The sequence below is a fragment of the Camelus bactrianus genome, chromosome 4 (genome assembly GCF_048773025.1).
Source record: "Camelus bactrianus isolate YW-2024 breed Bactrian camel chromosome 4, ASM4877302v1, whole genome shotgun sequence".
Classification (NCBI taxonomy): domain Eukaryota; kingdom Metazoa; phylum Chordata; class Mammalia; order Artiodactyla; family Camelidae; genus Camelus; species Camelus bactrianus.
This window is the reverse complement of record NC_133542.1, coordinates 76,432,737-76,550,124: the sequence shown is the minus strand read 5'-3', so window position 1 is coordinate 76,550,124 and position 117,388 is coordinate 76,432,737. Positions and strand designations below refer to the sequence as shown.

Genomic DNA, 117,388 nt, shown 5'->3' with positions numbered 1-117,388 from the left:
ACAGAGAGTGGAGGGGCGGCACCTGTCCGTCACAGAGCACCAGGCTGCGGGATGGGCCCTGGGAGAGGGAGGACGGCTGCCAGGGAGATGGCAGGGCTTAGCCAATCAGCACTGGCCGCCGGGCTTGGTGGTGTGCTCACTCAGCGGGGCAATGCTGCCCTCTGGTGGTGGAGGTGGGCGCTGACAGCCCGGCCCCTTCCCTGCCCTCAGACCAGGTGCAGGCACCTGGCGATGTTGCCCCCCCACCCCTCCTTCTAGGTATATTAAAGGTACCCAGGAAGGCAGGGGCTCCTCTGGGGGAGGAGACTAAATACTTCCAGCTGTGGTGGGTTTCACACCCATCCTGTACTCCAAGGAGGCCCCTTTTTATTGGAGTCACCTCACAAGCCAAGGAAAGCTGTTTGCAGGTAATAAAGAGATCCTGGAGTGTCTCTTTCCTTGAATCGGACTCAATTCAAAGTTATAATCCACACAGCTCTGTGCACAGAGATGCGCTTTATTGAACTTGCTCATTCAGTAAGTTATTCTGGTTTTACAAACCCCTAGTTACAGAACTTAGGAACCTTCAGCTTGGCATCATTAGAGAGCGCCACCCACTGTCGACCCAGAGAACTGCAGCCCAGCTCTACAAGCTGTTGTGGCGGGAGGGGCTGGGGATGGTGTCCAGGAGCTGGTGGGATTTCCAGCAGCCTGAGAGGTCCTGATGTGACCGACGGAAGGAAACCACCAGAGTCGGAGGGATGAGCCAGGGAAGTCACCTGGCTCCAGACCTCTGAGCCAGCTGCCCTCTCAATATTCCGACTGACCCGTTGGAGCAGCTACACGGCGACAGTGCCATCGGGGGGTGGGTGGGTGCGCAGCCTCCATCCTCCTAAGGCTTCGGCAGAACCAGCCCGTCAGGCACCTGAACGCTTCTCAACACAGTGCTCCAGGCAGCCCCTGCTGCGGGCTGGACGGCCAAACAGCTGCCCTGGACAAAGAGTTCCGAACAGCCCCTCCATCCTCATTCCATGTGCTCCCAGCTGCTTGGGGTTTTTTGTAAATTTCTTTTATTAATTAAAGTATCACTTGTTTGTTGTATCCAAGTTCACTAGATTTGTACTTCCTGGAAAGTTCCTGGACTCTTTCCTTCCACTTGTCCCACCCAGGGCCCTCCGAGACCTCAAGGCCCTCTGGCCACCGTGATATCTTGGTCCTCCACTCCCTGGGCCGTCTCTGCAGCCACCTCCGGCCCTGCGACAGTCTGCCCCTCCACCACCCTCACCCACACCGGGAATTCCTCACCACGGTTCAGTTCCAGACAGACTCACGCTTGTCACGGATTCCGTGCATACCACGTGGCGTCCTCCAAACTCCCCAGGTGCCCAGGAAAGGCTCTTCTTGGAAAAGGACCTTCTTGTAAGCCAGCCCCTGCGGGTCTCTTGCCCTTAGTGGAAGAGGGCAATCACTTGCTGAGTGTTTCTTTGATGCCAGGGTGGAGGCAATGCCATCTGAGTGCTCAGTTCACCTCAGCCCCGTGCGGCCAGGCCTGTGATTGACCCATTTCACAGATGGAGAAACTGAAGCTCACTCATTGAGCAAGCGAGGGGCTGACGTGTGCGACTCCGGAACCCACATTTGTATTCCTGGGGGTAGGTGGGAGAGGCCTAAGGTGGGGTTCTGGGCTGCCCCCACCAGCAGGGCCCTGGTCTCCCAGCCCCCCGTCACTCCATGGAACACGGCCTCGGAGGCTTTGCAGGCCCACTCTCCCTGCTCCACATGGACCTCGAGTCTGCCCGCCTTCGCCCTCCCCGTCCAGCCCCAGACAAGCAAGAAAGGCCCACGTCCCAGTGGGGACAGCCTTCAGACCCTGGTCCTGGGGCCGCCCCAGCCCAGATCCTGCGGACCTGGAACCTAGGGGTGTTCTGTGGGAGAGCTGGAGTCTGACCAGCCCAAAGTGACATGCAGTGTGGCCTGGCTGCCATGCTGAGCCCCAGCCCCGCAGTCCCCGGAAGCCAGGCAGCAGGGCCGCCAGGTGGCCGCTGACTGGGAGAGGGCCCCACCCTGCCCGAGGCTCCCAGGCTGCTCCTGCATCAGCTGAGCTCAGGGACAAAAACCTGCCACGTGAGCTCGTGTAATCAGGGTCGCGCCCACCCCCAAAGAGCTTTCACTCCGGGGGAGACTAACTTTAGTTAGTCTTAGCCAGGGACCCTGGCTGGTGACCCGAGAGGGGTCGGAGGGAGGGAGGGCGGGGAGCGCCAGGCAGCCTAGCAGGCGCCTCCCCGGCACCCTCCAGCCCCAGCCCCCAGGGCCCCGCAGTCACGTGCCTTCTCTCCCACGCTCCTCTGAGTGCGGGATGTCAGTCAGAGGCTGGATGCGGACTCTCTGTAGAAAAGCTGCGCCCTGACTCCCGGCCGCCGGAGCAGCCCGCACGAGGCCCTCGGCAAGCGCACAGGCTTCCCTGAGTCAGGGCCAGGCCGCGGCTGCGCCGGCTGCCACGTACACACGCACCTTTACTTCTCTAAATAAACTTTTTTCTAAATTTTGGAGCGTTAGATGTACCAGAGAGCAGCAGAGACAGGACAGCGAGCCCGCTCACCCCGCGCCCAGATTTCCCCCGTGCTGACACCCGTGTTCCTATAGCACGTGCGCTGTAGCGCGTGGACCAGGATGGGCGCGCTCTGAGACCCTGCGGGTCCGGCCCCCGCCCGCCGCAGTGCAGCGACGAGCCAAGAGAGCAAGTCCCAGGACTGTCTGGTCTCCTGTGCGTCTGAAAGTGGTGTTTACGCTGCCCACCCCCCAACCCCCAACCCCCGTCCGTGCCGCATGCAGCGGCGTCGAGTCTCACACGACCAGTGTACACGCTGGCACTTCTGACGCTCGATGGCTGAGAACCGCTACCCATCACCCGAGCCTTCAGCGGGCTCTGATCTTCCTGCTGCCTGAGCGGGTGGCGGTGGCCGAAGGCTGGGGGTCAGGAGGGGCTGTGACAACTTCGTAAAACAAGACACCAATGAAGTTTGCCACATCAACTGACTCTTCTTTTCAAGGAGGATTTCTCTGTAGCAGGCAACGCTGCCGGACAGCATGCACCCACACTAGGACTGCTTCCAAAATCGGTGTCAGTCCTCTGAAAACTTGTCACGGCCTTATCAGCGAAGTCTATGGAATATTCTAGATCCTTTGTTGTCACTTCCACATTCCTCACAGCATCTTCGCCAGGAGTGGAGTCCTTCTCAAGAAGCCACTGTCTGCTCACCCACGAGAGGCAGCTCCCCCTCCATGCGAGCGTTGCCCCGACGCTGCAGCAGTGCGGCGCCATCCCCAGGCTGCACGTCCAGTTCTGGCTCCCTTGCTGCTTCCACCGCATCTGCAGCCACTTCCTCCAGCGAAGCCTTCACCCCTCAGTCACCCAGGAGGGCTGGGGCCAGCGTCTTCCAAACGCCTGTGAATGTTGCTGTGTTGGCCTCTTCCCGTGATCATGTGGACTTCGTGGCATCCCAAAGGCGGAGTCCTTTCCAGAAGGCTTTCACTTTACTTTGCCCAGGCCCATCAGAGGAACCACTATCTAAGGCAGCTGGACTCGTACAGAATACGTTTCTGGAGTAACAAGACTTGAAATGACGTCTGAGCCCGGGCTGCGGGACGGGCGCCGTCAGCGGGGAAACCGCGTCCGTGGCGCCGTCCGTCCCGTCAGAGCGCCCGGGGGCCCAGGTGCGTCAAGGGCCGGGGCGCTTTGAAGGGAAGCTGTTTCCCGGCAGCGGGCGCGCAGCGTCAGGAGCCCGCGGCGTCCGCAGACGCGCGGCCCCCGGCGTCGGCCCGCCCGCGGGCACGGGCAGAGCGGCCCCGGCGCCCCCTGAAGGGCCTGGGGGGGGGGGTTCAGGGAACGGCCGGCGGGCCCTGGCTCCAGCCCGGTCGCCAGCTGCGTGAGCCCCTGCCGGGACGGCCACCCGCCCGTGGAGCCGGGAGCCGGGCACTGGCTCCTCTCCGGACAGCGAGGCCCCGGGCGGCGGCCCCTTCCAGCAGACGGCGGCCCCGTCCGCCCCGAAAGCCTGCGTTCAGCGTAGCCCCTTCGTGAACGGCCGCGCCCCACCTCGTGCATGACTCGCCGGTCACCCCGGCCTTGGCGGCTGCGAGCCGGCGTCTGTCCTTCGGCCTCGGGCGCCGGCCTCCGCCGGCCTCACGCGTCCCCGGGGCTTCCTCGCCGCCGCAGGATGGAGGGAGCCGGGGTCCCGCTCCGGGCGCGGCCTTGGCCGACGGGGGGGGGGGGGGGGGGCGTGAGGCCGGCCTGGTCTTCGCTGCAGACCACGCAGGCTTCCCCCGGGTCAGCAACAGGGCCGTTTCCCTTCGCATCACTCGTGTGTGCACGGGGGCGGCGCGTTTGATTTCCCTCAAGGACCTTCCCTTTGCCTTCACAGCTGGGCTGACTATTTGGTGCGAACGGCCGAGTTTTGGGCCGACCTTGACTTTCGACGCGCCTTCCTCACGAAGCGTCATCATTTCTAGCTGCGGATGGAAAGTGAGAGACTCCTCCCTCACGTGCGGACCTGGAGGCCACGCAGGGCTATCAGCGGGCCTGATTCCCCGCTGCCGAGTCTCGGGGCCGAGGGGCCCGGGGAGAGCGAGGGAGGCGGGGAGCGGCCCTCGGCGGAGCACGCAGACCGCACTCGAGGTTTACGGGTTAAGGTCGCCGTCTTACGCGGGCGAGGTTCGCGGCACCCAGGACAATGACAGTAGCAACCGACTCAGTGGTAATGAAAAATTTGAAATATTGCGAGAATAACCAACATGTGACGCAGGGACACAGAGTGAACCGACGCTGTTGGGAAAATGGCGCCGACAGACCCGCTCGAGGCCAGGTGGGAACAGACCTCCGATCTGTGAAAAGCACAGTGTCCGCTCAGAGAGGGACAGGGGAGCCGACAAACGCGGTCAGCCTGAGTTTTTGTCTGTCCTTTGTTTCTCACCTAGTGTCCTCCTTTGTCCCAGGACCTCGCATGACATTCAGGCCTCAGGCCCCCGTGGCCCCCTCGGGGCGGGCGCGGCCCCTCAGACTCCCCTCTTTGCGATGGCCGTGGCAGTAAGGGGGCAGCTCGGGGACCTGTAGATTGTCCTTCGCCCAGGACTTGTCTGGCGCCGCTCTCGGGGCTGGACTTGGCGGTGGGTTTGGCAGGAAGACCCCGCGGGGGCACTAGGAGCCCTTCTGCAGGCGACTTGTCCCTTCTCCTCCGCTTAGCGATGCATGTATTTGTAGGAGTCCGGACTCACGGACATTCACATCATGCTTTGAATTGTAATCCAATTCTACTTGAATTGCTCTGTCCCCGCTCGGATTTTCCAGCTCCTGCCGCTGGGAACCGCGCTGGCCGCCTGCTTGTCCCTCTGATGACCCCACCGTTCCGCTTTTGACTTCTTGACTGTCACCTCCTGGCTCAGCAAGATGCTCCAGGCTCATCCCGGCCACTTCCTGCCCTCGAACCAGCGGCTTGCCCCAGGCATCCTGGTTCTTGCACTGGAGGATGGTGTTGGAAACCGAGGCCTGGGTGCTGGGGTGCTCAGTGGCCATGGGCGCTCTCCGTCACTCTGCTGTCTCTCAGCTGACGGAGCAAGAAAATTGCGTGCATCCTAACCTGGGCTGCGCTACACATAATTCTAGACGTTTCTCTATGCAGCCGTCTGCACGCAGCTGGCTGCACGAAGGCATAGCGCACACGGTCTCTAGCCCTGATCCTTCACCACCCTGCCTACCTGCCCCTCCCACGCCAGCGGAGACACGCGGGCTCCCACCTGCTGCGTGGTCACTAGAGGGCAGCCTCTCGCTTCCAGTTTTACAAACCACACTCGTTTCCAAAGCTGCCACCCCTTCCGTGAGGCTGGCTCGGGAGGATGGTTCTCTCACAGCCTGCAGTCCACCCTGGGATTCTCCCCACCCCCTGAGCAATTTTTTTATTTGCATAAACACGGTTCACTGTTTGTGCCGTGAAAGTCCTGTGGGTTTTGACGAGCATGCAGCGTATCCACCAGCAGCCTCATACAGAATCATTTCGCTGCCCAGGATTTTTAAACCCTGTGTCTCGCCTCCTCCCTTCCCCCACAGCAGCCCCTGGTGACCACTGATCTGTTCGCCTTTCCTCTGGTTCTGCCATGTCCGGAGCCTCGTGCAAATGGGGCCGTGCTGAGCGTGGCCTTCCCTTCCTAGGCTGTCTCCCCAGCGACGTGCACTATGATCCACCCCGCCTTTTCCTGGCTTGACGGCTCACTTCTCGTTATTGCTAAGAGTTCCCCTGTCTGGATGGACCTCAGCCTGCTCGTCCATCGCCTGCTGCTGAAGGGCCCCGCGGCTGCCTCCAGGCTCTGGTGGTTGTGAGTAAAGCTGCTAGAGAGGGGCGTGCGGGGGTGGACACGTGTTTTCAGGTCGGTTGTGCCGCCCAGGAGCGCAGTCGGTGCACGGTGTCTAGCGTTGTCTGAAATTGCCAAACGGCCTCCCAGAGCAGCTGTCCCAGCCCCCTGGAGGGGCTGGGAGCTGCCGGAGGAGCCTCCTCATGGCCTCTCCCAGCAGCCTCTCCCCTGCTCAGCTCTCAAATGCATTCGGGCATCTACAGAGTTTGGACCCACGGCCCAGCCCCTACCTGCCACCCTAAGGGCGCAGCAGCAGGTGGAAAAGGGCGGTTTGCAGGCGGCTCTGCGGGGCTGCTCCGCCCAGCACCCGGGCAGCCGGGCTCCGAGCAGACATCTGGGCGGGAGCACACCTACCCCCTCCTCCAGCCCCAGGCCGGCCCCTGCCTGGAGCACCGCCAAGAAGCCGGTCCCGGGTCCACTGCTCTCACTGAGCCCGCGCCATCACCACTCCACCCGGCCTCAATTTCTTACCTGAGCAATGGGGCTACTCACCTTTGCCTAGAGTGTTACTCTGCTCTGAGCCTTTGCACACATGCTCATTGCAATTCTCCCTGTCCACAGAGGGGAGACCGAGGCGCAGGAGGTAAGCATGTTGTCCACTGATCAGCAGCTGAGGGTGGACCTGGCCTCCTGAGCCTTGGGCCTCCCCGGATGGCCCTGGCCAGGCTCTAGCAGCTGCTGGTGCGAGAAGGGCAGGTCCGGCTTTGGTGGCTGCCCCAGACACCTGTCACTCCCCAGCCAGAGCAGGCTTCTCAAAGCTGCATCAGGACCACCCCCGAGGGGCAGGGCAGCCAGGAAGGTCGCTGTCAGGTGCGTTGGTCCCAGGCCCCCGCCCACTGCGCCCCCCCCGGGCTGTGGGTCTGGGCTCACTAGAAGCTCCTGGCCGACCTCTGGCTTGTAAACTCCAGAACCAACAATGGTCCCAAGAGCAGAAGCAGGTTTTTCCAGCCCTACTGTGTTCCCAGCGCCATGCCCCCACAGGTTTTGGGTCCTAGTGTCCACAGCCAGCCCTGCCAGGTTAGGCCAGTGTCCCAGGGGTCAGTCACGGTCAAGTTCGGGGACAGTGTGCCAGGTCATCCTTCAGGGGGTGGGGGGTGGTCCAGGTGCTCAGAGACTCAGGCCCTGGTGCCCCAGTGGGGCAGACAACACCTCAGGGTGGGGCCTGGCCTGATAAGTGCCATCCAGTGAATGAATGAGGGGATGAACAAATGAACAGAGACCCTTCCAGGGCTCCCTGGGACCAGGCCCACAGCCTGGCTTTCCCAGCATGGCCCCGGGCCTGATCTCCAAGGGGTCCAGCCCCTACCCTGCCCAGGTCCGTGTCCCAGCATGACACCCTCCTCACACAGAAACAAAACAGGGAGCGAGTGCCGACATCAGAGCACTTTCTGCGTGACCGAGGTCTTGTACACCCTCGTCACCACAGCCCTGGGAGGTGGAGGCGCCTGTCCCCACCGCGGGGACGGGGACCCGCCCCGCCCCCGGCCCAGGCTGAGCGCACAGCAGCACTCCACTGCCCGGCCCACCTGGGAGTCTCTACACAGCGCTGGTGCCACCCGCGCCCGCCCAGACCTTCTGATTTAATTGGCTCGGGGGCGATCTGGGCGTCAGGATTTTGTGAATCTCCAGCGAGTCTACATGCAGGGAATTGGGACCCACTGCAGCGTGGGCCACAGGAAACGCCTATGGACGGAAGGGACGGGAGGGGACAAGGGACCAAAGGACCAGGGTGGGCTCTGCCCTGGCGCCTCCAGCAGGGGGCAGTGCCACCTCACAGGTGGGGCACCGTGGCCCTGGGGCTCCCGTGCTGAGCCGCCCAGTGAGCCTTCAGTGGGCTCTGTCCTAACAGACAGTGGGCTGCTACGGCCTCTGGGCCCCGTCTCTCGTCTCAGGACTCCTCCCGGGGGCGCTGCTCTGCCCTGCCCTCCCCACCTCCAGTGTGTTCTCCAGACATCTGTGTCGACGGGCTCGCTGGCTGCTGGCGGGTGGAAATGCTAGACTGAGTGGCCCGTCCACTCTGACACTCTCAGTCCACGAGGTCACCGGCAGCTGGACGGCCCGCCAGGGACAGGGCGGATGGGAGGTCCAGGCAGCTGGCTGGCACTCCCGTCGGGATCCACGCTGGCAGGCACGGGCCCAGTGGCCTGTCTGTGTCCAGGCTGGGGCAGCCCTTACCACTGCTGGGGAGCCCCCGAGTTGGGGGGCAGGTGGGGCTGTCTGTGCATGAGGGGCCTGAGGACTGAAACCTTTCTGTGGCCCCTTTCCCTGACTCCCTCCACACTCCAGCCCCTTCCTGCCTGAAGTCTCACCTCCCTGGCCACCTCCGCAGGGCTCTGGCCACTCAGGTTCCGCTGCCCCCGGGCCCGGTGATGACACCCTCTGCCCCGCCCTCCATGTCCTGGGGCGGGTGCCGGGTCTCTGTGGGGCTCGCCCCGGCCCCCCGGGATGCCCCTCCTCCGCCTCCCACGCAGGCCCTCCCCCGTCACACGGCCCCGCTTGCTGATGGCAGGGCCAGCCCTTTCTGGTCGCTGGGCGCCGGCACCTGGCACAGGGCCTGGCACACAGCGGTGCCCAGCAACATCCCGTCCAGAAGCCCCCTGCCCAGCCCTTGCCTCTCAGGTTACAAGCCCCAAGCCCTGCTAAGGCTCTGTCACCACCTGCTCCCGCTGCGATAAACTGATAAACTGATCAAGCCCAGCATCTCTGACCCAGGGGACCGTCCTGGGCAGGAATCAGCAGGGCAGCCAGAGGCTGCAAGGAGGCCTCAAGCCAGGTTAGCACGCCATGCCCGTGGCAGCCCGGGGTCTCCACTTGACCGGTGGGAGCGCAGTGACGGGGTGGGGCTCCTGCCCCCGGGGGCTCCCCGGGCCCGCTCTCCGCAGGAAGTCGGGTGGTGGAACCCTGTTCACCCGCCTCTCAGCCCCCGACGCCCACTGGCTCCTTGCTCCTCCTCCTCTGGGGACAGCACGCCACCCCGGTGGGCCCGGGAGCTTGCGTCCTGGACAGTGCCCGGGGGACTCAGCCAGGTCAGGTCATCTTGGTCGCCGCCCTGCTGTGGCCCGGGAGCCTGTGCAGAGCTTTCCTCTTCCTGGCCTCCCCCGAGAGCCCGCAGCCTCTCCCTGCCCTGCGGCCTTCGGAGCCGCCTCTCACTGGCACGTCACACCTGTGCCCTCGCAGCCCGAGCCTGAGGCGCCCCCGCGGCATCCTCACGGGGGGCAGGATGAGGGGCCCTCAGTGGGGAGACAACCCTCCAGGTCTCCAGGCCCCCCAGGGCTGACCCCTTTCCAGACCAAGAAGGGGCCCCCCGCGGCCGGTATACTTGAGCTTTGATGACAGGAACCCAGAGTGGGCCTGTCCCAGTGCGGCCCGGGGGCCCGCAGGGGCTGTCTCCCCGGACCTCCCTGTCCAGGCCGAGGGCCGGTGGGTGCGGCCACGCCCTGACTGCAGGGACCAGCAGCGGGCTCGGCAGCAGGCCTCCCGGCTAGTCCCCCACGTCCCGCGGGCACTGCCCCCCTACCGCAGCCGGGTGCAGCCTCCCCACGCGGCCTGGGAAGGGGGAGAGTGTGGGCGTGGGGCCTCGACAGCCACAGGGGCCCACTCAGTCCTGCCTCGACCTTCCCTGAGGCCCGAGAGGCCCTTCTGCCCCGACTGTGCCCTGAATCCACCATCATGACGGTCCTGGGGCTCCCCTCGCCCAGGAGAGTCAGTGAGGTGGTGTATGTGCGCCTGTACCAGCGTGTAGGATTGTGTGTGTTAACACACGTGTCCTGTGCATGTCGCATGTGTGTGAACGCACTTCGGGGGTCATCAGGGCGACTCCGCCATTTTGGCCGCCAGCCTGTAGTGAGGTTCACCCCGTTCCACTGAGAACCAGTCTCTTGCTCGGTACCGTGTGTCTAGCACCACCAAGCAGGGCTCTGGCCCGCAAGGCTCCCACCTCCAGAGCACCCAGGGACTCCCCGGAGCGTGCCTGCTGGACAGAGGGACACGAGAGGGTCTGGGCACCATCACCGAACTGCAGCCAGCCCGGCCCCGCCACAGAGGAGCTGGAGCAGACAGAGGGTCATTACCTGGTCATTAACCAGGAGGGTAAATGGCATCACATTCTGTGGCTGTGTGAGCTCCAGCATGGCCGCAGGGCTGGGCTCAGGCAGCCTGGGGCCGTGCAGGTGGCTGCACGCCCGGGGCTGGTGGATGCTGACGGAGGGCGGCGCCTCTGGACGGGACCCGGAGGAGAAAGGACTTGGGGGCAGGCACCCAGGAGCCCCAGGCCCGGGTCTCTTGGCCCAGGACCAGCTACCACCGCTGTCAGGGCAGCCAGGTGCCTTCCCTGGACCCAGCCCCGGCCAGGGTGAGGCCAGCAGGCCCGCCACCACCCACCCCGTCCAGGGCGGCCGGCTTCCAGACCGAGCCCGGAAGACCCCAAGGGAACAGAGGCGAGCTGAACGGGTGTATTTTTAAACGCTCGTGTTTTGCTTGTTTCTCCTCTCACGTTTTTCTCTGCGTTTCTCTTTTCCACAATTCTAACACCATTGTTCGTCAATCCCCGGCACCTGCGGCCGCGATGTTTTGAGAACAATCACGTAGGGAAGTAATTTCACAGTCAGAGTTGTGGGAAGGCCAGCTGGCAACAGGGACAGAACAGAGAGAGGCTTAAAAATTACTCGAAAGGGGAGGAAAACCCTTGAAAGCTTCAGGCCCACCCTCCTGCCCCAGCGGGAGAAGACCCATGCGCAGAGGTTTCATACGAAGCCTGCGTCCCAGGAGCCCCTTTCTCTGCTGCGTCTCCTGTCGAGACATCCGCGGAGAAAGCTTCCACCTCCATCTCTAACAGCAGAAACAAAACAAGCCCCCCCGCCACACCCTCCAAGTACACATGAGGGATAAAATTACATTTGTACAAAAATAGATTTTTTTTCTACCTTTCCCGATGCTTTACACACCTCTCTTCTCTGTCTGGCCTCCTCTCTAGAGTGTGAGCTACGCGTCCCGGCTAAGGCGCTGCTAAGGGCTGGGAACTGCTAAAGCTGCTTTGCTCCAAAGCATCTTAAAATAGATGCACGTCCTTGCTTTGAGATATTCATTCAAACCCGGATTTCACCAAAGGAAGGGTCCTTATGTACTTGCTTACATTAAGCAAATTTATAGGAAAACGGGGGAAAATCTTAATTAAAAATGAACACAGAAACGCTGGAAACTGCTCGGCGTGTACTGTGTGGATGCTGTGCGGGTCTGTGCACACAGGCTCCCTGTGTAGCACACACGCTTCACGCCACACACCTGCGTGGGCAGGGACAGGCCACGTGCCCTCATTCCGTGATGGGGACAACATCAGCTGATGACACCGGCCGCGTGCCCCAGCCAGGCCCTCCCGGGAGCCCCGCGGAGAAGGCGGCTCCGGCGTGGTCTCCAGCTCTTGCTACCGGCCTGACAGCCTGAATCCTCTGGGGACTCCGAGACTTGGAAAGCCGAGGGCGTGGAGCTGTCTTCCCCCAGGCGACGAGGGCCATCTCGGACACGGGAGCCTCTCGGTGGCCGCCCCCAGGCAGGCCAGCTTCCCAGGAGATCCCTGACGCGGGATGAGCCCGAGCCTGGCTCAGCCGACACCTTCCCCCCCCAGGACGCGGTCATCTTCGCTCTGCAGCTGCGGGAGCCCCGTCTGATGTCAACGCGGGAGGTGACGCCGGCAGGCAAGGCGGGACGGGCACAGGACGGCTAGCACGCTGATGTTAGTGCTATCTTTAGAAAATTAAAGATTGTCCCACCAAAACAATAATAAAAATAATAATAATTACAAAAAAATCACCGTAACTGAACCAGATTGGTGACACTACTGCAGGTCTGGTTAAGTAGAAACACTGCCTCTACCGAGTAGCGTGTGGCCTCCTCACAGCACCTCTCCAACAGCACTGCTGGGACAGCAAGGGTGACAGCGGGCTGATGAGGGAGGAAAGGGCGGCCCCAGGAGCCCAAGACGCCGAGTGGCCGGCGGGGCTGGGAGCTCTGGCTGTGGGAGGGGCTGTCCCGGGGGCCTCAGTGCTTTGCTGGCAGCCAGCCGGAGGCCGACCTCCACCTAGAGGGCCCCACCCTGGGTTTCTCCATTGGAGCCACCACGGTCCTGTTCCTGAGGGGCCCAGGGAAGCGGGGTGGGGGGCTGGGCGTGCGTATGGCTGCAGAAGGTACCAGGGGTGTCGGAGGTGGGGCAGCCCAACGTTCCCACAAGCAGGGGGACCCCTGAGGGTGCCTGCATCACTCTGCCTGATACAACCACGCCCCCAAGGGCTGCCGAGACGTCCGGGGGCAGTTTGGGAGGAGGGACAATGGGCAGGCCCCGGCACACCCATCTCTGCCTCAAATGGTGGACGGGGACTCCCCGTGTGGCAGCCACCGCCTCTCCTGCCCATTAGGGCGGGGTGCCAGAGGAAGGAGGTGTTTGCGGTATCCCCCGTACCTTCTGCCACGGTGCCCCAGGCTCAGCTGGGGCCAGACTCTGGAAGGAAAAGAATGGACACTTCCTTTCCCATGGAGGCCTGGGGCCAGTAAGGCCCCGCCAGGGGCACCCCCGCACCACCTGGGGAGACAGACCTGGGGGCAGGCAGCTCCAACCCCACCCTCCAGCCCTGTTCCCAGGCTCCTGGTTGGGGGCAGCAGGAGGGAAGACAGGTGTGACAGAGCATCCCCTGGGGGGCTAAGACGGGACCCCACCCTGCCAACCCAGCTCAGGCCCCCACTTCTGACAAAGGCCCTGCTCACAGGGAGTGAGGCGTGAAAATGCGAAGTACTCAGACCAGAGGGAGGGCTTACAGTGCAAAGGAGGCTGGTTCCACCTGAGAGCGGCCCGCCCCGCCCCGCCCCGGGGCAGAGAGCCTGCCTGCGGGGGAGAAACGTGCGGCGGGGGGGGGGGGGGGGGGCGCAGGGCTGCGTGGGGCGGTCGATGGGGCCCCCAGACAGGGCTCCGTCACCCCGACAAGACGACCGCAGGGCTGGCCGTCCCCAAGGGGTGTCCAGCCCCGGCCTGAGGATGCTGGCACCTGATTCCAAGACTCCTCAGGGCAGAGCAGCCAGCAAAGGGGACTCTCGACCCAGAAAGCTCCAGAATGCGGCCCACCCCTCCGCCACCTGGCCCCGTGCCCTCGCCGCCCGCCTCCTCCCTGTGCAGGGCTGACCAAAGACCCTCTGGGGAGTGACCCTCCTCCCGCCACATGCCCGCAGGCCTCCTGGGTGGTGACCTCTGCCCTTGAGAGGTGAGCAGAGCCCGCACTGGGATGGGCCCCTGCTGCTTCCAGGAAGCCAGAGACCGGGCCTGCCCTCCGCACAGACTGACAGGTCCAGGGTTGGGGAGGGGCCAGGGCACTGCGGTCTGGTTACCCTGGCTGGACAGGAGCACACTGGGGAAGAAGCTGAAACCAGGATGATGCAAAGAGAAAACTGAGTTGGGGCAGGTGGATGACCCCTGCCTGCAGCCTTGAGGCAGCCCCAAAACCCCGCACAGAGGTCAGCTCCCGTTCTGGCTGGCTCAGGGGCAAAGTCAAAAGTCATCTTTGGAAAAAGGGGCTGCTCACCCTTCACGCTGACAGAAGGCAAGGCTGCCTGCCCCGAGCCCTCTTGTCTTCCCAGGGGGCAGGTGGGGTCTTCTGCAATGAAACACCAGCCCCCCGCCCCGTCCCCTTGCCACCTGTTCCCTTCTCCCAGTCGTGGTGGGGCCGACACCAGCACACACAGTAGGGCTCACTCCAGAGGACCTCGCATGGGAGATTTCCAAAACCAGCAACAACTGACTGTGACCGAACAGAGCTGCCCTCCGACCGCCGCAGCTCCAGTGGCAAGGGCCTGAGACCCCGCGAGCCGCCCAGGCTCCCGGGGGACAGCCTGGCGGGCCTGGCTGGGCTCACGCCAGCTCCTGCCACTCCGGCTGCTGCCCCGGTGCGGATGAGGAGTACTGAGAACAAGGAGGGTGCAGCACGTCTCTGAGGCTTTGCGGTGGCAGGCCGCGCCCCGGAGGCCAACAGCCAGGCGGAGAAGGGGTGGGACGGGGCTCGGCCGGGAAGGGCAGCTGGCAGCCAGGCGGGGCGGCCGGACCAGTGGGCGCGAAGGACGGCCAGCAGGCCTAAGTCATTTGGTGCGGGGCTTCCAGCATCTCCATGAGGAAGGTGTCGATGGGCGTGTCCCCAATGAGTTTGAAGAAGAAGAGATGTTCCAGGCACTTGAGGCCAATGGAGCGCAGGGCTGGCAGGCGCAGCAGGAGCTTGGCAAACCTGCGGGAGAGGAGCCGGCGTGAGGGGCCGGCGAGAGGGGCCGGTGAGGCCCCCCACCCCACGCCTGGTCCCGGGAAGGGACCGCCTCACTGCCCAGTCCCCCTGCCTGAGCAGAGCCTTGGCAGGGAAGGGGGAGTCTCTCAGGTAGAGGAAACAGCAGGCCAGTGCCCGGAGGCGGAGAGTGCAGGGTGGGTGCGAAGACCCTGCAAGGAGACCCCGAGGGTGGAGACTGGGGGTGAAGGGCCAGAGGCAAGACAGCAGCCAGGCAGGAGCAGGCTGAACAGGGCTTCGTGGGGCTTCCTCCAGGGGCGAGAGGGAGCCCCAGCAGGGCTTTAAGCGGGGAGGGGGGCTACAAAAAGGGGCCTGAGGATCAGTGCTGCCTCTGGCTGCAGCGGGGAACGAAGGTGGAGCCACTCCTGAGCTGGGAGCAGGTCTGGGCTCCAGCAGGCCCTTCTTAGACAGCTCCGGCCTCCAGGGCGCCCCCCATCAGCACCCACCGCCCAGAAAGAGCTGTGCTAGAGCTGAGCCAGAGGCACCTGGTGCCCGGGGGGGCGGGGCGGGAGGGGGGACGGGGGGCTCCTCAGGCCCTGCCAGCCGGCCGTCCGCCCCCCACATGCCCCGGAGTTGCTGGTGAGAACTCTGGTGGAGCAGGGAAGGGGGAAGACAGCTGGGGGTACTCCGCTGTTCTGCCACCAAGGACAGTGCAGTGTGGCGATGGCGCCAGACGCCCCCCCCCCCGGGGATGTTCGCATCTGCCCGCCATTGCCACCCCCACCGGTGCTGCAGGGTCTCTCCGCACGACCCTCCGGGGCTGCGGGGCCCTGTTAATTATTAACAATGTCTGTATTTGAGGGGGGAAGCCCCGTGCTTGGCTGCAACACAGCCTGCGTTTTAAAGGCAAAAATGCAGCTTAGAAGCTGGACCGAGGCCAGAGAACAAGCTGTTTTCTGCTGAGCTGGCGAGACGGGCCAGGCCAGGAAGCCAGGAAAAGCAGGAGGGACTGCTGCCCCTCTGTCCTCCTCCTTCGGGAAGTTTCTCGTTTAAACCAAACCAGATGAGGCTGAGCAGAAGCAGGACACGGTTAACCCTGTGTGCGCCAGTCGGCAGGGTGGGCAGGGGAAGGAGGAGGCCTGGTCTCGGAGGCCCCCACCCCGTCCCAGGAGGTGCCCCTTGGAGGGGGGAGAATCAGGACTACAGATGCGGAATGCCAGGAAGCCACTCATGTTCCCCCTTCCCTTGGACCCCCACTGTGCGTCCGGCACCGTGGACCCGGAAATGAGACAATCCCAGCCCTTCTGGGGCCACAGTCCACCAGGCAAGAGAGCCAAGCTCTGCACTCAGACTGTGCATGAGTTTGTAAAGCACCTACTATGTGCTGGCGTCCATCCCTGCTGGGCGAGCACGCCAAGGCCCTGCCTCCAGCAGTTCCCTTTGACGAGTGGTGGAAAGCACTGCCTTTGTTCATGGGCTCCACAGAGACAAGCACCTACTGTGTCCTGGCACCGGACCCACCTCTGGTAGAGCCACAGGACAACGTGAGAGCATAGTGCTCGGGCCAGGAGAGCGCCTTGACTCCTGCTGCCCTTGATGGAGGAGGGGTACCAACTTCTAATTCACAGAAGTGCCCAGCGGGCAGGTGGTGGTCCTGCCCTGGGCAGGGGGTCTGGAAAGAGCCCTGGAGGTCCGTCCGGGCAGAGGCTGCGCCCAGGTCTCACCTTCCTGGCTGCTCCGGGTACTTGTGTTTGCAGTACGCCTCCAGGGACGCGTAGACCTTCTCACGGAGCGCCTCCACCTCGGCTGGGTTCGAGAGCCCCTTGGAGTCTGGGAGGGAGCAGGGCCTCAGGTCAGAGCTTGTCCCCGGTAAGGGGGCTGCCCCTGGGACCCACAGATCCTGCTCAGACATCGCGCCCTGTGCTTGAGCCCCAGCCCTGCCACTTGACCTAAGGCCAGTCTCCTGACCTCCTGTCACTCAGCTGCCCAATCTGTAAAGTGGGACTGCTGCCCTGACTGATCCTTGCTGCCATGGAGACCAGGCTGACTCCCGAGGCCTCTGCTGCACTGGCTCCCAGCCCCTCTGAGCTGGATGAAGGCTCCAAACCCTCTCCTTGAAACAGCCAGACCCACGCTGCAGGGGGGCCTCAAGCCATCTTCAGCTCTGGGACCCTGGGGGCGGGTCCCAGTGTGGAAGGGGCTCTGCTGGTGGAGAGAGATGCCTGGGACCAGGGCCAAAAAACCTCGAAGGCCCAGGACTGAGGACTGAGGACCGAGGGCTGTCCCCAGGTCACCTCGGCGGGCTGTCACAGGCCGCCCTGGAGCAGGGAGAGCCCCCAGCCAGGTAAAGCTTTGCTGAGCCTTCTCTTCGTCTCTCGTGGTTCCCCTACAAGCCAACGCCGGACCAACTTTTCTCTCTGACCCCTGCCCCCACAACAGCCACCACGGGAATCAGGATTCAGGCTCCCGCAGAGGAGCCTGGCCCCGGCCGGGCGTGGTCCATCCTGATGGCGGGGGAGCCACCTGCTGCTGGCCGGCAAGTGCCGCAGCCCCCCGGGGGCTGGGCCGTGGGGCGGGCCAGCTGCGAGGGCGCCTCTGAGCCCCAGCCCAGGGGCCCTGCCCCGGCCCTGCCTGGCCGTCTGACATCCCGGCAAGGGCACCGCGCAGCTGCTCTCCACAGCCGGGCTCCCTGGGCCCTGGGGCTGTGCCTGCTCTGGCCGTCTCCCTTCTGTCCCCAGCGGCCCCACACCCAGGCCCCAACAGGAGAACCAGCGCCAGAAGCCAAGCCACATAGGATTTCAACAGGGATCCCGCCGGGCCAGGCCAGGGCTCACAGCTCAGCCTCCCATCCTGTCAGGGTCACGAGCTGGAGCACAAACCCCGGGAACAAACGCCCCTGGAAACAGCTGTCCCCACGAGGGGGCCGCGTCTCCACCCCAGCCGGCCCCTCAGTGCTGGAGCCAATGGAGAGCAAGGAGGTCGGGGCCTGCGAACCCTGGGGCTGTCCCATCCTCACCACCGCCTGCTTGGTTCCCCACACCTCCCCCCAGAAGCCCACAGCAGCCCTGAACCTGCCCCCGGTGTCCCCGTCCAGCCCCAGACCATCCGGGGTCCAGAACGTCAGCCGTGGAGGTGCATGAAGAGGCTGCCTCTCCTGGAGCCCGGATTCTGGGCCAGGTGGTGCCACGCTTTGGACAGTGCCCAGAAGGCCTGGCCAGAGGCCTCCCGAACCACGGAGGATGAGCTTGGCCAACTGAGCCGTGCTGGACCCTCACGAGGGCCTCGAGAAGGAGGCGGCACGGCTGTACCCCCATCCTAAGAGCGACATGGAGGCCCAGAGGAGGGGGCGGCTCGCCAACACAGCAGCACCAGCGAGCGGCGGGAAGGCAGTACCGGGGTTGAAGAGGACGATGGCGCGCAGGCAGCCCAGCTCCGTCTTGTCCATCTGCATGTCCCGCATCTTGGACACAAGCTCCGTCAGCACCCTGAGGGGGGAGCGGCCAGATCCAAGTCAGGCTGTGTCCCCCTGGGCCCCCCAGAAACCCCCGAAGGACTCAGGGAGCCCGGCGTGGGCCTGGAGGGCAGCTGAGACGGGCCAACAGTCTCCACGCACAACTTGTCCAGTCCCAGCCCCAGGGTGGGTGCCTCTCCCCTCACCAGAAAGGGTCTGCACGTGGGACTTTATTCTGGGAACCTGGGGACGAAGGAGGACCTGGGGACAGCTGAGGTGAGCCAGGACTCAGCTGAAGACCAGGCACGGTCTGGCCCTGCTGCCCCCATTCCGACCGCCGCCTCGAGCCCATGGGAGGCTGTCTCCCTGGCTCCTGGCTCCTCCTGGTTGCTCCACTTCCCACCACCGGCCACTCATCACATGCCCTTCACCATCGCCTCCCAGTAGCTGGGACCCCCGGACGGCCAGCTGCTGCATGGCTGGGGCTGAGCTTGAAGACACCCCCCCAAGAGGGACACGCTCCCCACAGGAAGCTCTGTGGGCAATGAACGCTGCCCCCCGCAGCCCCCTTGGGTGGCGCCCCCGCATGTGCGTTTACTAAAGGCCCTGAAACATCCTGCAGCAAAGACGTCTACATACTGTCTGCACCAGCGCCCGCCCGCAGTACGCGGCGCGTGGAAGTCAGAGAGGTGGCACAGCTCCCACACTTACCCCCCGGGGGGGGGGATGCCGGCAGGGGACCCCTCCCACCGCCTCCTCCCCGGCCTGCTCCTTCCCCCTCGCCACTCCTGTGCGGCAGCCCCCCCCCCCTCCGAGGGACCCGCGCCGGCTGGCTGAGCTGACGCCCAGGTCCCCCAGGGGCCCCAGGCCCTCGGGGCTCCCAGACAAGACCAGCCGGAGACAGGAACGGGCAGCTCCTGGCCGCCTCGCCTGGTGCAGCCGACGGGCTGTGCTTCCAAGAGCACCTGAAGGCAACGCCTGCCCGCCGACCAGCCCCGGGCCTCCGGGTGCGAGCTGAGAAGCGGCAGCGGCGCACAGAGGTGTGCGCTAGCCCCGGCTCAGAAGAGGCCCTGTCGTGGCCGACGCGACAGCCACCGCGAAACTGTATCCACGGCGTAATCTACCTTCGCTTTAGAAACAGTGCAGCCTTCCTCCCCACATGCAGGGTTTAAAGGGGGAATGGGCGGGGAATAAACCAAAATGCTAACTGTGGCTGTCGGGTCCCCCCATGGTCCACGTGCAAAACCTTCAGGAACAGGACGGACACCGGGCACCTGTCAAAGATGGCGCCCACGCCCGCGCTGTGGGCGCTGTTGCGGTGGACGTGCAGCCCGGTGGCCAGGAGGATGCCGTCCTTCACGGCTATGGAGCGGTGGGAGAAGGACGCGATGAGCAGCTCGTTCCAGCCTGCGGGGAGGAGGGCACGCGGTCACCGCTGTCTCCAGGCCCCCAGACACCCAGCCCCCAGCCCCCAACCCCCGTTCAGACCTCCAAAGGCGGCTCTCACACACCCATCTCTCTGGGAACACAAGCCAGGAATCCATGGAACCCCAACCCCATGAACATTCCACAGAAAGGAGGTTCCCAGTCACCGGCGCCTGGGAGATGCCTCTACAGTGCGCATGGGCACAACAAAGGCCCTGAGAAGTCCTGCACAGAGCATCTCCTGCAGCGCAGTTGAAACCCAGCCCTCCCAAACTCGGGTGCCGGGGAAGTCTCTGTCTGCAAATGCAAGATGCTTGTGCCACAGAGCGAGAGGGAGGTCCCACGACCCTTTCCGGGCAGCCGCAGAGCAGCTGCCACCAGTCTGGTCCCAATGGCAAACTCCCAAAGATCGGCACATGCTGCGTGAATGCCACAAAACAGGAAGTTATTAAACTGAAAAAAGGCATCTTGGAGCTGCAGGCCAACTCATGCTCGCTGTAAGTGAGGCCCTGGCGTGCACAGACCAGAGTGGGTATGAGGGCTAGGAGCAGGGATGGGAACAACTCCGTGCTCAGACGCTTCAATGCTGCTATGAACTGGAGCACGTGAACCATCTCCCCTAAGGACACCCCTAGTGACTGTCACGGCCACCACTCCCGAGGGCTCCAAAGGGTCCAGGCTCCGTGGTTGACAGACAGTATCATGTGGATCATCCCACCTAATCCTGACTCAACCCTACAAAGCAAGTACTCGCCCCATTTTACAGAGGGGAAAACTGAGGCCCAGGGAGAGGAAGGGTTTGCCCCATCAGAGAGTCGGGAAGGGACCCCAGCGCCTCTTCGACAGCCTCCCCTGGCAGCTCTGGGTGCTGAGTTTTAGAGTGAAAGCTCTTCAGGGCTGGGCTGCCCCCAGCACAGCCCTGGGGCACGCTTGTCAGGAGGCGGCTGCTGAGGAGGCTGCAGCCCCCTCCCTGCGCCTCCCAGCTCATCCGTCCCTGCTGTCCCTCCGGCAGGAACTTGCACCCCGGATCCCAGCCTCACAGTGGACACCGGCTTCCCCTCGGCACGTCCATCATGCCCACTTCTGGGACTCGGGCCTGACCCCACACCCAAAGCGGACGCTACCCACAGCGGCCCGGCACCCCCGTGGGGCCCCGCTCAGTCTCGGGAGATGTGCATCACAAGCCCAGGCCAGGAAAGGGGAGGAGGCAGAACACACGGACCCCTAAGGGCAGCCCCCGCTGCACACGCCTCCTTCTCCACGGCCCCTCCAGACAGCCCTTTACCTCTCTGAAGGCCACCAGCAGAGACCCCAAACTTACTATGCCCCTATGAGGCAGGGGAGGGAAACTGAGCTGGAGGGGGCAGTGCTGGAGCAGGGACCCGGCCCTGCATCCCCAGGCACCCTCCCCCCACAGCCCCACACAGCAGGAGAGAGGGGCTGCCCCAACCCCGTCCCTGCATCTCCGCCCCCCAGGCCCCGCCACTCACCTGCCCTCAGCAGGATGACCTGGTCGTCCAGGGGCAGCTCGGAGAAGTGCGGGATCCGCTTGGCCCACTCCACCAAGGTGAACAGCTGCTTGTCCGCCGCTTGGCAAATGTTGGTGACGGGGTCGTTGGGCTGGGGGAGGGGCATGCGGTGAGCGCCACGAGGAGAGCGTGGCCCCAGACCAGGCCCCCCATGCTTTACCCATGGGGGCTGAACAACATCCCCCAGGACATCCTCGTCCTCACTCCCAGAGCCAGCAAATACACCGCTAGTGACAGCCAAAGGAGCTCTGCAGACGCGATCGAGTTACAGGTTTTGAGGCGGGAGGTTATCCCAGAAGAGGTGGGTGGGCCCAGTGTCATCACGAGGGTCCTTACAAGAGGGAGGCTGAGGTCAAGGAGAAGATGCTGCTGGCCGTGAAGTGAGAGGAAGGGCCCGGAGCCAAGGAGCAGGGGGGCCTCCAGAGCTGGGACGGGCCAGCACCGGAGCCCAGGTGTGGCCCAGAGACACTGATTTCTCCAGGAGGGTAAGATATGAAAATCCGCTGTTACAGGCACATAGAGTGTGGTCACGTGTCCCAGCAGACACAGGACAATCGCCCCGTGTTGTGACCCACTGGGTCCACACTGCAGCCCTGGGGGGCAGTGCCGGGCGACTTCGCGTTCCAGACCAGGGAACCGAGACACGGGAGAGCGCGTGGCGCCGGCATGGGCGCCGCCAGCCCTGCCGGGTTGCTTCTTCCTACCAGACACAGAGGTGGAGCACAGAACAATGCGGTGCACCAGAGGCCCTTCCAGAAAGGTCTAGCCAGAAGGTGCCGCCCTGGACATTCTTATAGACCAGGAAAGCCAGGCGGGCCTCAGTGTCCCAGCCCGTGGGGCTTGGAAGGTGAACCCTCTGGGTCCTGGGGGGACCAAGGCTGGTGCACCAGATGCAGGAATCCCTCATTCCAGAAACTACGACAGCCAGCGTCCACATGAAGGAAGGCCTCCTCTGACAGAAACCATCTGCCCTCCAGTGACGCTCAGTCTAAACAACCCGGCCCCATGCAGGGCCTGCTGAGGGCTCTCATGGGAGGCCCAGTGACAGACTGGCACGAGGCCACCAGGGCAGACGGGGCGGGCATGCAGAAAGGGGGCCTGGGGCCAAGGGAGGGCAGCAGCCGGGGTCCCCGCAGACCCCAGGGGGAAGGGTGGGCCAGCACTGGCACCCCGACTCCCCTGAAGTCACCTTCACACAGAAGTCCCTGAGCTGTGGGGGGCTGGCACACGGCCTACAGGGCATCCCCTCCTCTGTCCCCCTGCCGTCTGCTCCTCAGAGAACCTTCTGGGAGCGTTGACCAGAAGCCTGAACACTTGCCAGCCCTGGACACCACGTGTCTGGCTCAGGTCACCTGTGGGCACCCCCCGCCCCATGCCACCTGACACAGGACGGCAGCCACAGTAGAGGCTGGTCAGCACAAGGTGGCACCCCAGCAGCGAGCGTGCCAGGGCCATGGCCAGGCTCCACCCCGCAGGGCCCCGGTGGTTTTCTGCCACGTGCAGACCTGGACCTGCTCCCTGCCTTTCCATACCACAGGCGGCCCTCCGACATGAGAGCCCAGGCCAGGGGGCTGGGGGCCCGGAGAGCTGCACAGCAGGGAGGCAGAGGACGTGGGGAAGGCCGGACAAGAGCCCCAAACTGAAGCCCTTGGATAAGGCCTTCTCCCTGGCCACTGGCCAGCACCCTCTCCGAGTCCTCCAGGGGCCCAGAGCAGGCCGGGGGTGCAGGATGGCACCCTGAGCCCCTCCCAGGCAGGATGGGGCCTCAGAGGTGGGCGCCAGGTCATGTCTAGAACTGAGAACAAAGGGTGTCGGTGCAGGGGGTGCAGGGCTAGGCCCGGGGGGCTCCCCAGGCGGAGGGGGCCCTCCCGGGGAAGGGGGCTCCAGGTCCATCCTACTCCATCCTGCGGAGTAAGTGCTTAACTTCTCTGAGCCTGGATTCCCACCCAGAGACAAAACAGGCCTCACCAGAGAGCAGGCATCACCTGAGCTCCCGCCCCGTGCCCAGTGCAGGGGCCTTCCCTGTCCTGGGGGGTGACAGCGGGACCCCTAGGGCTCCAGGGGTGCCAGCTGCGGCTCGTGCTGTGGGTCTGAGGGGAGAGGCCTAATGAGACATCCCTAGAGGGGACCAGGTACCCTGCGGGAGGGCAGACCATGCACAGAACCTCAGGTGCCCCTAAAGAAGGCCCCCCTTCCCAGCCAGCCCGCCCACCTGCCATAGGGGGAACCACCCTCCTGGTCTGGAATCGTGGAGAGAGCAGATGGCAGACTTGTTTTTTCCAAATAATGTCCTTACTTGACAAAATTAAAAGCTGGCAGACCTCTGGGGTCTCCTAACTTTCCTGTTGGAGTCTCTGCTCCATCATGAAACTCTCACAGGGGGCCTCCCCCACCCTCCCTGGGACTGGAGGTGGGGTGTAGGGTGGGGCTGGGCCATGGGCCACACAGCACTGTTGAGCATCCAAGCCAGAGAGGGAGGTCGGCCATTCCACAACCAGAGGCGGCACCCCCAGAAGGAAGGGGTCTGATGGGCCGTGAGTCTGGGGCACCAGGCCTCCCATCACAGGGGTGCAGAGAAGCAGCGGTGGCCTGAGACCGCTGGCAAGATGGGACCCGCACACTCAGACTGTGGCTGGGGGTCACAGTGAACACCTACGGTTGGGGCAGGGTCTCCGTCCCTGACTGCAGCTGGGCAGTGAGGACAGCCTCACGGTGGGGAGGGGGAATCAGCCGCCACACCCCCCACGCTCGGGGCCCTGGTGAGCAGCCACAGGGGCTCTGAGCCCAAATAACAGGGCTGCTGGGGGGGTCGAGAGGAAAAGGGCTCCCTGAGGAAGTGACCCTTTTCTGAGACTGAAGCCTGAGTGGGAATAGTGAGAGCAAGCATGTGCAAAGGTCCTGTGGCTGGGCAGGGTGCGTCCAGTGCAGCAGGACGTCAGTGGGTGTGGGCCTTTGTGAGCCAAGGACAGAACAGAGGGAGGGAGGCCAGGGTGACCTCAGGGCCAGCCTGGGCAAGGTCTCCAGAGCCAGCCATAGGGCTCCGGCCCCAGCCCTGAACCCACACAGGAGACACAGATGAAGTCTGCACCCAACACTGCCTGCAAACCTGGGGCAGACACAGAACCCCTGAAACCCGGCTGGACAATGGGCCAGAGACGCAAGTAGCTTGAATGTTAAGTGTAGAGTCCTGGGCTTTGAACCGAGCAATCAAAACATCGTCCACCCGACTGGGAACCAGCCAGCGGGGCCGTGACCAACGGGGTTCCCCAGAGCAGGGTGGGTGGGGGCGGGAGTGCACTCACCGAGCTGGGGTTCAGCCCCACATTCGCCTCCACGTACGTCTCGGTCTTGGGCTCCACGGCCAGCTCGGCCTCCAGGATCTTCTCCACCGGCATGTCCTCGTTGGCGCTGCTCGTGGACTCCACCTCGTTCTCCCCCCGGTCCTTGCCCCGCTGCCGCTCCTCCTGCACGGCTGGAGCACGGGGAGGCCGCTGGTCAGCCCGCAGCTCCCGCCGCAGCCCCTCCGCTGCCAGGGGCCAAGCAGCGCCCACCCTGAGCCAGCCCGTCCACAGTGCCAGCCAGAGCCAGGGAGACTGATGCTGCTCGGAGCTGGCCAGACCACGGCCCGGTCTCTGCCCCACGCCTGGCCTCCCAGTGGCTGTGGGCCCTGAGCACAGAGCGTGCCGCTTCTCATTGACTCACTCAACTCCTGTTCACACCAAGGCCCACCCAGGACCAGCACAGCTGGGGCCTGGCGCTCGGGGAGCTGACGGTTCAGCAGGAATCCAAACATGCAAGGAGAAGGGCTCTGATAGGCTACAGACTCGGGCAAAGCCAGGAAAGCTTCCCGGAAGAAGTGGCAATGAAACTGAAGAAGCAGGGAAAACAGGGGTAACAATTCAGGCAGAGGAGGGAGCACACGCAAAGGGCTGGCACCAGAGCAGAGATGCTGCTGCCCCAAGGCCTCCCATACCAGCTGCAGAGTCACAACAAGGGGTACAAGCGTGGGGAGCAGGGCCAGCCACCTGGATGGGGTCCAGTGTGCCCCAGGAAAGGGACAGGAGGGGACGCAGATCCCTGACAGTCCCCTTCTACTGCAGGGAGGAGAGGCGCCAAACCCAGGCATGAGTCGGGCTGGCCTGGGCTGGCCTGGCGGGGGCCGGGGCAGGGGACAGGCGCAGCACGGGGGTGGAGGACCGAGCAGATGGTGTGGTCAGCGGGGCGGCGTAGCTTCTGGGAACCCAAGGAGAGAAGCTGATGGGGAGGGCTGACTTCAACGCTGTCCCCAAGGGGACCGGGCACCCCACAGCTGGGCGTTCACAGACCCTCGACTTTGTGGCCTGCGCAGCTCAAGCTGCCCTCTCCCAAGAGGGGCCGGGCTCACTCCATGCCAGCACCCCAGGGCTTCGGGAACTGGGCAGCACCACGCTCATCCTCGGGAGGTGGCACAGGAGGTGGCCACGAGCCACCGTGTGCCCCAACTCCCAGACCACTCCTGCGGGGATGGACCTCAAGGCCTAGAGCCACACATGTGAGAGCAGGAGGGCCTGCGGCATCCACAGGCCCCGCCCCCACGTCCGGGACCAGCCAGAGCCAGGGATGAGCCCCACCCCACCCCAGCTTGGGACCAGGCCTCATGGCGGCCACTCCTCCTGCCCCCTGGGGACCGTCCTGCTCCCCAGCCACACTCAGAGCGACGGCACCAAGAGGTCCTGGTCAACGGCCCACCCTGGGGGACCTGAGGGTAGGACGTTCTGACAGAGGCTGGTGACCGTGCGGGAAGCTCCAGGTCAGCTAGCGCACAGGGGCTGACTCAGGCTGGCTGACTGCGACAGCTGCAGGCACCCTGGCCTGGAGCCCAGCCTCTGGCCAGCCCTGGAGGTGGGGGCTCAGCAAAGAGGTCACAGGGCTTTCCAAGGACGCCCACCTCCCTCTTCCAGCCCTAGTCCCACCCTGGTCTCCCTCTCCTTATTTCTCACCCATCCCAGAGTTTTGCCCCCCAGACCAGCCCGAGCACCCTCCCCACTGAGCCTCAGCCCGGCACCCCAGCCCTCATGCTCCTGGGGGAGCTTACTCTCAACCCCCTCCTCTTTCCTGGTCCAACATGTTAGGCCAAGCTCCCAGAGGCCGGGAGGGTGCGGCCCCCGTGGGGCCCCCCACGTGCCAGCGCCTCTCCAGGCCTCAGATGGGGCTCACCCTCCCCTGCAGGACGTCTCTGCCGGGCAGGAATGGTTCCGCGTCCTCGCTGACGTCGGCTGCCACGGGACTGCCCCCGTGCACCTCCAGACCCACCCTACCTGCTCCAGAGCCCAGCCTGGGGCTCTCACTCAGGCCGCTCACCCTGGGTAAATGCAGAGGACCAGCCGGAGGAAGGCGTAGCGTCCACAGCTCCGGCCCCACCCCGCCCAGCCTTGTTCTCAGGACTCCGCAAGCCCCCCATCCCCCTCTTCCAGGCCGGGGGGGGGGGGGGAGGGAGGGCCCCCCGCTGCTGCTGCCTGGGGATCCTGCAGGCCTGAGTGGTTCTGTAACAATGCACGTAGGGCCCTCTCCACCACGCCACGCCAAGGGCTTCCTGCCGGCCCGCCGACGCCCGTTCAGAGATGCCATGTCCGTCTGTGCCCCCCTTCAGACTGCGGGGCTCCCTGAGCCCTTCCTGCGTCGACAAGTGGCCATTTGCAGCCACCCCCTGCCAGGGCTGCACCCACCCAGGACCCAAACACCGACTCAGGTGAGGGGCTTCCCATCCGTGGGGGGGACTCAGACACGGCCCGGCCAGCACCTCAGGTTGCACCTCAGAGCCAAAGAGCCAGGTGGCAGGCCTGGCGCTTCTGGAAAACCCGACAGCCGGTGGGGCTGGGTGGGGGGCTCAGGCTGGCTGGCCTGACTCTGGTCACTCCCCACATAGGGGTGCTGGGCTAGAGCGGGCACCTCCTCACATCGCCCTCTGTCACAGGGGACGGGGTCACAGGCCAGCAAAGCCCACCCTGTGGGAGGCTGATCTGGGCTGGCATCCAGGGTGACCCTGAGACCTTAAAGGATGGGGTCCCTGGTGTCTGTCCCCTGGACAGAATCCTAAACCCTCAGGAGCTAGGACACAGCTAAGGGGCGCATCTCACCACGTGGGGAGACAGTGCCGCAGGGGTGCGGCTGGGCCCCCAGGAGAGCGGACAGCCGAAAGCTCCAGGCTCCAGAGTCAGACCCTGCTCTGCCCAACAGCTGTGTGGCTCTGGGTGAGACCCTGGCCTCTCTGTGCCCCAGTTTCCTCAGCTGTAGAATGAGAACCACACGCTGGCCTTCAGGCTGGAGCCACAGGGAGGTGCCCTCGGGATGTCCCCAGCTGTCACATGCCTCCTGCTCCCACGCTCCCCACGACACGGCCCGGCTACGGGGACTTCCTCCCACTCCACAGACAGCCCGGGGCACGGGGAGTCCCGGACGAGGTGGCCCCATGCATGGAGGCAGCGCCAGGAACGGGGAGAGGGCGGGGGTCCCCGGCACCTGCCTCCTGCGCGGGGGCGGCGAGAATTAATTAGAGTGCTTTGTGAAGCACTTGGAAGCCGTGAAGGCCCACAGCTCTGAGCAGCGTCTTATAAATATTACGGTTTTATTTATAGACGGCGGAGGGGGCGGGGGAGCCCGGGGATTCAGGTTTTGCCAGCTCAAACACCTTGCAGTACTCCTGTTTGACTTACGTCCCGCTGGCGCCAGGAAGCCTCGGGCGGGAGGCGTCTGCAAAGACAGGGCCTCGTTATCCTCCCAGCCCTGAGTGTGGGGCGGAGGGGCCGGCACAGGGAGGGGAGGCTGCCAGGAGCGCAGAGGCAGCTGGGCCGGGCCAGGCGCTGGGGATCCCCAGGAAAACCCTCGGGGCTGACCCCACACCGCAGCCAAGCACATGCCTGGGAGGGGGGCTCAATGCCCAGCATAACCGGGGTCCCCGGCGTGCGGAAGAGGGACACCCTGGACCTGCCTGGGGCTGGGCAGGAAGCCTCGGGGTTGGGGGCACCTGGGGGCGGGAACCCCAGGTCTGCTGCCTCCCCGGTTCAAAGCTCTGCCAGCCGGCCGGGCCCTTCCTCCATCCCTTCCCCCTGCAATCTGCCTGCCCACCCCCCACAGCAGGCAAGAGTGGATTTCACTAGAAGGCTCTGGCCCAGCCGCCTCTCCTTAGGGCCAGAGGGCGGTGCCTCTGCCCGAGGTCACATGGCCAGTTACGTCTCTCAAGCTCAGAGGACGCGTCCCTCTGTCCCCCAGGGGACTCAGTCCAGGACAAGATATCTGCACATGAGAATGATCACCCTGTGCACACACTCTCCAACCCCACGACCGGCCCCACAAGGTGCTGCCACCCGCCAGGTTCCTCCCAGCAAGCCCTTGAAGGGAGCCTCGCTGACATGCTGTGCATGGGAGAGGAGCTGGAGGCTCGGAGAGGCAAAGCCCCACGCCGTGTTGACAGGGAGGCTGGGACCCAGCTGGAGCCCCTTCTCCACCAGACGTGGGGCTCCACGTGCCTGTGCACACACCCCAGTCCTGCAGAGTCAGAGACGGGGTACAGGAAGCACAGGGAGGCAGGAAGGGAAGGGGAGAGGCTTCCTGAGGGAGGAAGAAGGGACCAGAGAGGGCCCGAGACACCCCGGCTGGGGGCCATGTCACCAGCGTCAGACTGGGGAGCCCTGAGCGCAGGGCCGGCCTCCCTCATCAGACCTGGAGCACCAGGCTCTGCCACCGCACACTCCAGCAGAGGCCCAGGCTCGGCCAGGGGAAGGCTGGCCTGTGTGGCATTTCCCACCTGGGCCCCCCAGTGACCGGGAATGCTGCGGAACAAGTCCCTGGTGGCTGCTTGTGTGCGAAGGCCCTGGCCATCGCCCGACACGAGATGCTATCAGCCTATCAGCGGCGGTATCCCTCATTAGGCCAGCAGGAGGTGGGGTCCTCGCCGGCCCTCCCTGCGGTCCGCAGCGGGGGTGCCAGCCACGGGGCGCTCCCTCCCAGCGCTGCAATGCGCTGGAGCGTGCAGTGGCAGGGCCTGGCGCTCTGGGTCTGATGAGGGCTCAGGCCAGCCCAAGGAGCAGACAACTCACATCCTATGTGCTCCTGGACAAGGCTGGGGTGGTACCCAGGTTCCCAGTCCCCTCAGGACAGCCACCCTGCCCCAACCCATGCAGCCAACAGCCCCACCACCTCCCGGGGGGCCTCTCTGCAGGTCAGCCACTGCACCTGGCCCCTTGAGAGGGGGCCTGCCCCCGACCCCTCAGAGCCACTCATCCTGGAGACCACTGAGTTCCCTGCACAGCCGGCACCGAGGCCACACCAAGGCCACTGGTCACTCCTCCCAAGGGCAAGGCCATGGCCTGGGCCTCACAGGCACAGGAGACACAACAGGCTGTCACCTTGCTGCGAGCCACGCCCCAACGAGCGCGGGTAACGGGCACTGCCACCCACGCGAGGCCAGAGCCCACCGGCAGGAGGCCCGGCCCTCCTCCTGCACCCTGGGTTCTCGGGCCTGCACAGAGCCACCCTCCACAGCCGGGGGGAGGGTTCTGCGTGGTGCTCCAGCAGGAGGGAGCTCTGCTGGAGAGTCCTCACGGCCTGCTTGTGACTATAAACCCAGCAGGAGGCCGGGGAAGGCGGGTCCCGATGCAATCAGGCACTTATCTGATGGCCCATAAATCAGGTCTCGAGGGCCGCGCCGCCTCGGGAATGCGCCCAAGGCTGCAGATTTATGCACCAGACGGGAGAACGTGGGCGACGCAGCTCTGGACCAAACGGGAGCAGCCCGGGCCCCACGGTGCTGGCTCTGAGGCCTCCCCGAGCGCCCCTCGTCCCTGGGTCTCCATCTGGGACGTGTGGGGACAGCATCGCAGCACCACGGGTGAGTGAGAGTGTGCATGACGAGGACAGGGTGCCCAAAGAGACCCCGGACACAGCAGGAGCTCCTAACAGCCGCTGTAACAAGACCCAGTCACCTAGTCACTGGTGAGCACCAGGGGAGGGCCCGGGCCCGGTGACTCCCCAGCCCTGAGACTGTGGCTCCTTGGGGCCACAGGCAGCTGGAGTCTGCTGACGCCCAGGCTCACAGGTGGACAGGCTGAGGGGGCTTTAAGAAGGAGGCAGCACTTACTGGACAGTCTTGAGGACCGGCAGAGGGCACTGCCTGCGGCCCCGCAGGGTGCCACAGCTGCTGACAGTCTCAGCTCCTGCACACACTGTCCCCTCCAGCCGGGCACATGGTCTGCTGAACACTCTTCAGGTGTCAGCTGGACACCCGCCCACTCGAGCCTTGCCTGGCGCCCATGGCTGGGCCAGGCACCTCCTCTGGGCTCCCACAGTTCCCTGGGCTTCTCCAAGCCAGCAATGACCACAGCTGGGGGCCGGCCTGTCTGACAGTCACTTTGAATGGACGGAGGCCCACAGCTGGCCGCTGTGTGCCCAGCGCTCGGCATGGGGCCAGGCACCAGGGGCGGTGAGCTCAGCGAGTGAGTGATCCCAGGCACGAATCCAGGCTCACTGCGCAGTGGTGACCTCGAGGGGGCCTGGAGCCTCGAGCTGCATGGCAGGGCCCCGCCTCTGGCCAGGCTCCACGCCTGGTGCACACTGATCCCCTGCCCACCACGTGCTTGCCCCGCCCAAGTTTCCACCCTTCAGGAGCAACGTTGCACTCACCACCGCCAGCCAGCCCACCCTGCCTGCATGGGGTGGACAGAGGGACCAGGTCTGGGTACATGCCTCCCCCAGCCAGGCCCACGCTTCTTCTGCCCCTCTCTGGCCTAAAGGAACAAAGTCTACACCGGAAACCAGAAGTTCAGGTTCCAGGCTGGCACATGACTGTGGACAAGCCCTGGACCCTCTAGACCTGTTTCTCCACCTGCGCAAAGAAGCATGGGCCGAGCTCTCTAAATAAACATGCGCCCAGATCAGAAGGCCTGGTGGGCGGATGCCCATTCGGCCCAGGACCGCCCCTCAGCTCACAGGAGGCTCCCCTCTGTGGGGTCCACAGACCCACTGCCCCTCGCCGGGGGCTGCCGCCCAGCCCCAGCCCCACCCCCACCAACATTGCACTCCACACGCGCTCACAGCCTCAAGGAGGAAATCCTGCAGGACCGTGTGGCCTTGCTAAAGTTTCAATTTCTCGACAACAACAATTGATTGGTGCTGAAGAGCAAAAAAAAAAAAAAAAAAAAGAATGAAATGGGATGAAAGCTGCAGCCCGGGGACCCCACCAGGAGACAGTGGGAAAGAGGCAGGCAGACACGAGCCACGTGTGGACCACGGGAGCAGCCACAGTGCAGAACAGACCACACGGATCCTAACCCCAGACAGCACCTCCCAACCCCACGAGGCCCCGGGAACGAGACTCAGAGATGCGGCCCATCCCAGACCCCAGGGTGGACACAGACCAAAACCTAGAGAAGACACCCAGAACACAGGAGCCATCAAACCTGCAGAGGGGGAGAAAGAGACCCCCCCAGACAGCAAGGGGAAGCAAGGAGCCCCCTCTGGGCTTCCACGCTGCCTGCCCCCACCCACCCCTAATAAACGTCCTCAATGAAATGGGCTCACAAACCTGAGCCCGAGAGGCCCACGGCCCGTCCCTCTACTGTGAGGACCTGGGGTCACCAGGCACTCTCAACCAGGCTCACAAGAGCATGCAGAGCATGGGATGGCCCGGCACCCAACAGGCTTGGGGACATCCTGATGGACGTCCTGATGGTCTTATTAGAGTTCCCTGCCCTCCCACCCCTGAATCAGCACTGTCCCCTCCAGGACGTGACCGTCTCCTCACCCAGCAGAGCACCAGGCCCCAGGTGCACCCACTCTCCTGGGCTGGCTGCCTCCGGTGACCCCCTACCCCCCATCTCCAACCTCGGCCCTTGATGTGTTTCTGCCTCTCCACCTTCCAGAGCCCACGCACTTGGCCGGGGCCCACTACGACCTTGAAGAGGCCTTGACCAATGCCTGTCCCCAGCAGGGCCGGGAGCAGCCCGCAGGCAGGACCAAAGTTGTGTCTCCTCTAACCCAGAGCCTGATATACAGCAGACACTAAGTAAAGACATGGTGGGTGAGCCCACAGCCCAGGGGACAGGCTGCCAGCACTGCGGCAGCTCCTCTGGAGGGAGAGCACGCCCCGTCATCAAAGGTTCGCAAACGCGACGGCCACCACTGGAGGTCTGCACAGCTGCCGAGTCTAGGGCTGGACCCTGTGCTCCAGGAACCTGGGCCACGAGGGGGCCTGTGGGAGGCGGCCCCGCCCACTCATCCACGGCCCGCCTCCCCGCCTCCCGCCTCGCGCCCCACGGCCGCCCGCCCCCCCCTCCCCGCCTCCCCACCTCGCGCCCCGCGGCCGCCCGGCCCACCTTCCCGCTTCATGCCCATGGCCAGGCACTTCTGGTAGCGGCAGTACTGGCAGCGGTTGCGCTGCCGCTTGTCGATCAGGCAGTCCTTGTTGTCCCGGCAGGTGTAGCTCAGGTCCTTGCGCACCGTCCGCTTGAAGAAGCCCTTGCAGCCCTCGCAGCTGTACACCCCGTAGTGCTTGCCTGTGGGCGGCGGGCAGGCGGCGTGAGGGCCCGCGCCCACACGCAGCAGGGGCTCCGCGCCGCGCCCCCCGGGGCCCTCGTTCCCTCCCCGGGGGCTGGCGGGCGCAGCGGCGGGATGCGAGGGGCCGCGCCCACGCGCACCGCCTCCTCCGGAAGCCCCCGGCCCTCCTTGCCACTCACCGTCTCCCCGACGGCAAAGCACCAGGCGGCCCGGGGTGGGCGGCCCGGGGGGCCCCGCCCCACCCGCGCCCGCGGGCCGGCAGCCCCACTGCGCCGTGGTGCCTCACCTGAGGAGCGGTCCCCGCAGATGGCACAGATGTGCTTGGTGAAGGACGCCATGTTCCCTGAGGGGTGGGCCGGGACTTTGAGGACACCGTTGAGGCCCAGCGGGGGCTTTATGTCCTCGCTGCTGCTGACGGGGTTCATGGGGGAGCTGAGCTGAGGAGGGGAAACCGCGGTCAGCCCTGGGGGCCAGAAGGTGCTGCCACACCCCCACTGTATAGAGAGAGAAACTGAAGCTCAGAGAGGGGCCCTGTCCACCCCAGGCCCCACGGAGGGGCAGCTGGGTGCTCAGCCTGCAAGCACGCCAGGCTGGCGGCGGCTGTCCCGCCCTCGGAGCCCCACCCTCCCACCGCAACCGGGAGTGAAAAAGACCTTGAGAGGCCCCTGCTCATACCTGCATCCCTCACCCACCTAAGTAAGAACTGCCTGCCGTTACTGGGTGCTCCCTCCACAGGCCAGCAAGAGCTCCGGGACCCCCTGGGGAGGCAGGCGCTTTGGGGACCCCCAGCCCACAGGTGGGCACCGAGTCTGGTCGCAGTGAGGAGGGAGGAGAGGGTGTCCACCCCAGCAGGACACACAGCCTCAGCAGGCAGGGTAGGGGTCAAAGATCACACGACCCAAGGAGAGAGGGAGGAGACACCAACCCCTACACGCACACGCATGCACACATACACACGCACATACACGCGCACACACATACACGCACACATACACATACACGCGCACACACATACACGCACACATACACTCACATACGGGCGCACACATGCACACGCACATGCAAGCACACACATACACACGCACGCGCACACATACTCGCAGGCACACACACGCACACACACATACACACACGCGCACACATACACACACACACACACACACATGCCCTCCACCCCTCCCGCCATCCTGATGCTGCGCCAGGAGGAAGCATGGGAAACTCACCCGTCACCCTGGCAACAGCGGCCGCGGCTGCAGTGACACAGCGGTTTTGGTTCCGCTGCGCCCACCCCAGCTCTCCCATCAGTGCCAAGGGCCCGGAGGTGCTTCCCGCTGCACCCTGCGAGCCAGCCGGTCTACGCTGGGGCCAGGACCCCAGCCAGGCAGCCCCCAGCACCCCCGCTCTGCAAAGCCCTGGCAAAGGCGGAAGTCGGGCTGTGTGATGTCTGTGGATGGACAGCGGCTGTCGTGCTGGGCCCCCGTGCACAAGGGAGCCTCACCCCCTTCCTTCCCCGCAGCCCCCAGCTCCCATTCTCCTTTCTCATGGGACAGGAGGAGTTGGGTGCTCAAAGCACACAAAACACAAACCATCCCAAAGGCTGTTTCCCACTAGCCTCAGCACCTGGCAAGTGCTGGGTTCCTCCTCCGCCCAGGTGGGCCCCGGGGGGTCTCTGAGGATGCTTAACCCCACGGGACTCGGGGGGCTGCCAGGAGGCCAGCCCCTGCAGCTGGGGGCTGTCAGGACTCAGGAGGTGGGGTGAAAGTGTCCAGGGGACCCCACTGCAGAACAGGGCACCCTATGTGTCAGCTGAGAGTACCCCCGTGCAGCGTCTGCAGGCTTCAGAGACATTTCACTAATAAGAGAGCAGACTACGCAGGGCGCTGGCTGTTTGCTAAGTGCTACTGGGAACGGCTGTGCCCGGGCCTCTTGCCGCGTTGGAAGCCCCCAGTGAGCGGGCAGAGCTGCACTCCCCTTTCCGGAGTGGACGCGGAGGCTCAGGGAGGTCGGGCTGAGGGCACACAGCCGCGAAGTGGCCAAGCAGGTGTGAGCTCAGGCCCCTGAGAGCTGTAAGCACTGAGGGGTCCCTGTACGCTTCAGAAGGGGCGCCCGGGGCCCCAGAGGACTGGCCGGCCCAGAGCCACTGGGTGATCCCGTCCACCTGGCTATTCACTGAGTGCCCACCAGGCGCCCAGAGGCCCCGGAGAACACGCCCTGCGTGGCCTGCAGAGCTCGCTGGCAGGTGGGAAGGGGACAGCCACAGCTTGTCCCAGGGACTCTGACTCCTCCACTCCCTGGGTGGCTTTGGATAAATGATCTAATCACTGAGTTTCCTTGTGTGAAAACTAGAATAACACGAGGCCTCCGTCTGAGGGCTGCCGTCAGGATAACGGAGCGATTCGTGGGCAGCGCTGACAGTAGAGCTAACGAACCCAAACCAGCCTCTGCGTTAGCGCTCGGGCCTCCGGGGGACGCCGCCAGGCCAGCTGGGCCTGGACAATGGAAGCCGGTGTCCCAGGTAGAGAGGCCACCGGAACGATCGTTTGGAGGTGGGGGAACCAAACGACTGCTGGGAAAAGGGCAGGAAATCGATGCAGCCCGGGGTGGAGGGTCTGCAGCAGGGGCCAAGGCAGCCACCGAGGACATGTGAGCAGGCGGCCAGGGCTGGACACTGGGCACGAGGCCCCTCTCAGGCTGTTGGAGCCCAACCACAACTCCACGCAGCTGGGTCTGCTGGGCGGCACCGAGGAGAGGAACTGGGGCATTTCCCCTTTCTATGGGTGCCCAAATCATCCGGGTGGGTGAGGGCCACCTGTCCTGTCTCCCAGCCCCCACGGGCAGGCCCTTGGGACTGGCACCTGCCTGGGTAAATTGAGGCAGGGCCGCAGCACTGAGGACGGCCAGCCAGACTGCATCAGGAAGGAGACACAGGAAGGATGGACGGAGCGTTAGTCAGTCAGGCTCATGGCCAAGCTGGCTCCCAGGCCGTGTGCCAAGGGCATCCCTGCTCCCCCCCACCCTGGGCTCAGGCGTTCTTCCCATGGGCACAGCAATCAGCCCTAGGAGGCCTTGCACATGTGGGAAGATGGAGACTGGGCGGCAGCCGCACCCTCAGCCCAGGCCTCAGGCCACCATGTCACTTCTCTGCCTCAACTGGTAGGCGTCCTGGCACGGCCACAACCGCGAGGATACAGGGGTGTGGGGCCTTCTCCCTCCCCAGCCCCAAGCTGACAGGCCTCAGGCCGGGTTCACAGCTCCCAGGACAGAGCATGGGGGCCTCATCCTGCCAGGAGAGCACCCCTCCCAGTGTGCTCCCAGCACCCCACAGATGGGGGATGGCTCCCCTCCTGTGCTCCACCTTGGGCTCCAACATCTCCTTCTGGAGCCTGCAGACCACGGCGCGGCAAGGGTGGGGGCTCATTCCGTTTCCCCTTTCATATCCTTGGCATTTATTTCAGTTCCCGTGGAGCCTGCGGGACCAACTGAAATAACCACCCGCCTCCATCAGTGCCCCCCAGGTCTCCTGCCTGTCTCTTCCACACCCAGCCTAAGTTGGGGGCCATCACCCATGGTTGGAACTGGGGTGGGAGGCCCTTGGCTTCGCTGGCCTCCATCTGCCCATCAAGGCAGCGGGAAACCCTGTGAAGTGCACGTGGCCTCGCAGACGCCCCATCACGGAGGCCCCATGCTGCGATGTCCACCACGGGGAGCAGGCAGGACCCACACAGGTCCTGCCCGGGGGAGGCTGGCCAGGTCGGTGCCAGGCACTGCGGGCGGGCTCGGGGACGCAGTGGGGAATGCTGCCTGGGCTGATGCGGGGAGAGACACGGGGCCACTTGGGCAACAGCGCCCATGGTCTGGCCTGGTTCTGCCTGGTCCCTCTCCGCCGCCCACCGTGTCCACTTCCCTGTTGGGCAGGGTCAGGTGGAGAGGACTCAGGGATGTCGACAGCCCTCCTGCGTGCATGCGAAGGCCGAGCAGCAGGCCCTCTCCGACGACAGCAGAAGTCAGGGACCCTCGCTGGTTCCGGCACCGCGACTTCGCGGTTGTGGTTTGGAGGCGGGGGTGGGGCGTGTTCCCCTTGAACCCCACCCACATTTTCATGAACACGGGGAACCCCAAGCTTTGAAGACACGCTGTGAAGCCTAGGAGCTGAAGTCAGCTCCCAGGCAAGGAGCTCTGGGGGCCAGGGGTGGAGGCAGGGGTTGACGAGACCGAGACCTCCCCAGGAATGGTGGCCAGAGGCCAAGCACAGGGCTCAGACCACCGCCACACCAACTGGGCCTAACTGATAAACGAAAAGACCAGATGGCCGGTGACCAGCAGGGCAGGGGTGAACATCCGGCACCCCTCACGCTGGCTTCAACAAGCTCCTACTGTGTGCCAGGAGCCTCTCTGTGTGCAGGAAGGAGGTGGTCCCGCAAACCCCTGAATCCCCAGCACCGCCCCACCCCTGCCCCCAGACAGGCTAACAGTGCCAAGGGGCACCAGGCACCCCCAAAGTTTGGGGGCATCACGGCCACCCTCGGCCCTGTGTCCCTGCACACTCAGGCTCATACACGTGCCCTTGGGGCATGCAGGGTGGGCATCAGGCCTCGGTGCCAGCAAGGAGCCTCCTGGGGCTCTGAGAGCCAGCAGGTGCCGCCACTGTCCCGGTTCCCAGGGGACAGGTGCACGCCCAGTCTGCACCTGTCCTCTCACCAAGTGTCGTCATACAGCCAGCAAGAACGGGGGTGTGGAGGCTGTGCTAAAAACAACACGGCCAGGCCCTGAAGGCAGCCGAGACCCCCTCAGGCCAACACCTCAGGCCTTCGGCCTGCTTCTGGAAGGCTAGGTGACAGGAGGGGGCACCCAAAGCCCCAGCTCTTCTGTACCCATCCTCCAGGGACAAAGGGGCTGACAAGGTCACCCTGGAAGAGCCGGTGAGATCTTCCACCAAAACCAGCTCAGGACAGGCCCAGCCGATGGGCAGCAAGCTGACCCCAGACCTCAGTGGCGCCCCCATCCTCCTGGGCCGGGGGTGGGGTGGGCTGCCCTGGGGGCGGCCTGGCCCAAAAGCAGCAGGGAGTGCCCAGGACACAATGCCCCGACTAGCTGTGTGGCTTTGGATGGTGGGGCCTGCCCCAGAGTGCCCTCTCTGGAGGGCTGTCCTGCAACCTCACGGAGGTGGTGCACCTGAGCTCTCCACCACGGGGCCCTGTCCTACTCGGGGGACCCTCCTCTATGGAACCCAAACTTGAATGACACTCCAGGCAAAGGGGTCCCTCATATTTCAGGACGGACAGTCTGAGCCCCAGACAGAAGCAGCACCCCCAGGATTCAAGCAGCTCTCCCAGAAGTCTCACGAGGAATCCAGCAGGAACCCACCGGAGCTAGGACGGGAGATGCCCAGCCAGGGTCCTGGGAACTCAGGGCACCGCTGCAGGGGCTCGGGCGAGAGGCGCCCAGGGTGGGGAGGGTGGACCGGGCATGCGGGTCCCCACAGCAAGACCTGGCTGAGTCAGGCCACCGGCGCCAGCTGCCCCCTTGCCCGGACACAACTCCAGGAGCAAACTGTTCAGAGAAGCCCCTGAGCACACATGACCACGGACCACAGAGAAGACCGCAGAGTCCAGGAGACGGTCTGAAGCCACAGCAGGACTTGGGCCTGGCACCCCGAGGAGGGACGTGTGTTCCCCAAGCCTGGGAGTCTGGGCAGAGAGCTCCAGACACCCAGCACGGGTGTGAGCGGAGACCAGGAGGGTGAGGGCCCGGGGCCAGGGAAGGGAGGGGCAGCTGAGAGGCCCGGGGCTCCAGGGAGGCGGGCTGAAGCCTGAGGACTGTGCAGACCCCACCCTACAGAGCTTGGTGGCACGGGGCAGGAGCCCCCCACCAAGGGGGCCTTGCTGGAACAGAGGGCCAGCAAGGGAGCTCAGCTGATGACCTCGGGGGCCGGAGTCAGCCAGACCTGGGCTCAGACCCAGGCTAAGGCCGCCTCTCTGAGACTGTGTCAGAGAGAGGTTGGAAGTGAGAGCACCTGCCTCCCCGGCCCCGCCCTCCAGTCCAGGCCCCGCCCTCCAGTCCAGGCCCCGCCCACACTTACCTGCGGGCTCCCGGTGCCGAAACCCAGGGTGGGTGTGGTGGGCACCGACATGGAGTGGGGGCCCATGGGGGAGCTGATGACGGAGAAGGGCGGGCCCATGCCATTGATGGGGGAGCTCAGGGTGCTGATGGGCGAGTGCAGCTGCCCCGGTGCGCCGAGCGAGGAGCCGATGCCGGGCCCCAGGGAGGGGTGCAGCGAGGGGGCAGCCATGGAGCCGCGCCCTGTGGGGGAGCTGAGGGAGGAGGAGGTCACCTGGGTGGAGAAGTCTGCAAGACAAGAATCCACAGGAGGCCGGTCAGGAATCCACACCGACTAGCCTGCCACCCCTCAGGCCACAGCGGCCACACCAGGCCTTGGAAAGGCAAGAGACAGCCCTGGGCAGGGCCCCAGGCGCCCCCCCACCTGCTCCTCAGCCCCACTGACGCAAACTCACACCCAGAGCCCCCCGGCCTGGCTTTCAGGTTCAGGCTGGGCCCGAGGCAGGCGCAGGGAAAGCAGGCTGACGGCTGCTCTGAGACACCTATCTGGGCAGGGAGGCCAGGGCGCTGTCCCTGAACCTGCAACCCCACGGGGCCTGTCCACCTGGAATGCCTGGTGGCCGGGAGTTGCCAGCCCCCTGCCCATCCACTCGGAGGTCAAGGTGAGAGTCTGGGAACAGTAACAATAGCGAACGCTGACACCTTAGAGCGCCCACCACGCAGCGCAAGCAAGTCCACATCCTCACTGCAGCTCAACGCGCCGCACCAACAGGTACACGCCAGGCACTGCCGCTAACCCGCTTTACAGGTGGGGGCCGAGGCCCTCTGTTCTGCGGCTGCTTCGGGCAGGGCGGGCCGAGACACCAGACCCCCGGCCCCTCTGACTCAGGGGCCCCAGAGAGGTGCCACTTCCTGTGTGCCCAGGCCAGGCGGCGTGTGGCCCAGGGCGGGGAGCTTCGAGGTGGGTCTGGTGGAGGGGGCCCAGGAGTGTGCCAGGCCTGGAGGTAGGGAACCCACAGAGGCTGTGAAGGGAAGCTGGGCCCTCCCACAGACCAGCCTTTCATCTCCGGGACTTCAAAGCCCCAACATGTGCTAATTAGGCCTCCCTCCCCACCCTGAGAGCTCAGCAGGAAGCTTCCCCAGGAGGGAGGCTCTCAGGTGGCGAATCCACCGCCCGAGGGACCTAGCAGAACTGAAGGGAACTCAGAGAGGCCCAAACAAGGCAGTGGGAGCTGGAGCTGCAGGCCACAGCTGAGTCCAGCCTCTGCCCAGCAAGGGGCCGAGCAAGCCACACCCCCTCCCAGGCCTCAGCCTTCCCTTCTTCAAAATGGCCTGTTGGGGCCCTTTCCCACCAGTCCTGCAGTGATCACACATGCTTCTGAGATGTCGAGTGGGCCACGGGTGCAATGGAGTGGCCTCTGTCCACGCACCAACAGGTCAGGGACATGCCCTACTGACACCACTCAACAGCCCCAGGATGACTTCGCTTGTCTGAACCTGGGAGTGGCCGTGCCCTGAGCATCCCCCAAGTGCCAGGCTCGGAGCAGGAAGAACCCTGTGTGTGCATCGCCCCCAGGTCCTCTCGTCGACACTGGTCAGTGGTGCAAGCTGGGTCTCAGACACACACCGTCACGCTGCAGGACACCGCTACCCACAGGGAGGGTTGCGACTCAAGCAGGCCTGACTCTGTCCAGCCACAGCCGAGCTCTCCCCTCAAGAATCTGTCCGTGGAGGTGCTGGGCTGCGGCCAGCCCGTGGGGCGGGGCAGTCCCCACAGGAACACAGGAGGCCCTGCCACTCCTGCAGGCCCCCTCCCCTGGGAGCACTTACCCATTTCCAACCCGCAGCCCCCGCCTCTGGGCACCTCCTCTCTTGCTCCCCTTCTGAGGGAAGAGGAGCACAGGAAGGGGGTCTGGAATTGCTCATTCAAGCCAGGGAGTGGAGGCTAGCAAAAGAGCCTCATCAGATCCATGTGAAATCCTCGCCATTCACAAAATTGGGAATAAACCATTTCACTGAACTTGAAAATAAGAGCTTTAAGAAATTCCAGAACTCGATGGCAGCGACACCTATTGGCAGAGATGGGTACTACAAACCAGCCCTACTAAACATTCAGATCCCTGCACCCGCGGGTGGACGCCAAACACACATGCCCAGGTGTCTCCCCGGGGCTGGCGGGAGAGGACGGGCAGGAAGAGCAGCAGACCCAAGGTCTGGCTGCACTTCCTTGATCTCACTGAATTCTTGTGCCCATGTCCACCCACCTGGGACAGACAAGGAAACTGAGGCACACGTGCCAGTCGCCCAGACTCCCCAAAATGTGCGGTTGCTGCCAGGCAGAGCAACAACTGTTATTTCCACCAGGCCGCGGGGACACCCAAGTGCCCACCTCCCCGGCCCTCCACCGACCCTGGCTGAGGATCCCTGAGCCCGCTTCACCCCGTGCAGGCGCCTCCCCTTCACACAGTCCCGAGAAGCGCCCTGCTGACCTCGAGCAGGGAGGGAGAGCAGAGCCAGGTGGGGGCTGCGCAGTCTGCACCAGAGCACGGGGGCAGCCGCTGGGGGACCGGGCTGGGCTGGGAGCGGGGTCCCAGCCCCACTGGTGCATGCAGAAGCCTAAGGGCCTGGCCACCCTGCGGAGCTGCCCACCTTGCTTCTGGGGATCTGAGGCCAGAATTCTCACAGCTTCTCCACCTCCACCCCCTGCCCAGGTGACCTTGGCGGACCTGAGGGCTCTGAATTAGAGGAGAGGACTGGGGGCTTCTCGGGGGCTGCCCTCCTCAAGGGGCAGGGTGTAGCTGGCAGCGACCGTCCAGGGCGGGGCCTGCTGCTGGCCCACCACCCCTGCACGGGTGGGGGCTTGCGGCTTCCAGCTCACACGGCTGCAGAGGCCGCCCCAGGCCAAGGGGGGCCGCGGGGCCTGAGCTCCTTGCTTATTTGCTTGTTTGCTTGCTGCTCCCCAGCAGAAAGGAGGGGGAGAGGCAGGAGAAAGCTCTGGCCGGAAGGAAGGAGGGAGGGAGGTGGCCTGTTCCACTGCCAGCTGCCAGGCTGCACCCCAAAGCTTCCGCAGCCCCTCAAGGGACCGCCCGCACCCAGCCCAAGTCTGAGAACCGTCAGGAGATCACTGAGATGAGGGAAACAGGCAGGAGAGGAGAGCCAGGTGCAGGGGGTGCTGGGGGAGGGGCCCAGCCGCCAGCCTCTGGGTGCAGCCAACCCCCCAGATGCGAAGGGTGGGGGCCTGGCTCCTTAGGTAAGTTCCCATCCTCTGCCCCCCAGGCTCAAGTGTACAGTGACTGTCCCAAACTAGTGAAGCATGAGTCCCCCGGGAGGGGCTGCCCCAGCCAAAGCTCACCCAGGTGACCCCCACTGCCCCAGGGGCCCCACTCCAGGCCCTTCCTGTTGACACAGAACGCCCATGGCAGACACCTTCCCGGAGCCTGGGTGACAATGGGCTGGGTGTGTTTTCTGGAGCCTTCTGGAGAGACACTTTCTGGCCAGGAAGGGAATGTTAGGAAGAAAAGGACAGAACGCTTAAATGCCCATGCTGGCAGAGGGGCCCCCTGCCGCCCTCCACGTGCACGCAGGCTCAGCCTTTTCCGGGCCCCTATCTGTCCCCACCCACTGATAAGCAGTGGCTGCGATAAGGCGTTATTCTGAAACTCATACTTTGGACTTGCAGGGGACTTGTCACCAGTGGTCACCGCATGGTTATCTGATCCTCAGCTCAGCCAGGCTGGCGGGGCCAGGGCTGCAGGACGCCAGGCTCACGCCAGACCCAACCCTAGGAGAGGCTGACACCCGGCTGGCCCCACCCAAGGCGGCAAAACCCAACTGCTGGACCTCTTCCGCTCAGAACCTGGGCCTCACCGGGCCAGGACTCAGCGCCCCACACCACTTACAGCTTCCATGCCCCTTGGGACCAGCAGCAACCCGTGAGACTCAGGGCTCTGGGGAAGGAGACCATGGCTCACAGGGACCTCCAAAAAGAGAAAACCCCAGTCCAGGCAGAGGGACATCCTAGCAGCCCCAACTAGGGCAAAAAGACCTTGAAGCACTGCCGGATTCAGTCCAGGAAGGCTGCACGAAAGAGGGGATAGACAGATCTCTCCCTTGACACAAAAAGTGTTTCAGGCCATAAAACTCACTTTAAAACACAAACCTCTGGAGGCCAGAAGCGGAAGCCATGAAGCAGAGGTGGGAGGTGGAAGGCCTGGGATGCCCCGGGAGGCTGGGCGCCCAAAGCAGGAGAGCAGCAAACCCCGGGCCCCGAGCGTGAGGGTCAACAGTAAAAGGACAGAGCGCTGCAGAGGCGAGTGCCCCGTCACAGGCCTGTGCAAGAACTAGCACCGCCACTCGGGAACGGCCGAGCAGGTGGCTCCGAGGTCCCTGTGAGAAGGAAAAGGGACCTCCCCACTGATCAAAATCCCTGAGCTGCACAGGCCCCCTCCGGAAGGCCACCAGGACCCTCCTGCCCACCCCCACCCCACGCCTGACTCCCCAGCAGGAAGTCAGGGAACCCCCCCCAAACTCCCTTCCGGCCTCTGCCTGGCAGACGGGGAAGGCGGGGGAGGTGGCAGGAAATACCAGCCCCACTGCTGCCGGGGTGGGGGCAAGCCCCCGGGACTCCAACCCCTGCCAGGCAGCTAGGGAACCCCGACTCTTGAAAAGCGAGGCTCAGGGCTCCTCCACAGCCCTTCTGAATTTGCAGGCCAGATCGAGGCAGGGTCTAAGCAGGCCACAGGCTGGGGCCAAGGGCCCTGGGACAGGAGGACACCAGGCCCAGCCAAGCGGGAAGTCCAGGGGAGGCGGGGACGGGCAACCCAACTGAATGAGCATGGGGACAGGTCCCGCGGGGCTGGAGTGAGCCGGGGACTTCAGAGAGGGCCCTGCAGGACAGCACAGAACAGGGAAAGTGGCCAGGAGGGAAGGGGACACAAAGGGGTGAGGGAGAGCCCCCCCACCCGGGAGCCAGCACTGGACGGACAAGAACAGGACAGGTTTTAAGCACAACGTGTCCAGTCCCCCAACCCCTGCAGCTCTGTGCTCCGGCCTGGGGACACCCCCGGAATCGAAGCCCCACCTCGGGGAGCTCGCAGGCCCTCCGGAGCTTCCTGGGATGCCCACCTCCAGCCCCCACCTTCCGGAAGGACTGCTTCCCCTGCCACCTGGGGGAGGGAGAAGCGGCAGCCCAGCGGGGACTGCGGTGGGACCACGGCGCGCCGGGGTTTTGGGGAAGCTGGGGGTGGCTGGAGCAGAGAAGGCGGAGGCAGGCTCCAGGGGGGAGGGGCCTCCAGTACTGGGGGTCGGGGGAGGCAGGCGTGCCTGTGACACAGGGTGGGGCCGGCCGGCCGGGGTGGGGAGAACGCCCACCACTCAGCTTCACCTTCTGTAAAACGGACTGCGGGCTGCGAAACGAGGCGGCTCTGATGACCTAGAGAAGTGGGCCCCACGCACCCTTGCCGGGTGGGGTCCCAGCACCTGCCGTGGGCCTGCTCTGGCCTCCCTGCAGAGGGTGGACAAGACTCCGGGCCTGTCACCTCCAACCCAGGGGGCATGGCCAGCTCACTGCCTCCAGCCGAGAGTCAGTTTACAGCTCAGGTGACCTGGACTGAAATTTCAGTGCCTCTGGGGTCACCCTACCCTTTCCCCAACCAATGTCCCCAGCCTCAAATCTCAGCTCCACTGAGGAGGACAGGGATCAGCTCAGCCCTCACAGGTCATCAGGAGAAACTCCAGCCCGCCTCCGGCCCTTCCCTAAGACCCTGGGGCCCCAAAGCCCAAGGTGGGCCTCACACCAGGCAGGCAGCCTCAGGGGCCCCTATGGAGAGGACCCCAACTGGCCAGAAGGAACCCAGCCCCACTTTATGCCAGGCCCAACACTCCATGGGCCTGCGGGGGTCAGAATTCACGTCCCACCTCCACAAGGGGGACAAGAGTGGCCCAGACGCCACAGGAGAGATGAGGCGGCGGCACGTGAACACGCATCTCCTTCACCCACACCCCTCACTGCTCACAGACGCCGAAAGGAAGTGGCTCTAAGGGCTTTTGCCCCTGGACACTCAACAGGGGCTCCACCCCCGCAGGCCACACGGAGAGCATGGCCAGCCTCTCCCAAACACTACTGTTTACCACCATCCTATCCAGTCCTCTGCGACACTGGTGGGGATGGCCAGGGGAAGGGCTGAGGGGTGGCAGGCAGAGGGACGCTGAAGGCCGAGGGATAGGCAGGGCACTCTGAGGGACGGACACCAGGACCCCAACAACCCCTAGGCCGCAAGGGGACCCAGAGTGACCCAGGGGCTGCAGAAGCAGCAGTCTCCCAAAATCACCACCATCACCATCCTCACCACCATCACCATCCTCACCACCATCACCATCCTCACCATCATCCTGATCATCACCATCACCATCCTCACCATTACCACCATCATCCTGACAACCAACCATCACCATCCTCACCACCATCCTCAACATCTGAGCAACCCCTTGCCCTCTTTCTGCACAGACAAAAGGCTGAAACCCAAAGAGGCTAATGCTGACACAACGGGTTTTGCCACCAGTGGCCCAGGGACGATGTTTCAGGGTTCCGATGGCTGTACTAAGCAGGCCAGGGCTGGTGAGGGGCAGGGGAAGGAACGGGAAGTGGTGGCAGCCGCCCTCACCCAGGACACTCATACAGCCTGGGGGCACTGTGGTTGGGCCCTGTGGTGGCAGGTGTGGCTGAAGCCCAGCCACTGTGGGGGAAGTGGGGAGCAGAGCCAGGAGGAAAGGGGTGGCCAGAAAGGACTCCCCATGACCAGCTAGCCAGCACCTGGGCCTGGAAGGAGTCCAGGACAGGGCTGAGGGGGGATGGCGCCAATGCACTGGCGAGATCCAGCCAAGGTCTCAGCGGGCGCTGCCTCCCGTGCCCACCACCCTGAAGCTGACAGTCCACAGGGGTGGCAGCCACAGCCCTCACCCCAGGCTCAGCCAGCGTCAACTCAGCATGTCTGCGACACTCCCCTCACTTCCTGCAGTGGGCGCTGCCCGCTCCCCTGGGCCCGCGGCACTCGGGACAGGTGCCCCTGGAAAGTAGGATCTGGGGGCACCCTCGGTGCTGAGCTGCATGCCAACCTGGGGGAAGCGCTGCTCAAGCCACCATGGCACAGATGAGGGATCTGAGCCCCCAGCTCTTCACCATTTAGGAAAATGTGCACAGAGAGAGGGACTCAGTAGGGGAACCGGGGACGCACCCTAGAAGGTTGGGGCCCATCTCCCGCCGGAGGCCTGCTTCTTGGGCCCAGGCCCCTTGGCTGTGTCCGGCCCCTCTCTGCCAGGCCTCCCTGGGTGCACCTGGGTGCTGCGGGAAGAAGACCCTGCAGGCTGCCCACAGCTTCAGGATAACGAGGACCAGGCCTGCTGCAGAGACACCACCCTCCTGGCCCCATCCTGCACACCATGCAGGTGCCCCAAAGGCTGACTTGGGGAATGTCAACTCCCCAGCCTCCCCTCCTCTTCCCCCTGGCTCCAGGGCCTCCTGGACCTCGGGGCAAGGCCGGTGTCTCAGGAGAAGCCAGGTGAACACAGGCAAAGCCGGCCCCTGGCGAGGACCAGCAGGCAGGCTGGTTCCCAGGGGCCTTGGGGAGGCTGGGGAGGGGGTGTTGTGGCCACAGGACTAGGGGACCCACCTCAGAGTGCTCGGCCCAGGGCCAGGTCCCCACTTGGGTGCTGTGTTTCTATCCATCCAGCAGAATGCCCACCCCAGGGTGCAGGCCACACAGCCACCACCTGCGGCCCCCAAACATGAGGCCAGTCCTTTCAGGAGTGCTCCAAGGTATCTGATTTTACCCAAAGGTGCCCCCCACCCCGAGACAGCTGGGGGACAATGAGGATTTCGTGTGGCCTCACTGACAGGGCCATCCACCCATCCCAGGGACTAGGAGGTGAGAAAGGTCCCGCCCAGCCGGCATCGAGGGGGGCGAGGAGAGTGCTGGGAGGGGCAGCGTCTGACTCAGCCGCATCCAGCAGCGCTGCCTCTGGCTGTTTCAGAAAGTTGCCCCTGACAGGGGGGCTGCCACGTGGAGGTAGCACAGGGCCACCCACCCAGAAAGATGCTCAGGGACCCGAGAGTCCCCAGAGCTGGTTTCCGATCCCACGGCCAGAGACCCTCAGCAGGCCAGCCTGCAGCCCCGCAGCCGTCCCTCACCCCCTGCCCTGGGCACTGGAGCAGACACCCACCCGGATCTACTGGGGAAAGCTGAGCCACGCCCCCCACTCAGCGGCCTAACACGTGCTGCGGGCGGGGCAGCAGTCCAACCCCCAGGCCTGCTGGGACCCCCAGGGGAGGAGGCACAGGCACAGAAAGGGGGTGACAAGAGGGAGAAGGCCACCGAGCAGCCAGAAGCCAGCTGCAATGAGCCTGGGTGCGGCGCCATTCCCACCGCGGCCTCTGCAAAACGGAGATTCCCCACATCCGTGACCGGCTGGTGGCCTGATGGCTCGCGAAGTCCCCGGAATGAAATCGGAGACTGCAACGCACAGCTAGTCTGGTAGCAGTGCCTGTGCGGCCCGGGCGTGCGCCAGCATTTACCACAGGAGCTGGGGAAGCCCAGGGACAGAGAGCTGCTCCGCCCCCTCTGCCAATAAGGAAGGGGCTGGGGAGGGAGAGGCGCTCCCCGAGCCAGAGTGAGAGCCGCCGGCCCAGCCAGGACCAGAGCCTGGCTTTCGGCGATGCTCCCGACACACGTCACTCTCACAAAGACCCCACTCCACGCGGCCAGCCGGGGTGGCCGGCACGGGTTCCAGGCGCAGCCCGGTGCCCGGCAGTGACGCCCACCGTGGGGACATGGGAGCACAGGGAGCTGGAAGCACGCTCACCTCTCCGAGGCCAGGCTGGGGCTCCGGGGCGCAGCAGCCTCCCATCCAGGCAGTGCCCCTGAACGTCCCCAGCACCTCAGGGTGCCGGCCCAGACGGCGGGGGCGGGTGGGCGGGGAGGGGGGAATTCCTGGTGAAACCCCGCCTGTCCCACAGCGGCCTGGGGGGCGAGGGGGCCCCGAGCCTGCGGGCTGGCTGGGGCGGTTTCTCTTCAACAGGAAAAGACACGATTCTCGTTTCATTCTGAGCCACACTGCTCTCACTGGCGCAGAGGCCCGCAGCGGAGCTCTGTCGTGGAATGCCTCCCACCCCTGCCCCGGCAGCTTCTCTCTTTGCCTTTCCTTGCAGCCCCTGTGGGCTGATACTTAGGCCGAGGTTCGCCAGCACCCCAGCCACCGGTGCTGGAGTGTGGGGACCCGGCAGCCATCAGAGCACAGCGGCCAGGTCAGGGAGAGGGGCCACTCTGACGCAGCTGCCCGGTGGGCGTGGGCCGGCCTCTGCTGGGGACGTCCCCGGGGCCTCCCAGTGCCCTCTGAGCATCTCCATTTCTCGGATGTGGCCCTGACGCCTGGCACCCCAGGGCGTGGTTGCCCAGGGCCGCGCAATGGGTGTGGCAGGGCCGAGCCAGAGACCCTGGAGGGCAGCGCGCCCACCCAGCTGCCAACGGGGGCTTTCAGAGACCCCCGCTGCCTTGGGCCATGAGCTTGACCCCTCAGCACCCTCCCCTAGGCAGGGGCTCACCCACCCCGCACAGACTCAGCCGGTGTCACCAGGCTGGTGCCTGCAGTGTGGAGGCCCAGCTGGCGGGCCTCTGCAGACAGCAGACAGGGCCTCACCCGTGAGACAGACTGAGAATGGGACATCCGCCCGCTGGAGCGGGGCTTCCCCACCTCAGCCACAGCATGGGCGCCTCCCACCTGGACCAGCATAGCAGCCTGACCCTCCCTCTCCACCCACCGAAGCAGCCACCTCGGACCTCAGCTCATCACCCCCACACCCCTGCTAAAGGCCCTGCTGGCTCTTCCCTGCTCTGGGGAGACCCCATCTCTGCAGGGCAGCCTCTGGGGCTGGCACATGCCAGGGCTGAGCCTCTGAACCCCCAGGCGCTCTCCCCAGGATGCCAGCTCAGTCTGGGGCCCATGGGGCTGGCAGGATTGGTTCCCAAACTGAGATCTGCCCCCTGCGGACCAGCTGTGTGCCAGGCTTGGCCCTCCACTTCCCTCCCCAGCCCCGGCAAGGGCAGCAGGGACAGGAGGGTGGGCTCCACTCTGCACCCAGAGGAGGAGGCCCGGGAGGCCAGGAGCCAGGAGACGGCTGTGGGAGTGCAGCCCTAAAATGTCCATCCCCATCCCCAGGGCCTCACTCCTGACACCCCTGGGGCAGCAGCGGAAGACGAGAACTCTCTTGCCCCTCAGCAGGCCCTTCTCAGGGACTGGCGTGGCAGCAAGGGGACAAGCCAGCTGACCCTGCAGGCGTGAGATGCCAAGGACCCGGCTGGGGCCGCAGCAAGCACCCATGGCACCACTCAGCCCACAGGGCCTCCAGGCAGGGGGGTCCGGAAAGACTAACAGAGAGCCGGAAAGCCATGACCTCCGTCCACCCAGCACAGCCCCGGGAATGCCCCACCCGCCCCTTTGCAGAGACAAGAGCTGAAAGCGGGCTCCAATCCGGCCCCCGCCAGGGCCGTCCTAGTCATCGGCCACTTGGCAGTATGGCCACCATCCACTCAGTCACCACCAGAACCTCTCATGGCTCCCATTGTACCCCAAACTCCAAAGCCACCCCAAGCTCCACAGCACTCCCACCCCGTGTGGCCACCTGGGGCCGGAGCCTCTGCCCTTACAGGCCCTGCCCCAGGGCCCCTTCCTGGCCCCCTCAGCCTTGCCAACGACCACTTCTCTGGGTCGCACAGGCAACCCCAGGGGATGGCCAAGGCCAGGGTCAACAGGAGGAGGGAACCCGGGGCAAGCATGTTCCCACCGCGCACTCCTGTCCTTGGCAGTACCTGCGAGCAGCTTCCGAGACCCGTGGACAATGCGCACTTTTAATACGGGGTGGGGGGTGTGGGCCGGGCTAGGGGCCGCCGTGCACTCGCAGTGCCAGGGCCGGGTTGAGGGGCCCCAGGGACCAGACCCCAACCCTGGGCGGGGCGTGGGGGGCCGGAGCTCAGTGAGGGCAACACGAAGACCCGGCCCGGAGGAGCGGGAACCCAGAATCACGCCTTCCACGGCTCCAAACCCACCCCGATTCCCAACACCGACACTCAGGCCGCAGAGCTGCAGGGAGAGGGCTCCGTCCCTCCCGAGGGCGCACAGCCGGCCGGGGGTCCAGGGAAGAACAGCAGGGAGCAGTCGGACCCCGTCAGCGGCTTCGAGCCTCACCTACCCAGGCTGCGGACGGCCGCGGGCCCGGGCGCAGGAAGGCCCCGCAAGCGGGTGGGAAGGCCCCGTGCGCTCGGAGCAGCGTCACGCGTGCGACTCACAGGGGCCGTCCTCGCTCAGAGCTCAGTGGCTCAACTTCACTCACGACGCTGACAGTCTGCTTCGGATGACCTTCCAGAGAGCGGACAAGTGGAGACGGCTGAATGTGGCAGCAGGAGGTGACAGGCAGGAGGCTACGGTGCAAAAGCTACAAACCACAGAAAGACCCAGCAGCCAGGTGCGCGTTCTACGCAGAGAAATCCAGATACCCCGACGGGGCCAGGCGAGGCCCCCAGTCGCCCACCAGGGAGGCGGTCACGCAGAGCGCCCAGACCAGCTGCCGGACGGCCACGACGACCGCTCACCCCACACACACGGGCCGCAACGACTAAGCACAGAGCAGGTGGAACAGCCCAGGGTGTTCTCTGTACGAAGGTAATTTTATCTGATTTTAAATGTCCTGTCATATCAACAAACTGACCTGGAAAGTTCTCTTTCCGGCACCCATTTTGCAGACAAGGAAACCAAAGCCAACAGCTGACGAGGCCTGTCCAGGGTTGTGTGCAGCAGGCGGACAAGGGACACAGGCACAGGGCAAGCCCCCAAGGAAGAGCTGTGGTCCGCACGTGAACTCGGACCCCCCCACCAACACCCCCAGAACAGGAAGACAGAGCCTCCAATCCAAACCACGTGCCCGAGAGCTCTTTGCTGCGGGAGGACAGGGACTTCGAAGAACCCTGGGTTCACAGACTCAGCCCTCAGCGAGCCTCCGCGGTCACTCAGCGAGGATGGAAGAAACCGAGCCCAGAATGGCCCAGGGTGGGCTCCAGGTCACCAGCACCCGGGCCGGCCCCAGGACAGGCATGCAATACACACACAGGACAAGCACCCCCTGTGGACCTGTCCCTCAAGTCCTGACCAAGCAGAACACGCACGAGGCTTGGAAGACCCCAGGCAAGACAGCACAGCGCCCAGAGGCAGTGTCCTTAGCTTCAGGTCCCAGCTCCAAAACCAAGTGGTTCCGAGGGACAGCCCAGGGCAACCCCACCTGGTGTCCACCACCGTCCACATGGCGTGAGGGAGGCCGGGCCACGGCCCCCTCCATGGACATGCAGGTGAGGCACCCTGGACATGGAGGGCCGAACGCTCACGAGCTGCAAGAGGGCTTTAAAGGGCCTGGAAGAGCGAAGTGGTGCCAGCTCCCACCCTGGCCACGGGGTCTCATTTGAGCCCCTCCCCTGAACTGCTGTGTGGCCCTGGGAAAGCCAGTTCACATCTCTGGGCCACAGCAACCCCCAGAACCCAGGCAGGGGGGAGCACATCCTCCGAGGGGCACCTCTGAAGGTCAGTGAGCGGCCGCGTGGGCCCTAGCCTGGGGTGAGATGACGAAACGGACCTGCCTACAGCCAAGACAAGGCAAGCAGCCCGCGAGCCGTGCCAGGTAGGAAGCTGGTGCCGGCCCCACCAGAACAGCAGGGAAGACCGGGACCCTCCGGGACTCTGGCCTCTCTCCTCCCCACGGGCCTCCCACCCTGAACGGCCCGGCTCTGCCACATGGGCCAGAGCCAAAACCCAGGGGCGAGCCGGGTATGGGGCCTTCTGTCTGTCCCGGGCCGGCTCCGGGCAGCCCAGGCCTCCCTCAGCTTCCGCACAGGCCGCGTACGGCTGAGTAGGTGTTCTCCACACTGGACCCAGGAGGAGGGGCTGGGCCCACTGAAGCCCTCCAAACGGACAAGTCCCCACTGTCCGCAGCCTCAGTTTCCTCATCTGAAAAGGGAGTGAGCCAGTACCTCTCCCCTTCCCACCCCAAAACCCGCTGACCCAGACACCCAGGGCAGCCCAGAGCTCAGTGGTCCTGGCTCAGGCCGGGGACAAGAAACAGGACCTGAACTGGACGCCCTCATGCAGCCGGGAACCACAGGCGCGCTCAGCAGGGCCCTGGCCCTACAAAGGCCAGTTTCCTGGAGACGCCCAGCACCTGGCCCCAGCTCTCCCTCCTGGCTCCCCGCACGCTTGCCCTGAGTGCCACCACCTGCAGCCAAGACGCTGGCCCCCTCCCAGCCCACCAAGCCCAGCCCTCACCTGCCAGCCACCTGTGGTCCCCCGCCCGCCAGGCCAGGCCACCTCTCGAAAGAGAGGCCAGGAGGTGCAGCCTCATGGCCAGGGTAGGTGAGAGGTCCCACCACAGGGGTGGCCCCATCACCCTCTGGCCCGCTGGCTCAGGGCCCCACGGCCTCGGGCGATGCAGGGTGGCAGATCAGCAAGCAGCAGGGGCCGCGGGGAAGAAGGCCCAGAAGGGCAGCGTCTCCGCCAGGCAGCTGGGCACCGTCCAGAGCGACTGAGTTCCCCTTTCCCAGGGCCCGCCTGGCCCACCACCCTCACCCAGACACCTGTGACCACAGGCGGCTCCCATTGGCCGAAGCTAACTGCTTCCTAAAAGAGGACAGGGACCCCAGCCTCGTTTCCTCAATCTGAGAGCGACAGTCCCAGCCTGCAAGTGGTGACCACGTGGGACCCCGGCCCAGCCCGGGGCTGGGCAGAGAGAGGAAGGGCAAGGCCTGGACCTGAACTCCAATCAGCCCCACCTCAGGCCAGCTGCCTGGCCGCGGGCAAGCCAGGTGACCTGGCTGAGCCCACTCCCCCAGCTCCGGGCTGTGGGAGGATGCGGGGATGGGGCCCACCCTCCGACACAGTGCCAGGCAGCACGCCTAGGAATGCTCTCCTCCCGATGCAAGTGCTGGTCTCAGCCCGGCCTGGGGGTCGGGAAGGGGGGCGTCCTGGGAGTGCTCGGGGCCCCACCATGCTGTCCCCCACCCCCACCCCCCGGCAAGAGGCGTCCTGTGCACAGAGCCCTGGAGCACTGGCAGCGAGGGTCCTGCAGGAGGAGGGACGGCACAGGCCGGGGCCCGGAGGCTGGGAGTCCGGCACAGGACAGGGCTCAGCAGGCCTGGCACAGAAGAGGCAGCAGTGGAGCAGAGCCCCGACTGCCAGGACACATGGGGCAGCAATGGGGCGCGCCAGAGCCAGGGGAGGGGGCCTGGGCAGGCTGGGGGCTCTGCCTCGGAGCGGGTGTGCAGGAAGTGCAGGAGGAAGGAAGCCTTCGTGGCTCCCGGCCACCCTCCAGCCACACAACGGGGTCATTCTTCCGGGGCACAGAATGCCTTTTGTAGCCCGGCAGCCAGGGGCCCAGCCCAGGGCCAGCAGCAGGAGTGGGGGCGCAGGGGCTCCGTCACATGGCCTTTAGCCCTGCTGGTCCCTGGCAGGCCAGTGTGGGGTCCTCAGTCCCCGCCCCCAGGAGGCCTGAGGTCCAAGCAGCTCTGTCCCCGAGGGGCAGCCCTGTCCGGCTGCAGGGGCCGAAGCCGCCTGGACCGCTCTGAGCGTCACACACTGCCCGCACACCGTCCACTCCCTGGCAGCATCGGCCACGCCGGCGGCCAGGCCAGCCCTGGACCCAAGGCCGCCGGCGCCCTCACCTGAGCACGTGGTAGCTCTGCTGCCCACTACAGCCCCGACACTGGCTGCCGGGGCCCAGGTGGGCCGACTCCTCCTGAAGGACTCTGACAGGAGGCCAGAGGCCTTCCGCCCAGGCTGACCTCTCTGGTGGCCCAGCAGCGGCCCTGCCTCGGCCTCTCCTCCAGCGCCTCCCCCACGTGCACCCATCTGCCCGCACCGCACGCTCCACTCGCTGTGGGGCCGGGCAGGCCCCTTCCCTCCCAGGCCCATCCCACCCTGCCCTGCCCGTGAACATCCAATCCACACTGGCCAGAACCCCTCAAGTTTGGGGTTCAAGGATGAAGAGAGAAACCCCCAAGCATCACACTGCAGAGCAGAGGGCCCAGGACCCCGACTGTAGGGCAGGAGACAAGACGTCCTTCCCTGAATTATCTGGCTTGGGTTTCTGCCACATGCACGTGCCATTTTCATGACAATGACACAAACAGCCTCGGCGTAGGCCTGATTTTAGCAAGACCCTGGCCAGACCCAAGGTTGCTGCCACCCCTCCTCCGCGTTGGCCAGGCTCCCTCATTCGCTCCTCGTCACCACTTCTAGCTCCCAGCTTGTCTGGTTCGGGGCCCGGGCGGGGATAAGCTCACCCAGCGGACAGGGGTGTGGCGAAGGCCTGTCTGTGGCCAGGATCACAGCCCAGCCCCAGTCAAAGGCTTTACTCCCAAGAGGCAAGCCAAGCCAACTCAGCTGTGGCTGGTGGTCAGCCGTGACCCCCAGATCCTCCTCAGCCGCCCAAGAACCTGGTTAGTCAGCTAAGGGCTTGTGCTCCCAGGACAGGGCAGGGAGGTCCCCTGTGAGGTCCTCTTGGCCCTCGCCCACTGACTCACTTCATCTGTACCCAACAAGCTTCGTTACTTGAAAGCTAACTCTTGCTGTCTTAGCCGCCAGGGAGAGAAAGGTGCTCAGCCCTGCCCCACTCGCCCTCAGCCCCACAGGTGGCAGGCGGGGCCCAGGACTGGAGGCCACCTCTTGGAGTCAACACAGACTTACCTCCTGCCTCAGCAGGGCCAGTGCAGGACCCTGGACACATCCTGGCCGGCAGCTGGCTCCCAGCCCACCAGGCTCCCTTGACCTCAGGCTCTCCCCCAGCCCCACCCCCCACAGTCCCACCTCCTCCTGTCCCGCCCTGACATGGCTGGTGGATGTCTGGGCCCTCAGAGCGGGTCCAGCTGACCAGGCGCAGGACCTGTCCCACCGGCTGGGTGGCCTCAGGGGTGACGCAGCCCAGCACAGGCCCGGCCACGACCCACCTGTGTGGCGACAACTGGGGAGGCCTCTCGCAGGACCAGGCACTGGGAAGCACCAGCCCCTGCCGCGCCCACCTCTGTGCGCACACATGAGCCACATCCGTGTGGGTCAGGCAGCCTGCAAGTCCAAGCTGGGCACTGCCGCCCGGGGGGTCTCACCAACCAGGCCCTGCCCTGCGGGACTCAAACATTTAGCAAGCACCAAGAGTGTGCTAGGTGCTGAGCCGAGTCTCAAGCAGCAGCGTGTGCTGCCTCTGGGTGGGCACAAAAGTGTAGGGGGATCCCCTGGAGGGGGTGCCGGCCCCCAAGGGGCTGAGCCAGCTCCGACCAGCTCATGGACACGTCTCTTCCCAATCAGCATTGGGCGACATCACATCAGTAGCGGGAAGTCGGCCACGGCGCAAGTGTCCACCCCACAAAAAATAGGAAAAGCACAGATCACACCCCCAGAGCCCAGAGACGCAGGGCTGCCCCCACTCAGCCTCAGCTTCCCCCAGACGCAACGGCAGGGCCTCTCCCTTGCCCCCAGCACCCCTCAGCCTGAGACCTACTGTTGCTTCCTTGCCCAGACCCCACCTCTGGTCTGCCTTCCCAGTCCAGCAACACCCCAGGTGTTGGCCCAGGGGTCCCCCTGGGCAGACGGGCCCGGGCAGCCTCCTGCCACCCTCTCAGACCTCTCCCGCCGGCTGTCCGCGATCTGCCTCAGTGCCCAGCTCCTGGCCCTCAGGAGGCCCCCCAGCCGCCGCCACCCCCCTGCCTTCCCCAGGCCTCACCCTCCCTGTCAAGGCGCTGGAGGCTGGAGCCCGGGCCCTGGCCAGCGCCGCCGGAGCCCAGTCAAAAACAACACACACACACCCAGCCCTCAGCTTCCTTCCTCCCCCCACAGCCGGCAGTGAGAGAGCAGCGGGCAGGGCTGGGGTGGGCGGGGGCGCCAGCCCCACTGCAGCTACGCCAAGCCCCCCGCCCTGCCCCCGCGTCCAGCCCGAGGCCCCTCCCTCTCGCTCACATCCTGGTGGGGGCAGGGGGTGTTGGGGGGCAGCACAGAGACCAGGGGCTGCCCTGAGGACAGCTGGGTCTGGGGGCAGGTCGAGGAGGGCCCCTGACAGCCACTATGGGCACACCATGGCTGGTTTTGCCTTCACCTGCAGGACCCCCACCTCATTACCCACAGAGATATCCGGGAGGGCAGGGGCTAATCCGCTGCGCTGACCAGGGTCCCCACCCCCAAGGCTGCTATTACCTTGCAAAAACCCTGAACTCGACCATGGTTCTCTATCAAGTCCCTCCAAGCAAGGCCAGCCCCCACTCCCTCTCTCAGCGGGGCCCTGGGGCCACAAGGGCCGATCTGCCCCGCCGAGGCTCGGCGCCCACCCCGCCCGGCCCCGCCCCCGGCCCTCTCCAGTTGCTGTGGCCCTCAGCCCCTTTCAGCCCTAGCTCTGGCCCTCAGCCCAGGTGCAGCCATTCCCGCTGGGTCTTCCTGTCAGGGACACCTCCTCCAAGAAGCCCTCCTTGCACCTGTCAGGCTGAGCAGGAAGGTCCAGACAGGGCCCCGGCCCTGTGCACGCCAGGCTGGGTCTGGCTCGCTGCCCTGACAGCAGGCTCTGCAGGCAGCCGGGGCCCTCCCTGGACACCAGCGCCCAGCCCAGGCGGTCACCATCCCAAGTCACACTGCCTTCTCAAAGCTTCTGCAACCTCTGATCTGCTCCAGCCTTGCCCTCCTCCCCCAGGACCGCCATGACCAGCCCAGACGCTGGCCCTTCAGCACCTCAGGCTGGTGCCCACACTGAGCCTCAAGCGCAGGAGCTTCCCCGCTTCCCAGAAGCAGCAGCTGAGGCTCAGAAGACCCCACAGACCCCAAGGCACCAGGTCACAGGTCTGGCCGGAGGCTCTGCCGCGCTCGGACCCGGCTCCGTCTGACTGCCCTGCAGGGTCGGCACCACCCCCCCCACACAGGGGCCCCCACACGCTCCCACCCCCTCCCAGGGCTCTGCTGTCTGCCCGCAAGAGGGCACGTGGGGTGCTGACCCTCGGGAGGAGGTGGGGCTGCTGTGTACCCTGGGGACCCCTGAAGCTCTAGGACCTCTCACCCCAGGACTGGTGGTCCTAAAGCTACACGGAAGAAGCCCTTCCTCCGGCCTCTGACCCCCGAGACTCAGGTGCAGGGGGTCTGCAGAAGGTGTTCAGCAGGACTCGGCAGCCAGCGCTGCTCCCAGCCCGGCACAGGAGGGCTGGAGTCTGGCCTGGAGGTGCTCTGGACGGTGGAAGCTGCCCCACAGCCACGTTCGCTCCCTGTACATCAAGGGACATTGACCCACCTGATCCAGGGGCCTGGACTCCGTGCCCATCTGCCTTCCCACCTCCCCCCCCCCAGCAGGGCCTCTGCCCACGCAGAAGGCGAGGCAGCGTCTGCTCCTTGCCCACACTGACCGCGGCTGCAGGCGGGAGAGCCCCTGCCCCTGGCAGCACAGCCTGGGAGGAGACCCTCAGAGACCCCAGCCCCGGACCTGGGCCCTGGGGAGGCTGTGGGCAGGCCCCTACGCCGCCCAGCGCCCCACTCCATGGCAGGTTCCCATGCCAGGCCAGCAGCATGTCCCATCATGTCGGCCCACAGCCGGGCCCCTGCCATCCCCGCTCCCAGGCTTGGGGTGACTCACGGGGCCGGCACGCCACTTCTAGCCCCCACTGCGGGCGGCCGCCCTGAGCACACACACCTGTCCAGACTTGATGCCGGCAGACAGCAGGACGGGCCTGGGAACCAGGGGTGGGGCCGGCCAGGCCCTTCACTGTGGAGGATCCCCCAGGAGGGACCAGGCAGGTCACCGTCAGGCGGGTGGCCCAGGAACTGCAGCCCCTGCAGGGCTGGACCCCAAAGACCCCAAGGGCCCAGAGGACGGGTGTGGGGAAAGGGCCTGGGAGCTGAGACAGGGCCCACGCCCCCGAGTCAGCCCAGAAGCCAGCATGCTGACCAGCCGGGGAGGGTGCCGAGCCCTCCAGGTCCAGCCCGGGACGGCTGCCCCTCCGCACATGAGGCTGGATTCACCCTGGAGGACAGGGTAGGCCAGGGGCCTCGGGCTCTGGTAGGGGCCACGTGGGGAAGCCCACCTCAGGGAGAGGCACGGCCAGAGCCCTGCTTCTATTCAAGCCAGGCCCAAGGTCTCAGCCATCAATCGGGGTGTCCTGTCACCTCCAGGAATGAGGGGGACCACAAGTGGCTGACGGTCAGGAGGCCGAGGTCCTGCCAGCCGTCAGGGGCGCACACCTCCAAGGGGCACCACAGCTCGAAGGGCCAGAGTAGGCCTCTGACACAGAAGGGCCACCGCCCGACTCATCCCCAGGGCGGGGCCCTCCTCACACTCCCCCACGGTCCGCTCCATGGCCAGGGGGCAAGGAGGCCCTTGCCCAGGATCCCCCAGGAGCCCCATCTGGAGGCAGCCTGTGCCCTCTTCAGCCCCCAGGCATGCGCATCACTCCCTCAGCAGTGGGAGGCAGGCCCCAGCCCCCTGCCCTCGGGACCCCACAGGAAGTGGGTAGGAGACCCCCCAGGGCAGGAGCCTCACCTGGTGCAGGCAAGTGGACGCAGAGCCTAGAGGAGAAATAAAGGCAAACGGGCCAGGAAGAGCCCAGCAAGGACAAGCAGGAAGGACAGGGAACAGATCGACGCCAGCCCTGCTGCGCAGAGGAGTGTGAGGGAGGGCCGGGGGGGAGGGGCCCTGGAGTCCAGCCCGGCCCCCGGAGCGGTGTCAGCGGGGGTGTAGCCAGCAGCAGCTGCGTTTGCTAACTGACTGATGGACAGCCGTTAGCATGAGCCCCACTCCCACCCCCACCCCCAGTGGAGGGAAGGCGAGGGGCGAGGGCAGAAGCAGGCCTCTCTTCCGGGCACAGGATGAAGCAGGACAACCTGACTCAAGGAAACAAAACAAAGTCACAGCCAAGGGTGGCCTGGCTCTCACCCTGCACTCAGCTCAAGGGGACGCACAGGCAGCGTGGCCAGGGGCCATGAGGGCCACCTGCGGGCAGGCCGCGGCCTCCCGGCGCAGGTGGAGCACACACTTCAGGCGGCCGCACCTCTGGGACCCGCCCTCGGCGTGCAGGGAACCAACCTCCCTCGGCAAACCCAGCTCCGGGCTGCCCACGGGAGCGAGGCGGGGCAAGCACTTGGGGGTGAGCGAGCCCCACGCCACAACGGAGCCGCCCGCCCACCCTGGTGAGCCGCGGCCTGAGCCGGCCAGGGAGGCGGGGAGAGCCGCACCCAGTCCCCCCAGGGACAGGCCACCTCTCCTCCCCTCTCCGCCTTCCGGAGACAGGTGTGTGCAGCCCCCTCGGGAGGCAAGAGGTCAACAGTTCAGGGGCTAGGACCCCCCACACAGGCTCCTGCACACAGCCACCACCTAGCCACAGCCTGGGCAGCCCGTCCCTCACTGCGTGCCCAAGTTGATGGACAGCATGCCTCTCTCTGTGACCAAGACACCCGTCCCAGAATATGGCTCCGAAGCAGCCAGGTGGAGCCTGGCGCCCTCTCCCACCCCCTTCCTGGAGCTCAGGGCCTCACCCACACTCGCTGCCCATGCCCGGCCTTGCTGGGAGGGATGGTAGCTGCCAGCTTCCTGCTGAGTAGGCTCCTAATCCCCAGGTCAGTGTCACACCCGCGGGCGGCACCGCTATCCACCACACAGCCGCCGCCTGAGAGGACAGAGAGCCGGGAGGACCATGGCTTCGACCCCCCAGGCCCCGCCGACCCCACCAGCATCTTCCCAGCCATCAGGGGCTGACGGAGCAGGGGCCTCACTCAGCACCCTGACCCCTCCCCAGCAGCCCCTCGTTGACCTGGGGGAGGGGTGGCAGGACAGGCTCCTGGGGACACACTTGGTCTGGGCAGCAGGGCTCTGTGGCCAGCTAGCACACACAGACACAGAAAAAGGGAGAAATCAGACTCTGGGGTAACAATGTTAACTGTCTGGACGAGCAGGGCATTCCTCACTCCCCCAGACACAGCACAGGTCAGAGTCGGTGCACGGGGCGGGGGCGGGGCCGCGGCTCCACCGCCACCCGAGCCACTCCGCCATGGACGACGGCGGTTCTGCGGGATGCGAAGCGGCCAGCTCCCGGGGGTAACTTGGACACCCCCGGGAAACCCGCTGCCTCCAAACACGTCCCCGCACTGTGGGGCTCCGGTCCCGGGCCGCGAGAGCAGCCACGCAGGGTCAGTCCTGCCGGTGGGGACCAGGGACAAACACAAGAAGGAGATGCCGAGGCCCGTCCACACCGCGAATGTGACCAAGAGCCCAGCCGCCTGGGATGAAACAGAGAAACGGCCACGCCTGGCAGGCCAAGGTGCCCGTGAGGTCCAGAGAACCAAGTGCCAGAGGTGGCCCGGGGCTGACAGGGGCCGTGGGCCAGGAGCCAGGAAGGCCAGCTCCCGCTCTGGGCACGCCTGGCTACGGGCGGTGTGTGCATGCCACCGTGAGCTCACTGGGCCCCAGAGCATGGGGCCTGCCCGCTGGGGGAACTTGACGTGGGAGCCCTGCACCTCTCCGGGCCTCAGCCAGATGGCCCTGGAGTGACGGGGGCCAGACCTACCCCCAGTCTCACCTGCTCCGCGGTCAGACAGCCACCAGGACAGGCCATAACCCCGGCACTGAGGAACAGCACAGGGTGCCCAGGATCAGCCCGGCCTGCCCACGTGGCCAGCCAGCCTGGGGAAAGTGTCTGCGTCCTATGCTCACCCACTTCACCCCCGCCGCGGGCCCAGAATCCCACGCCCAGGCCCCCTAGAGTCCCACAGCCCACCAGGACCCCACCAGGTGCTCAGTGCCCAGACCCCTCGTTGGTCTCAGGTACAGGGAGCCAGGTAGGTCCCTCCCCCCAGCTGCCCGGGTCCCCACGCCCGCCTGTAGGTGCCAGTCAGGTAGGGGCGCTGCCAGTGCTTCCTGGTGACCCCCACGCCTGGGAGCCCTGCACCGAGTGCTTCGGAACGTGCACCTCATGCAGCTCCTGCAAAACTCTGCAAGTCTGACCGTCCCGTCACAGAAGGGGAAGTGAGGCTCAGAGACGCTGCAAGTCCACACGCTGGTCAGCACCAGGGAGACGGGAGCCCTATGCCAGGTGGGCACCGGGTGCAGGAGGCAGGGAGGGAGGTGAGCAGAGGGGGGCAGCAGGGGGTGGGCGGCAGCAGGGGGTGGGCGGCAGGCGGTGACAGGAACCTCTGCCCGTGGGGAATGGAGGCCCTAGACGGCAGCGCAGGCGGACGGCGGCACACGCAGGGCAAGGCGGGAGGCGTGTGCACACATACACCCCCGTCACGGGCCCTGCTGGGGACCCTGACACCCCATGTGAATCCCCCAACCCAGGCCATGCCCTCAGGGGAGTGGGCACTGCTGGGGCTGGCAGGCCGGAGCCTCCCAGGACCCCGGCTCTCTCCTCCACTGGCCGGGGGAGGGCCTGGCCACCCACCGACAGCCTCCTTCTCCCTCCACCAAAAGAAAAGGGATCTCTCTTCATGACAGGGGGCCTTAACTTAACAGAAGCTAAAAATCTGTATTCCATTTTTATTTTAAAAAAATAATAAACAGCAAGATAGGCCGTTATCTGTCTGCACCCAGAGGCAAAGCGGGCCAGCAGCTCCCCTCGGCTGAGCGCGCAAGGCTGGTCTGCAGTGACTTTGTTTGGCTTTGGTAACAGAGTTGCAGGATGGCTGGGTTTTGTTTTTCCTTCCTTTCTTTCTTTCTTTCCTTTTTTCCCCGGGAGGGGGGAGGAGGGGGCAGGGAAGCTGTTTTACAGAATCTCAGCCCGGAACACAGACTCTCCCACCACAAGCGCTCTCCAAGCCAAAGGCAGGTTTGATTTTCTCCAGAACCCCACCCAGCCCACAGCCCTTCAAGCCCATCCCCAGTGTGGGCTGGAAGGAGCCTGCGGCCCCGCCCGCGCCCCCAACCCCAGCTGTGAGAGGAGCTGGTGACCCAGTGGGGCTGACCCCGCGATGGACCGAGGTCTACTGTGGGCCATGGCCTGCCTGGAAGCCTCCACCAGCAGCCTGGGACCATCCTCCCTCAGCATCCCAACCCCAGAGCTCCAGGAAGGGCCGAGGCCGACCAGGGGACCCCTCAGCCTCCCTCCAAGCTCACCCACCTCCCGACCGGGACTGGGCCGGCCGAGCGCCCAGACACCACGGCGATTCTGAAGGCAGGGAGGTCTCGGGCGCCCAGGCCAACAGCAGCCACAGCAGTTGCCTCCCACCCTCCACCTCGCCAGTCCTCGGGGCCCCTGGCTCTCCCCACGCTGCCCACGCTCTCCCCCACCCACTCGCCACCATCAGGCTTGGGAACCAGGTCATTTCAGAAACACACTAGCTGTCACCTCTAGGCTTGGACACGCTGTTCCCTGGGCCTGAAACTCCCCTATGCCTCCTCCCGGCTCGCTCCAACCCAGCTTAAACACTGCCTCCTCCAGGAGACCCTCCTAACCCTCCTGGCCAGGGCTGGGGCCTCTTCCACCACATGCCCTAGACAGGGCACTCAGCTCCCTTGTCTGAGGCTGCCAGGATCCAGGGGCTCGTGAGGTCAGGAGCCAGAACTGGCTCCTCGGGCATCCCTGGGGCCGGGCCTAGGGCCTGGTACACAGCAGGCAGCAAAGACCAAACGGATGAACAGGGCTGGAACGAGAGGGCTAGAATCGGACCCATACAGGCCGCAGGACTCACCAGGGCCCTCAAGAAACTGCTGAGCAAGCACCAGGCCTCAAGGAGGCCCCAAGGTGTTGACAAGCCGTGCAGGCCCAAGGCGGCCGGACCACCGGTCTAGCCTTTACCTCCTCTTCTGCAAAGAGACATCACACTCAGAGAAAGCGGCTGGGAGGCAGTGGAAGTGCTCGAGAGACCACGACGCTGGCCTCTGCTCACCCACCCCCACAGGTGGCGAGCTGCAGGTGCCCTGGCTGCACGCTCCCGGCGGGGTGGGCCGCGGGCATCTGACTCAGCCCCGCCGGGTCTAAGCGTCCTCGTCCTCAGAAAGCAGACGAGGCCCTGGGCTTCAGCTCCCTTCATACACCACCAAGCACTCCCTAGTGGGACACCTGCTTCCCCACCGCCCCCACTGTGCTAGGAACAAGCAGATAAACAAGGTCAGGCCCTGCCCAGGGACAACCAGTCCAGAGTCAGACAGCCCTTTCCAGGAGCCCGAGTTGGTCAGTGACGCAGCAGGAGAATGGGCACCCTGGCTGGGTGCAGATATCAAGGAGGGCCTCCTGTAGGAGGCACCACTTGCCTCCCTCCAGCTGTAACTTGCAGTAGACTCCTACCTTCCCCCAAACCCTACCTTCTTACCAACCCCTAGACTCCCTGTGCATGGCTGGGAGAGGGACAGACCCACGTACATGCCCACCACAAGGACAGCCACCCCAGCCAGAACCCCAAGAGGGCAGCAGACTCATGCAGGCGACCCCTGGCACCAGGAGGCATTGAGACCAGGGGCCAAGTCCAGCCCCACCTCCTCCTGGCTGAGGACTGTGGTAAACAATGTCGTCTCTCTGGGTCTGACGTTCTCATCTGGAAAATGGGTTGCTTTAGGACATAAAGGGGGTAAGCAGAGCACAGTACCCAGTGCACAGCAAGCCTGCAGCTACCAAGCAGGTATGCGTCCAGCACAGCCCCAGGACACAGCAGACACCCAGCAACCGAGAGCCACTTTGAGGGTCCTCGCTCTTCCCGTCCCTGTCACTGCCAGCCCCAGCGCAGGCACCAGGTGCCCCTGGGCAGAACCCACAGGTCCTCCCCACCCCGACCACTGAAACTTCCATCTTACCAGAGCACGGGTCTCCCGACGCCCCTCTCTCCACAGGCCCCGACTCAGGGCTGCCTTGCTTGCTTCCTGTGGCCCAAGCCCAGCCCCTCACCCTCCCTGAGCGCCCACTTCCTCATCCCTCAGAGACCCATCTCCAGGCCCCTCCCCCGCTGATGGGCGACGACGGCAGGCGCCAGTCGGGGCGAGGCCTGACCACGGGTTCCTAGAACCCCAGGCCCCACCCAGCATGGGTCCCGGCTGGGGTCTGTAGCAGCGCCTCGCTGGGACGGTGGTCCTGGGCCCCTCTGCTCCTCCTCTTCACCCAGGGAGCCAGTTCCAACCTCAACCAGCTCCACGCCCAAGTCGGCAGAGTCCCCTTAGGGGTCGGACAGCCTGGACTACCTGCCTGGGGTCACACAGCTCAGAAGGACAGAGCCGGGAAACGTCCCCAAGGGTCTGCGTTCCCACTGTACATCTCCCAGTCTGACCCAGCAAAACCCCAGGGAGAGTGGCCTTCACCGTCCAGCAACCTGGACACCCTGCCCATGGCTGTGCGCCCCCGGCAGGTCACTTGGCCTCTCTGAGCGCCCGTTTCCTCCTCCAAGCACTGAGTGTAAGAATGCCCACCCCAGGAGGTCACAGGCAGGGATCCCCGATCCCTGAAGCTGAGCTCCTGGCAGGCAGTGGAGAATTAATGAATCTGCAGCCACCATGGTCACCATGGGCCCAGTCACAGGGCAGCCCTAGGCCTACTGCAGCAGAAGAAAGAGGGGCGCCACCTGGTATAGCCTAGGGCTCCCCACTTCCCACCCCTTCGAGGGGGTGGCCTCGTAAAGGGCCCACACCCCTAGTCCAGGGCAGTCCCTCGGGGGCATGGGGCTGGGAGCCTTGGCCACTGCCCTCTGCCTCCAGACTGGTATGTGCCCACCGGGCCAGTGGGACATCCTGCCTGCTGGCTCCTCCCTCAGCCCCTTCCCCATCCTTCCTGCCCGGACTCCAAGGCCTGGGTTCAAATCAAACCCTCAACTCCAAAAACACCTGACTTCCCCAAAATGGGCCAGTCACAAGGATTACACTGGCCCAGGGTAATGTCACCCTGACCTAATGTCACTGCCCACCCGGGTGGCAGTGGGGGAGGAGCAGTCTCCCCGTGTCTCCTCAGGGAGGAAATGGGGAGCCAGGCACCGCAAGAAGCAGGTCCCGGCCAGGCCTGGCACCCGGCTCCTGATGCGCAGTCCTGTGACAGGCTGGCAGGATGTTGGGAAACCCGCGGGCCTTATTGCAACACGGCGGCCACGTCAGCGACTGGTTTCGACATGCAGCACCCGGGACCAGCCGCGGCCACCTCGGCCCCCAGGCGCCCGGCCTGCACCCTCAGTCCTCGGCCCCAGCCCGCACCCGGGACGTGGCCCTCGTCCCCGGGGGCACGCAGACAGGGCTGAGCCATCTCAGAGATGCGGGGCCCAGCCTGCAGCCTGGGGCCATTGCGGGCCAGCGCAGGCCTGTTCTGCCCACGGCTCCCCGAGGCCCGGAGCCGGGCCCAGAGCTCCCCGCAGAACCCCCCGGGGCCAAGCTCGGGGAGACCGCCTTCTGGAAGGAGAGAGCCCCCGCGGGGCCAGCTGGAGCTCCTTACCAGCCCCGGGGGGCACGGCCGAGCTGGGGGGGGTCCAGCCCGGCCAGCCCAGGCCTGAGCGGCCCCTCGGCTGACCGACCGGCTGAACGAGCACACCCCAGCCCGTGGTCCAGCCGAGCCCAGGGCTGCACGCGCCCTACACGCCCTTGCTGAATTTCAAGCAAAAACAAGAGCGGGCCCAGCACAGCAGCTGCCACCCAAGGGCACCCCCTGCTCCAGGAAAACGGTCCCGCTGAGCCCTGGCGGCGGCCCCACCCCACAGGAGGAAACCGAGGCCTAGTGAGGGTGACGGACTCGCCCAAGGTCACCCCTGGAGGAGCAGAGCAGCAGGGACCCCGCTCTGGCCCCACGCCCGCCGCCCTCACTGGGCCAGCAGGACGGGAGTTTTAGTTGGGGCAGGGTCGACTTTGGAGGTAAAACCCTCTCCCCGTGCCCTCTTGCCCTTTGTCCCTGTGAGTGGGGCTGTCTGCCTACGTGCCCAGGGTCCCACCGCCCACTGACCCCCGGAGCCTGATGGGGCCGCCAGCATCCACCACCTCCCCCCGCAACTACCTTCTGCCCTGGGGCTGAGGTTCCCGACACAGCCGCCTGACGTTCAGCCCTGACACGGCCTCGCCCCAGGCCCTCGGGAGACTTCCAGAACCAGCTAGCGGAAGGGCCGCTGCATGGGCCGCTGCCACCCACGATGTCTGCACCGACCCTCCACCAGCAGCCCAGCCAGGCAGCATCCTCCGCAGGACGAAGGGATCTGCAGCGGCCATGCCCCCTCTGACCACCGCCCCCCACCCCGCCCCGTGGTCTGAGCTCTGCTGAGCATGAGGCCCACCAGGTCCTGCCACAGCCAGGCCCGCCCCCTGGACCCCGACACAGGGAACTCCGCCACACCGCAGCTCCACGGGGCAGCTTTTCTACACAGGTCCCCCCAACCCCAGTGGCCACCGCAATGCCCAGCCAACTCTGAGACAGCTCAGGGGTGACCAGGAGGGACGACGGGGCCACCACACCGCCCTCTGAAATCCCGAAGGCTCCGCATAGCCAGCAGCACCGACAGAGACAACGAATTTCAAATGAGGGGTGATTGTGCACCCTTCATCAGAGGGGGACTGGGTGCCTTCTACAACCAGGTGCTGTTCCAGGTCTGGGGATACAAAAGGGAACCCACTGGGGAAGGCCCAGTCTGGACACAGTGTCCAGGAAAGGCCAACAGGAGCAGGCCCGGTGGGAGGAGGCCCGGTGCTCTGAGCAGCAGGAACTGCCAGGCAGAGGGATCTCCTGCCGAGGACAGGGCAGGGCCGTCTGCCAGGGCTCAAGCTCAGGCCCAATGTCATCAAAACCGGGGCTCCCCCAGGGCCTGCTGTGGATGGACATCACCCTACAGGCCCACTGGAGCCCTCGGACACAGCCCGAGTGGAGACAGACAGACGGCTGTCCTCCCTGGCCCCCATCAGAAGCCTGCCTCCCAGCGTGTCAGGGCACAGGATCCCCTCCCCAGGGGCCTACCCCTCCACTAGGTCCTCAAGCCCAGCAAGGTCCAGAAGCCCCAGAGGGAAGAGGAACGCACCAGCTTGGCGCACAGCGGGGCCACACAGGCCCTCCTCACCACACGCGAGGACATAAGGCAGGGTCTGGTGCAGGTTCGTGCACGTGTCTGCGCACATATGTGCACACACACGTGACCTGAGTGCAGACGACATGCATGAGGGTTCATGTTAAATGGGCCTTGAGCTGGGAGGAAGGGGCGTCCCAACTCAGCCTTGCCCCCGGCCCGAGCCTCCTTTTCCACCTCTGAACCACGAGGCTGCAGGAGACAGCAGGGCAGCTGTGGGACAGTGTTCACATGGCCTGAGAGGGGATGCGACTTCCCGAGGTCGCCCAGCTGCCCCAGGCTGGACCTCGAAGCCAGGCCTGTGATCCCAAACCCAGGCAGCACCTGCAGGTCAAGGCGGCTTTAGGCTGGGCTGCCTGTGTGGGGACCTCACAGGAACAGGGTGAGGGGGCCCAAGGGGCCCTAGCAGGCATGGTGGCCACTGGCCCTCACACCCACACATGCGTGTGCACTGCCCGCAGAACGGCACCCAACGTCTCACTCAAAAAGACAGCCTGCTCTCTGGGACGTTCAGGGTGCACGTCTACTGCGACACTGAAGGGAGGTGCCTGTCCAGCCCCAGGAGGGAAGCCCCAGGCCCCTCGGGGGCATCCTCCCCAGAGTCCTGGGACGGCCAGAGCGAGAGCTACTGTCATCTTCCTGGAAGGGGCCGCACCTCCTCTTGGGGGCCTGGTCACGCCTCTGTCCAGTCCACGACCATCTGCTGAGCCAGTGGGGGCACGAGGCACCAGGAGCCAGAGCCCAGAGTGGACAGGGCCGCATGCCCACATGTCCTCCTTCACTGGGCAGAGGCCGCTGCAGGACAGGGGCCCCTGGAGACAGGGCCCAGGGAGAGGTTTCATTTCACATTTTAGTCAAGCGACAAGGGAGGGAACTGCAGCTTGGCGAGTGAGAATGAGGTGAGAAGTGGGCTCCCCAGGGGAGGGCCCAGGCCTCCAGCTGGGGAAGGCCCTGCCCTGGGCCTTCAGATGACGGAAAGCGTCCTGAGAGGGCTGAGAGACCCAGGCCCACACCTGCTGCAGCCGAGCTCGGGCAGCCCGGGCCTGGAGCCCAGCAGCACATGCTGGCACTTCCACGGGCTTCATAACAAATTACCATGAGCGGGAGGGAGTGTCTTATCAGGAGGATCTCCAGCAGGGCTGATACCATCGACTGATGTCAGGGAGCTCTGGGAACTATTAGCTTAATTAGCAGTTTCTGCGTGATCAGCAAAAGCTGCCGGCCTAGCCCGGGCCCGGGAACCAGCGTGGCGGCCAGAGCCAGGCTGGGCGCGTCCCTGGGTGACGCCTGGCGAGGGAGAGGAACCCAGAGGTATGAATGAGGTGCCGCGGGACAGCATGGGTGTCAGTTCTCCACCTGCGGGCGTCTCTGCCCCTCGGTGGCAGGAGCACATGCTCCCACGTCCCACTGTGCAGGTGGGCAAGCCAAGGCCTGGGAGGCTGGGCTCCAGGCAAACTCAACGTCCAGGGCACACCTCGAAGGCCTGCCTGACGACCCAACAGCTTCACAAAGGCTGCTGTCCCGTATCTGAGCCGCTGGTTCCCAGACTGCTCTGTGCCACCTGCCACGGAGGCCAGAGACCTCCATCCGGCCCCCATCCAAGGGCACGCAGGCAGGGGAAGTCCTTGGTCCCAGGGCCTGTATGGCCTCCAGCAAAGGACCCTCCTCTCCAGGCCTCAGCTCCCCACGCGTCTGCAGACAGGGCCTCTCGGCTCTTCAGACCCCGGTACCACGTTTCCAGGCGCGGCTTCTGGAAGCAGAAAACCAGACCAACCCTGCTCGGCCTGTCAAGAGGAGACCCAAGTCTGCCGGTGGGGTCCTCCCCGCCCTCCCATGCCGGGCCCTGCCTTGCTGGCCCCCAGCCGGCCTCATGCTGCCCGAGGGGACTCGGAGCCGGGGCAGCTGTGGCTGGTGCTGGGGAGGGGGCCGCTTCCGCTGCCCCCAGGACCCCGCCGCAGCCGCAGCCGGGCCGCTCTGTCACTGACACCCTGAGCTAACAAGTTCCAGATGTGGCCAGTGGAGACGGGAGCAGCCCTGCGCCCTGCTGAGGGAGCTGGAACCGGTCTGAGATAACGTGGATTCCTGAGCCCGTGCCAAGGCCCGTGGACCCGGAGGGGGCGGCGAGCAGCGCCGCAGAGAGGAGAGGCGGCTCCCCGCGGCGAGCTGCGTGTGAGCGCCGGGACCACCCAGGCAGCGCCAGTGCCGAGACACCCCCAGGACCACACCCTTCCCCAGCCGCGGGCCTCCCAGCCTCCGTCCCCCGGTGCACACCCCGCACAGCACCGCTCCCCGCTAAAGCACAGGGCCTGGCCTGAGAGATGCTGACCAAGGGTCAACCCCGCCCCCAGGAAGGAAGGGGTGCAAGCAGCAGGCGCCAGACAAGATCCCACGGTCTCATGACTCCAGCCAAGACAGTACCACACTCCTAGAGGTTGCTCCCCTGACCCCTGACCCACCACCTCCAGGCCACCCAACAGCTCACACAGAGGGCCCAGCCTCCTCACCAGCCAAGCCCCCCAGCATGGGACCCCACCCCATGTCAGGCCTGAGTCGGGCAGGATGAATGACCAGCAGGGCGGGGGGCCTGGGGAATGGAGGGGTGGGTTCTGCCTGAAGCACCTTCCCTTCCATCCGTGGAGCCTGCCAACTGCCCCCCCCCCCCGAAGTCCACCCAGACCCTCAGAGCCACCCCACCAGGCTTTGCAGCCACTGAGGACAGACATAAAACTGGGCCAGGTGTCCTGTCCTGGGCCCACTGAGGGACAGCGAGGCCCCAGTCCACACAGACGGCCTGAGCCACTAGGCCCCTGGCACCCCTGGTGAGTAGAGCAGGGCGCCTGGCCGCGCACAGCACCAGGGCCAGCCGTCCACACTGAGGCCGGCGCATGAAACCCAGAGAGGCCAAAACGCCCAAGTCGCACACTGCTGCGCTTCTCAGGGACAGACAGCCCGCCAAACCCCATCCGTAGAGGCGGGGTCGGCCCCTGCCCCAAGCACACCCAGGGCCGGGACCCAAACGCCTCCCTGGGCCACCCGCCCAGGCACCACTGCCCCCTGGGCGAACAGCTGGCGGGGCAGAGGGGTTTCAGCCAGACACAGGCAGGCTGCGGGATGGGGCCAAGCCGCTACCTCTCTGTCTTTAAGCAGGAGAGGACCCCTGGAGATGGCACAGGGGTGGGGGGCTTTCCTGAGGCCTGTGTGCAGCCAGCGGCTATCAGCAGCTGCCCCTGCACCCCAGCCCCCAGGAGCTGTCGGCTTGCCCACCTCCTCCCTCCCAGCACCCAGAGCCTGCTTACACTGCCCACCCAAAAGCTCACAGCCTTCACCACAGGAAGTGCCCCCAGCCACTGCGGGGCTGCCCCACCCCTGGAGAGGGCAGGCACAACCCTCTCCAGCCTGTTTCCTCGTCTGCAAGAGGGAGGGGAGACAGAGGGGCAGAAGGGATTGGAGAGTCTCATCAATAATGTCCAAATGCCAGGACCACAAGCCAGGGCTTGGAGGCCACCCCAGCCTGGGGCCCTTGAGCCCACATCCCAGTGCTGGACCCCCTGTCCCTCCCAGACACTCAGGTTCCCGCCCCAAGGCTTCTGCAGCATGATCTGGACGCCTGGACAAGACGCTGTGGACCTTGGAGTCTCCGCTCCCCCTGGGGCTTAGGGGAAAAGACCTATCACATCGTCCAGTCTGAATCTAGAAAAGCAGGCGGAGGAGGGCGGGGGAGCGGCAGGGGCACACCTGGGGGAGGGTGGGCCCCACAGCCACGCTCCCTGCGCAGACCCTCGTCTTCCTGAGGGTCTGCTGTTCCTTTTTCTGGCTGTAAAGTTCTTAGAAAAGGCTCCCCCTCCAAACTACTAACAAGTGGAGGTGACAAAACATCACTGCCCAAGGCCCCACAGAAGGCGGCATGGCTGTGCGCAGCCGAAAATCACACCGCCTGCTCTGCCGCAGGCCGGCCCCTCCCGCCCCCGCATCTGCCTCTGCTGTCAGGAACGGGCAGGGCTGGGCCCTCCTCGGAGGGCTGCGCCCAGGCAGACAGGGCTGCCACCACCAACTTAGCCGGGCGTCACCGCACTCGGGACTCGGCCCGGCCCAGGACGCAGGCCCCTGGGGATGTGCTCGCCGCGGCCACTCTCCACGATCCTCGGCCCCCCTGCCCCAACAGGGCCTTCTTGGAAACAGTGCCAGCAAGTCCCAGAAACTGGACAGCGGGACAGGCGGGCCTGCAGGGGGCAAGGCGGGGCGAGGAGCAGGCTGACGGCACCCAGCAGGGCCTGCAGGGCCCGCCCCCGGCCGCTTCAGGCTGGGCGCTCAGATGGGAAACCAGTGAGCTGTGAAATTAGCTGATCCTCTACGCCGACACCTTCCACCTCTCCCGTCCTGGCAGAGAAGGCGGTGCCTCCTGGGCCCACCACTTGTCTCCCGAGGGGAGGGGACACCTCTGAGGCCACCCTGCTGCCACTGGGCTGTGCATGGACGAGAGCAATGAGGGCCTACTGCCCACTCGCCTGCGGCCACCACTCATGTTACATCCATCATAAGCCACGAGGACCCCCAGATGGGTCCCCGCCCACAGACAGAGCCCTGCAGGGAGCGAGCGCCCAGCACCCCCAAGAGGGTGACCATACCGTATATCTGGGACCTGACCTGTCGGGGGGAGAGGGTGGGAGGAGCGGTGCCAGCTTCCCGGCCATCCTCTTTCTCCTCTGATTAAGGAGAGTAAGGATTCACCAGACAGGGGATCAGAGCTGGGGGAGAGGCAGGATGGCTGCGACAGTGGACGCTTCGGGCAAAGGAACACGGCATAGGAGCCAGGCCGCGTGGGGGAGCGGGGGGCAAGCAGGCCGGGCTTCTGGCGGAGGAGAATCCCCTTCCCCACCTCCCACCCCAAGCCCTGCCAGCCCAGCGCGGCCACCAGCGTGAGAGCCCACCCCAGCCAGGAGCCAGAGGAAGGTGGTGGTGGGCACTGGACCCGCCTCAGCACAGACCCCGAGGCTCACCCGGGGACCTCCTGTCTCTCCCACTCAGGAAGCGGCTCATGTGGTCCCGGGGCCAGCCCGGCGCCTGGGCCGCGAGGGGCCCCCAGGAGGAGGGAAGGCGACCGGGACACCTCCAGTACCCCTGTTTACTCACTCACGCACCCGCGGAGGCGCACACTGCCAGGTGCTGGTGCAGAGGTGGGCACAGCCAGCATCACTCCGGCCCTCTCGAAGCTCACTGGCTGGGGAGGAGGGGGAGACTCTGGACCAGCCACAAAAACACAGAGCCTGTGGCAGGAGAGAGAAACTCGGGCCTGCAGATGTGCCAACAGGGACCCCAGCTGGGGCAAGGGGCCCGGGAGAGGCCCCTCCCTGCACAGACCCCTGGCCTGAGACACATGGAGCGTGGGGGCGGGCCAGGCGGGGGGCACAGTGGTGCTGGGGGCTCCAGGCCAGCCGGGAGCTCGGGCGCACAGGACAGGCGATAGTCTGGGGGCACCAGGGAGGCCGAGGCCTGAGCAGGGACTGCCATGGGCAGCAGGGACCAGCACAGCTCACTGTTCGGAGCGGCGTCCCCTCCCAACCCGCATGGGCTGTGGGACGACAGCCAGGAAAGGCGGTGCCGGCCAGAGGGCGCGTTCAGGGCTGGGAGCCGGCCAGAGCTGGGCTCCTCCCGCCGGCCACGCTGGGGGACATCCCACAGGGGCTGAGACTCTTCACAAGGCTGTGGGAACACCGGCTCCCAGGGAACTCGCTGCAGGGACAGAGCTGTCCCCAGTCTAGACGCTGGCAGGAGAGGCCCCTACCCAGGTCACAGCAGGAAGCCAAAGGTACCCAGGCTCTGAGCTCTTGTTCCAGAACTTTCCACTCCTCCTGGTCACTTGGGCAAGCAGTGGGCGGCCTGAGAGCCCCAGGCCTGCTCGCAAACAAGGAACCTCTGGAGTACCCCAGACTTTAATCAGATCTGTTAGGCACTGGCCAGGCAGGGAGGAGACACAAACTACTGTGTGAAAAGCTCGTCACCAACAGGTGACAGCACAATCACTGCGGGGCCGGTGCGTCAGGGGCGGTCAGCCCCAGGAACCCAGCGCCCCCAGGCCTGTGGCCACAGCTGTCCCAGCCCCACCGAGTGGACACTCAGACTGGAGAGCGGTGGGGGGGCACATGGGGCAATGTGGGAGGGGCCACGGGGCCGGGCGCATCAGGACAGCCAGTCAGGTCCTCAAACAGGCCGCTGCACACACGGGCCCGGGCAGCATCGGGAACAGCGTGGGGGAAGCTGTCCTGCCATGAGCGAGGCCTCAGTCTCCCCCCTCCAACCGTGACACAAGGATATCAAACAGGATCTCAAAGTTCCCTTCTGGCTCTGAGACCAGGTGCCTGACCCACAGAAAGTTCCAGAATTAGTTTATGAACGAATTAGCAAAACGGTCATGGCGTTAATTTGATGAGTCAGATGGCAGGGCACAAGGGAAAGTCACGTCTGACACCGACGGGCTGCTCTCTCCCATCAGATAAAGTCCGAGCACGGCCCAGAATGGAGGGGCACACCACGTCGGGGCTGGAAGCGGGTGGCGGGCCAAGCCAGACACCGCGCAGGGCTCCCCCGGCGGGAGGCACCTCACAGACCCTGCCAGGCCTCCTGGGTTCCTGGCTCACCCAAGGGGGGCCCCCAGATCCCAGGCAGCTCAGCTCAGTGCCCACGGGGCCTGCCCCCTACGGCAGCAGCCCCAGGTCTGAACCCCGCCTGGGGGGAGCCCCTGACTCAGAGGGACCCCAGGCCTTGGATGAGGCCCTTCCCTCCAGAAGGCTCTGGCCAGAACCCCCCGGGGTGGCCCTGGGGGCCAGGTCAGCCCCCAAACAAGGCAGGCCCGTGACCCAAGCGCCTCGCACTGGAGGCCAGCAAGGACCCCGCCGCCTGGTCTCTGAAGACCTTTAAACAGACCTGACAGCCCCACGTGGACGACGCGCGGGTGGAGGGGCACAGGGCGGAGAGCAGCAGCCTGCCGCCCCGACCGGCGCTTCAGAGGAAGAAACGGGCTCAGGGAGGCCACAGAGCCGGGCGCGGCCGAGGCTGAACTCAAACCCGGGGCTGCTGCAGGGCCTCACTGTCACAGCACGAGCCTGTGACCAGCAGGGTGGTGGCAGGGAAGGAACAGCTGCTTCCTGCCCACTCGGCCCCCAACCCCAGTGACAAGGGCATCTGCAGGCTGTCGCCAGCTCAGGCAGCGCCCAAACACCGACCCCACACCCCACGGCCTGGCCAAGGCCACCGAGGGCGGCTCTGGGACTCTGGATCACCCTCACTCCAGACAGTAAAAGCAGGGGCTTCAGCCTCCTGGGGGCTCAGTGGCCGTGACAAAAGCAGCCTGAAGAGGCAGCCTTCAGCACTCTGGCCCCATCACCACGCCACCGCCCAGCCTGCCTCCTCACCCCTCTCCAGGCCAGGACCCCATGGCCCCAGGACCTTCTGCAACCTTGGTGGGGTAACAAGGAGCCTCAGTGCCTCTGCCCCTTCCCTCCCCGGGGCAGGCCCACCAGAGCCCCCCAGGCTGCCCTGCCCGGCAAGACGGATGGCCTGAGCCAGCCCGTGAGGGAAATGGACGGAAGGTGGGCTGGGGCACCAAGGGCTGTCCTAGGACCTTCCAAATGCTGGCTGTGTGTTTGGGGTGGGGGGTACACACAGGAGGGGCCGCTGCCACCTGCCGCCCGCCCGCACCAGGGCCCCACCCTGGCTGGTTCCAGCCCCAGGGCCACAAGTACCCTGCCATCTCCTGGGATTCGGACCACAGTGATTACTGAGTTTGCTATTTATTCAGCAGAGCGAGTGAGGGGTCTTTCCCAATCTCAGGAAAAATCAAATCCAGGCCTACTAAGGGGTGGGGGGTTAGCCTCCTCTCCCAGGTCCCACCCTCCCCAGCTGGGAACCCCTCCAGACAGACAAAGCCCCATTCAGTGTCCCCTGAGAGGGTGCAGAGCCTAGAGGAGGACGAGGAGGAAGATCTACGGCATTCATTTTCCACGGGGCTGGGGGCTGGGAGTGTGGTGAGGTGCGCCAGGTAGGCAGGTGCCCTGGGAAGGAGCACCAGAGAGCAAAGGGGGTGAGGAGGAAGGGAAGCGAAGCCAGGGAAGTGCTCAGGGAGCGGGCCTGGGGGTGTCCCGAGGCTTAATGAACACCCCATCACATGGGGTGTGGGCCTCTGGTAATTCCAACCTGGCCCACGAGGCCTCCACCTGTACCCTCCCCTTCCCCTTAACTGGGCTCTAGGGGATGCTGGGACCCCCACGCCCTCCCCTGAGGCCAGGGGAACTGCCAGTTGTGGGGCTCCTGGCCCCCTGCCCACACACACAGCACGTTTGCACACACAGGCTGCGCTCAGACCTGCCAACATTCCCAAGGCCGCCACCGCCGCCTCTCGAAGACCCCAGCCCAGGCCTAGGCCTGCCCCAGAACAGCTTGTCTCTGGCTGGGCTGAGCGGCCCAGCCCCGTCCTGCTGACAACCAGGGCAGGGAGAGCCTGGGGGCAGCACTGCTCCACTGGAAAAGCACCCAAACAGAAGGCTGGGGAGCCAGGTTCCTGGAGAATTCTCTGGAAACGGACCTTGTGGGCTCCTGCACACAGTCCATTCAAGGCTCCCGCACGGTCAAGTCCAGACCCCACACACGCTCCCTGGGCCCGGCCCAGCCGCAGGCCTTGGGGCAAGAATCCAGGACTCTGCTCTCATCTCTGGGCCATTGCATAGGCTGCTCCCCATCCGCTCCCTTGTCTGGATCTGCAGGTTGTCACCTCCTCCAGAAAGCCTTCCCTCAAGCTCCACCCCAGCCCAGGTGGATGGAGGCCCTCCACCCTGGACTGCAGCTGCCCATGCCCTGCACCTCGCCCCAACCAGAGCCTCAGCCCTCACCTACCTCCTGCCTGAAAGTGGCCACTGACAGTCTGACCGGCCTCCTGCCCAGCTGACAGCTCGTCAGGCCAGGACACGCAGACCGGGCTGGGCAGGACTTGGTGGTCTTGGCTCTGATCTGGGGGTGGTGGGCAGCCCTCTTAGAAGCAGCATACGCCTCCCACGGGGACTCCTGTGAAGGACATGAGCCCAGGCGGGCAGGCGGGCAGGGTCTCCCCAGGAAAACACATGCGGGGGCACACCCCCGCCCATCATGCCCCCACGCGTCAGAAGGGTCCCACGCCACCTGCGACTGCCCCTAGCCTGTCTCCCTGGACTCCCAGGCACCATGGACACCTGCAGGAACCCCCGCCCTTCGCTGAGTGGCCAGGCCTCCCCGTCAACTGTCACTTCTCCCCACCAACTGTGGGTCTGCCGTGAAACATCCCGCGACTCTCCACGGTTTCGTCCTAAGACAGGACAGGCGGTAGGCTGCCAGGGCAAAGCTGATAAACAAATGTACGGAGAGACCCTGATTTACACCCCATTTCCTAAGGACGTGGACTCTGACCTGAGGGTGGCCCTCACTGCTTACTTCTGGTGCGGGTCTGTGTTCCAGAAGGTTCCGGCTAACAGAAATCTACCCTCTAGTTGGGTGGCACATCCCCACCCTAAGCCTGCTCATGACTGTGTCCACCCCGGTGACCCCCTGCGCCTCGCAGGCCTGGCGCCCGGGGCCACGGCTGGCGTGGGGTCACAGGGCCTCGGAAGCTCCAGTCCTCTGGCTGACCCCCGTGCTCGCTGCGAAGCCCCCTGGCAGACAGCCCACCTTCTTCAACACCCCTACCTGGCGCAGAGGAGGAAACTGAGGCCCGGAAGTACCTGACATCACAACGCTGCAGGAGAGGGGCCGAGGCGAGACCCAGGTCTGCACAGGCCCCTCCCCAGCCCTGCAAAGCCCCCTTCCCCCAGGGCCCCGCACGGAGTCCGGGGAGCGGGCGGGAGGGCGCACTCCGGCCGGGCTTCTCCCCGGGGAGGGGGCCCCCCAGCCGGGGCAGGCCCCAAACCTGTCTGCCTGCCCCAGACACCCCGTGCCTGGACAACGATCCGCTCCACTGCGTTCCTCAGCCCGGCCGACCGAGCGGCCGCCACAGGCGGGGCACGCAGATAAGGAGGCACGGGGAGCAGGCGGGTGGGCTCGGCGGTGGGTATTTGCTCTGCTCTGTTCTGTTCCGTTTCCGCCCCCATGGTGCCTTCACGGCTCCCTAGCCCTGCCGGGGCCTGAGGCTCCCTGGGGGTGCCCAGCACCGGGCTTGGGCACTGAGGTTCGAGGCCTACACAGGGCTGTGGGGTTGGGAGGGAGGCAAGCGAGAGGGCCCCAGGGAGACACCCTGTCTCACGGGGTGGGGCCTGAGCTGGCCCCAGGCCAGGGGAGGCCCTTCCCGACAGCACAGAAAGCCCACCAGTCCCCGGCCAAAGCCCAACAAGATCTGGTCCAAGAGCCACTGAGCAAGACCATCACTGTGCCCCTGGCACGCAGGGCGCTGGGAAAACAGGGCCTTCCCTTGGCCGGGGGCGGGGGCAACTCTCCCCCAGCCTCCTCTATGCAAAGCGCAGCCGGCAGAGCCGCCACACTGCAGCAGGACGCAGTGGGGTCCCCGAGTCCCTTGGCCCGGCCCCCGGCTAGGGAAATTTTCTCACACCCAGCACACTGGGACCCCAAAGCCCACTGCCACACACCATGTGTCTCCCCGGCGTGAGCCAGACCCCCCCCACCTTACAAAGACCCAGCACGTGGCCCTTCACGTTCCTAAATCACTGATGAGAAAACTGAGGCTCCGAGTGGTTGAGTAACCTGCCCGTGCCCCCGCCTCCGTGCCCCCCAGTGGGTGTGACCCCCAAAAGCTTGACACTGCCCCCCTCCTTGGGACCCGCCTACTGGGAAGTTGGACAAAGGCGGGGTGGCTTCCCAAGAAGGCCACCACCCTGCCCCAGCCCACCAGGGGCGGCAGGGAAGGAACAAAGACCAGCAGGGTCAGTGCTCTCCTGGTCACTAGGACAAGGTGGCCTGGCCCGGGACAAGTGAGAGCTCTGGTGGGCCCCCTCTGGCTCCCCAGGGGGGCACAACCCTCTAGGGGTACTGCGGTCCAGCAGCCACTGCAGCCCTTGTCCCCCAGGCCTGACCATGGTCAACACCCCCACCAAGGGCTTATCTGACACCTGGGAGCAGCCCAGCCTCCGCACAGCCTCTGCTCCTCTGGGACCAGGGCGCCACGAAGCTTTCCAAAACACGCAGACTCCAGGGCAGGGCAGAGCCAGGGCCTGGGGAGGAATTCCCCACACAGCTGCAGGTTGCACAACGGGCCAGGTCCCTACCTGCCTGCGCGGTGTTGCAAGGACCTGCCGCCCTTCAGGCTGGAGAACACTGCGAGGGCAGAGGCCGGTGCTTCCCCCACCCTTAGCGGGAGGCAGGGGTCTCAGCCTCCCCAGTCTCTAGGGGCAAGGCCCTGGCCACAGGGGATGCTCCGAAAACCTCTGCGAAGAGCTGCTACCCTGGCCCTCCTCTTGGACCCCGCTGCCCCGCCTAATTCTGGGCCTGTGCCCTTCCCTCCCCAACCCACCCGAGAGATGGAGCCCAAACAAGGGACTATTAATCGGAACTGACGTGCAGTGATTCCTGGGGCGGGCACTGCTCACCTCCCCAGTCTCCCCCAGGGCAGATCAGGAAACTGGGACTGGGGCTGGGGGTGCTGCCCGAGGTCTCCCTGACCCACTGTCTGCCGCTGGGCTCAAAGGGCTCCCTGCTCCCCACAGCTCAGGCCAGCCCAGCCGGGGAGCTCAGGCGCCCGGCTCCCCAGGCGCGGCTCACGCCGACCCGAGGCCTGCAGCACAGACCCTGAGACCCGGGCCTGCACTTCCCCCTGCAAGGCCGCATGCCGGGGGAGGAAGAGGCAGAGGAGAGCCAGGCACAGAGGAGGGTTCGGAGATGGCCGGCTCCTGCATGCAAGGATGGGGTGGCCCGGCCCAGCCCTACCCTGAACCCCAGAGGCCAACCTGGGCAGAAGAGAGAGAAAGCACACCCCTTCTGGAATCACGGGTCCCAGGTGCTTCTAGAGCAGACCCTGCTCACACAGCTTCCTGAGAGCAGGGGAGTCAGTCCCCGGGGGTCCCTCAGGTCCAAACACCCCAGAACACCAGGGCAGGCTCCCCAACTCCCAGTGGAGACCTCCCAGTGGCCTCTCAGTCCCTACACCCCCAGGCCCATCGCCAGCCCTGGAAGGCCCAGGTGCTGGAAGGGAAGGCAGAGTGAGCAGGACTCTGCAGGACGGGAGCCAGAGATCGGGGACCAGGACAACCATTGCCCTAGGAGCACGGAGGGCCCGGGACGCGGGAGCGAGGTCTGACCCAGATCCGAGACACCTGGTACAACCATGCCCCTGGGGTTTAAACCTCACGGGAAATCCGACATGCACACAAGTGGAGTTACAGGAAGGAGGCGGGGGGCGCCTGGCCCGGTGACGGCTGCCCAGCATCGCCCAGGGTGCTGCGGGAAAGCCGCGGAGTCCAGGCACGGCTCCCAAGGCTGCTGATCTAACTGGCCTAGGGTGGGGCCTGGTCACGGGGGCTTCTGAAAGTGCCCTGTTTCCAAAGGAGGGCAGCTCGGGTGAGAAGCTCTGATCAGGTCAGCACAAGGCTGCATACAGCACGGCCGTTAACAAACCCGCAGGCCTTCTCACGCCAGGCTGCTGGGGGGGGGGGGATGCAGAATAGCCCACAGCAGTGCCCAGCTGAACAATCTGCAGGAGTTATGATTCCACGGCACGGCCTCATCATTCAGCCCTTAGTGGAAGAGCTCGATTCGATTAGCCGTGGAGGCCGGCAGACCCAGGATGCAATGGCACGCACACACCCCTTCTGCCCATGGTTCTCCCTGGGGCCGTCCCAGCACCCTTCCCCCTGAGGGCCCGGGCCTCCTCCCCGCAGAGCCCCAGGCAGCCCCAGCCAGCCAATCAGAGGCCTGCGGGCTGCTGCGGGCCCCGGCCCTCCTGGCACAACCGCACGGGAGGCCAGAGCAGGCGTGGCCTGAGTCCCGGCCCCAGCCCTCTGAAGCAGCACCGCTCACACACCGGCCCCACATGGTCCCACCGGCACCCTCAGTCACCCCCGGCCGCAGACGCGGCTCTCTAAGGTCACCCTCAGCGGGGCTCGCACGGGCGTCTGGAGCTGTGCCGGGGTCTTGCCAACACCATCAGAGAGAGGTCATGACTCCCAGGGCACAGGTGGTTCAGCTTACCAAACAGGTACGCCCACCCCTGGAGACAAGTCACCCTCCAAAGACACCAGCAGGCTTCAGAAAGCCTTTCCTGAAGCCTGGCATCGCCACGCAGCAGCACCTCAGCCCTCCTGCCCTGGGGTGGGTAGGTGACCTGCTGGCCTAGAGAAGCAGGGGTGCATCCAAGCCCCCACCTTCAGGAGGACTGAAGGTCCAGCTGGACGCACTGGGGACCCACGGGTTCCAGGAAGCTGCCAGTGAACCACTTTGTAGAGTCAGTAATCTTGAAAGCAAGTGAAGAGGGGAGAGATACAGCTCAAGTGGTAGAGCACGTGCTTAGCACGCACAAGGTCCCAGGTTCAATCCCCAGCACCTCCTCTAAAAATAAATCAGTAAACCTAATTGCCTTCCCCCTCGCAGCAACAACAACAACAACAACAACAAAGAAAGCAGAGCTTTGCTTAAAGCTGGGAATGCCTGTGGCGACCACGTGGAAAGGGGCCAGCCTAAGGCACACAGGCACACAGCGTACACGCACCTGCGGGGCACACACAGCTCAGGCCGCCGGGGCCCCCGCCACCTCCCTCCACAGGGCCCTGGGCCTCCCGCACCAAGGGCTGTCAGAAACCCCACCTTCTGGGGACATCCACGAGCACGACTCCAGCTGCCTCTAAATCAGTTTACAAAAACGAACATGCCTCCTCCCCAGCAGGGCCAGCTCAGCCCAGCGTCTGCTCTGGCTTCCTCAGGCCCCAGGACCCAGCCGTGGACCTGCCCCTCCCTGCCTCCCTGGCAACCCTGGCCCCTTCCTTCCAGGGCCAGAGGGGGACCCCACACCCCAACTCTGCAGACACTGGAGGGCCCGGCGCTGCTCACGGCTCCCGGCCCGCACTCTTGGGGCCCAGCCCAGACAGCAGGGGGAAGCCGCTGCGCTCACCGGCCAGAGCAGGACCCAAGGGCTCAAGCTGCCCTCTGCCTCTCCCAGTGGGACCAACGCCTACGCCAGGAAGCTGGGGGCCCGGCCCCCAGCAGAGAGAAAAGACGGGGTGGGAAGGGGGAGTACGGCGCCAGGCCCCCGCCGTCTCAGGCCAGGAAGATGAGCGGACAGGGCCAGCGTGCCCAGGACGCCCCAGCCCGCGCAGCCCCCACCTCCCCCGAGACGGGGGCCGGCGAGCCTGCCCCACCCCGCGCCCTGACGACACGCGGGCGACACGGAACTGCTGTGGAGCCGCTCGGTCCACCCCAGGGCACCAGGCACCGTGACTCTGTTTCCCAGGGAAAACCAACACCGAGTGGGGTGGGAGCCGCAGGGCCAGGCCGGGGCACACGGCCCCCAACGCCCCCAGCAGCAGCGACCAGCGCCGGCCCCGCCAAAGGAAAACAAGGGAGGCCCGGCAGAGGGTGGCGGGAGGCTGGGTGGTCCAGACACGTAGCCTCGCACAGTCTGCTGCCTGGTGAGCGGCCACTTCTGCCCGCTGCCAGGCAGGGGCGAAGCAGGGGGAGCAGGGCAGTGCGGCCAAGCCCTGCCGCCGGTCCCCAGGCCTGGACTGGGACCCCTGCACCATCCCCAGGGCCCTGAGGCCGCCCTTCTGACCCCTAACGGCCCAGGTGAGCAGCCACCAGGCCCGGCGTGACCCCAGCCCAGCCCACACCCGTGTGTTCAACCCACCCATCAGGAGACACACGTCCAACCACGTCCCGGCACCCCCACGGCCCGCGAGGCCTAGTGTCAGCTCACCTGCCCCATCCCACCAGGCACCCATCCCACACCCAGGCAGGCCCAAAGCCCACGGCAGCCCTGGACCAGGCCCTCGCACCCTCAGCCCTGCCCTGCTCACACATCACTCCCGGGCCCTCGCTGTTCCCCCCTGCCTGTGAGACCTCGCTCCCTCCTGCAGGGCCATCAGGGCTCCAACTCCACACACCAGGCCTCAGCTACCCAGGGTCTCCCCGTCCCGACACACATGCACACGCTCGCAAGCGTGCACACAGAGACCAGATACCACCACCCACCCTCCCACACACAGACCAGAACGACCCACCCAACACACGCCAGCCACGCACACACCCCCATGTCCCACCAGAGCCGCGCTGCGTGGCCTCCACAAACCTCTCCCAGGCCCCCGCACACCCACTCTGGCAAACCCTACTCTGCACCATTCACTTCTCATTTTCATGGTTAAAAATTCATTCACAGCAGCAGATCGGTTATTACATCTTGGCCTTAATTAAAGAGGGCCGCCGAACGGCATTTTAAGCAGCGATGTCATTTTCTAATTGACAAGGCTCCATTACCAAGAAAAATACTCAAATGGGCCTGAAACGGAGCCGGTGCCCCTCCTCCGTCCTCCCGGAGCAGGGGACAACAGCTCAGCTTCAATTTTTAATCCGCTGATGAAATATTCACAGGCCGGGGAGAGGATCACATTTCCCAAGGTGTAGGCTCCCAACCCTCTCCAGGGGCTCCCCGAGCTGCGTGGACACTGACTTTGGGGTGATGAGGTCAGGGCAGTCTGAAGGAGCAGAGCCCACAGCACAGGGGCTAGACACACACCGGGCCCACAGCCAGCAACCTGCTCGTGGCCTGGGCTGCCTCCCGTCCCCTGCATCCTGTTCTAGGCATCACAAACCCCACTGCTGGCAGGGTCTCCAGGGGTGATTCCCTGGAAGGGAACCTTGTGGCCCAAGGTCACCAGTGACATCCTCCAAGCCTCTTGGTCCCAATCCTACCATATCGGGACCTCCAATGCCAGTCCAACCCCCTCCAGGAGAACCAGCCCTGTCCCCAAGACTGTAGTTCCCTAAGAAAGGTCTCAGAGGGCCCAGCCCCTCACGCCAGCACTTCCTCACCGGCCAGCACGTGCACCTCCAGGCTGCAAACACTCCCCAGAACAGCTGAGTCGGCTGCCCCCATTTTACAGGCAGGGACGCTGAGGCCAGAGAGGGGAGGCTCCGACCACCCTCCACCCAGGAGCATGGGCGTGGCCAGGTGAGAAGGCCACATGACCCTCAGCCTCTGGTGGTGGCAACACAGCCCATCCCTCTCAAGGAGCCACCGAGAGCGGAGGTGCTGATGTCACCCGAGGTACAGATGATGCCACAGAACGGGCGCGAGGGGCCAGGACCCTCCTCTCTGGATCGCATCCCCATGGGTGGTGGGGGCGGGCAAGGACTCTGGCAGGGGTTTAAAATGTCCCAGACCAGCAGCCCCCGGCTCAGGAGGTGCAGGTGGAGCAAGGCCCCCACACAGCCGGCCGGGTGCTGGGGGGGGCCTTCGATTTCCCGTGCAGACCGCACGGAGAGCGTGGCCAGAGGACATGGCTGCGGGCCACGGCAGCCAGACCTGGGCCACTGGTCAGGTGGCCGCTGTGCCCTCCGAGGAGGAAGGCGCTGCAGGGAACCACAGGCCTCCGAGGAGCATGAGCCCTCCGCAGGCCCACTGGCCATGAGACCAGGACAGGTAGCTGCCTCTACAGATGAGAGAACCGAGTGAGCTCAGAGGGGCAAAGGGCCCCTACAGAGCCACAGCGAGTGGGCCGGGCATCTCTAATGTCAGTGGTGCGTCTGGCCCTGCACCAGGCAGTGTCAACCCCAAGGGCTCTCAGAAGCCCATCCCCCTCCTTCCCCCACCTCCCTCCCCCACAGCTTCCACGCATGGAGCTTGACGCTGACCAGCTGCCCAGTCGGCCCGGACAGGTCATTTAATCAAAGCCTGCGACCAGCACAGCATCTCCTGATATCACTGGGCAGATGCGCCCGCCTGGCCATCTGGTGGGCCCGCTCTTCCTGACCCTGGGCCTGCGCACACTCTGGGCAGAGGCGTGAGTCCAGGGCACGGGGAAGGCGGCCGGGCAGTGCGGGGGACCTGCAGGCAGCAGGCAGCGGGTGGGGGGGTGTTTAAGGGCAGAATGCTGGTGTATGCTGTCACCCACGCTGCTGCCCGGCCACCTGAGCCGGCCGCACTGCCCCTCCTCTCAGCAGCCTTCCCGGGTGGGCACAGCCCAGGGGCTCGGCCCTGGGGGGGTCGTGTGCACACAGCTATGATGCTAGGGCTCGCGCCCTAGATTCCACTCAGAGTGAATATGCCCACGTACTCAAGGACAGAGGCACAGGCTGCCCCAGGTCGGGCCAAAGACGCAGACCTCGTGAGACGAGGCAGGGGCCCCAGCACAGGGCCTCTGGTGTCGCCGGCCCATGCTCACACTGACCCCGGTCCCCGTCCCCTAATCTCTCTGCTCATACTGAGCCTCCGGGACAGAGAAGCCCTGGCCCCGGCCGAGCGCTCTGGCCGCCACCACCAAGCACGGCTGTTTTATCCAAGAGACACGACCCACGTGGTCCCACAGAACCTCCAAGACGTCAGAGCCTACTCAGCCCCAGGGCGGGTCCCAGCCCACCGGCCAGGGTCACCGACACAGCCCGCCAGAGCAGGCTGCCTTTCCCTCACCAGCTGCCCAGGCAGGCTCCTTGACTCCCAGACACGAGTGCCCACCCCAGAGCCACCCGCCCCAGCAGGCAGGCCTACCCCTGTCCGCTCCCTCCTGCCCCCTCAGGGATGCCAGCCCTCCCCACTCACCAAGACTCGCCCGGCCCTCCCCCCAGGCCAAGTCACTCCCCGCCCAGGGCTGCTCTAAGCAGGACCTCTGACAACACAGCGTCCAAGCACAAAGCTGGGCACAGCCAGTGGAGGGGGGCCCCCATACCATCAGCCGGAGGAGGCGGCGGCTCTAGGCCCAGCTGCGGCGCAGAGCTGGTGCCTGCAGCCCAGCCAGCCCCCTCTCCTGGGACAGCCTCCACGGGGCCCCACCGCCGTGGGTCCAGGGGCAGCGCAGGTCCCTGCCTGGCGGCACTGGGAGGCCAGGCATCCCCCACCTCCTCGGTGCGGGCCCTCCCTTCACTGCTTGTGACAGAACTGGGTCTCCGGCACGCCTGCCCCTCCCTGGAGCCTCTGCCCGCTGGCGCGCCACTGCAGCGCCCACTGACACGGTGGGGCTGGTGTCTGGGAGAAGCCCCGCTGAAGTCTGGAGACACAGAGCTGGCCTGGGGTTCCCGAGGCCATGCTTCAGGGCCACACTCAGAATTCCGCTCTCACTCGGGGACTGTGAGCCCTCCCAATCCGGCATCTGAGGCCTCCAGGAGGGCATCTGAGGCCTGACGCTAGATGGATGGGCAGGCGCAACAGAGCCCCAGGACCCCAGGACAGATCTGGGTTCAGACACGCAGGAGCACCCCCTCAGGAAGGCAGGTGAGCACCGAGGAGGGTCCCACAGCCAAGACAGGATCAAGGGTCCCCAGCGGTCAGCTGTGACTGGCCCTGACTGGTGGCAGGGCCCTCCCACGGCCACACCCCGCACCTCCACCGGGAGCTCCCTGCCGACCACCCCTCCCGCCAGGACGCCGTGCTCACCACACTTGCAAAGGCCGCTCTGACCCCCATTGCCTGCCGTCCCTACCTCAAGTCTCCAGTCACGCCGACCAAACGCGCCACCTAGAACATTCGGCACTCTGACCGCGGACCCCAGGTGCCCAGACCCCCCCCAGGAATGGGTGTGGGGGGTCCCGGCCCTCCAGCCTCCACGCGGCCTGGCTCAGCCTTGCGCGCCCCCGCCCGCCTGACCGCCCACCCGGGACTCTGGCCACCTCCCCACCACAGCCCTGGCCAACAACGCCACCACTGAGGCCCATCCCCACACCTGCCCTGCTGGATGGACGTGGCTTAACTCCAGCCCAGACCCACCGAGTCACATCCCCACCCCCACAGCAACCTCCTCCTCACAGTCCCAAGACCTCACCCTGCCCTGGGCCAAGTCTCACCCGAGCCAGGGCTCCCCACCACTGCAGGACAGGCCCAGTGCCCCCGCTGGGGCCCACCTGTCGCTGTCTCTCGCCGGCCCCGATCCCTGCCCCACCTCACTGCCACCCAGCACTGGCCCCTTGCTGACCCTCACGGGCTGAGCTCACTCCCACCTCAGGCCCTTTGCACACGCTGCTCCCTCAGCCAGGGAAGTTCTTCCTTCCCGTCTCTGCCCGGCCACCCCTTCTGGTGCTACGACCTCACCTCAAACATCACCCCACATACCCAGGACTCAGCCATGGTCACTGCAGTCCCCGTGCTCCTCTGGAGGTGGGGGTGTGGGGGTCAGAGGGGAGCCTGGCTCTGACCAGCCACGCCACAGAAGGCTCCTCCAGGGCCCTCCTGCTCAGTGGACGCCCTGACACTCTGCTGGCTGCCCCTCACACCCCAGCCCCACCCATCCAGGCTGCGGGTGTGGAGTCTGCCCCTCGCTGTCTGGCCTCCCAAGCCGCCGGAGGCACGGCTCCACTCGGGGGTGTGGAGACAAAGGCAGGCTGACCACCCGGAGCCCACAATTAATCTCAGTCAACACCGTGGTGGGGCAGGGCGTCCTTCGCCCAGTGATTTACATTTTTATTAAATCACACAGGGAAATTAGAAACATTATTACTTCTCTCAGCCTTTAACTCCTTCTCTGCCCTGCACTGCACACAGGGCCCAGTGCTGTCCCTCCCAGGGTGACAGCTAGGCTCCCACCCCACTGCCACCTGCCTGTCACTTCCACAGTGCTGGCCCATGATTCTCCCCCCAGCCAGGGGTCCTCCCCTCCAGCACCAGGCCCTCCCCCAGCACAGGGTCCCCCCCACCATAGGGCCCTCCCCCCAGCACAGGGTTCCCCCTCAGCACAGGGCCCTCCCCCAGCACAGGGTCCCCCCCACCATAGGGCCCTCCCCCCAGCACAGGGTTCCCCCTCAGCACAGGGCCCTCCCCCAAGCACAGGGCCCTCCCCCAGCACAGGGCCCTCCCCCATGGCCAGGCTCTGGCCCCGTGCAGCCAGGGGGCAGCGCCTCCTCCTACCCCTGCCATCCCCAGTGGCCTTGAGTCGGGCAAAGCATAATTTCTCCAGCGTCAGTTTTCCCCTCCTATAAAATGGGGTCTTGGCCAGGCCCAGCTATCACCCCCCACCACTGACACTGTCCCTGTGTGGTCTCCCCCAGAACCTGAGGCCCCAGGAGCCCTCCCCACCCAGAGCCCAGCAAGGCTTCATGGAGCAATGTCCCCAGGGCAGCACCTCCTTTCACCCCAGCAGGCTCTCCTGCAGCTCCACAAGGTGACTCTGGGAGGAGGCGGGGGGCGGGGCAGCTGCAGACCCCAGAGGAGGGGCTCAGCCTGGGCAGCCCGCCCGGGCACCCCGCCACGTGCCGTCAGGGGACGGACGGGAGCCCCACCAACAAGCCGCCGGCAGGACACACTGAGCCTGGGGAGGAAACAGCAAGGCAACGGCTGCGGGGCGGCACAGGGAAGGGCGCTCTGGGGAAGGCACGGCTGCGGGCGGGGGAGGGGCCGGGAGCCTTTTAGCAACAGGAAGCTCTGCAGGACAGCCGGTCCCCCACGAGCAGGGACCGGGGCCAGGTCCGGGGCCAGGACTTCACTCCGAGGACCATGGCAGCGTGGGGGGGTCAAAGAGGACAGCAAGATGGGGTCAAGCGTTTCAGAAGGCAAGAGCACTGGAGAAGGCCCTGCGCGGCCCCTGATGTCACATCACTCTGGGTTGTCACCCTACTCCCAACACGGTCCCTACAGGGCAGGCGGGGAAAAGACACCATCAGACACACAAGACACAGGGCCCATGGTGTGGGAGAGGCCCTCCCAAGGAGGGGCATCAAGGAGTGCTTCCCGTAGGAGGGGGCACCTGGCCGCAGCAGGCCAAGCAGGTACAGCAGCACTGCCACGGCCCCACCACTGGGCGCGCTCATCTGTGCCGGGAGTTGACCCAGATTGGTCATGAATGAAGCGGGCTGAGAGCTGGGGCTCTAACTACTTTCCACCTCCCCTCGTCATGCATGATTCATGGAGAGCAAGTGAGGCAGGAGGGGACAGGGGAAACGCATGCAGCACAATTCACTTCAGCTTCAACTGTCCTCCCCTCCTCGCCCTCCCCACTGCAGCTCCGTGTTTCACAAGTACCTTTAGGGGGCAAGCAGGCAGCCCACAGTGGCAGACGCTGAAGGCAGCGACAGGGAGGCTGGGGCTGTTATCAGACACTGAATTAAGACCCTGCAGGAAGGGCCAGGCCAGGAACGCAATGTCAGAGCGACAGAGATGCGCCCCCCTAGACCCGAGCCTGTGACCGTGGTCCCTGCCTGCTGGGCAATGAAGACCGGCTTCTCAACTCCAGGACCCGAGTCCCCCGGCTGGCCGAGCCCATGCCAGACCACAAGCCCGCCAGGCGCCCCCAGGACTGATGGCCCAGGGCACGTGAAAACCCCATCTCCAGCTTTGGTCCAGACTGTCAACCTCCTTCCCAGAGACCCTATTCCCTGGGCACAACCTCAGGTTGTGCAAATGTCAGCTCCGAGTCACCCCAGTGGGAGCCATTACCCTACCTGACAGGCAAGGAGACTGAGGTCCTTGCCCAAGGCCCCGCCAACACCAGGCGCTCCCTGCCGGCCTCTGGGGCACATCCACTTCTATTTCCTCTACTGGCTGTGGTCCAGGCAGAGAGGAGCTGCCACACACGCTGGACCAAGGGCTCTAAGCCCAAGTCCGTCACCTCCTCCAGGGCAATGGGACAGCAGGCACTGCGACTGTGGGGTGGAGGGGACCTAACCCCGGGGAGGTTACACAGCAGGAAGCTAGCAGGTGAAGGGGCAGCACGGGCAGGACCCCGAAGAGGGAGCCAGCGTGGTTCCTGAGGACCGAGGAGCACCGGGGGGGGGGGCAGGAGAGACGGGCCAGGCAGCAGTGAGTGCTTCATCCTGCGGGCCCTGGGGAGCCACAGAGGACAGTGCATGGGGAAAGGGCAGTCAAGCAGGGAAGTGGGGGCTGGCCAGGAGCAGTGGGAGCCATGGGCCACACAGTCCCACCCGACCTCCTGCTGGGAACCCAGGTGGGAACCCAGGGCTCTACTTGCCACCTTCATCAAAGAAATATGGGCAATGGGTGCCCCGGGCTGGGGTTTTATAGAGAAACCCGGTTTCCCCCACCCTGCGGCTGCCGAGTCAGGAGCCCGGGCTTGGGCGGGGGCACCCGAATCACAACCCCTTCCAGCAGCCGGGGCAGGAAGCTGAGCACGCGGAGCCCGGGCCCCCGCCGAGCACCTGCTGCAGGCCCGGGGGAGGGAGGGAGCCAGCTCACGCCCCCACCCCAGGACCCTAGGCCACCGCACCCTCACTCGTCAGCGCTGGAAAGGGCCCCTGGGGGAAAACTGAGCCCTGGGACAGGACAGGGTATGTGTCCGTGTTTGGCCACATGCCCTCCCAGGCGTGGAACAGGGACCTGCGGCGGGCAGGGACACTGGGCTCAGGCCTGGGGACCGTCTCAAGGGAAGCAGGCCCTGGAGTCAGGCTGCAGGGGCGAAGAACTAGACCGGAGGCAGACCAGGCCCACCAGGGGCCTCTCAGGGCTCCACTCAGCCAGGGGGACCCCTCAGGAGACTGCCAGGGTCCGCAAGGGCTGGCAACGGGCCCGCGAGTGTCGCCGGCAGGAGGGCACGAGGGCGCCAGGGACGTCACATCTGCTGACCAAGCCCACGCCCCCACCCGACTTCGGGGAGGAAATGCTCTTTCCCACAGTTACGAAAGATCCTCTTTGCTTGAAGGAAGAGGCAAACCCAGAATCACACCATCCCACAGCTGGATGCCGCGCCTGCAGGGGCGGGGAGGCTGGTCCCCTGAGCCCACCCACCAGGACACCACCCACCTGGACACACTGAGCAGGGAAAAGGCCAGTGGGTCACCCCACCCCCACAAGTCTACGTCAAGGCCTCACCTGGCAATGGGTCTCATTTCCTGGCCCTGAGAGATTCCTGGGCCCCAGAAGGTTCTGGAACCAGCTGCCCCCGGAACCGCCCCTCCCAGGGAAACACTTCCTTCCCAGGGACAATTCCCACGGGGTCCCCACACTGACCAGCCCATCACTGGGTGCTCCCCCACATTCCAGGTGCTGCAGAACACCGACCCTTACAGGCCCCCCAACATCAGAGCAAGACAGTCCTCTCCTCCTCCGCAGAGGAGGACACTGACAGTCAGAGACGCCCCCAGCCACAGCTCTTCCCTGCTCCCAGGTAAGAACTGAAGGCCTGGCCCTACTAAGTTCACCCTCACGACCACCCTGGGAGTGAGTGTCATCACCCTACTCCACAGGTGACAAAGTCTAGGCTCAGAGAGGGAGACGCTGCCCCAGGTCACACAGCTGCACAGGGCTGAGTGGAGGACCTGAGCCAGGCATTAGGAGTCCTGCCTGTGCAGCGCTCCAGGGCCACCCAGCCCACACGTGGCTTCCCAGGCTCCGGGAGGAGCCCCTCCTCCCAGCAGTGACAAGGCAGTGCCGCCAGCCAGATGCCCTCTGCCCACACTACCTCCGCAGGGCAGGGGGGCGGAAATCCCATAATCTCTGGGGCCTCTCCAAGGAGGAGGTACCCCTCACCCACCTCGGCCACAGGACTGTTTTCTGGCCTCTGATGAAGAGACTGCACACAACGCTGGCAACACATGTGCACGCACCGCCGGGCCCCTCGAGGACCACGCCATCCACGTCACTCATGCCAGGCAGAAAAGCCACCTCGGCAGCCACCGGCTGAGTCTGGCTGAGCCAGCCAGGGCAGGCAGGGCCAGCAGCGAGGCCCGCGAGCTCCTCCCTCTGCGTTCTCCACTGGCCCCTCGGGCCAGAGTCGCAAACCTACCAGGTAAATCTGGGCCAGTCCGGGAAGCCCACCCAGCACCCCCGGGGCAGCAGAGGGTCCCAGGTATCAGTGGGGCTCAGGGGGATGGAGTCCAGGGTCAACCAGCCACTTGGCAGCTGCCGTTACTGTACTGTCAGCAGCTGGAGTGACCAGCACAGAGTGGGCACCACTGGGCACAGAGGGGCCCAGGCGTCCTTACCCAGCTTTTGCCGTCGCCCATCCCCACCTCACCCTGGCAGGCCTGCCTGCCCCGCAGAGCCCTGCACACTCAGGTGCCAGCAGCACACTGGGGTCCCACCCAGACTCACTTGTCCACGCTCTGACCGCCCCTCACCTGGCACATTTGTTGAGTACAGGTGAGATGGACCTTTCTGCGTGGAAAATGTCTATATCCCGTATCCCCATCCGGGCGAGCAGCACCCTGACATCAGGACCATGTGGGTCTTCAATTCTGACCCCACAGCCCCCTGCCATGCGCTTGGTCCCACAGCAGGCCCTGGATAAACCCTGGCCTTTGCCGTCTCGGCCTGGCCTGTTCTGCCCGGCCCCTCCCGCTGCAGGCCTGGAACAGGTGGCACGATGCAGTTCCGAGCCTGGGCTCCAGGGCCCGCACGGCTGTGGGGCCTGGGGCAGCGGCCGCCTGGCCCTCTGCACCTCGGTCTCCTCGTCTACACAGCACCTGGGACGGGTCGCCCCAAGCCCACAGTCTGCGTGGCCCTGAGCATCGGCTCGGGCTCTGAGCCCGGTCCTCGCCTGCACACGCAGTGCCGCGGGATGGGCACAGGCCGGCACCTGGCCGCTCGGCGCACTGCGGCCCCCGGCCCTCCACCCGAACCCCAGCCCCACTCTGGCCTGGGGGCCACGGCGGGCCTGGTGCGTTCTCTGGCCTGACCCGAAAAATCAAGACCCCTCGTCCACCGAGTGCCGGCACGAGGCCCGGCTGTGCTCGTGGAGGCGAGGGCCCCACCCCGCCGCAGGCCCGGCCATAAGCCCTTGGGTTTCCACGTCCCCCCCAGCCAGCAGCCGCCATCGCAGGAAGACGTCACCTAGTCAGGCCCTCCAACAACCCCGCTTCGCCAGCCCCGCAGCATGGCTGGTCCCTCAGTGGGTCCGGCCAGGGCCCTGGGTAGATGCAGTCTGAGCGAGGTCACGTACAGCCCGGCCCTGGGTGCTGCCCAACCAGGTCCGAGACAGAAATGCTGAGTATTTATTTACTCTCAAGTCCCCCGCCCACCCCTCCCAGCAGATGCACCCACACCAATCACCCCTTCTCCTCTTTCATGACCACCCCAACTTTGGCCTCCAGCCGAGAGTCAGAGGAGAGTGTGGGGACCTGAGTCGTGTACCGAGGCCACATCCCCGGCCACCACCCACTCCCACGACTGGTCCCAGGGGATGAACAGGAGCCACCCTGCACTACCAGGGAGAGGGTGAGCTCCCCGTCACCGGGTGTGTGCAAGCCAAGCTGCCCAACTCCAGTCTCGCACACACACGCCTTCCCCGCAGCCCCCAGCCTGGGCCAGGAAGCCGGGTGGAGACTGGAGGGCGGGGGCCTATCTAACCCAGAGTTGCTAAAAAGAGCCAACGGGGAAGTAAAAATAGGAAATAAAAATAAAATTGCTCCAGCCAGCCCTGGTTGTTTGTGTAGGAAGCACTGAATCTCGCCGCCCAGCGCCCAGCCCAACGGGGCAGGCTCAGCTCCGGGCCCCTCCCAGACAAGGAATGTCTACCCCCTCCTCCGGCTGCCCCGGGGCTTCAACTGTGCACCCTGGTCAGGAAGCGCCTCAGGGAGAGACCTCGAGAGCCCGGGGCCAGTCAGCTCTGCAGCCAACGAGTCGTGTGACCCTGGGCAAGGAGCTGGGCTCCAGCACGAGGCTCCGGCATCACCAGCCACGATCTCACTCAGGCCTGCCACACACCTCTCTCTGCCAGGGCCCCTCCAGGACCCTCCCTGTCCGAACACTCCCTCTGCCCCAGAGTGGGCAGCAGGAGATAAGGGCCCCAGACTTCAGTAAGAGACCCAGCCTGGCTCTCCAAGCAGCTCAGACCCCAATTTCCTCATCTACACAATCAGAGGAAGCCTTCTTTCCTATCCTTTCCGGTTGGTCCCTTACAGGGTTGGCATTAGGCTCATTCACACTAAAGTGTGCATGACTGACCCTGGCTTCAAGACTGGCTTGTTCTCCCAGGGCATAGCCTCCCCAGAAGAGATCCTGGAGCTGAGACACCCCATCCAGAGGGACAGGGAAGGCCACTGAGGCCAGGCTGCGGCTCACACACCCCAGCACCCCGGCCCTTGGCAGCGTGAAGACTGTCCATCCACTACCGGCTTCATTCGGGAAGGCACTTGCTGGGTCAGTGCTCAGCAACTAGTTGAGCCACCGAGGGCACCCACCGAAAGGGCTGCAGACCGTGAATGACGCTGCCACAGCCCGGGCCTGGGGCCGCGGGACGTGTGCCGTGGATGGGCCACACCAGGCCACCACGTACCTCTTCAGAGTGTCCTCGTCCCTCCCAGGGGCCCCGTCAGTGCCTGCCACGAGGTCCATAGTTCATCGAACCCCTCACCGAGCCCTGGGAACTGGGGTAAGCTCTAGGGGACTGGCCAGGGAGGTCTGGGGTGATAGCAATCATCTGAGCCAGCACCGGCAGTCCCCAAACAGCCCGAGGTCTCCCCGGAACACACAACTGCTCTCAGCCTGCTCCACACTCCAGCCCCAGGAGGAAGCCCCAAATCCTCCTGCAGCTCGCGTACCCCTCGGCCTCCCTGCACTTCTGAGCACACCGGGCTCCCTGCACACACCCCGCCCCGGCACCTGCCCACTTCCCACCTCCAACCTGGGCCCGCCTGTGCTGGACCCACGGAGCACACACCCTCACGCCCACATAGGCTCAAACACCATCCACACAGAGGCCCGCACACGTGCACCCTGGCTCTGGAACCCGGCCACAGGAGTGACCCTGCCCACTCTCTGTGCCCCACCCATGGTTCTGGCTCCAAGTCCTCAAGGAGGGTCTGGGGAGGATGGAGTGCCCAAGGGCGGGGAGCGGAGAGGAGCAGGCATGCCCTCCCCTCCCAGCCCTAGCCTTTCTGCCCAGCCCCTCCAGCCCACAGACCCGCTGAGCTGGCCCGAGAGCCCAAGGTACAGGCCCCACAGGTGAGAGCAGAGGGTAAGAAGGCAGGCCCTGGGCCTTCTGGCCTCCAGGTCCTAGGAGCCGAGCCCAAGGTCAGGGACTCCAGTGGCGGCCAGTGGGCACCCAGCACCAAGAGAAGGGCCTAGACAGTAAGGGAGATGATGACACTGACAACATTCATCCCAAAAACTGGAGTGGGGTTGGGGGCTGGGGGCGTGCAGGGCCAGCCCCCAAGAGGGACCAAGGGTCAGCAGGGGAGGGAGGTTCGGGGCAGGCCATCCCTAGAGCCCTGGAGGGATCTCCCTGGGAGCCCCAGGCCCCTGCGTGGCCCACTCACTTCCCCGAGGCCGTGATGCACCTGACCCCCTCCCCTGGCCCAGGGGGCCGGGCTGAGCGCAGGACCTGGCCTCACTGCAGGGCTGAAGTGATGGCAAGGGGGTGGGGGGCACTGACTGCCCCCTCTGATAACAAGCCCCACGGCTTATCAGCCACGTCCAGGACCAGCGTGGGCTCAGGAGCCAGCCCCTCCCCCTCTCCATTAGCTGGCCACGAGAGCATCCCCAAGGCCCAATGCAGGAGACGCAATAACTGTCCACAAGCAGGTAAGTCTCGGCTACAAGCTGCGGGCAGGGAGGTCGCCGTGGCTGGGGAGACGCACGCGGGGAGCACGCCCCTCCCGAGAGCTGCAGTTTCGAGGGCACCAGGAGACGCAACCTCACCCCGTGACCCTGGGATGGAGGCGGGGAGGATGCCAGCCAGGGTGGGAGGAGCACCACCTGGGCTGGGGGCCAGTCGGCCTCGAACCAGAGCTGCCCGTGGTCCTACAGCCAGAAGGACTCAGATCGCACCCGGCATGAGGTGGCCATGAGTACCACACGTTTTCTTTTTATAAATCCCTTCCCACGCCAGCCACGGGAGCCAGAAGTCAGCAGGGATCGAAGGCCCAGCAGTGGCCCATCCCAGGCCAGGGGCCGTGCCCCGACATCTGCCCACCCTCCAGACTGAGAGCGAGGCCCAGAGAGGCCTGGGACACCCCAGGCTGTGCTCTGCGCTTTGCCTGCAGCATCTCCCTTAGTCCCGGGTGCCCAAGGGTGCTGGGGCTACCGTGAGCCCCGTCTGCAGTTTCGGAGCTGACTCGGGGCCCAAGCCAGGCCACAGTGGCCTAAAGCCGTGCTCCTGACTGCCCAGCTGCTTGCGTCCAGGAGGCAGCGGCCCACGTGACAGGCCGCATCCCACACCAAAGTCCTGATGGGCCCCGCCCCCTCCATGGTTTTCCTCACCCTTCCCGGTGCTCAGGCCGAGCGCCCTGGACAGCTTCCGCCCAGTTACCACTCTCCTGCCCTGCCCTCCACCCCAACTTCTCTCACAGCAGCAGGGCCCCCTACCAAGCACAGTCCAGGCGCCAACCCTCCCGGGACCCCCCCAGCGGCTCCACCTACCCGAGGCAGAAGTCCCAGAGCCTTCTCCATGCTCTCTGATTCCATCTCTACCCTTTCCCCTCACTGCCCGCAGCTCATCACGGGCAGATTCAAGAAGCTCTGAGGAGGCCGCACGCAGACAAAGCTAACGTGCAGATGTGAGGACGCAGAAACTTACTTCTCCCAGGCAAACTCTTATGCATCCTTCAGGACCCAATTCAGAGTGCCCAACCCCCTGAACACTAAGGCAAGCTGTGCCCTTCAGTGCCAGTATGTCCTACCACCACCACTCACACCATCTCCTCCCTCACACCAAAGGCAGGCATGGCCACGTGGGTCAACCTCAGCTCCAGATTCACTACAAGCCCCGCTTCACAGGTAAGAAAACTGAGGCCCAGAGAGGTTTTAAAACTCTGGTCCAAGGTGACACAAAAGGTGGTCCTGGGGCTCGTCCCAGTCCACCCTGACCCCGAGTACCACTCACCATCCTGATGGCTGGGCTTCACTCAATTCTGCCTCCCAGGAGTCGGCAGACAGACAGCCAGTCAGACGGACCGGTGAGTAGACAGCAAGCTGGCAGGTCTGCTCTGAACCTCTCGGCCAGGCTTTGACTTCCACCGTCTCCCACCCTCACCAGCCAAGTTTCAACAAGCCGCGCTGAGCAGCAGAGGAAGGAGCAGGGTGTCAACACAGGCAGTCACCTAGGGCTGAGGGGCCTGACCCTGCATCTGAGCACTGAGTCCAGGGGAAGCCTTCTGTCCAGCAGCAGGTGGCAGTTGCGTCTAAAGCAAGCAGAGTCGAGGGTCGGGGCTCATCGTGGGCAGGAACACGCTCATTCACATACCTGGCCTCGGGCTCCCTTGAGGGCTCCCAGGGCCCCCAGCTGCAAGCATGGGCCCAGAAACCTCCAGGGCAGGGCCCCCGCCTCTCCCTGCTCCCCTCCCAGGAATCGGCACCAGGGCAGACACACAGCAGGACTTCCCTCCCTTGAAAAGTTGGGGAGGACCCCCAGAAGGAGGGTGATTGAAATAATGATCATTTTAAAAGTCAGCTTCACACGGGGTGGGCTCACCCCTACAGCGTCCCTGAAGTGAAGGGGGTGGGAGAGACACTTGCAGAAAGCACTGGAAAGCACTGATTCAGTCAACAAACATCTTCCGAGGCTGGTGTGGTGCCAGCGTCATGCGCCGTGCGCCCAGCAGCAAACGAGACCTATGAGCCAAGCCCATGGGTGAGCAGGGGGCTCCGCGGCCTTGGGGCCCCAGGGGGAAACGGGCTGCACTCCCAGAGGTGTCTGCCGGCGTCCCGGCCGGAGCCGCAGCATGCCATCGGGTACTTCCCACCTCCAGCCCAGCCCCACATCTCTCCATTTCACAAGTGAGGAAACCGAGATAAACGGAGGAAGTAACGTACTCCAAGCCATGAAGCTCATGTGGCAGAGCCAGAACAGTTCAGGCCAGTGGCCCTGAGCATGCCCCCGTCCCCCGGGCAGCAGTCTCCCCGGAGTCCCAGCCCCGGAGCGGGAGGCTGCTGCCCCTGACCTTGCACCCAGGGCGACAGGGCGGGGAGGGCGAAGGCCCCGCTCCCATCCCCACTGCCCTCGCCTCTCCAGCCGGGCCCAGAGCTGCCCCGCCCCAGGCCGTGGCCCGCCTCACCACTGTCTGGGCCCAGAGCAGCCAGGCACCCAGTGTTCAAGGCCCCCACCTCCCAACCCTCCTCCTGACCTTGATCCTGGGCAGAAAGTCCAGGAGCAGGGGTGGGGCGGGGGCAGCTCTGCCACCTCCCGTGGACTCTGCCCCCAATCACTGGTGTTTTCCTCAATTCAGACGAGGAGAGGGTGAGGAGCCACCAGACAGCCCAGCACCCAGGCAGGAGGCTCCGGGGCAAAAGACGCCTGGTGCCGCCCACAAGGAGGGGCACAGGCCAAGGCAAGGGACCACAGGATGGACCAGACAGGGTGGGGGTGGGGGAAGGGCCCTCAGCCACCCCACCAGGAGGGGGGCCCAGCGATGGCCACTCCCCCAGGAGCCGGAGATCCAAGCTGGTATAAGAACACGTGCTGGGTCAGCGTGGGTCATGCCCTAGACCAGAACATTCCAGGCCCGGGAAGCAGAGGGGACATCAGGCGGCAGAAAACGGCTCCGAGGGGCTGCCCGCAGCCGGCCGGGGGCTGCCAGACCACAGCCAGGCCCACTCCCAGTCTCACCACCTCCCAAGGTTAATTATTCCCAGACCAGCTGACCGCACCCCCACGCTCACAGGTTCCTCACCAACACAGGCCTGTGGCCCAGCCAGCAAGAGGCAAGCCAGAGGAGCCTGGCCGCGCAGTCAGATCCTCCCCAGCCCTCCAGGCAGGACCCCTACCCACGCCCACGTGGGCGCCCCCTCCACGCCCTCGGCTGGTGCCAGAGCTCTCTGGCAAGGGTCCACTCATTCTCTCTGCCTTGACTCCCTCCCCACAGCCCACCCAGCAAATTCCTATTGCTCCCTAAAAACCTAACGTCACCTCCTCTTTGAAGCCTCCCTGATTTCCCAGGGTGGTTTACAGGTGAGGCAACTCTGGCCCAGAAAGATAACCCCCCCAGCCCAGGACCACGTAGCCCCCAACTCAGGGCTGGCACTCATTCAACACACAGGGTAGGTTTTCCCACTAGCAAGCTTTTAACACAGAAAGCCAAAGAGCAGAGCAGACGGTGCCTGATGAGGCCGGAGAGGCTTCAGGGCCACGTGACACCGAGCAGAGGCCCAGCCTCCACACTGGGGCAACGGGGGGCCATGGAGAATCCAGAGAGGGATATCAGAGCCCCAGGAGGGAAGGGGTCAGCCAGACCACGGGGTGCAGCATCTGTCCCTTCTCTGCCCACGGCCCCGTCATAACGACCCGTCTCCCCGCTGCCTGTGCCCCCCCCCACAGTGTCTCATTGTGACACTCAGCTAAAAAGCAGAGCTTGGCCAGCTCGAGGGACCATGTGCCCCGCCCCAGCCGACTTCCTAGCTCCCAGGCACCCACCTCTCCCCCACACCCAGGTCTACCCCCTCAAAAGGAGGAGGGCACAGAGCCATTCCCTGAGGAGCTGGTCCCCAGCTGTGCCGCCCCAATCGCACGGCCACCAGCTCGTGGGAACGAGGCCAAGAGAGGGAGGGGCAGAGGTTCCAGCAGCCAGAGGGCCCCAGGGAAATCGAGACCCGCGGGGTAGAAGGGACCTGCCCAAGCATGCAGCAAGCTGGGTCAGAGAGCAAACTGGACCGTCCACCCCACCCCAGGCGGCACCCCTGCACCGGACGGGCTCTCTTGCTCCACAGAGGCAGGGGGGTGACCAGACGCCCACCCAGGCAGGGCAACACAAAGGGGTTCAGAGAACCCCCCAAGAGCTCAACCATGCAGACATCTCCTGGGAGCAGCAGTGACAGCCTCCACTGAGGGCACCGCAAAGCTGCTCCGGACAAAGCCCAGTCGCGGGGGCACACAGCAGGCACTGACTGTCTCTGGGAAGGACCCCCACTGCAGCCTGGACCCCAGCGTGGCCTTCTGGGCCCTCCCAGCCAGGGTACCCTGGGGGCGTCACTCAAGCTCCCCAAGCCTGAAGCCCTCATCCCAAAGGGGGAGACACAGTAGCCCCCACCTCGCGGCCTGTCCATGGGGAGGGCAGAGCACAGGGTGGCTCAGCAGAGGCCACTGCCACGGCCACCACTGACCAATGCAGCCCAGCGCCTGGCCCAGCCTCTGAGGGGCAAACGGTCAGCAAGGCAGGTGCTCTGGACACGAGGCCTGGGTTTCCCGGAGAGCAGGGGCCAGACTGGCCCTCCAGCCCCTCGGCAGGGCCCTGGGTACATCCTCATGGTGTGGGGTGAGCTGTCACTGACGGTCAGTCGTGGGGTCACCTCCATCCCACTCCTCAATACCTGGACACCACGCTGGGCCGCACGGGTGCCCATGTTTCAGACCGGCCAGCAGGCCGGCAGCCCACGCTGGCCGGGCACCTGCTCTACCAGGACAGACCAAGCCCGCCCGCCCTGTGCCCGCACTCGGCTGACCCTCCATGTCCCTACGAGGCCATGCCACTACCCGAAATATAAGTGAAAAGCGGGGACAGTGTGGAACACAGGCAGCCCGGCACCCAGCCCCGAACCGTGCCAACTGCCCCATGTCTACACGGCACAGGGACAGCCCGGCTGGCTCTGGCCGGGGAAAGCATGCAGGCTTCCAGAAGACACAGTCCCACAGACAGGTGGGGAGGGGATGGGGACAGGGAGCTCCAGGTGGAGGCTCAGGGCCAGCTGCCCAACGGCACCTACCCCAGAGGGCTTGGCAGAAGGCAGCTGTCCATCGGGAGCCTGTGAGCGAGGCGACTCCGCCACCTGGGCTGTCACCACCTGACCTCTGCCGGGGGCCAGTGCGGACACTTAAGCTAAATTGGTCAATTATGGGCTACTTAGATCCCTCCCCGGGGCTCCCAGCCTCCCTGGTTCAGGGCGGCAGCACGAGGAAGCCTGTTGAATCAGTAACCTCGTTACAGCCCGGCCGCCACACCCGGCCGGCTTTGAGCTCCACGGGGTTCATCCACGGCCAATGCAGGATTCACACACGGCTGGCCCGGGCCCAGCTCACTCTGCCCTTGCCCCCTGCCCTCCGTGCTGGAGGCTCCGGGCTCAGGGCTGCCGCAGCCTCTGCGGGGACCCTTCACGCCAGCACCCTGGGCACGACCAGGGAAACCGAGGCACAGCTAGAAACCACTACTGCTCAGATGGGCCCACAGAGGCACAGGGAGGCCAGGGCTAGGCTCTGGGTCCCCGGGAAGGAGACCACGGGCTCCCTTTGCGTCCCCAGCCCCAGCTGACAGCACTGCTAGCACCTGGCTCAGGAACTCAGAGCCACGGGCCAGCCATGAACATCTCAGGAGAGAGGACCCCGAGGTATCAATTCACATCAAGGGCCTCAGTGGCTCCAGCCCACCAAAGGCCTTCAATATCCCACTTCCCCAGCACCCAGGGCTGGTCCCCATCTTGGCCCTTGAGTCCCTGCCCTGCCCCCCAGGAGGCCCAGTCACCCTGCTCCCCAAGGACAGCCCATCCCCCAGCTTCATTTGGTGCTCTGGTCAGACGCGCCTTTCCAGGACTGGGCTCAGGCCCCCTTGACCTCCAGACTGTTCCATCACCTTTCCCAGACACCCCAGACCACGTCATTGAAGCCATTAGCACACCAGACCCTGGAACATCTCAGGTCATGTGGGGGCTGCACATGAGGTGGAGAGCATGTCCCCAAGGACAGGCTAGGGGCCCCAGGACCTTGAAGGGGAGAGGCGACAGGAGGAAACCGAGGGCCGGGTAGGGGTGGGGGGCTCCTCCCCCAGCCCCGCACTCAGGAAAGGTAGCGCTCCCCAGCCCAGGGTCCCAGCAGCCTAGTCCGACCTCCCAGGAAGCCACCTGGAGTCCCAGCCCCCAGCCCATGCTGCCGCACTGAGTGACCCAGCCAGGGCCCACTCACAGGAGCACCTGCCACTTTGGGCTCCAAGCCCACCAAAGACCCTTCGTCCTCCAGCCCAGCCTCTGCACAGAGCTGGAGGCCCCATTCCAACGGTGCACATCACCACACCGGACCCCGTGGCCCCGGCTGGCCGCCGGTCTCTCCAACCCCCTCACACAGGACCTCCTCTCCCAGCCCCAGCCACACCGGCCTCGGGGCCAGGCCTCTGGGCCTCTGTCTCAGCTGACCCTCCCCCGGGGCCCCTCCCCCCACCTGTTGCAATCCGGCCTCTCCTTCAGAGTCCACGCCAGAACCGGCTCCAGCAGGAAGCCTGCACCACCTCCAGGGCTCACGCCCACCTCCACGGGGCAGCAGGCCAACGCCAGCACCAGCGGGTGCGCCCGAGGCACCGGGTGCACGGAGCCACCAGCAGGCCTGAGTCCTGCTATGGAAGAGCCTCGAGACTGTCAGAAGCACCAGCCGGGCCAGGCCCGTGCACAAGTACGTGCGCGTGTGAGCGCATGCACGCGTGGCTGTGCGTGCCCAGGTACACATGCTTGTGCGTGCCCGTGTGTGCACCTGTGTGCGTGTGTGTGTGTAGTCACATGCCTGTGCATGCATGTGTGCGTGTGTAGTCACATGCCTGCGCATGCATGTGTGCGTGTGCACACGCTCAGGACGGGGAACACAGAGATAAGCAAGGCCCCGCCCTGCCCTGGGGACCGGGTGTGGCTGTCCTCACCCAGCCTCCTCCGACCAGGTCCCTCAGGAATTCGCTGCCAGCCAGCTCCATCCGGGCGGGATGAGGGGGCGCCAGGCCTCAGGGGTCCTCAGGCTGCACCTCTGGCTGCTGACCCAATCCATGGTTTTCCAGCATATCAACAGCCTGGCCCCGCCCCACCCCAGCCAAGGACAACCCTGGAGGAAGATGAGGGTCTCCACTCCCCAGACAGCCTTCAAGGAGTGATCGGGGACAGAACACACACAAGGAAGCTCCCCCTGCCCCCGAGTCTCCCAGCACAAAACACTCACCCGAGGGCCTGAGATGCACATGTAACAGAGTCCCAGGGAGCCATGACAGGGTGCACACCCAGCACCCCCGCCAGGCAAATGGCTTCAGAAGATGCCACCTGAGGATCAGGGGGTCGGGGGCACAGTGGGAAAGCAATTTACTGAGAAAAAGCAGGCTGGACAGCCCAGAGGTGCCGAGCGGTGCAAAGGCTGTGGCGGGCCTCACAGCAAGCCAGTCTTCCTACCCACTCGCTGGGCTGTCCCCATGAGGCCCTCACCAGGTCCCAGAAATCAAGTCCCAGGTCCACAGCGAGCACCCAGCAGAAGGAGCCATCGTGTCCCCGCAGAGGCAGCATAGGGCCGTGGACAATTCGGGAGAGATTTAGAAAAACAGGACAGGCAGGGACCAAGAGACCCACCTGGAATCTGGACACCACAGAAATCAGGACCTGAGCGGCCACCCGGCTCACCTGCTCCATGGGCAGGGATACGGGGACACAGGCCTCTGGGACAAGAGGACACGCAGACGTAGCGACAAGCAACAGACCGCCAGGCGGAGCGCAGGCAGGGCCCAGCTGCAGGCCCGCGAGGGAGGCAGCAGGTCTGGACGCGGGAGCGGGCGCACCCCGGGCCCGACACGCGCGTGTGCACCCTGCTCTCCCCTGCAACGTCCTGGGCCAATTTTCTCTAGCTGCTTTCTGCTCCATTTCACGCTCATTCGTCTGCTGAGCTAGACAATTGCTTTGTAACTCTAGGGTGCAATTTCCCCGTCTGTGAGGCGCCGGGGCGCAACTGCTCAGAACATCTCACACCGGGCTCGGGTGGGCGTGCGAGCCCCCCGCCCCACCTGCCTCCCGCGGGCCTTGGGCAGGGCGCACATAGCAGGGACCCCACAGGGGTCAGGGAGCCCAGATCAGGGGCCACGTCAGCGCTCACGCAGAGCGGAAGGTAGGGCCGGGGGCAGCCCTCTTCCCGACATCCACTCTGCAGGCTTGACGGCACCAGCCATCTTCTCTGCTTTGTGGCCCTGTTTTGGTCCAACATTCGAGAACTGGGCTCCACTTGACCCAGGCGGGGGACACAGGGATGCTCTGGCCACAGGCCTCAACTCTGAAGATGGATCATCAGGTAGACATGCCCCTCTGACAAGATGGACTGCCTTCCCCAGCACCGTGGAGGAACCAATCGAGGCGTCCACCTTACAGGTGGACGGTCAGGCTCTGAGAGGCCGGCAGGCAGGCCACACACACAAACAGGGACAGAGGACTCGATTCCCAGTGGCCTGACCACCAGCCCACACCAAAGGTGCAGTTCCTGGGGTCCCCCCAGGAGTGGCCAGCTCATTCCAGAGAGAGCTGGTGGGGGGAGGAAGTGACAAAGGGGCCTGAATGGAGGGGGAGGGGGAGAGGAAGGAGAAGGTAGATCTGCACCTTATAAAATGTAACTGCGCAGGTGGGGGAAGCGGGGGTGGGGGGTGGGGGGGGCTGGCCCTCTCCCCTGACCCATCCAGAGCATCCAGGAAACACCTGCATAGCGAGCACTGGGACAAAGGTCTCAAAGGTGAGCCCCAGATGGACACCAGCCCCACCAGCCACCCAGGCCCTGAGTCCAGACACACAGGCTCTCCAGGGCCCTGACTCCTGCCCATCCCTGGCCCTGTTAATGGTCAGTTCCCGTGAGAAGAGACCAGTGAATGGGAGACCTCAAGGCCCTGGCCACCAGAGCCAGCCATAAACAAGCTTGGGCAAACTAGGGATGGGTGGAGAAGGGAAGGAGGGGCAGGCCTTGTCCTGAGCCAGCTCAGTGCCTCTGCTCTGTCCTACAGAGAGCAGGTGAGTCAGGCCCAGGAGCCCTCTTCCCGTGGAGGACGGCCCTGAGACTGGGGACCACGACCCTGAAATATGCTGATTGTGTAAAGAACCCACGGGATCCAAGAAAACAAAACTCCGCAGGTGACCTCCACTGGCCCTAGGCAGCGTTTGGGGCCTTCACCCCCAGCCCACACCACCTTCTGTGCAGCAGAAGTCTGTCCAACATCAACTCACCGAAGGGCCCTCTCTGGATGCCAGCGTCCATGGCATGCAGGCTCAGCCCTGCAAGGCAGGGGGCTACCCCAAACACCCATTGTGTGCCACACAGTAATTCCACAACCAGGAAAGGAGACAGAGATCACCAGTCAAACCCCACCCCCAAAGCCACAGCAGGGGTAGGGCAGGGGCAGGGAGAAGGCAGGCAGAGGGCCTCCTGGAGGAGGCGTAGTTCCCCGCAGGCCCTGAAGGACAGGCACAGCTGGAAGAGCTGGTGGAGCGGGGAGCAGGCCCCCGGCGGCCGGAGGGCTGCCCGCTCAGCTCCGCCAAGCCCCAGCTCAGAGCTGCCTGGCCCTTCCCCCGTGGCCCTTCCTGGGGATCCCCAGCTCGTCCCACTCGCGTTTGGGCAGAGTGGGTCAGGGCTGCATAGCGGGCCCAGGCACAGCAGACAGGCGTCCAACCCCGGGCAAGGACTCAGGCCAGCAAGGCCACGGCCACGGCCACAGCCAGGCCCATCTGAGGGCTGTTTTTCTCACCCTGACACTTCCCCCATCAACAAAGAGAGCCCCCTCTGGAGTTTACCAAAACAAACGCCCCAACAGTCCACAGTGCCCAGGCCAAGACAGGACTGCCTTGGCGGGCCCAACTCCAAGCCCGGCCTCCAGGCCCGGCCTCCAGAGAGTCATGTGACCCTGTTATTTCGGGAGGCCCCGGAATGTGCTCTATTTTGGGTCCCAAGGGCTCTGATGTTACCAGACGCAGACGCCCCTCACCAGGGCTCTAAGCTCACCCAGGCCCCCAAGAGCCGCCCAGAGGATGGCCGCTGGGCCTCCGGCTCTCCTACCGGCCCCCTCATGCCTCCCCTGGCAAACGGGCTGCGAGCAGCCAGGGGCCTGCGGTCTGAGACCTTGGGACTTTCTCTACAGGCTCCGTCAGCCCTGCCGCCCGGACCCCCCGCCAGCACAGACGCCCATCCCCAGCGGGCCGCGGTGCCGAGCGAGCGGCAGGGGCAGGGTGCGGGGGCTGCCTTGGGCACGTTCCTCCTCCTCCAGTTCTGCGCCTTGGGCTCGTCCCCGCCTCCGCCGGGTGGCTGAGCAGCCGGGAGACTCCCTGGCCGGCGAGAGCAAGTGCCCAGGCCCGCCAAGCCCCGGGGGCAGTGGGCGCAGGAAGGAGGAGGCCCTCCGCCCAAGGCCTGGAAAGCGGACGGACAATGCAAGGGGCAGCTCCAGGTCCACCCTGGGCCGCCGGCTTGGACAAGCCAGGCCCTCTGACACTCACCCCCCACAACGGATTAGGCCGTGTTGACAAAAGGGCTTAGGCAAGTAGCCGCTTAAATGGACCTTCAACTCCACTAGACTTCAGAGCTGGTCACACGCTTAGAAAAAAATAAAGTGTAATCAGAGCCCAGGGCTCTCCTCCACTCAGGCCTGGGGCATGGGCTGCCTGGGAGGCCACAGGCTGGGTCAGAGAGAAGCCCCTGAGCCTCCTTTCAGTGGGAGGGAGGACACGACCCCGCCTCCAACGACCCCCATCCAGGTTCCTGGGGCACTGCCTTTCCTCTTCGTGGGGACTCCAACACAGCCACCCGATGGCCCGGGCCCTCTATGGGCCGACTCCCAGGACCCTCCCAGGATATCAGGGACAGGGACCTGTCCGGCTCCAAGAACCCAGCCATGGCCCTGCCTCATCGGGGGCAGGGAGGGGCGCAGAGACAGAACTGAGCATTCCTGCTCCAAAGGGATCCTCCCAGAGAACCTAGCTCTGTGTGTGTGTGTGTGTGTGTGTGTGTGTGCACACAAATGTGCAAAGCTTGGATGGGGGAAAGGACATGTTGTTGCCCCACACAGGGTCCCGCCAGCTCCACGTCAGGCCTGGCAGTGGCGAGTCACAGATTTTCATTCCTGCTCCACACACACACAAACACACACATACACAGGCACTTCGGGCTGGGGGTTCAAATCCAAACTCCATCACTTTGTAGCCTGTGGCCTCAGTCTTTCCCAGCCAGTTTTCTCATCTGCAAAATGGGCATGAGTGCCCAACCCGGGGGCTCTGGGGAGGAAGGAGCGTGCTCCGCTTGGCACCTGCAGAGGTCTCCGTTGTACAGTCAAGGAAGGAGTCCTTACATTTGACAAACTTGGAACCCCATGCCAGTCACCCTGCCATGTGCCACTCTGTAAGCGTGCCCCAGGGTGCTCAGGCCCTGGCCCAGACATCCAGGGGGCCAGGTCCATGCGGCTCCCCTCCACCTCCCAATCTCACCAAACGTCCTTGCAGCTGTGCTGTGTTCTGGTCGCCAACCGAGTGGCCAATCTGCACCCTAGGCTACAGTGGGGTGGGCAGGCAGGAGGGGCAACAGACCTCGGGTTTCATTCATAATCAGCTGTTTTAATTTCCATTCAGCACAAATCCTTCACCCAGGCTGACAGCCTGGCTGCCGGCCCCACCACCAAATTAATATCCTTCCCGGGGCTCATTTATAAAGTCTCCCCACACCCTCCCCCCTCTCCTGCCTCTCACTGGCTCCCAAACTCTAGGGAGGACAGCGGCTGGGGGCACCTGGCCATGCTCCTTCCTCTTCCTCCTCCTCCTCCTCCTCCTCCTCCTCCTCCTCCTCCTCCTCCTCCTCCTCAGCAGGTCCGGGCCTGGAGTTGGAGGGCAGTGTGGGGCAGGCAAGCCACTGGCCGGGATGGCAGCCGAAGGACAGGGACACTGACCCTCCGTGCTTCTGGGACATCCTCCCCTAAGAGTAAGGCCAGCCCCGGAGAACAGTCGGGTGTGCCAAAGAGAGGGGCCCCATTTCTGGAATGGGTCCTTCCCAGGCTTCATGTTCCCGGTCGTAAGGCCCCTTGGTGACTGGCCACCCGCGCGTGAGCTGCTTTCGGGGAGGAGGGGTCCCGAGTGTTCCAGGGCCGGCGGCCTGCTGGACTCCGCAGCCCGGGCGGCGGCGCAGAGGCCGTCCCGATGCCAGGGCGGCCGGAGGCTGGAAGCGCACAAGTTGCGCCGCCCGGCTGAGCCGAGCGCCTGGGGGCCAAGGGCGCGAGGAGCTGCCGGGGCGGCGGCAGGAGCCCCCTGGTCCAGCCGACCCACAACCCCTCGGGCCCTGCCGCCGGCCCGCTGCCCAGTCCCGCTCTGCCACCAAGTCGGGGGCCCGGCTCGGGCCGGGGGCCTCCCGCCGCCCTCGCCCCCACCCGGCCCAGCCGCCCCGGGAAAAGTTGCCTGGCCCACCCGATCCTGCCCCGCGCCCCAACTCCGCGCGGGGCGGCGGGGGGCGCGGGGCCGAGCGGGGCGGGCCGGGGCCCCCGCGCGCGCCGGGAACGCGCCCCGCCGCCGCCGCCCCCGCCGCCGCCCGCGAGCACTTACCGAGCGGCAGGAAATGTTTGGTGTCCATGTCTGCGGCGACCTCGCGGCGGGAGGGCGGGCGAGCGCGGCGGCCCCCGGCGCGGCCGGCCGGGCCCGGGCGGCGGGAGCCGGCGGCGGCGGCGGCGGCGGCGGCGCGCGGAGGCCGCGGCGCGGCGAGTTGTTGCAAAAGTCGCCCAACAATGTAAACTACTTGTGCTGCGCGCCGCCGCCGCGCGCCCGCGCCCGCGTCCCCGCCGCGCGCGCCCGCGCCCCGCTCCGACCGCTGCGGCGACGGCGGGGGGGCGGCGGGGGGCCCGCGACGGGCGCGGACTCGGCGCAGCGCCGCCGCCCGCCCGGCCTGCGCGCCCGCCCAGCCCCGCCCGCCAGGAGCGCACCCCCCGCCGGTCCCCCGCCCGCCCGGAGCGCGCCGCCCCCGCCGCCCCCCGCGCACCCCCCCCCGCCTCTCCCCCCGCCCGCCCGGAGCGCGCCCCCCTCCGCCAGCCCGCCCGGCCGCCGAGTTGCAGGCGAGCGAGTGCGGCGCAAACTTGCAAGTTTCCCTCCGCCAGGCGTTCCCGGGAGCCGCGCGGGGGCGGCGGGGGAGGGGGCGGCGGCGCGGGGGGGCGCGGGCGGGCGGGGCGGGAGCACAATTCCCTCCCTGGCCTGCCCCAAAAAAACCGCCCGGCGGAGCAGGCGGAGGAGAGCCGGACTGCGCGGCCGGGCCATTGTCTGGGCGGCCACACAAAGCGGCCAGCCGCGCTGCGCGTCCACCCCGGCCCTCACGTGGGGAAACTGAGGCCCGGAGGGGCCGTGAGCCCTGACGCGGGGGCACAGGCTCGGCTCCGTCGGGGGAGGAGGAGTGTTTTGTTTCCTGGAGCCCCCAGTCGGCCCCCCACCTTCACGCCTAAGGGCAAGCGGAGGCAGACGGGCACCCCCTAGCCCCGCCCGCACGGACGGGCCGCAGGCCGAGGGGAAGGGGTGCTCACGCTGCTGCTGCACTGCGGCCCCGGCTTGTGGGAGCCTTCCTTAAAGACGCCAGGCCGAGGACGGGCTGCCGCGTTGGGTGCTGACTTTGTGGCCGGGGTCTATTTTTATGCCTTGGATAGTTCTCTGCCCTGACTTTTCAATTCATGGCTTGTTTGTTCAAAAGCAAAAGGAAAGGCACCCCCCCCCCGGATGGCTTGGGCGTTTGGAGTCGGGGTCCTGGTGTGAGTCACCTGCGCAGAGCCGAGCATCCTGAGCAGGCACAGCCCAGGCTGAGGTGTCACCCCCGAGGCAGGCTGGCCCAGCACTGCGCCTCCCTCCTCACCGCACTCCGCCCTGTTAGACCCAGTCTGTGGGCGGCAGAGGGGCGGCTCATGGTGGGCCTGGGTCAGGGGCCTCTGTTAAGGAGGTGATGCCTGAGTGTAGATGGTCATCACCGCTGCTCAGGGACAAAAGAGAGTCCTACTGCATGGTGCCCACTGCCACCCGTGTGTCCTCGAGCAAGCCTCACCACCCTTCTGGGCTTCACGTTCCTCTCTGTGGAATAGGGGAGTAACAGGACCACCTCCCAATGGACGGCCAGAAACGATCCCTCCAAGGCCACTGAGACCTGTCCAGGAGAGAGGCCCTTGAGGCACTTGGGGCACGAGCCCCAGGCAAGTGCTTGCCAGGGAGCCCTCCCTCCCCCAGCACAGCCGCAGGCCACGACCCAGGCTTGTACTTCCCCCCAGCTTCTGCTTGATCCGTGCTCCCCATCCCCCTCGAGATCCCGGGCACCCTGCCGTCTGCCCCCCCACACCCTGTCCAGTCCCTGCCCCTCCCTCCAGCAGCAGCCTGTTTAACTGTGGTCCACATCTGTCATCACAACAAACCCACTCCCCCAGTTCACGCAGCACAGCCACCCACTTCTAAAACTGATTTCCTCCTGCCGGGGCTGGGGGCGGGCAAGCACGCAGGAAAAGGATGAAAAAGAGCAAACAGCGGTGCTGACACGTATGGTGTGCGAGCCGTGTGCCAGCCCCGGTTCTCAGGCCTGCCTCCATCCCCCCTGGCGTGCCCCTGGCCATGTGCACAGTCAGTGGCCCGTCTGAACGCCATCCTCCTGGCCTGTCCTCCTCCCGACCTGCATCAGACCTTGCCAATCCCGCTAGAGACGAAGAGACCAGATGCCCTTGCCCCTTGGGGGGCCCTGCTGGTCACGAGTGGGCCGGAAGAGAGCACCCAGGACCGCCCACCCGCTTCTCTGCTTGTCCCCTCCGACAACACACTGCAGTGGGCACTGCTAGCCTGCCTGACTCATGAGGGCGATGAGGCTGGGAGAGGTGACATGGCAGACGGGTCACCCTGGAGTGAGGATGAAGCCAGCATTTGAACCCAAGGCCCATGTTTGGAGCCTTTGGGCCCCTGAGGGTGTGAGGCTGCACAGCTCCCGCCCCCAGCGGGTCAAGGTCAGCACTGCCTCCTGCTGGGTCTCTAGACAGAGAGGGTGAGCATGGTGGTGGGGGGAGGTGAGGGGCAAGAGCAACGTGAATGCCCCCTGCTTCCAGTGCCATGGATCGGTCATTCATTCAACAAACATCTGTGGCATTTTTCCCAGGGGCCAGACCCTGTGCTCAGCCTAGGTACTCAGGCGGATACCAGCTCTGCCTCTCGCCAGCCGGGTGGCCTGACCAGTCCACTCCCTTCCCTGTGCCTCGGTCTCCTCATCTGTAAAAGGGGCATGGCCACACCCTCCCGCTGAGTCATGCAGATGACGAGATGAGATAACGCCAGGAGAGTCTGGCCCCAAGGAGGAGGAGCTCAGGAAGTGATAGTCACTACCACTACTGTTACCACTGTTTTTTTAATTTTTATTGAAATAGAGTAGATTTACAATGTTGTGTTCGTTTCAGGTGTATAGCAAAGTGATTCATTGATACATACATATATTCTTTTTCAGATTATTTTATTGCAGGCTATTACAAGGTATTGAATATAGTTTCCTGTACTGTACAGTAAGTCCTTGTTGTTTATTTTATGTACAGTGAAGTGTATATGTTAATCCCAAACTCTTAGTTTATCCCCCCATACCCCTTTTCCCTTTGATAACCAGAGTTTGTTTTCTATGTCTGTATCACTGTTATTACGAGGAAGTGAACTAGGCCCTCTGAGAGCCCCAGCCTAAAAGGGAGCCAAGACACACCCACAAGGAGCTGTTGTTTGACGTGGAGAGTGATGGGCAGACCGGAAGTGTTAGGGACAGTGACCTGAGGGCCGGGATGTCTCCTGGGCACAGCTGTTCCTGAGTTGCATCTTGAAGGAGGGAGGTTTCCATCAGGTCGAGACAAGGCTGAGGGCACTCCAGGCAGAAGGACCAGCAGGAGCAGTGGCCCGGAGGTGGGTGGTAGCCAGCACGTTGGGGGAACAGCCCGCTCGGCAGGCAGGTCGGAACACGCCAGACCCTTGTGGGAAAGCTGGTTCTGGAGGCCTCCAAGGTTGGGCTGAAGCATCTGAAGTCACCTGCCCACGAGAGCGGGCCGTCTGCCACCCTGGGCTCCCCACCCCTCCCCCAGCCCCTTGCCCCTTGCCACAGAAAACGCGAGACTCCCTTTGGAATTGTTGGGGCCTGGAGACAGGGCGCCACACACAGAGGCAGATTTCCGCGTGGGTTCCTCTCCCCGGGCCAGGCCTGAGAGAGGCCCGTGAAGGCGTCCCGCAGCGCCAGCCTCCCCCGGGGCCCTGGGAGACCGGGTGGGTGGTGGAGTGAGCACGGGGTCCGGAGCCCTGCAGACCTGCCTCAAATCCAGCCTCGGGGGCTGCTGGTGCTGAGCTGCCCTCAGCCTCACCTTCCCATCTGCAGGGGGCGGGGGCGGGGCGGCAAGGGGCAGGGGGGAGCCGCCGCTAGGACTGCGGAGGGGAGCCCGGCCGCAGAGGGGAGCGAACTCCCGGGCTCCCTGGTGGAAAGTATGCTTGCTGCTTGTTATTTCTGTTTCTCCCTCTCCCCTCGAGCTGGGGCTCTTTGGTGCAAATGATCCCACAGGACACTGCCTGGGACAGTGGCTGCCCCATTTGGAGTCACCAGGTCCAAGCTAACCATGGAAAAAACCGCCCCCAGCCTCCCTGCCATGTGCTTCTGCAGCCAAAAATATTTTTATAGTAATATCCATCTATTTACAAGCCGGGATCTGAGAGGGTTTTGTTTTTTGTTTGGGGCTTTTTTTCCCCCGCTGAAGGATGCTTTTTAAGGTACTTTGGCCTATTCCATGCGCCTGTCTCTGCTTAGTCTTGTAAACAGTCTTCAGAATCGCTCGGTGAATAATATTTTTAAAGGCTGGTGTCCGCCAGGCTGGGGCCCCCGAGACTGGCGTCTGGGCAGACGCCTCCCAGCAGTTCCTGGGGCACCAAGGGGCACTTTGGCTGCTTCCAGTTCTTTCCCCCGAAGGAGGGTCCATGTGGTCCTGAGCTGGTGGCCAGCAGGGTTTCACAGGGGTTCGGGGCCCTTGGCCCCCATCAGGCAGAGCGGGGGCTTAGGCATTCCAGCCTATCCGCAGTGCCCCAGACCGACGAGTACTTTCTCATCACCCCTGTGGCTCCTTTGCGGGGTGACACTCTGTCCGTGGTGACAGATGACTCAAGCTGGGAGGTGGGGATGAAGCCCAGAGAGGCAGGGACTCACCTGAGGTCCCCCCGGGTCCTGCCCTGTCTCTCCATTGTCTAGGGGAAATCAGGAAAGCTGCTGGTCCACACTGGGCCTCCAGTCTGTTCTGCTTAGTGGGGAGGAGAAGGAAGGGGACGCCATGGGAAAAAGGATGGCTTCTGCACCCCTGCAGCACCTTGACTGCTCCTGCCTATGGGCAGCACCTGGCCCCGGGGGACGGCCGGCCCTGCACACCCAGACCAGCGCAGGCAAGAGAAAGCTTGGGCTCCATGTGAACCAGGTGCTCTGAAGGCAGGCAGCTTACCAGCACCCGGGAGGCTCGCTCCAAACCCGTGGGAGCTGAAAGGCGGCTTGGGCAAACCAGCTGTGTGAGACAGGCCTGAGGGGACAGGGGCCTCTGCGAAGGACCAGGATTTTAGGGCAGCTCCCGGCAGGAGCTGGTGGGTTCCTTCCAGAGGCCTCCAAAGAGATGCTCCCACCAATCGCCAAGGTCACCCAGAAGGAGTCACAGGTGCGGAGGGGAAGGAGGGGTGAGGGGCAGCCGGGAAGGGCAGAGAGTGCCAGGGTGGTCCGGAGAGTTCCGAGTTAGCAGGAGAGGACCCTGGTGTCTCCTGGGGGCCTCTTGGTGCCAGGTCTGGCCCCCACTGCCAGGCATCATCTCATCCGACAGGACTCCTGTTTCCCCACTTCACAGACGGTGTCACTGAGGCTGAGGGAGGTTGTGACTGGCTGCAGGCCATGCCATGGCTCCAGCTCTGACGTCAGTACGCTCGCTTTGGAGGCTGATGGTCAGGCCCCCTAGGGAAGCCTTGGGACAACCAGCAGCTCGGCCTCCTGCCTCCAGTGAGCTGCTCCACCTCCCTGCTTCTCACCGGTATGTGGATGGTAAGACCAGAGTCCAGGGAGGAGGACCACGCAGCAGACTTGAAAACCTGGGTGCTCGGGTAGGTGCTAGGAAGGGGAGGCCACGCCTGGCTCAGCCGCCAGCCGTCACATGGCCCTCTCTGAACCTCAGTCTCTTTTTCTATAAAAAGAGAGAAAAGAGCCCCTAATCATGGAGCCTTTCTTACATGAAGTGAGAACATATCTCTAGGGAAATCACTGTTACGCATCCCAGGAGCTGAGGAGCAGGGCGAAGTCCGAGAGTCCCAGCCTGGGTGCCCATCCAAGTGCCAGCCTGGCTCTGAAGGTGGCCCGCCCGTTCCCTGGCTCCTGTCCACCATGCCCCTCTCCAGATGCCGCCCATCAAGCAAGAAGATAATGTGTTTTATCGGGGGCATTTATCATCGATGATTGCTGCATAAATCTCCCTCTGCGCACATACGTATACACAGAAGTGGATGAATATCCTGGGGAGAGCCGCCGTGCCCAATCTCAGTGATGTAGTCAACTTGCCCCCATAAAGATAACGGGAAATGATTCATAATATTTATTTGACAGACATGATATGAACCGTAATAGCCTGTTGGGATTAAAAATATCCATACGTCTCTGTCAGCCACCAGCGTGGTTTAAATATCACACGTGTGGCGGCCGCGGCCCCGGGGAGGTGGGAGCGGTTGTTGACAGTGGCGGCAAGGAGTCGTCGTCTGCGTCGAGGAGTGGAAGAGGATCCCAGGAGTTCGCCTGCTGCTCCTTGAGCTTGCATCACAGGAAGCCGTACCTGAACACGCAGGTCCCCGCTCCCAGCCCCGCAGCCGGCAGGGCCAGCGCTGCCCGGCTCGCTGCTCCGCAGCCCTGGGCCAGCGGCAGCCCAGTGGGGCCTGACCTGCCTCCAGGCTGCAGCTCTGGGTCCAAGGAAGCTGCTGTCCCCACAGAGGAGGCCCGGCAGGCCTGGGCCCTACCCTCTGTGGCTGGAGACCCTGCGCCATCAGCTGGTCCGGAGTCTCCCTCCGCCCAGGGTGAAGCAGAGCCCCTGCCGCCCCCGCCCATCAGGTCACTGCCAGCTTATAAACCCCTTCCTGCTCCACACTGCCCTCGGGATAAAGTCCAAGCTCCTAAGAAACCGGCCGGGCCCTCCCTTCCTGCCCTGAGTCATCTCCCTCTGCTGGCACCCAGCCCTGCCCACAAGCCGTCCCGGTCCCGGCCAGACTGCGTTCTGGATGAGGTCCACACAGGCCCCTCCACCTTGCGCTGGAAGGCCCAGCCCCGGGGCGGCCCCGTCGGCGGTTGGCTGACCGCCTCCCAGGTCGGCCGGCGCTTCTCTGCACCCTGCGACAGCCTGCACCTCTGTCCCTATGCGAGGTTTGTTTCCTTGATGTTCCCACGGGTGCGGGCTCAGCGAGGCTGGGGACCTGGGGACGGGACCACCAGCTTTCCGTTTCCCCACCAGGCACACCATGGGAGGTCAAAATGTTCGTGGAGGGAGGGAGGGAGGGAGGCAGGACACGGTTTTCAGGGGCCTGGCTCCTCCCCAAGCCCCGGGGCTGGGCTCTCAGCGTCCCTGTTTACATCTCAGCCCCGCTGTACTTAGAGGAAGGTCCTTTCCCTCCCAGAGCCTCAGTTTACCCTTCTGTACAGTGAGTCTCCAGCCCCCGTGAGGAAGCCTGGCAGGGTTTGCTCTGGGAAGAGCCCAAAGCCTTGGCACTGAGAAAATCTCCGGGGGGATGTTTAACCTCTTCCACCGTTACCCCACCTCGCCCCGTCTGCCAGCCCCCAGCCCCAGAGCTCCCTTCAAGGGCGCCCCATCCCCAGGCTGATAATGACAACTGGCCTTTGTCCTCCTACTAACGGGGGTCCTTGCTCCCCAAAGAGATCACCTCTGAGCCGAGAAACTGCCCCAAGAGGAAGTGTCCTGGAAATGAGGTTGCCCAAGAGGAGAGGCCCAGACCCACCCGCCTGCAGCGGCCTGACCTCCACACCCCCCTCCCTGGGGGGGCAGGGCAGCGCCCTGCAGGCAGGACAGACAGATGGACAGACGGACGGGAAAGGCGAGCCCCAGGCCCAGGTGTCACTGATGAGCCGAAGGAGATGGACCATTTCCTCAGCTGCAGGCGCAGACCCTCACTTCGCCCGTTCGGGGCCCCCTTCCTGACCCCCCCCACCGCCCGTGTTCCCGCCTCCCACTTCCAGGCAACCGTGGCCAAGTGTGGGCTCCCGCCAGCACCTCCTGTAAATTCCCAGGGCCGGGTTCTCTGCTGTCACTGTGGCCGCCCACCGGGCCTCCCTCGGGCTCCTAGCCTCACCTGCAGAGGCCTCGGCCTGCCCTCCCCCTTGCTCCGCTCCAGCTGCTCCATCTTATCCTCCCCCAGGGGCATGAGCATCAGGGTTCCCACCTGCCCGGGGCGATGGAGACACAGGACGGGGACGGAGACCCAGGCAGTCACAGGTCTCACCCAAGGCCTGGATGGCTGCCCAGGACCAGTGGCTTCACATGAGCTCAGCCACAAGGCTCTTCTTCAAAGGCCCGTGGTGCGGGAGTAAGACAGGGGAGGGGCACACCCTGGTTGAGGCCAGCTGGGGACCCCGGAGCCTGCCCACCAGCCCTCCCACCCTGAGGAGCCAGCTGGACCCCACCGAGTACAGACACCCCGAATCAGGAGGGAACCCCCACTGAGGGGGTGACAGGGCTGATCCTGTGGTGCTCAGTGTGGGCCGAATGAGATCAAGACGCAAAGCCCCTCCGGGCCTGCCCCGAGCGAGCACAGAGGGAACAGCAGGAGTAACAGCCCCGCCAGGCGCGTCTCTAGTGTGCTACCCCCTCGGCCCTCAGCCGAGAGTCCAGCGGTTTGGGGGAAGGCGAGTTTGCCCGGGCCAGGCTCCAGCATCAACGGTTTAAACCTCATGGCTACAAATTTCCAGATCGTCCTAGTGTTTGTATGTGGGTCCCTGATATCCCAGGGCACCGTGCCTCCCCGTAGGGACAGATCCGTTTCAGCTGAGTCTGCGCAGGCCCACGCCCACGTCCAAGGATGGGGAGATGGCCGGTGGCTCAGACCCGGGAGCTGAGCTGGTTAAGAGCTTGTCCCCATGAGCTGTGCTCTGCTGGTTGGGCCGCTGGGTCTCAGCTCTTAAGAAGCAAATGCTTGGAAAGGTAGAAGGGCCTCCCAGCGGAGCCTCAGGGCCACTCAGAGCTGGCTAGGGGGGGCACGGGGACACCAGCAGAGAGGTGAGCTCCCACCTTGCAGCTGCACACCTGAGACCCCGGCAGAGACGGTAGCCGGGGCACCTGGGAAAGCCGGCTGTTCCCACACAACACGGCCCATGCCTGCATTAGGTCGTCCCTAGGAGCCAGCTGGCCGGGCTGGCCCCGTGAGCCTGGCACCCGGCAGCCCGGCCGCTGGCCCTCGGCTCACTGGGTTCAGAGAAGCACTAGCTGACCGGGGGCACTATCACCCTGGTAGCCTGACCGGTCGCTTCCTGGGGTTCACACTCAGGGAGGTGCGCCCGTCGGTGCAGCCTGTCCGCTGGCAGGCCGTCCCCTCCCCAGCCTCAGTTTCCTGCTCAGTAACGTAAGCCCTCCGCCCTCTGCCCCACTGGTGTGTGACTCCAGAGCTCCCTCCTGGGGATGCCCTGGTCGTCAGGCAGCGCCTCCGCGGTGCCCGCAGCAGAGCAAGAATGTGCCCGAGTCCGAGCCTCTCTCCTCAGCCTAAGGAAACGGAAACTCAGGGGAGCTGCAGGAAGGAAGGATGCGCGAGGCCCGGCTGGCGGCGGGGAAGGTGGGAAACAGCCTGCACGGACCCCGATGAGCATCTGTCAGATGATAAAGGATCAGCTCAGTAAAGCACACGCGCGTGCTGAAAACAATATACTGCCAAGTAGGGGAAAAAGCAGTTTAAAATTATACACAGAAAATTTCCAGTTATAAATCCTTACACAGAAACCTGGAAAGAACTCCCCGCCCCGATTTGTTCTCAGGGGTGACTTCTGGCAGTGGAGCCAGGTGCTCACTAACCTTCTTCTTCGTCATTTTCTTTCTTTTCTATAATGAGCATTTAAAGTCAGAGAAGGGAGAGGGTGTAGCTCAGTGGTAGAGTGCATGCTGAGCATGCATGAGGTCATGGGTTCGATCCCCAGTAACTCTGTTAAAAAAATAACAAAATCAATAAATCTAATTACCCTCCCCCCAAAATTTTTAATTAAAAAACAATAATAAAATAAAATCAGAAAAAAAGTAGGGTTCGCGAAAGTCTGCAACACATATGAAACCTGATTTTTGATGTTGCAGCCAACTCCAGCTCGGGTTCTAGCTCAGAAGACCCCATCCCGCCCTGACCCTGTGACCCCCATGTGACTGCCTTGTGAACCCTGAAGTCAGGGGTCATGTCTCTTCTCTCAGCCACCTCCCCACACTGCCCCACCCTCCCCTCGTGGGGGGCCCCCAGCCCCCACCGTCCTGCCGCCCCCCTCCCCAGGCAGGCTCTGCTCCAGCAGCGCTGTGCCGGAAACACCAGTGTCGACTTTGCACTGATAAGGATACGCCTGCCCTTGCTTGATCGGCTGCGAGGAGATTTATCTGATCTGCCCACCTTGTCACTGGGCCAGGTAAGATTAATAATACACTTAATTTCACCAGCACGGAAGGTTGCATCTAAATGGCCAAAATATTTGGACTACAGCGTGACAAGTGAGATCATTTCAGTGGTTTTTAAAGGCTGATGCAGAACCCGCTTGGCTTTTGTCCCTGGCTGTCTGTTGCCAACACAGCTGAATGGCTGGGCTCATCCAAGAGGTTCTGAGCTGTAGGACGGTGCCCTGGGCCCCTACACTGACCCCAGCACCCCACAAGTGTGCCCTCCCTCAGCGGTGCCTCCTGTGAGCCAGCAGTGGAGGGTCAGAGGGGCGGGGGCAGCTTGGAAGGGAACCGGCACAGTCCAGGTCCCCCTCCCTCGATCTCCAGGTAACACCCTGGAGTGCCACATGCCCCTGGCCCAGGTCCCACCATGG

At 65.0% G+C, this 117,388-nt stretch overlaps 1 protein-coding gene and 1 long non-coding RNA gene across 5 annotated transcripts; one reads left to right on the top strand and one right to left on the bottom strand.

Moving 5' to 3' along the window:
* Positions 1-10,830: 10,830 nt before the first annotated feature.
* On the bottom strand, positions 10,831-107,059 carry RXRA (retinoid X receptor alpha). 4 transcript variants are annotated; one of them, XM_074362640.1, is made up of 10 exons: positions 106,906-107,059; positions 38,638-38,903; positions 32,845-33,052; positions 32,378-32,557; positions 24,332-24,501; positions 20,991-21,120; positions 19,350-19,482; positions 18,018-18,109; positions 16,349-16,454; positions 10,831-14,633 (listed from the first exon to the last, which is right to left on the bottom strand). In XM_074362640.1, the coding sequence occupies exons 1-10, from the start codon at positions 106,931-106,933 to the stop codon at positions 14,486-14,488; spliced, it is 1,461 nt and encodes a 486-aa protein (XP_074218741.1). In that variant the 5' UTR covers positions 106,934-107,059; the 3' UTR covers positions 10,831-14,485. The 4 variants fall into 4 exon arrangements, with proteins under 4 accessions (XP_074218741.1, XP_074218743.1, XP_074218742.1 ...); XM_074362642.1 differs by lacking the exon at positions 106,906-107,059 and adding an exon at positions 63,439-63,458; XM_074362641.1 differs by lacking the exon at positions 106,906-107,059 and adding an exon at positions 55,417-55,535.
* A 439-nt stretch (positions 107,060-107,498) lies between these two features.
* LOC123616678 (uncharacterized) lies at positions 107,499-116,794 on the top strand. The gene is made up of 3 exons (XR_006724686.2): positions 107,499-110,241; positions 111,563-113,746; positions 114,255-116,794. It is a non-coding gene; the product is annotated as an uncharacterized LOC123616678 (long non-coding RNA).
* Positions 116,795-117,388: the final 594 nt, after the last annotated feature.

Excerpts from the sequence above, each read along its gene's own strand:
- RXRA (XM_074362640.1), bottom strand. The coding sequence starts at position 106,933 with ATGGACACCAAACATTTCCTGCCGCTCG. Across the intron at positions 33,053-38,637 it reads TCGGCACCGGGAGCCCGCAG|TGGGGGTGTGGCAGCACCTT; the intron begins GTAAGTGTGGGC and ends CTCTCTATACAG. Across the intron at positions 18,110-19,349 it reads GTGGGCGCCATCTTTGACAG|GGTGCTGACGGAGCTTGTGT; the intron begins GTGCCCGGTGTC and ends CTCCCCCCTCAG.